Genomic DNA, 130,635 nt, shown 5'->3' on the forward strand with positions numbered 1-130,635 from the left:
GTGCTGAGAGAGCTGGCGGATGTTATTGCTAGACCACTCTCCATCGTCTTTGAACGGTCATGGAGAACAGGAGAGGTGCCTGAGGACTGGAGGAAGGCCGACATCACTCCAATCTTCAAAAAAGGCAAGAAGGAGGACCCAGGGAACTACGGACCGGTTAGTCTCACCTCTGTCCCTGGGAAGGTATTGGAGCGACTCATTCTGGATGTCATCTCCAATCACGTTGAGGAACAGGAAGTTATTGGAAGTGGTCAACATGGATTTACCAAGGGTAAATCGTGCTTGACCAATCTGATAGCTTTCTATGATGTTATAACTGGTTGGCTGGATGAGGGGAAAGTCGTGGATGTCATCTACCTTGACTTTAGCAAGGCTTTTGACACTGTCTCCCATGACATCCTCATTAGGAAGCTGAGGAAGTATGGGCTAGATGAGGTGACAGTGAGGTGGATTGAGAGTTGGCTGCGGGACAGAACTCAGAGGGTTGTGATTAATGGAGCAGTGTCAAATTGGAGGCCTGTAGCCAGTGGTGTCCCCCAGGGGTCAATACTTGGTCCTATTTTGTTTAATATATTCATTAATGACCTGGATGAGGGGACAGAGTGTATCCTCAGCAAGTTTGCTGATGATACCAAACTGGGTGGGGTGGCTGACACCCCAGAGGGCTGTGCTGCCATCCAGAGTGACCTGGACAGGCTGGAGAGCTGGGCAGAGAAGAACCTAATGAGGTTCAACAAAACCAAGTGCAAGGTCCTGCACCTGGGGAGGAAGAATGCTAGGCACCAGTACAGGTTAGGGGCTGACCTGCTGGGAGATAGCTTGGAGGAGAAGGATCTGGGGGTTGTGGTAGACAGTAAATTATCCATGGCCCAGCAGTGTGCCCTTGTCGCCAGGAGGGCCAATGGAATCCTGGGCTGCATAGGGAAGAGTGTGGCCAGTAGGTCGAGGGAGGTCATTCTCCCCCTCTACTCGGCACTGGGGAGGCCACAACTGGAATACTGTGTCCAGTTTTGGGCTCCCCAGTTCAAGAGGGACAGGGAACTGCTGGAGCGAGTCCAGCGAAGGGCAACTAAGATGATTAAGGGCTTGGAGCACCTCCCTTATGAGGAAAGGCTGAGAGAGCTGGGACTCTGTAGCCTGGAGAAGAGAAGGCTGAGGGGAGACCTTATTATGGCGTACAAGTATCTAAAGGGTGGGTTGAAGAAGGATGGAGCCAGGCTCTTTTCATTGGTTCCAAGTGACAGGACGAGGGGCAATGGGCACAAGTTAGAACACAGGAAGTTCCGTTCAAATACACGGAAACAGTTCTTTACGGTGAGGGTGACAGAGCACTGGAACAGGCTGCCCAGGGAGGTTGTGGAGTCCCCTTCCCTGGAGATTTTCAAGACCCGCCTGGATGCAGTCCTGAGTAATGTGCTCTAGGCAATCCTGCTTTAGCAGGAGAGTTGGACTAGATGATCTCTAGAGGTCCCTTCCAACTCTGATGATTCTGTGATTCTGTGATTTCTATATATAAACATAGGTATAAGTGTATTTGTATCAAACACAAGGAAGGCTATTGAACTATTGAAAGCTGTTTTAAAACTCCACAGACTCCAAGAAAAACAACTGGTTTACACTGAAAACAAGTATTGGAGGCTAAACAACATACAGCATTTTTCTCTGGTGAAGGCTCTGGTATGTAGCAGCAACACACTACATGTTCTATACTATTAATACTTTCTTTTTTTAGGCAGTTCATAATTGGCTCTTTTAGCCCAACTTGCATAAAAAGAAAACAATACAAAAGAAAAGTATGTTCCAAATTCAACATCAAATAGTAGCACAGAAACTAAGAAGGCAGAGTCACAAGTTTTGAACAAATAATTAAGTATGGATTTAAAGTGTTCCCCTGATACATCAAGTACTTTATCTAAACTAAATATAATAGCACTAAGGGACACTAGTTCTGTTATGGCTATCTCTCAGGGCCTTATTTTGGATAAATACAAAAAAGGAAAGCAGGCAACGGATGCTGATCCAATATTAAATACCAGACTTATATAAAAAAAAAATCAACAATACAAGTAGCAGAGCAGCTTAGGAAGAAGAAAACAAAATTCATTTATAGATCTTTGCAAAGATTAAGTACCATCCCACGCAGAATTAAGTGTAACATCCCATAACCCACTGTCACACATTTAATGGTAATGTACTTGGGTATAACCCAACAAAAGTTGCTGAAGTGATACATATTTTATGAGTAGCTTTTCCTGTTCCTTCCCAGGAATACAAGAAAATGGCTTGGCAAAACTTGATCTCCCCTACTGCAATAATCTTAATTTTCTTTCACATTCCTACCAAAGACGTGCTTCTTCCTTAACACAAGTAGCAAGAAGTAAAATGAACTTCTGCCTAAATTCCTCCAAATTATTCCTCCTTTTGGTTTACACTCTGTTTTGAATTTGGGAGCACAGAGTTAGCTGCTTATGCTTCAGGGGAGTCCTTAGTTGCCATTTCATTGGAAAATGCAGGGCAGATACTGGGAGACAGCTTCACAATTTTTGAGAAATTGGAAAGGAGCCTGGTTCACTAGGTAACTGGGAAACGGAGATAAAATGTAGCAGCAGTTCAACTACCAGTTCACTGGTTCAACTGCAGAACTTGTATACACCTTTTTCCAATATGTACTGCAGTTGGGTAGCAGTCTGATGACTGCTTTTGTTTCAGAGCTTGATGGCTGTGAAATGAGCAGCGTGACGGCTGCAGTTAGAATCACAGAATCTCTCAAGTTGGAAGGGACCCATAAGGATCATCGAGTCCAACTCCCTGCTCCTCGCAGGACTACCTAAAACTAAACCATATGACTAAAAGCATCGTCCAGACTCTTCTTGAACTCTGACAGGCTTGGTGCCGTGACCACTTACTTCCCTGGGGAGCCTGTTCCTGTGACTGACCACCACAGTGAAGAACCAATGGCACAAACCAGAAAGATTCAGAAACCTGGCTGGCTGGGGTGCACCAAAGGCAATGAAAAGCAGCAATGACTGGGCACGAGACACACAATGTCCCCTAGGAGAAGACATAGGTGTGTGAGGGAAGGGGAGAACCATCCCAGGCTGCTGAGAAGATGGACTGAAATTAGTAGGAAAGACTGGGTGATCAGGGTTTCACAAAAAGCTGCTAAGAAAAGAGGTCATATTGAAAGATTTAATGAGAGGCACTGTAGGAGACATCATTACTGATGGTTATATATCGCTATCTGCAGTACGCACCTGTGAAGACTGTTGCTATTAGGCAGCTTTGAGAGCTCTTGTTTCCTTATATATCAGCCTCTTTTGCCTCATTTTTAGTGTTGCATTTAAATGGATGCTGCTTTACCTATCTTGCTGCCTATGGAGGTTAGAAACCTCTTTTGCCTAACTATTCCAAATCCCTTACTAATGACATTTGACCTCAGCAGCAGGTATCCCCTTCTTTCCACTAATCTCAATTCTGTGCGTTTTTTTACATATATTTCAACACTCCAACCTCTTCCTCCAAATCAAAGAAAGCAATGTATCCTCAGTTCTCCTCTCTCAAATAATAAAGATGATAATATATTCACCACTAACTTAGCTTCCCTCATCTAGGCTTTCATCTTGAATAGAAGACTCCTATCACTGGTCATCTGCTATCGAGTAACTGCTTTCCCATCTCATTTACCTGTGGATTCCCTACCCCTTACTCATCTCTCCAGCACCTTTCAAATTAATAACTCGTTTCTAGCATCCTGCTTTTCACCCAACACACCTCCACACACCACTGTTTTTCCATCTCCTAAAACATATAGAATATAGCAGAAGATAAATAGAGGGTAAATAAAATCATGATTTTTCTCTCCCTTCCTCTTCCAGCTCTTATCTTTTGAAACGTTTATGGAAGGACAACAGTAACTGCCTTTTGGGGAAAACACAAAGGCAGCTTCTACTTCCTTTCAGTATGTCGTAGGTCAAAGGCTCCAGAGAAATGGTGGTGGTGTCCATCAGATTCATGTAACATGTTACTGCATCTATAGATACAGCTATAAAAAAAAAACCTTGCTGCTTAAAATGAACACCTTATTGTTTTATTAAATATGGATTAAAAACTCCTCTGTTCTTCAAAATATCTTTAGTTTACAAGAATTTAATTTTGCTGAATAGAAACATACTACAAGGAACATAGAAACCTGTAAGCTTAAAATACATCTACCAAAAAAGCCAGCTGTTCCAAACCAGATTATTTCAAGGTGCCATGACTTTAGGAGAAAAAAAAAAAAAAAAGCTGTTTTACATTATGAGCATATCTTCTCAACATATTAAAGAAAAAGCTTTTTAGGGCAAGAATGTTTCATTCTAACACATTCTTTTATATTGTAATACCAACAGAAATTATTACTACTTAGATTCTTACTAAGTTCCCGTATTCTCTTACACTGCATGTCATAATTTAAGCAATTCTATCTATAGAAAATTATTAAAATGCAACAATACTGACATAGTCTTGCAGAACCTAATATCTAAAACCTTCAGCTCTCTGGATCTGTTCAGAACCACGTAACAAATCTGTGAACTACAATTTATTTTTTTAAATAATAAAATTACTTCCAAGTAAGCCGGCAGTGTATTCAATAATACTGCTTTGATTTTCAAAATACTGTGTTCCTTCGTATCTACGTACATGAGGTAGGATACAAGCATCAGAAACACAGCCAGCCACATAAAACACCTTGTTATCCGTCCTCCAAAGAAACTACATGCTAAAGCTAATTCCAATTTATCACATGATTACTGAAATATTAATCTGCAGGGGTAGAAATCTGTATTTGAGAGACGTCCTTCTTACACAGATATGATACAATGCTGCTATCTCAAAAGAATATAGAATATACATCTTCATTATCAAAGTGAAAGTGCTACTAAAAACTGACTCAAGTGAGGCATTGAAAAAAAATGCAAGCATGAAACCCTTTCATTACTGCATATACCCACTATGATACTATGCTTAGCCTGCCTATACAAATATAATGGCACTTGGTGAACTCTGTGCAGAGGTCAGATATTTTAGAGAGCAGAATCTGAAGAACTTCAAAGCAAATTGGGTGGGTTTATTTTCCTGTATTTCCATCCCAGTTTCTTACTTTTTCCACTAGCAACAAAATACCAGAAGCTGTACTGTACGTAACGAAGCATGTGTCCTAACTATGTCAGACAAACCTACTGACCTACTGTCTGTAGAATATAAGTCACTTCTATCAGTGTTAGGAAATTGCATCTAAATTAGTAAGTGTCTTTTGTAAAGGCAACATCCAACAAAGATGCAGAGACTGGACGGCAATCTGTAAGCATAACTGAAACAAGAATGAGTTCAGGTTCTTCTGCTTTTCCTGATGGATGACTGGACAGAAGGTCTTGGTCAGGTGAATTTTATCATTTTGGTCATCATAGACTAGCGGGATGGCCATCTAGAACTCATCTTCACCATGTGTTTGTAGACACACTTGCCTTGGGCAAACACAGTGGTATACCTGAACATGTTTCTTTACAACATTCTTCATAAAATATGTACTGCACCTACCTTGATGAGGTAGAGATGTATCAATCTCTACAATACATATATATATAAATATATATATATATTTAAACACAGACAATTAAAAAAAATATTTCCATCTACAAACGCAGAATTTTCTATGTCTGGGGTATACAGTTTAAAGATACGTGTATGCTCTTTTCATTACATGCCCTGTGTGCACAAGTGTTAGAATATTCAAACATATCAATGTACTTGGGTTTGTACTTGTGTTTGCATAGGATGAATGCATTTAAGACTCAACTCCACAGAACCATAGGAACGTAAACTTGCTGGATGCAAAACCTATTATGTGTGTTCACAACAGCAGACTTTAATAATCTGTCAAAACCTACACACATGCAAAAAAATAGCAAGAAAACAGCACACACACCTCTATGTGAAGTTTGGTGGTGTTTTTTTTTTTTAGAATATCAGATGACAAGTTCTATGCCAGAATGAAGTATTTAACCTTCAAGTCCAAGTTTTCTGCGAGTTACTCACAAATTGAGCATATTCATTTTCGGTGGAAATGCCTTTAATATGAATGCTTTTTAGTAAATTCTAATGTTTTTGTTCACATCGAAACGTCAAAACAGCAAATGTCAAAATACTTGAAAGAGGGTTCGATTTTGCTAGAAAATAAAGTCAATTGGCAGAGTCAAGTATAGTTAATACAGGATTCGAGACCATCCTAGGTGGAAGAGGTATACTAAAACTAGAACTTTCAAGCAATTTCGTGTTTTCTTCCTATTAGTGGATCAGCTAGCCCTAAATATTAATTATCTCAGTTGGTGACAAGTAAAAAAAAATCCCATGCTTCTGGAATCAAGAGTGAATTATTCTCAAACACTAGCATCAAGATTACAATCACTGTTTGCATTTTGCATATGAACTACAGATCACTGAAAGCTTCCTGTTGCACTGCAGCAAGAAAAGGAAATCTAACACAAATGAGCTTAATTTGCTGCAAAGTACAGCAAGATACTTCAGTAATCTCATAAAAATTTCATACTGGAACTTGTTACAGTGAGTTCAATTTGATCTTTTAATGTAATACAGTACATTTTTATAAACTTAACATTATCATTGCAGAAGAGCATGCTAACTGAATGTTAGCAATTTATCTTTTATACATAATTATACTCTACTGTAGCTACTGTATGCAGATCTCAAAATGTTAGTACATAAAATATTCATTTTCTTTATATGAGATGAGAATGAACTTAGAAGAGGTTTGAATATAAGAATGAAATATTTGCTGTGCCTATTTCTCAAGAAATAATGAATTACACATTATAACCCAAGAAATCAACATTTAAATTGCAAAACTATACTTTAAATTTACATTAAAATTATGATCAGTAATGTGCATCAATATTCGATGAAGTTTAACCTAACCATGTTTATGCACATAAAGCCTCAAGAGTCTGCAGCAGATTCAGCATCATTTTTTTCATATTTTGTATAAAATGGACTTAAAGGTAGATCTTCCATAAATGTTTTCAGTGCAATTCTGTCAAAGAGGAAAATATAAAGCTAGCTTTCAATCATTTTATACCGTAAAAAAACCCCCAACAACTTGCATTTGCACTGCTGAAGCGTAAGTAAGCCAGTTCCACTGTGCCAACTACTTCAAAGTCAATTCAAGTCAACCTTAATTGCCTTTTTAGGCAGCATTTCTCCCATATTTATAGGTATAAATGTTGAAAAGCTGAATACTGGAGGGGGTGGGGAGTTAAGCTTAGGCAGAATAATCTAATTGTTTATAATACCTTTTTCCACTGGTAACCAAAAAAAAAAAAAAGCATAATGAAAAAATTCTAAAGGTTTCTTTACTAGTGATTTTATGGTTTGGAAATCAGTAAATCTGTGTTTTAGTATTATCCTTTCCTCTAATCTTTACAGGCCACCTTGCAATCTAACTTATTTATTGATGGATTATGTGAAAATGCTCCATTATTCAATGAGATAAAATTGTCCTAAGTTAGAAACTGATTTTTTCACATATTGTCAACCGTAGGGAACCAGAGGGAGAACAGCACCTGAAATTATAACATGTGCTTGGCCAAGCATAATGTAGTAACCTATACATTTTGGTTCAAAGACAGTTTGTAAACTGTAAAACTGCATACAGGATACTGCTTTAAGTATTTTGTTTCTATTTTTTTTTGCAGATTATACCTAAAAAAAAAACAAAACAAACCCCAACCTTCTCTATGGTAGCACAAAATAAAAAAACATGAAGCTTCATTCAAATCTTGAATACCTTGACTGCAATAATCAACAGCTGGTTATTCAACAAAAACTTAGCTCTTCATACCAAAAAAATTTGGCTCAAAAAACAAACCAAAAAAAGGTACAATAAACTCTCAATAAAAAGTTCTCTCATGAGGCAACCTACCATATACTACTGCTAGATACGAGTTTCCAAAAAAACATTACATCCCATTTTCAGCACATTTTTCATAAACATGCAACTTCACTGTAAAATACAAAACACTTGGCTCTCAAGAACAGCTTTATAAAGACACACTGCATCAATAAAATTTTTCTTTGTGATTAACTTTACATTGTAATAAGAACTGTATTTTCACTAATGTTTATATATCAGATTTCATATTATAATGTAGTAATAATTTGCTCTTTGTGAACATCATGTTCAGAAGGAAATATCTATACACATTAACATACTAGACTATTAAAAACTCAGTTACAGAATTTTATTGATACAGTAGATTAATAAAAACCGATAGGGGAAGATAAAATGGGTAGGGTATTCAGTACATTATTTAATAACACACTTTTAAAATTAAAGTATTTTAAATCCTTTTTGAATTTTCAATGCCACTAGAAGTCCAGAAGATTCTGGCATCAATACTGAGGTGTAAAACAAGTCAAACAACTTCTTTCACAATTTGCATCTCTTGTATTATTCTATCCAACATTGTTCCACTGTAAAAGAAAGTAATTTAGCACCTCTGATGATAGGTAGGTGCCTAAAGGTAAACACTAGGTTAGATTAATGAAGGAAACAAAGGCCTTTTTTGTTTTTCTTCTTCTCCTCGACAAATAGTGGCAAAAGGAAGTGGCACTATTTGTTCAACTGATTTTTTTTTTTTTTTCACAGTTAAATGTCAACAAGAGTACAAATACAAACACTGACAGATATTGCTTGAGATCAATTTTCAACAAACTCTGTTCTTTTTTAAATCAATAGATCCAATAAACAGTGGGGTACTGTCAGTTTAAAGCCGCAGATAAAAGCTATACAAGCACTTTAGAAGTCAGAAACATTAAAAAAGAACTATTTACAGTTTTCTTCTTTAGTTCATATGTCTACAAAGCCAGCGCACATTACACTTCACAAAAATCCACAGTTAATGATATCAACATGTGTGTGGCTAAAGCTTGTGACCTAGGGACTGCAAATGCAGGGGCAGTAAAAGTAAAATAGGTTTTGTCTCTTTTTCAGCAACCCCATTTGTGCACTAACAGCTTCATTCAGTCTCAAGCTTTATATTAAAAGCATTCTTCAAAGCTTTCACCTGGAAGGCTGATAACTACATGCTCACTCATCGCCTTTCCCTTTTGGAAGTTCTGCGACGGACCTGTTTGGAGAAAAAGTATTTTAAATGTTTTTACAGAAAAACTTTGAAAAATTCAAGAATAAATATATTTTATAATGGAAAAAATGCTTAAGTCTCACAATAATGTTTGAGTAACTGTATACACTGTCATTTATTATTCATTTTATTACAGGTACAAGGCTCAGTCAATGACCAGGACATAACTTCGATGTTACTGAGCCTGCGTCCTTCAAGTATTCAAAAATAATTTACCGTTTCAGAGTTTTCATACACTCAGATGCTCCAAGTGTGAAGGCATTCACAGTTACGTTTTTAGTATCACTACTGACATCAGTAATGTATTTGTATGAAATAAATATAAAAAGAAACTTATTTTAACATATTTGCATATGGTGGTACAAGGAAGAAATTAGTTTAGGAACCTGCACCAAGATTCCATACTTGTTTTCCAGTACTATTCATTTTGTGTTCCTGTTTTGCGTAAAGACACATTTTTCACTATTACTATCTCGCTGAGAAGGATGGGCATGAGTTACCTGGAAAATAATTCCCATGAGGTACTGAACAACTTAGGCAGGCAGATAACAAAAGCTATTCAGAACAGAAAATTTAAGATGCTTGACAAAAACTGACATTTTCTAAGAAATGCAGCTTCTGTGGGAAACTACAGTGCAGTGCCGCTACACAACAGCGGCAGTTGACAACCACCTCATTCATTTTAAAGGAGGAAGGTTGAGTTCTAAGAGCAGAAGTCATTCTCTGAACATCAATACACAGAGGACACCACAAAGATTCACAAAGAAAATCTCAGGCATTTCTCTTACATTGATTGTGGAAACTTCCTCTTCTTCTGTTACTTCTTCCTGGGGAATGTCATCACTGACAGGTGAACTACTCTGAAATACGTCCATCTCTTCACTAGATTCATTCTCTTTACTGGCTGCTTGTTTGGAACGTCCCGCACGGCTACAATCAGAAGAATAATAAAAATCAGTTTCACAGTATATGGGTCTGCACATGTATAAGCCATATGAGAGTAAGCATTCTACAAGAACAGCAGCCTTAATTTCATGTTATATAATACTTCTGTTTATATACTGATCTAGTTCATCCATACATGGAATAGAGAAAGTGGAACTCAGAGGTGGGACAACAACATTTGAAAACCAAATTCTTCCAGAACAGAGGGGTAGGAGTACAAGGTTGAACAATTTTTGCCTCTATAGACAAAACAGATCTCTCTTTGGTACCAAAATACAGGCCAAAGAAGGTTGACACAATAACCAGTGAATGGGAAAAGCCAAACAGAGACTGAATATTTGGGTTTTATTTCCCCTTCTATTCAATTCCATGAATAGATGTACTCTACTTCTATAGGAGTTTACACACAACGAAATTTGAATAACTGCATCTGTGTTTTTATAGACCTAGAAGAATCCATGTTGCTATTTATGAAATTAACGCTATAATGAACCCAAACACAAATCTTCCATGCTAGCTTACACTAAGAGCTAGGGATAATCAGGATAACAATACCGTAATCAGGATAATCAAGAACAATCAGTCAACAATCTCTTAAATTGTCTGTGTTAGTCAAAAGAGCTGAACCACAAGCAAAAAGTACCCATTTGCTTAAAAAAAGAACTAGCCCATGATGCCTTGGGAAAAAAAAAAAAAAAAGCAAACTAGATATGTATCCAAAACTACACAGCTGCACCCACATCACCATTTTGGTTTGGGTCATTAGCACAGTTCAGAACCAAATCACTGAATCATCCCACTTGCTGCCGATACAGTCTTGGTGCACACAAACTAGGTGACTTTTTGGATGAAATTAAACCAGAAACTCTGTTACAGGCAGACAACACACACACTTCAATACCCAGTGGTAGCATACAGATCCAAAACAACTGTCTGCTGACAGCATCAAACCACATGCGTGGTGGGAATTTTCAGTCCTGAGACCCACACTAAAATCTGTACAAAATAAAATCTCTGAATTGCATATAGTAATTATAGTATAGTGGGGGTTTCAGCGCCAACCAACCAACATGACATCCTTTGAGAAACAATATAAATTAGCCCAACTCAAGCCTTCCAAGACTGATAGAAGCAACAGAATTGAAGAGGAAACAGAAGAATTATTCACAAGCTAGGTTCATCTCTTCACATATTACAAAAGTAACCCAATTAGCTATCAGAAATAGGTTATACATTATCACCTCATTGGTAAAATCCCAAATTCTTATGCCAAATCCATCCCCAAGGAGCCCAGAAAGCTTTAACCATTTGGATTAAATATCTTGTAGTACAGAGTGCTGCTCTGTCTATCAGCTCCCTCCAGTTAAAACTGCTGTAGATATGTGTGTATGTGTGTAGAAGAGGGAGAAAGGTCTGACTACAATGCACTTTGGAGACTGAGGAATTGCTGCAGTCTCACCTTTTTCCTGCAGATTTGGAAAAAGGACAGTCAAAATTTGGATCAGAAAAAATAAGACACGCTTTTGTTTTTATGAAATCTAGGATAAAGCAAACAACTCCAAACCCTGAAACAACTTACTAGGGCTCCTCATGCCAAGAACAATGTACGTACACAGAATGTGCTATGCCTGTTACTGACCATGTGTGCTGATACAGTTTACTTTCTGTGTAAAATGGGGTAAAGAAACACACCGAGTTCACTGATTTCACGAAGAAGTGAATCAGAAGCTACTTAAGTATTTACTGAGGGGCATCTTTGACAAATGCCACATATCACATCACCCAACATTAACTTGTTGGCACGTCTTCTCTGCATGGCAGTAGTAGTTTCCAATTCTTGTTCCACTGCACATGCAGCAGTGATTTCTGTAGTAACCCAACACCTGTGTTTCTAGTTACAGAGTAAAGAAGCAGGAGAGGTCTGACCTGAGGTAGGAAAACAGAACACTGGAAAGGTCAGGATACCCTGTGTGCAAAATGCCAGAACATGCGATCCAGCATGAAACTAGAATTTGAACTGAGGGTACAAGCTTGTTTAGGCAAAGATGTCCAGTACGGAAGATCTCCAGGGACAGGCAAATCTGTACATTAAACTGCCACAGGAAGAAACAACATGATGCTAACTAAGTCCAGAAGCTAGAAAAACAACAGAGTAATCCAAAATACCAGACTGAAGATGTGTGTAAGCAGTGCCCTAAGGAATTTATCACCAGGTTCTGGAAAAGTATGTTGCAAATCTGTTCTATAAGCTGCCGTTTGATACCAGTGGGCAAATAAGTCCTGTTCACTTATACCCCTCTGCTTTACACATATCGTATATATGTGTACAGAAAAGGTAGAGGTACCTGTAGTTTCCTACAGTAAGCACAAGAAAATGAAGCTAGCCACAGAGTTTACCTTCATTTTGGAGTTTTACACGACTCAGAATTTTCAAGAGCTACTATCCTTCAAAGACTGTAGCACATTTTATTCATTTGGAAATTATTCAAGTGGATAATAAGAAGGCCACAAATTAGAAAGTAAATGAACATTAATTTAAGGAGAATCAGAATAAACTTAATTCTCCATAATACTGTTTCACTACAATTTGATTCTTCCTCCCTATCCAAATCAAATGGTAGCACTTTTCACTTCCCGAAGACTTAATAAAGCCCTATCTTCAAGGCCCTCATGTGCTTTATTGACTTTTCTTCTATAAGGGCGAAACTACATATATGCTACCTGAGCACATTAAACTTACTCATACCCTCTTGCTCTGGTTTGAGATGCTCTAGGAGAAGCAGCTAGGGAAAATACTTTAGAAGTAACAATGGCAATTTATTTTCTAAACTGTCAATTAAAGTATTCTGAAATATTTTCAGTAAATCATTGTTTGGGGGCACAGAGTCATATTTTTCATTTTCACTAAACACAAATTCAGAAAATATTCACCACTTACACTTTTTTTTGCTGTGATGGTGGTGTGTTTGATGACCTTCCTCGTCTTTTCTGTGGCGTAGACTGTGCTGATTCAACTGTACTAGTTTCAGATGGTTCTGCTCTGTTTTGAGGAAGACCCAAATTGCAAAGTATCAAATTATAACTAATGTCCAAAGATAAAGAAGATGCAACTTACAAGAAGGCAGACTTACCTCTGCTGTGTTCTTTTCGGTGTCCTATTTTGCCTGCCTTTTGTTTTTTGTTCAATGTTTTCAGTTTGCCTTTCTTCCTCCTCTTCCTCCTCTTCTGCTGCAGCTGCTGGCGGTTGTTTTTTTTTGCTCCTTTTTGATGACTTTGCTACTGGTTCTTCCTTTGGTGTTCCTCCATTATTTGCTTTGGGAGGGCGTCCTCTTCTCCCTTTCTTTGGTGGGCTGTTCTGTTCATCCTCACTTTCTATTACATCTTCTTTTAGCCTTTTTTCCTCTTGCCATTGTGTTTCATCAGATTCTGAAACAACTGCAGGTCTCTTCCTTCCTCGTTGACTACCTCTAAGTTTCTGCTCTTGACCCAGTTTATTCAGGTCATCTATGCTTAGTTTCTCTTCTGCATCTGTGATAGCTGCCTTCTTCCTTCCTCTAGGCTTCTCCATCTCTGACTGAAAAGGTAAGATTACATCTTTAAATTAAAAAATTAAACTGCCATATTAAACCGTCACATATGAAAAAGCTACAGAAACTTCCCCCAACAAGACAGAGTCTTCAAGTTACACAAGTTGTCTACTAAGATTGTCTACCATATACATCATATACATTTCAAAAACCTTTGCAAAAGTATAAATACATACATATATATATAAAATGCCAGACAAGAGAGAAAGATAATTTCAAAGGTGAGCAGTTAAAACACTGAACTGTGTAAGGTCTTTTTCGTTTATATCCTCAGCTGTGTCAAACACAACTGGCTAGAATATCCATCACTGCTTTTTTATCAACAAGAAAATAAAAAGATCTAGAGGATGGGAATTGTCATCTTGTGGTTTTAGCTCTGTTGTGTGCTGCAGGGTGCTTATGGCAGGGGGGTTGGAACTAGACGATCTTTAAGGTCCCTTCAAACTCTAACCATTCTGTGATTCTAAATCCAACATCAAATCATGATGCCCTCTTGGTATTCTAGATAACCAGAGAACAAACAGTTGCTATTCCTTACAGCTGTTGAAAGGAAAATACCCCTGCACAAAAAAAGGTGAGAATTATAACGCATCAGCATTATAATAAAGTATTATGACTTTGCTAGCTACAAGCAAGAAACCATGTATGACAGATTTGTACAATCTCAGAAGGCAATCTGAAATTTCAGACAGGTTATACGGCTCCCCCAAAACTCCAGTATAGTTGATCATTCTCCAATTCATCCAATTAATTCTTCCAAAGCTGTATTTCAAGTAAGGATCAAGAACACATACAAAAAAAGATCTCTACTGTATATTAGGGAACGGAAGTCAAAATTGGTCAGAGACAAATAGTGGACTAATTATCATCAATCTAGCTCTAGCAAAATCTACACCTGTCAATATTATCAATATTCTGCAAATCATAACTGGTAATCTTGAAAATTTACAGGAGTTGTCAGTATGAGGCAAAAGTAATGTAATGTACGCATGAAAAACAGACTAACTGAACCTTTTTTTCATTACATTTTCATATCCAACTCTAAACATATTTTCCGGTAGTTTACATCAATTCAGTTTCATGTTTCAGCATATTTTCTTGAATGATATAATGTACCACCAGATTAATTTTTACTTTAAAGTCCTTGTGACTTAAAATGAAACATCTGCAATGCAACCAAACAGCTCACCCTTACAAGATCAGAGTCGTCCCTTTTGTCAGTTTTCTTCCCTGGTAAGGGCGAAGCCAGTGTGAATTCTTCATTTTCACTGTGGTCCATTTCAGTACTGTCAAGTCTAGAATGAATAAACATTGATTCTCCTCATTATTATAATACAGTGGGCAATTGTTAAAAAAATACATTAAGAACAACAATCTTCATAAGAAACCTACTCCTAAACCATGAACAATCTGGCAGAAAGAACCCTTCACTCTGGCTACTACAGCCACCACATACAGCCAGAACATCTAAGTCTCAGGACGAAGGTGTCAGTTATAAGCCATGTTGAATTTTCTTTTTCACTAGGAAAGATAAGTAGCTTTTTGAAACAGAAAAGCCTACTGAGTTTCAAGAGATCTGTACGTTTGTATATGTTTGCATACACTTTTATACACCAAAGATCCCCACAGACAGACCAGCCAAAGAACACACTTTCCTATGGTGAGGTTTAGGCAATATGACAGAAGATTTAAGTGTCAGAGACCAGTTCATCCCTCAGCTTTGTTGTTATTTAGGGCAGCAATTTCATTTTTATTTCAGTTTCTACGTATGTAAAACTGGACAAAAATATCTCCTGCATGTATAAAACACTGAGACCCACAGATAAAAGGTAATATACAAAAGCCAACATACAAGTCCCTTTGTTTCATCTGCCCTAGGGTAGGTAGAAGCAACATTTTTAAATAACAGTGCACATTTTTTTAATGAAAAGAATTATGCTATGCGCTGAAATGAAAAGCGGTATTCAAATACACAAACTCTTAACTCCCTGGCCTGGACACTCCATAGATTGAGAAAGATGTTCTCACTCCTACAAGTATAAAAATCTGTAATAACTGTGATGTTATCGGAAGCTCAGTTGTTATACATCTTCTCAACAGATGCAACCTTGCCTGTGTATCTTTAGTCAGACTAAATTGGAACCATTCACTGAATACTGAATCATTACCATCACTTCCAGAGGACTCCTTTTCTTCTCTGGTATCTCCGCTCAAAACACTAATCAGTTTAACTTAGGTGAATGGGGGAGATCATGAAGATTACAGAAAATGCTAGGCTGCGAGTGCAGCATTTTTTTAAACGAACCAGATGTAGAACAGTATTGTTCTCAAGATTCATTTCACTGGATATAGAGAATAATCTGGATTCCAACCCGTCTTTAGCCAATAATGTATTTCAGCACGTGAACCTGCATGAATTTTAAGAAATAAGCCTTTCTGTGGACTTTCCATGGAGTTGAGAAGTATTTCTTGTAAAACACTGCACTACATTTGAAATTAATATTACATATTAAATAGTCACAGAAGCACCAAATGAAAAGTCTTTTTTCCAAGCATAAGATTTCCTCACAGTCTTGAGGTAATGTGAGAAAACATGAATAGTGGGGGCTATGCAATCGCTAAATGTCTGTGAAAAAAGTTAATGATAACGTGACTTGCAGTTAAAAACATGAACATAAGACAACACAGTAACTGAGAAATAAGCTAAAAAATTGACACAAAATAAGGCACCATTTTTAAAGACATATAACTAGAAGATGACTTATGTAGCATGACAGTACATTCTCCTCTCCATCACAGATGGAATCTAAAATTCAAAAATGTTTATCTGCAAAGTCCAGCAAAGTGCAGGACAAATTTACAGAGGAAGAAGTCATGCAAGATCACCACAATGGCCTACCAGTCCTCACTGTCTATGATGTGTTAACATTACAGGAGGCCACAAGATTCCTGGGAACAAATACAGGCTAGGTGGAGAACAGATTGAGAACAGACCTGAGGAGGAGGACTTGGGGGTGTTGGTGGATGAGAAGCTCAACATGAGCCGACAATGTGCGCACACAGCCCAGAAGGCCAACCATATCCTGGGCTGCATAAAAAGAAGCGTGGCCAGCAGGTCGAGGGAGGTGATTCTGCCCCTCTACTCTGCTCTGGTGAGACCCTCACCTGGAATACTGTGTCCAGCTCTGGAGCCCCCAGCATAAGAAGCACATGGACCTGTTGGAGCGGGTCCAGAGCAGGGCCATGAAGATGATCAGAGGGCTGGAGCACCTCTCCTACGAGGACAGGCTGAGAGAGTTGAGGTTGTTCAGCCTAGAGAAAAAAAGGCTCCAGGGAGACCTTATAGCATCCTTCCAGTACCTAAAGGGGGCCTACAGGAAAGATGGGGAGGGACTTTTTGCAAGGGCATGTAGTGATAAGATGAGGGGTAATTGTTTTAAACTGAAAGAGGGTAGATTTAGATTAGATATCAGGAAGAAATTTTTCACTTTGAGGGTGGTAAGGCACTGGAACAGGTTGCCCAGAGAGGTTGTGGAGGCCCTATCCCTGGAAGTGTTCAAGGCCAGGCTGGATGGGGCTTTGAGCAACCTGGTCTAGTGGGAGGTCTCCCTGGCCATGGCAGGGGGGTTGGAACTAAATGATCTTTAAGGTCCCTTCCAACCTAAACCATTCTATGATTCTATAACCTGCAGATATATGTATGCCAAACATGAGGCTCTTCTGTCCTACAGCCAACTCTGGATATGATTTGATTCTGGGTTTTATCTTTTTTAAAAGCAAATTTATTTCTGGGGTTAGAAAGCCAAGTTCATGGTTTCAGTTATACCAATGTGGTACTATAACTTTACTTCAAAATAAGATAATAGATTTCTGTTTCTCACTTAGAAAGCATTATAGAAATATTCAAAGTTTCCATTACAAATACTTGAAATATCAAAGCTCCTTTGTTGCACACCAACCTCCCTTTGATCCTTCCTGGAGAGCTTGGATTTGAACTGCTGCTGGCATTGCTTACAGTTTCCATTCGTGAAGATTTGGATTGAGACTGCTTGCCTGCTGACGAAAGAGGCTTATTAACTGCTCCAAGAACATTGGCTGCTTTGGGCTGAAACCAAAAATATATTTCCTTTATTTTAAGCTACACGTTTAGATATTGTTAACATGTACTATGCTTAAAATATTCACAGATTTCACTTTCTGCAATCAACATCTTAATTTTAACACAAAGCAATAAACATTTTCATACAAAAGTTACAACAGACACCAGAAGGAAGCTGACAAAGCTGTAATCAAATAGCTAGCTGCCAACAAAACTGGTGTTCTTTTCTCTACCCTTATACTCTGTACTCTTGTAGTACTGGTGGTGCTTAACCTGGCGCAGTACACCACTTCAGCAGTTTTTGCGTTTTTGCTTTCTGCTGGTCTAGCTGCCTGAGCCAGCTCACCATTTGGATCAGATAAACATCTGTACTGGCAAAACAGAAATAGCAGTAGGACAGCCCTTTCAGCAAAGAAGCCATTAAACTGGCTTAGCTGTAATGACAAATCACACTAGTTTCAACTAGGAATGAATGAGAATCTCGAAAATCAAATACTGTGGAGAAGATTCCAATACTTCATGCACAGATTTAAAAATGTGAAGCTTTTAATAGGTGCCAGAATTTCCAGACACTGGTGAGCTTCAGGTTATTCATTTAAGTGGGTTATCTTTCAGACATGCCGAATACCTCAGCTCATACTAACTTTTGAAAGAGTTGAAAGAGTTCAGTTACTCCTAAAAAGAACAGATCTTTATGCCAGACACACAAAAATATTGAATTAAAGACCATACCCCACATTTCTCAATCTTTAAGATGATCCATCTTCTATTTCAATATTAGGTTCTAGCTATGTCAAAAGTTAGTGACAGCCCTCCCCCCCCCCAAAAAAAAAAAGCTCAACACGTACAACATAGCAGCTTTGAGCATTCCTTTTTCAGGGATATGCACCATGGTTGTGCTGGTTATACTTTTATAGCCAGAGGGAATCTTACACTTATACCAAAATTTACTCTGCACTGAGTACAAGAAAAACAGCATATCCTTTCCAAAAATAAACCTTGGAGAACAAAATCCAGTTTAAGAATTTACATCTATTAGTTTAGAACTTAATGTTAATCAATAAGCGAATACAGAAAGAGCTCAAATTCACACCAGACTGGACTTCATACTAAGGAGGGACTAACACTAACAGGGCCTGCGTTAACAGCTCCTCCCTTACCAGAGAACCTTGCTGCCCTCAGATGCTGTTCCCTGCTTATATCTACCCCGCTAATATCCACTCAAGCTAGTCTTCCATTTCCCAAAATAAGACTCCCTAGACCAACTCTCATTTCAGGTTGCTCTCACGATGGTGCAGCAACTGAAAGTTCTTGGTGGTCAAATACACCTCTGCTGTTTGTTACAAAATTTCAGAACAACAAAAAAGGAGCTGGAGTACCCAGTGCTAGAAATTTAAAACAATATAAAAGATACCTTAGGATTAAAAAAAAATTCAATTAGGATATATGAGAGATATGGAACTACGAGAAAGAGCCCAGCAAAGGGCCCCTAAGATGAAGAAGGGACTGGAATATTTCTCATATGAGGAAAGCCTGAAAGAGCAGGGGCTTTGGACTAGATGAGCTCCAGATGTCCTTTCCAATCTGAAACATTCTGCGATTCTGTGATAGCATAAACCATGTTTCTTGTTTAATATTATCACACTAGACTTAAATATTTAAGCTTGGGACAAACAAGCAAGAATGGTTTATGTCAAAAACTGGATGAGAGAACTTAATATTGACTACTGATCAGAAACTGGAAGACACACAATCTCTTTTTAACAACTTTTGCATCTTCAGTAAGAAGCGAATCTCTAAATCGGTGGAATTCAAATTTCAAATGCGCAATATACTGATGATATATTCCGATCAATAAGTGTTGGTTTTCAACTTCTAATCAAATAGATGCTCTTGTACATCTGCATTTTTTCTTAACTTGCATTCCTCCTCTATTAGTAAGCTACTAGCTCACAGCTAATGCTTCATTAGTAAATTTAAGGGTAATGAAGGATGCTGTGCTTTTTATTTATTTTGCAAGGTAGCAAATGAATGTTCTGTAACCCGGAACAGGACATATTAGTCTAGATGAAAACCACAATCCGTCTTTTCCTTTACTAGATTTTAATTTTATTGTAAAGCATACCCTGGTTTAGTTTAGAGAAAAAAGAACATTACCATTCAATACAATGTATATTTCGGAAGAACAAATTAATATAACTATAGAACAGTTATATTGTAAGATACTGTAAAATGGTACTCGGCTTTGCCAAAGATTAATATGTTATTTTAAAAAATCACATAAAATTAGAGTTTTCCATAGCTGTCACTTCATAAGCAATATTGTAGTCTTCTGTAGAAACATTTAAACATTTTGCAAACTTGCCAAATATTATGGGGTGGGGTTTTTTTACTCTCTCTTTTTAAAGACAACAGGCTTTGCCTACTATTACCACAACCCAGCACAGACAGTAGCAGTTTTCTCTTCTACCTCTCTCTTTCTCTCTACATGTTTACTAGCTTTTGGTATATAAAACCTTTGGGCAAAACCAATCTATTTTCTTAAACGTGAAGTGTTTGATTAACTACATGTTAGTTTTCTTTAAAACAAAATCCAAAAAAACAACACCAAAACCGCAAACACAACACCAAAACCCCCAAATCCCTCACACCATACATACCTTTCCAGGAGTGAAAAAAGACTTCATTTCCGGAGGAAGATAATTTTTAGTGTTACTAAAATTCTGTGAACAAAGGGGGGGAGGGGTGAAAAATCACAGCAATAATCAATGACCAAGATATGTACATTTTGGAAGTAGTACTGAAAGATTTTCTTTACATCATGTATGCTTTTGAAATTTTAAACCTCATCAACAATATATTGGGGGTCTGGGGGGAGGAAACAGCATATATAAATATTTACGAAAACATATTCACACGTACATACATTTTGAACTACATTATAATAGGGAGAAGTCTGAAGTTACAAGAACTATTGAAAAAAAAAAACCACCCTGAATTACAACTAACAAAGACTTAAACAGATTTATCTCAAGAAAAATTAAGTGCCATGGTATACCTTGTCAGGTTGAGTAAAATATCTGGCTGGAAGTACAGGGTCTTTAGGGGATTCCAAACTGTATGTTGTACTCTTTGACATAATAATATTCATTGCTACATCACAGACTGTGTATAGTTTCTGTAAATAATAACATTTAAAAAACCAAACAAATAACACTTTAGAAGTTTATCGAAAATCTTGACAAGAGACAGTATCTTTTGAGCACAGAACTACTCACAGTTTAAAAACAATCACCTTAAACATTTAACATTAGCTTGCATCTTAAACAGTGTATTGCAGGGTACTAAAACATAAGAGCAAAAGACAAAAGCACTTTAGGCCCAGCAGCTAAAGAGAGCTAGCTTTCATGATCTTTCTACACTTAAGAATAGTGTATGCCATGGTTTCAAAGACAAAGATAAAAAAAAATAAATCTGTACAGTACGTGATGCAAAAACCTCAAAACCAAGATCAGAGTTTGCTACATTCGGTACACAATACATACTGGAGACATCTAATGCATGTGGTTTTCTTCCTCTACTAAGCTTACTCTTGCACTTGAAATATTACAAAGTACTTTAGTGGGTAATTTAAACAGTAAAAATTATAGTTTACGTATATTTAAAGTTAGCATTTAATAATCTTACTGAGACAGAAACAGAAGGACTCCAAACTATTACAGCTCCCTTGCAAATGTGCAAGATCTACTCATTCCTATGATCTCACAGATCATAGGAAAATAACTGTCATCTATACTACAATAAATACCATCATTACAGTATATAAAGTATCATCTCCTACATACAATTCTATTGAAAGATATTTTAAAGTTGGTGTGTAAACAAAAAGCAATTAATTTCCAGAAGCAGACCAGAATTAAATGCCATTTCCAATCAAAATGTGTCACCTACTTCATTCATTTTGGGATCATCTGGCCCTTGCGCATCCTTAGTCTGTTTGATATTTTCTACCATTTTTCTGATAAAGGCGTGACTGTTGTTTTCATTTTTAGCCATTAGTATTTCCAGTATGAACCACAGGCACCTAAAGGAGAAACACAGTACCCCTCATAAATAAAAATGCAAAAGAAATTCTTTTATAAAGCACATTTGAGAAAGTGGTTTACTTTAGGTTTGACTAGTATTATGAATTTGAACCAGTCTAACTCTGGGAAACCAATTCTTTGGAAAAAAAAAGAAATGAAGGTAGGATGAGCTGAAGGTAAAAGTTCCTCTCTAAGATATCACAGAGAACTAAAAAAGCATATATACTATTTCTCACAATGTTTTACAGAAATAACTGCTATTGTTACGTGCGCTGGACAGTGTATCAGGGTACCACAATGAATTAAAATTTCACTTAGAATAAAGTTAGATTGTTTTAACCCTAGAAATAACACTATTGAAATTAGTCTTACTCTTTAATGTCCTTGAGTTGTTCAATGTCCTGGACTTTGACATAATCTGGGTCATGAGCTAGAAGATGGATAGTATAAGGAACAACATACTCCGGTAGAAGTGACAACAGTTTCTCTGAAAAGCAGAAGAAAGACACATCAAAAGACTACATACCAAGAAATATGCTTTTCAGCTACAGAGGAAAGAGCAAAATTTAAGTTCAGCATACATTAAGATAAAGTATAGGCACATGTGGGCCTATAATTTCTTTATGATGTTGTATCTCAGGATTGATGTGCAGATGTGTCAAGCATGCAATAATTAAGATTTTAAGTATCTCCCACTCGGGACTGCATATTTTCTAGCTACCTTGAAGATACATCTACAGTCATCCCCTACTCCCAATCCTTTACTTGGTTCAAAGCCTGTATTCTGAAAGACTTTGAAAAACAGAAGTGAGGATAGATCACAAAATCCATGTTAACTGCAAGATGAGACCAGCACAATTGCAGGATAAGCTACTATTCTTTCTTTGGACATTGCAGTGTACAGTCTTGGTGTCAACAGAACAGAAATAAATGCCCTTTTCAGGAGCTTTTTTGTCAAGTCAAATTGCCACAGTCTATCTTACCTGTTCAAAGAAGGGATAGGAGGCAACATGAAAGCTATAACAAAGTACTAGTGGACTGAGTTTGAAAGGCTCAATCCCACTTTAACAGAGCAGCACAACTGAACTATGACAATTCAGAGCATTCAAAACTTTTTTTAGCATCCTCTGACACTTGTAAGTAGTCCTAAGCAAGGATTGCAGGAGAAAGTCTTTCCTACACTGCAACAGTCAGATGGCCTATTTTCCTCAGGGATTCAAAAAGTGAGGATTGTTGCCAAAGCCCCTCTCAGAGTTATGATGACAAAATACACATTCCATAAAGGTAACAAATTCCTGAGCTAACCAACACTATGCAGTGAACTCCAGCACCTCAAAGTTTGATGATGAAAATCAGAATAAAAAAGGTCATATCCCACAGGGCAAGGACAACAAAAAGACAAGTTGTACACCAAAAGTCAAAAAGCATTTTGCAGAAAATGAACACACTGCTTCCTTTAGGCTAACGACTGAGAGGAACTGGAGGATGCACAGCTCACCTAAGTTATTAAACCTGTACCCTGCTCAACAGGCAGGACGACAGGCAAGGAAGGCATGCTAGTATTCTATCTGTATTACTATGGTACAAGCATCTGATCTTGAGTGCTCGTGGCAAATGCAAAGTCACAGTATTAACATGCCCATGGATAAACACTTGAATGTACATGTGAAGGAAAGAGGGGAATTCCTGGCTCTGCCTCTGAAAAAAAATCACACTTTTGAGCTAGTGAGTGGTCATAAAAGACATGACCAAGTCTGGAAAATCTTCTTTTAGTTAGCTTTTAACTATCCCATAATAGGTTTTGAATAAGAAGTCCAAACATCTATAAATCAGTATATACATTAATATTTGAAAACTATTTTTAAATACATTAGAACACTGACATTTTTATCTCTAACATATGTATTCATGAGATGTTCTTGACAAATAATGTGCACATCAAATAAAATACATCATTATTGTAGATTTCACAAGACTAACTAAATAATTGCCATGCATAAGTCAAGTCTCAATCTATCTCATTCTTAAAGGTCAGCATAAATAGGGATAATGCACAGCCTACATAAAATATTTGGATTCATTCATAATAGCAAGGAAAGTGTTCAAAATTAATAAAGGCCCACAGAAGATATTGCTGTCAAGTTCCAAGGATACACTTTTAGAAAGCCTTTGCTGTTGATGCAGTTAACTATTAAGAGTAATATCTCTACTAAACAGACTGTAAGCCATCATCAGATTTGAAACACTAAAATCAACCAATTTCTTTCTATTTCAAGCTATACTTATGCAATTGAAAGCCAGTGTACTTTGCAAAGCCATTTTTAATATGTTTCAATTGACATTCCACTATTAACTTTAAGAACATCCTTCATTTCTTCAAGCACTGTCCTGCATTTTAGCCAGTAGCTGTTTGCATAACTAAATAAAAAAAATAAAGATGTGGCAAGGAAGAAAGAACATAATTATGATTTCAGAACACTAGCAAAATTGGCTTGCCTTAGACATGTCTCAAGCAAACCAACCAACCAACCTGCTATTATTTGTATTAACTAGCAGCTTGAATAGAATATTCGTCAAGAGCTCATGAACTCAGTGTTTCATTAACTTCCTGCCTTGTACAATTTCTAATATAACTATAGTAATAATTCCATCTGGATCTTGAAAACAAAGTGGACCAGATCCAGACAAACAGGAAAGGAGAAATATTGACACATATTATATTTAACCCCTATTGTGACAAAAAGAAAAAATAAAAATAGTATTTCCATATTCTTTCCTCATCTCTAATGAAGAAAGATACAACCCGAAAGGTTGGCTTTACAGGCATGAACTACCAGCATTTGAAACTAGAATGTGCCAAAACCCCCTCATGACAGGCCTTTATGAGCATTTAGGAAAGAAACTTGTTAAAAAAAATTTTATCTTTACTCTTGTAATTTTTCCACTTACTGACTTGTAAGTAAAAGTCCAGCCTTAGAAAACCATGATTCTTTTGCAAGACACGTCTGTACCCAGATGAAACTAGTAACAGATACACAATCAAAATCAGTTTCTTGAGTGACTTCCACTCTGAATAGCATTTAGAGAATTTAAGAGGCCTAAGAGTAATTCCTGCCAGCCTGTAAAAGGTCAGTGTAGAAGGAAGAGGCATTTTACTGTTTGATAGCAGTCCTTAGATAGGAAATCTTCCTTAGGCAAGGTATACAGAAGTTTACCAACTTTTCAACAAATGCTGAAATTGCCCCAAATATCTGAAAGATATCCTCCTCACCTGTACCAAGTTTTTAAGAAAAAAAACGTATCACAAAATCACACATTTATAGATTCAAAAAAATAGCTGCATTAATCAAAGATGCAGATTCTCACCTTTAGTTTTTTGTGGAAGCTTTTCAAAGGATGTACTATCGTCATTACTACCCTGAGTTACTGTATGGCCAAGCAGGGAGAATGACAGAGGGAGACACATACACGTTTAAATAGTATGATCTTACCAGAACTGAGCTTCAACTGTACTACTGCAATATTGATTTTTTTTAAATGCAAACAGTTCAAGACATTTTATTTGTTAGAAGTTTAGACTGGTGAATCTGAAAGTCATAAAGTTAACACTAATTCTCAAAAGATCCTGCAACCTGTATTTAATCCAGACTCCTCACAGATTATAATACATTAAAATCAATGGCATCACTTAAGGTAAGTCTTTCAGCAAGAAGAAAAAAAAAGAAAATATTCAGGTGCACTTTGAGGTCCCACTGGATGAAATGAATCACACACACCTAGGCTCCTCTTATTTTCTTCTACAGATTTTTGATAGTAACTTTGCATCATCTATCTTAATACAGTTGGGAAATCAGAGATTACTTTTAATCATATAAGAATTCTTATACTTGCCTTCTACATGACTAAAGATTTTTCAACTTTCGGGAGGAATAGTCTTAGGATGACTCAGAGGCATTTGCTCAATGGATTTTTCTTTTTCACATGTTATTGAGGAGGGAAATAACACAGTGATCTTTTTTCAAGTCTAACAATACACAAAAGGATTTCTCTGCAGACTTATTGCCTGATCAAAGTTTAAGGGGACTAAGGCACATACAGACTGACACAGGTAATACAAATGCAGAAGGAAAACAGTTATCTGAGAGCATCTGTGAGATCAGATTCACAAAACAGGTCTGGTCTACCCTAAGACGAGATGAAAAAATCCCCTTCATTTCACAAAGGCCAAACCATCAGTAATCTTTCAAAGAAACAAAATTTTCAAAAACTCTTATTCAAAATGCCCATAGCTCTTCATAAAGGTCTACTTTTTCTACAACCATATACCGGTGTTGTCATACTGCATGTGTGTAGCTTTGAGTAAGCCAAAAGGGAAGAGGACTGATTTTATACAAGAAAAATAGCTAACATCAGTCCATAATAACTTAGAAAGCATTCCCACAATCAGACTGCTGGCATTTGGAAGAAAGAATTATATAAACTCAACCTGAAGTGCCTACAAATATAGCCCTTTGACAGCATAAGACAAGATAAGAAGCTACTCATAGCAGTGCAAAGACAGTCAATTTAGTACAGCATTTATGTCATTAAGGTTGTGTATTATTAATTACTGAGGTAAAATTAATCACTGTCACTTCACTTACAACATAATTAACCATTAAGTTCAAACAGTACACAACTGCCTTGAAAAGCTACTTCACTTCAAATATACTTAGGCATAAGCATTTGCATAGCTTTTAACAAGATTGAAAGATCTCAGAAATGCCTGTTAAAAAACTCAAAAGAAAATCTGGAGTATATTTTCAGTTTTCATTAGATACCTCTGAGTTAAATTTACAGACATTCTATGTATAAAAACAGAAAACCATCAATATTTTCACAGTCCACCCACATTTAAATTTTAACTATAGCACTTGTACCAAAAAGCAACTTTTATTCTCTTACCACTAACTGCTGCATGTTGCTTCAGATATTCCCTTCTGACATTTATGTTCTTCACAAGGCACTGCCTAGCATGAGCTCTTCTCTCTTTCACTGGATCTTTTGCACACAGTGCACAAATAGCCATATATTCTAGTGGCAGCCGTAGTCTAGAAAGGCCTTTGTGAAGTTTCTGAGCAAATATTTGTCTCACTTGGTAACATTCGTCCTATTAAAAAAAAAAAAAAAAAAAAAAGAAAAAGAAAAACCAAAACCGGTAACAGTAAACTTTTCCAAAAGTAATATAGACTATGAAATGAAACATGGAAGCCTGGTTAAACATGCCAAAATCCATTTCAGACCTTGCAGCCACAGAAACATAGGAATTGTAAGAATGTATTTTAATGCCAATTCAGAGCAATTAAATTGAATTCATCAGTGGAAGCTTCCCTTAAGATCAGGAAGAGTTAAAGTTCAGAAACTGTGCAGGAAGATATCACACACAGAGCCAAGGCCTAATTTAGCATGGAGTTAATGTAATTGTTTACAATAGGACCGCTTGCTTTGTGGAGCCAAAGTCAAAGATCTACACCAAAACAGTGTTTAGCCCCCAGTAACTACTGAGTTGATTTTACTACTGCCATTTCACAAATTTTCATCGAGCCATTAATGTTAAAAAAAGAAAATAATTCAACAGAATTACCAGATAAAGTAAGGTCAAACACTGAAGAGAGTACCAAGCATTTCCATTATACTGGGGAAACCTATGAACTATGACTGATCGTGGAAGAGAATAACCCGTGCCAAATAACAAAGTAAAATAATATGAAAGTGGCACATGTACTTCTATAATTTATTAAGCAGCGCATTTCTAGAAAAGATACGAACTTTAAAATTCTCTGTATGAAAATAACCTACATGCTTCAAGACACCATTCAATATACCACGAACCATTTAGTACCACAGGCCAAGGAAGGTTAATAGAAGCTGTTGTGGAAAACAGAAGAAAACGTACAGAAAAGCATAAGACAAACAAGGCCATCAAAACAGCTTAACATATTTAATCTGCCAAAAAAAAAGGTCAAGAGGGGAGATTTTTTATCTCTAAATATGAAGAAAAAACATTAACAGGAATAAACAGCTATTTTAGTCAAATGTTTTTCAGTTTTGAAACCAGAAAGAATTGAGAAGAGTTTTCAGGTATCAGTCACCAGGAAGCAGAGACAGCCACTGGTAACACTGACTCTGCCAAATTCGTACATGGCATCAAAAGAGATCACGTATTAGATAAACTAAGCCTCCCTCTCCCCCCACCCAAAAATTAAATCGAGAAGAAATTCATCAAGCCCCATTTTCCCTTCCGTGCTTCAAGCCATAGTCTTCCTCTATGGACTGAAACCTGAAAAACCAGCTGTAGCCAGAGTTGAAGCAACCCAAGATCACAAACCCAAACTATAAGACTACTCAAGATCTATCGCCTCTTTATAGCCCCCCCCCCCCCCCCCCCCCCCCCAGCAGAAGGCTAAGATACAGCTCTCTTTTCCTGCACAGGAACATCACTTAACTCTAAAGCCTTTGGAAAGCTTAGAAGAGACCTCTGCCTAGTTGGTATACTGACAAGGAAGCACATCCTCCTTGACTCAGAGGACAAAGAAAAGTATAGTTCATTGGTACTGACAGTGTTGTGTGGCACAAGTTGGAATAAATATTATTTCTTTATCTTTTAATATTGAGAATAACCTTCAATTCAGCTTAGTTACACTAGTTCACTAAGATGAAGGGGGGGGGGGGGGGGGGGGCAAACTTAACCAAATTCTACATTTTTTTATAGCAATTTTACGTACCTACCTCTCTGAATTTAATGCCAATTAATCAGAATTTCACCATTTAAAGTATTTTAAAAAAACATACATATTTACGAAGCAGCATGCACCCCTCAGACAAAATTCTGATTCTTGAAAGTGGACAAAGACTTGCTTAAACAATTAAAACACTCGCAGAGTTGACAACAGAAACTGAAAAAGCTTTGAGATTTTTTTTAACAAATGGAAGTTATGCAATCTAAAAGTTTTATTCTAAATACAATTAAAATTGCATTTTCAACAGCAAAGCTTATTAGATCTTAAATCTGGTCTTAAAGCCTGTTAAACACTGAAGTACTTAACACTGTGCTCAATTATTTTCTACTCTATTTCAGTATGAAGCTCTGCTGACATCACAATTTGTTCTGCAGATCAAAGAACTTAACTGCTAGGGAGCTTACAGGTTTGGCAAAACACATACATAACTTATTTTAAAATTACTAAAACTACATGCATTTAATCATCACAAAGTCTCTGTTTACCAATGCAAACTTAATACAGCAATTAATGACAACACTTCATTATGTATTCTGTGCTATAATCATTCCACATTACAAAACGGCAGTCTCAGAGAAAAAAAAAAAAAGCCAGCACAGACCCATAGCAGAACCCGAGCAACCATCAGAGACCTTAAAAATTAAGCTTTTCCTTTTCTTTAATCTGCTTTCTGATCTACCCACTTAAAGAAAATTTACTGTAAATTAAAATATGTAATACCAGAGTTGGACTTGACATTACTTGAATGTCCTTGTTTGTGGCTAGACTTGATGGTGTTAAGAATGAATAAACTTTTAGAATGAATAAACTTTTAGAATAATCAGCATCTACCATCAATAAGTGGATTCCGATACTAAAAATACTAAGCATAAACATACATGTATGCAGAGGTACACATGTGAATAGCAGTTTCCATAGCAGATTAATGCAGTACCACTTTTAAGTGCAATAGCCACTGAAACCGTTACAGTTACTCTGCATCTGAGGATCTGAACTCAATAGCCTGGCAGAGGGAAAGGAAACCGCAGAAGACCTCAATATCTAGAAAAGTTATTCTTAAGTATTCAAAATCCATTAGGAAGTGCAGAGTAAAGTAAAGGCAGAATTCCTGTCTTGACAGAGTTTACACCTGGACAGGCTAGATCGATGGGCCGAGGCCAGTGGTATGAGGTTCAACAAGGCCACGTGCCAGGTCCTACACTTGGATCACAACAACCCCGTGCAGCACTAGAAGCTTGGGGAAGAATGGCTGGAAAGCCGCCCAGTGGAAGAGGACCTGGAGTTGTTAGCAGTGTGCCCAGGTGGTCAAGAAGGCCAAGAGCACCCTGGCCTGTATCAGAAACAGTGTGGCTAGCAGGACTAGGGAAGTAATTGTACCTCTACTCAGCACTGGTGAGGCTGCACCTTGAGTACTGTGTTCAGTTTTGGGGCCCTCACTACAGGAGGGACACTGAGGTGCTGGAGCATGCTCAGAGAAGGGCATCGAAGCTGGGGCGGGGTCTGGAGAACAAATCTTATGAGGAGTCATTGAGGGAACTGGGGTTGTTTTAGGGCATTAGGGTTGTTTAGTCTGGAGAAAAGGGAGGCTGAGGGGAGACCTTATCGCTCTCTACAACCACCTGCAAGGAGGTTGTAGCGAGGTGGGGGTCAGTCTCTTCTCCCAAGTAATAGGAGAATAGGACAAGATGAAATGTCTTCAAGTTGCACCAGGGGAGGTTTAGATTGGGTATTAGAAAAACTTTCTTGACAGAAGGGGTTGCGAAGCACTGGAACAGGCTGCCCAGGGAAGTGAATGAGTTGCTGTCCCTGGAGGTATTTAAAAGACGAGTAGATGTAGTGCTGAGGGACATGGTTTAGTGGTAACTTGGCAGTGCTAGGTTAACGGTTGGACTTAGTGATCTTCAAGGTCCCTTCCAACCTAAATGATTCTATGATTCTATACAATCTAAATTCCAGTAAACAAGTAAGAAAGTCACAAAAGGCAAAGAAATATCAATAAGTGAGGAGAAAACGTGACAAAAGTGATACTACAGTGGAACAGATTCTCCTGGAGGGCATGTCAAGACATATGGACATCCACAGGGAGGCGATTACAGACAGCCAACACAGCTTCACAAAGAACAAATCATGCCTGACTAATTGAGTAGCCTTTTATAGTGTAGCTACTGCGTAGGTGGATAAGGGAAGAGCAAACAATGTCATCTACCTGGAGTTCTATAAGGCCTTTGACACAGTCTTACACAACATTCTTGTCTCTAAATTGGAGAGATATGGGTTTCACAAATAGGCTATTCAATGGATAAGAAATTGGCTAGATGGCCGTATCCAAAGAATTGCAGTCAAAAACTCAACATCCATATGGAGATCAGTAGCAAGTGGTGTCCCTCAGGGGTCCATATTGGGACCAGTACTGTTCAATATCTTTATTAATGACACAGGTAGCAAAATTGAGTATACCCTTCAGCAAGTCTGTGGATGACACCAAGCCAAGTAGTGCAGTATATATACTAGAGGGAAGGGATGCCATCCAGAGGGACCTGGACAGGCTTGAGGAGTGGATCCATGTGAACCTCATGAAGTTCAACAAGGCTAAATGCAAGGCCCTGCACCTGGGTTGGGGCAATACTCTGTATCACTACAGGCTGGGAGATGAATGGATTAAGAGCAGCCCTGCAGAGGAGGACTTGGGGACACTGGTGGATGAAAAGTTGGATGTGAGCTGGCAACATGCACTTGCAGACCAGAAAGCCAACTATATCCTGGGCTGCATAAAAAGAAGCGTGGCCGGCAAGTCGAGGGAGGTGATTCTCCCCTTCTACTCTGCTCTGATAAGAACCCACCTGGAGTACTACATCCATCTCTGGGGTCCCCATTACAAGACAGACATTGAGCTGTTAGAGCAGGTCCAGAGGAGGGACATGAAAATGTCAGAGGGATGGAGCACCTCTCCTATGAGGACAGGCTGAGAGAGTTGGGGGTGTTCAGCCTGGAGAAGGGTCCAGGGAGACCTTATATAGGCCTTTCAATATTAGAAGGAGAAAGACTTTTTACCAGCGCTTGTAGTGACAGGACAAGGGGCAATGTTTTTAAACAGACAGAAGGTAGGTTTAGATTGGACATAAGGAAGAAATGTTTTACACTGAGTGGCAGGACACTGGAAGAGGTTGCTCAGAGAAGTTGCAGATGCCACATTATTGGCGGTGTTTACGGTCAGGTTGTATGGGGCTTTGAGCAACTTGATCTAGTGGAAGATGTCCCTGCCCACAGCAGGGCAGGGATCTTTAGAGGTCCCTTTTGACCCAAATTATTCTATGATTCTATAGTAAGATGTGATACTAACTTGTTTATAAATGTTAATAAACCTATTATATTGTTCTAATTTAAATTTCATCTCTCAAAATCCCCTTTTGAAAACTGAGGACAGATAAGCATTAGACCCAAAGATAGTAAAAAAGGTGACAACACATCTGTTACCAATATCCACAAACAGGTAAGACTGATAGAGCTGGAAAATAAGAAGCAAAAAAGAAAGTGAGAGACAGTGATGAAATGGACCCCAAGGAGCTCGCACCTAACATATTGAAAAGAGAGTCAAATCAATGAAGGCTAATTCTGATAGAGAAGAACCGCAAGGTTAACATTTGTAATTAAAAAATTTTGCCACAGGAGGGAAATGACTGAATGAATGAACAGATTTTGATCACTGGTATCAGAAGGAAACAGAACATGCAAAAACTGTATTGGCAAGGCTAGTCTGGCATGATATTATCCGGCTAGAGTATCCTTTCCGGAACAGAGACAGATCTTACTTGTCATTACAATAAGTGGCTATTTTTATCTCTACTAATTTTGTTCTGAATTGTAAAAATCTCTAGATTGAATTCATTTTGAGACAAGACTAACATTTCTATTAGGTTTTGGAATAGGAAGACTGAAAATTATCAGTACTCGCTTTGGGTTTAAACACCTTCACTTATTACCACTGAATTTCTGAATTCTAAGTTTAGTTCTGTTTCTCCTGTTTTTCATAGTATTTGCGAACTGAGTAAGGGCTCCTTTCTGTAGCAACACAAAAGCTTAAAATCCACATAAATGTTGTTAAAACAATATACAAACATAATACAGATTGTCTTCCCCTGGTACACAAATGATTTTTCTAGCCTAACTGTACCCAACTCCCAAGAAACTTAAGAACTTAAAAGATACTCTATGTGAAAACAAACAATATCCATACAGTAGCTATACTTTGTATTTACTAATATTAAATGCAAATTTAAAATCTTCCGACATTTAAAATGGGTTGCAGCTTTTAAAGCTTTATCTAGCCACAGGAATTAAGGTCTAGAATGGAATATCACTATTACTGAAAATATCTTCTGGAAGGGATTCCTTCCAGAGGATTTCTTGACTTTGTAAAGTCAGGAGAATACCAGCAGTTACACAAGTAACACCAGCACGAGTCCCTCCATGATTGCCCTACTCTTGGGGTATGAATCAATTTCTGTAGAATTTTCTAAGTCTAGAAGACAGGAACGCAGAGGATCTCTATATCTCTACTTACAATTTGAAAGTTATTTCCTTTCTGCTACTGAATTCCTTGTTTTTTCAATATTCTAACATTTCGCTACTTTAAGTTAGCATTCCCCCACTGGGCAGCCCAGTACTATAGATCTAGTGCTCATCCAAAATCAGTTTTCAGGATTATATAGTGGGAAAATAAATTCATGCCAAGGCTGAACATTTTGTATAAAATCAGATTAGCAGAAATATACACAGCATTCAGAGCAAACAACATATATACTCATACATTTGCTGATAACCCACAAGTCCCACCTAATTTCCTTACATTTATGGCTAGAGCACACAGCTGGTACTGTTCTAAGGTGATGATTTCATGGTAACACGGTTCTTGTGCCAACTTCACAATAGCATTCCCTGCAGCCAGCCTCAACCGAGACATATCAGGTTTACTGAAAAACAAGCACATGGATTATGAAGGTTAATTAGTAAAAAACTACATAGTTATTTGACTTAATTAAATCCCAATAAGTTTGCACTGCCGAAAAACAGGTACTTTAAAAAGAATGAAGAGTTGCCATGGACTTAGCTGCCCCAACCCCCCCAAATCAACAGTAGAAGTAACTTCAAACCAAAAGTAGATTCCATAGCACCACATTTTACAGCCTATTACCATATACCTATTACTTTGCCCCAACTTAGCAATGAAAACATTCCTTGAAGCTTCCTAGCAGTTCCACGTGGGTGTGAAACAGCTTTAGCTGTGCACTGGACCAGCACAGCCCAAATTGGCCCTCAGAGACCTCATTTAGCCTGTAAGATACTTCTGTTCAGCATGCTGGTTTTTCTTCAGCAGGGGGCTCCTGCCAAAGAAGTAGCCCATTTCTAGTCCTCAAAGTTGCCAAACTTTTTCTACCAACGATAGCTCAAGTCAACATAAATTAATATCTAATTAATCTTATGATAGCTGGCTAGGTGAATTGTATTTTTAAGACAATAGCAAGAAGGATCTACTAAGTGAAAAAATTTTCAACATGCTGAAAGTGTTGTTACTTGACTTGCACACTCAAATTGCACTCTTACCTAGCAAAACACTCCAAGCACTTGCTAATTTTCATATCAAAAGATTAATGTTTTTTTTTCTGTAACCTACAACCATATTTACAAAGGTTATCAGAGTATCAAAAGCGTCTTCACACGAGCTTTGCAAACTAATATCCACTCAATGTGTGCATTAATAAACTCAGTTGAACTTTCACTGTTCTTAGAAAATGTATTTCAGTAAAATATATTACTTCTGCCTTTCTTCAGATCAAACAAAAGAATTAAGAAGTTTTATGCATCACTCAAAACACTAATGAATTATATTCAGAAGCAGCAAGTATGGCTTTTTCCTTTGATAACTTGGAGCAGGAATCAAGCAATATTCTTACTTAGAAATCATTATTCATTTAAGCAGGACAAATATTGTTTAACTTCTTAATCATTTGCCCTTTATCTTTAGGAAGAGCAAACACTGTAGTCTTAAACCCATTATCATGAAAACTGCATAAAGCATTTAAAGAATAAGATGAAAACCCATTATTAAGCACAGAGTACATGATAAAAATACCTACTAAAGAGCTTAAACCTTAAAATTTATCCAATCAGGCTTTATACACACCTCTGTTTTAAGAAAACCACAACATTAAAAAAAAAAAGCAATAGATGATGAGCAACCAAGTGACAGGACAAAAGCTGCATTAACTTTCAAACAAGGCATGATTAACATGGTAACATCTAGTTCTTAAATGCTAAGTTTCACTTTAAATTGCATCTACTGTGATAAGTGAACCCCATAAAGATTCAATTTTTGCACTTCAGTGACAATTTAGCAATAACGCCTTACAAATGCAGAGTGATTGAACCAAAGGAAAGGATAAAATTAAGAACTTCCAATCTTCCTCAGCTTTGGTAGAGATTAAATTTAATTCTGAAAATTGAATCAAAGATATTTCACATAAAAAGTTGGCCAAATCTTTAGAGAGTTATACATATCACAAATACCCACAAGCATGTATGCACGCTGTGAGAAGGAAGAGGAGGACAGTGCTGGCTGTGAATATTATTCTTACAGCTGAAGACAAAAATCAGGTCTGTCTTATTCCCCAAAAGGATTATCTTAGAAGAAACTCTCAATTGAGGATTTATTTTTCATCAAGTTGAGTTGTTACAGCCAAAAGCTTTCTGATCTGCATTATCCCAACACACACAATTATTAGGGCTGAACTAAAAGCTTCTGTTTGATTTAATTGCATTTTATGATTAATCCTAATAATTTTGAAAATTAGTACCAAGGATGCCCTTGTCCTATCAGAAGCTCTCTAACAGATACAAGAGGGACCTGGACATTTGTCTTCTGGAGTGCTGTTACTATTGCTGAAGACCAGATGTTTAAAATGGTAACAAAAGTGCAACTACATGGAAAGATGTTATCAAGTGCAAAACAGTCTTAATTAAGGTGGTGGGTTTCACAAAGATAATCCAAATAAATGCATCTTGAAAACGTATCTGGTGTATAATCATCTTCTCTCACTCTACAAACTAGCTGTTAACACTTTTTCTTCTACTCCAGAGGATATATGCTAGTGTCCAATTTTCCATGGTCCATGGAATAAAAAGTGTCTCTTGAATACAACCTCTGAAAACATTGCATACCAGATGGTGTAGCAAATTACCTACAGCACAGAACTATGAATTTTTAAACTCCGAAGTTTTAAAGTCATTTTTATCTTGGTAAGCTTCAGTTTAAGGAAAATGCAGATAGCATTTCAGAAAAGTTTCAGTTCAGGTTCAAAACCAATATCAATACTTTCAGCAACAGCTACTGTCCTTGATTCTCAAATACTCTTATTTTATGCTTAGTATAGATTAAAATTAATATCCTACTACAAAAACATGCAAGATTCAACTTAGCTGTTTTACCTAACCACAAAGAGAAAATTAGTATAATCTTGAATTTTAAATTTGTAGGACTGTTTATGACTTATAAAATACAGAATAAAGACCTGGACAGGACAGTCAATATACTGTTTATTGACAAAATTCAATACTAAACCAAAAAAATCCAGCACTGGTGAATTTAACCTATATAGGCAAACATCTCAAAGCATTCAGTTGTTGTCTTAAAGCAATTCAACAAAGTCACCAATCCAACTACTTCAAAGTGAGAAGGATGAACAAGAGCAGGGATTTGTTTATTTGTTTTCCAAGTGGGACCTTGCCTTCACCTGACACTCTAGACTGAACTATAATTGAAATTTAAAAAATCCCATTCCCTTACACTGTCACTGAAAAGTACAGTTGTGTAGATCTAAAGAGGCATGGGGACAGAGTGATTTTTATGGCTGATGAGGACAGTAACACCAAGATGATTACAATATGACCAATGGCCTACATGAGGTCAAAAGTCTCCTGAACGCTGCCACTTTCAGTTAATTATCTTTAGCAAATTATACATTGTTTAAAAGACAAATGCAAGCCACAAACAAAAAGCCGATTCCATGTAGAATGACACCAGATCAAGTACAGTTTAAAAGATTACGTTCTGTACTGAACAGACAATTTTACTCTTTCCAAAGCCTGGAAGGAGCAGTGTCAGATTTGCACAGTAGGGACACAGAAAGCACTGCCAGAAAGAAGATATCCTCATTGCATTCTCAAAGGGTGAAGAATGAAGGTCAGGAAGTGTCAGCAACGTACCAGCAAGCACCATGCAGAACTAATGCGCCTTAAACATCATCTCCTCTGCTTCAGGTTTTGAGAGTACTTGCTAGCACAGGCAACATAGCTCACACAGAGACAATGGAGATCTGCCCTCCTTCAGCTTAGGGCTTTCCCAAAATGCAATATTGGGAATCACAGAAGAGTTACAGTTGGAAGGGACCTCTGGAGGTCATCTAGCCCAACCCCTCTGGTCAAGCAGGGTCACCTAGAGCAGGCTGCCCAGGACAATGTACAGATGGATTTAAACTCCACCACCTCTCTGTACAACCTGTGCCAGTGCTCAGTCACCCTCACAGTGGAAAAGTGTTTCCTTGTGTACAGAACCTACTGTACTTCAGTTTGTGCCCACTGGCTCTGGTCCTGTCACTGCACACCACTAAGAGGAGCCTGACTCCATCTTCTTTACATCCTCCATTCAGTTATTCATACACATTGACCAGATCCCCACTGAGCCTTTTCTTCCCTAGGTTGAACAGTCCCAGGTCTCTCAGCCTTTCCTCATCCGTAAAATGCTCCAATCCCTTAAGCATCTTTCTGGCCCTGCAGTGGGCTCATTCCAGTAGCTCCACATCTCCCTGGTACTGGGGACTCAAATACCTCACCTTGTCAGAACTGAGGTGAGGCCAACTGGCCTGTAGTTAGTTCTGTGGGTCCTCATTTCTGTTCTTTTGGAAGACAGGAGAGACATTTACTTTCCTCCAGTCTTCAGGCACCTCTACCATTCACCATGATTACTCAAAAAGGATCAAGAGCAGCCTCACAATAACATCTGCCAGCTCCCACACCACTCATCCTATCAAGGTGCATCCTATCAAGGACCATGGACTTATGCATGTCCAGTTTCTTAAGTATTCTCTAACCTGCTCTTCCCCCAAGGGCATGTCTTCCTTGCTACAGACTTTTCCATGGTCTGCAGGGCCTGGGATTCCTGCTAGTAAAGACTGAGGTGAAGAAGACATTCAGTACCTCAACCTTTTCTGTGTCCCATCACCAAGGCTCTGGCCTTGTTCACCAGTGGGTCCACATTTTCCCTAGTCTTCCTTTTGTCACTTACTTACTTAAAGAAACTCTTCTGGTTGCCTTTGCCATCTCTCACTAGATTCAATTCCAGTTGGGCTTTGGCTTTCCTAACTGTGTCTCACACAGTGTTCTCTGTATTCCTGCCAGGTTACCTGCCCCTACTTCCACTTTCTGTATACCTCATAGAATTACAGAATAGTTTGGATTGGAAGGGACCTTTAAAGATCATCTAGCCCAACCTTCCTTATGTCTAGTTTGAATCTACTCTCTTTTAGTTTAAACCATTACCCCTTATCCTATCGCAACAGACTCTGCTAAAAACCCTATCCCCATCTTCCTTATAGGCCCCCTGTAAGTATTCAAAGGATGCGGTAAGGGCTCTCTGGAGCCTTCTCTTCTCTAGCCTGAACAACCCCAACGCTCTCAGCCTGTCCTCATAGGAGAGGTGCTCCAACCCTCTGATCATTTTTGTGGTCCTCCTGTGCATCCTCTCCAACAGGTCCATGTATTTCCTGTGCTGAAGGCTTCAGAGCTGGAGGCAGTACTCCAGGTGGGGTCTCACCAGAGGACAGTAGAGGGGCAGAATCACCTCCCTCGACCTGCTGGCCACACTTCTTTTTATGCAGCCTAGGATACGGTTGGCTTTCTGGGCTGCAAGTGAACATTGTCAGCTCATTTCCAGCTTTTCATCCAACAGCGTCCCCAAGTCCTTCTCCTCAGGGCTGCTCTCAATCTCTCCTTTTGTGTTTGAGTTTTGCCAGGATCTCCTTGCTCATCCATGCAGACCTGCTGAAATATTTGCCTGACCACCTGCTTTCACTACTCTTGAGCCGAGAGGAGAGGATGTTTGAATACAACTAACTAGCTTTCTTGGCCCCCCTTCCCTCCAGGCCCTTATCCAATGGGACTCTACACTAAGGAGATCCATGAAGAGGCCCAAGTCCATTCTCCTGAAGTCCAGTACTATGATCTTGCTTTTTGCCCTCCTTACTGCCCTCAGGATTCTGAGCTCCACCATCTTATGGTCATTACAGCCAAGGCTGCCTTCAACCTTCACACCCCCAACAAGTCCCTCCTTGTTGGTGAGTATGATGTTCAGCAGAGGACTTCTCCTCATTGGCTCCTCTATCACTTGTGTCAGGAAGTTGTCATTGATGATGTCCAGGAAGCACCTGGATTGTTTATGCACTGTTGTGTTGCTCCTCCAGCAGATATTGGAGTGGTGGTTGTTCCCCATGAAGGCCAAGACCCGCAAGCATAGATTTGTCTCTAACTGTTTATAGAAGGCATCATCCACTTCCTCTCCTTGGTTAGGGGGCCTACAGCAGACACCCACTACAATATCACCCATACCAGTCTGCTCTTTAACCCTAACCCATAAGCTCTCAGTTAGCTCATCATCCATCCCCAGGCAGAACTCCAACCTCTGGTGTTGAAGGGTTGCTTTCAGAGCAACCTCAGATGTCATTGCAGGTTTCTCCTTCCCCTAGGGCAACTAAGATGATTAAGGGAGTGGAGCATCTCCCTTATGAGGAAAGACTGAGGGAGCTGGGTCTCTTTAGTTTGGAGAAGAGGAGACTGAGGGGTGATCTTATTAGTGTTTATAAATATATAAAGGGGGAATGTCATGAGGATGGAGCCAGGCTCTTCTCGGTGGCAACCAATGATAGGACAAGGGGTAATGGATTCAAGCTGGAACACAAGAGGTTCCACTTAAATTTGAGAAGAAACTTCTTCTCAGTGAGGGTGACAGAGCACTGGAACGGGCTGCCCAGGGAGGTTGTGGAGTCTCCTTCTCTGGAGACATTCAAAACTCGCCTGGACGCCTTCCTGTGCAACCTCATCTAGGTGTTCCTGCTCCGACAGGGGGATTGGACTAGATGATCTTTTGAGGTCCCTTCCAATCCCTAGCATACTGTGATACTGTGAAAAGTATCCCCAGCCCTCTGTTACCTTTCATAATGGAGAAGTGACCACGGCATTATATACAGTTTCCATTATTATTTATAGTTTTGAGTACAAAAATAGTGGGAAAATTAAGCTTCTAAAACATGCACTGTAAGAAATCATCACTCCAAGCATGAAAACACACAGGACCTACAGAATTGGTAGGATATGCTCAAGCAGTTATGCTGAAAAGCTGAATTACTGCCACTTAACTCTCTAGTACCGGCCATGTTACAGAATTTAAAACTATGAAACAATTATTTACAATGAACTTTTTAAAGAAAGACTACACAGTTGCTACAAAGATAACATACTAGACAATTATTAGGTTTGCAATTTTGCACACGCAGCATACAGTGATTATGCAGACAGAACCTACTACCCAAACTAAAACCTTTTTACTTATACAGGCACAATCCATCCATGCCCTTAACGGCTTTTGTAGACATAAATTTTCAATGTTTGGCAAGCAATAGTGGCTGACACCTTGTAACTTCTCCCACCGCAGAGGATTAAGAAAATACCCAGAAAAACAAATAAGTTGTCTAACAATCACCTAAAAGGTAAATTATTTATTGAGACTTAATCCTCTTCACACATTTCCCTCTTCCTTTTGCTTTTAGAGGCCTCAAGGGATTAAAGTCTGCCTTCAAGCAGACATGCCTTATGTACTGCAATGTGCTATTATTTTTTATTAGAAAGTCTGCCCATCAGCCTGTGGCACACACAACTGGTAAATCAGGAAGACCAAGCCGCATAAAAAATTAAAACCGACTTTCAATGGGGAAGAGGAAGTTACACAGTTTATTCTTACAATATGAGTAACGGTCCTTTGAAGAAAGAGCTAAAACAAACAAGATAAAAAACATTAAAATACAGCTATTTCTACAGTGTTAGAGAACTTGAGACTCAAACTTATGTAGGAATCCAGCCAAGCTTACCAGTAGTTTGTATGAAATAAGATGTATAAATTGTTAAGCAGCGTAACAGAATAGTTTAAGTACTACTGTGACTAAAACTTTCCCCACCACATCATGACAGGCTAAACGTCATGACCTATTACATACCTAATTTTCCCCTGCTCTGTTAAATCTCCATCACTGTGTAATATTGTTGTTAGCAACCTCAGAGTAGAAGTTCCTGACTTGCTGTGGTTGTTCTTCATTCCTAGCAACCATCGAACCATCATCTTGATGGCCTGAATCTGAAAAAAATTTGATATGCAGAAGTCAAATCACACCATGAACCTCATTTTAAAAACAATCTTCATATTAATTTAATCACACAGTGTTTTCCCAAGTGCTTTTTGCTGCTATGAACCTAAGCCTGTCACAGCTGCAAAACATCATTTAAATACTGAAAGATAACTAGACATACTCTCACTAGACAGCAGCTTTTCACTGAAAAGCATGTATTACAGCAAATAAAAGTCATACAATATTTAGTTGAAGTTTGAACTGTTTCTTCTCCTAAGCAATCACATATTTTGTCCTGTGAAAACATTATTCTAATTGAGCTTACATCCATTAAACACCATTGAATAAGCAAAACAATTTGTACTTATTAAGAAAATGTTACTGGATCAAAAAGTAGAACACATTTTAATCTTCCTATATTCCTATAATTCCTGTGCTTAAACAATCTCTATATATTCTTTATTTATATATGTAACATTTGAGTTTAAAGACTTGTAAATTAAAAAAAAAAAACCACACTTCATAGACATTTTGACTGTTAGAGTATAAACCTGTATTAAGATAAGACATCCTGGAAAAGAATATTTCTTTCATGGCTATTTAAAGAAAGCATCAAAGCCTGTTACTTAGGATAAGTTGTCTTTTGCCAACGGAAACATCAAGTGTTTTGAGGCAAGCTTCTAGAAGTATGCAGAATCCAGCAGCTATCATGAAGCACTGAATAATTTCACATTTCTTTCATGAAAATAAAGCGTGAATTAAGTTCGTTTTAGTGATTAAGTTTGTTTTAGTATTTTAATCCCTTTATCCTTTCATTTTCCTCCTATACGAAAGCAGAGATAAGGAAAACAGAAAGAGGAGTGTCCTCTTACAGCAAACTGAAAATGCTCATCTGAATCACGTAGACATCTTTGGGAAAATAGAACAACAACAAAAACAAACCAAAACGAAACCCTGAAGTTCAAACCACAAAACCCAAAAGCTTTAGAAAAGCTAAGACACTTTTTGTATATGGTACTTCAAATTTTCTCCTTAATGGGAAAGGCAGTTTAATAACTTAAGTAAAACATTCATAATATCACCAAATGAAAGTCATCATACAGCTGATCTATTCCATGTAACAAACTGATCGTAATGGTCCCTTCAGATCTAAGTCCTAGCATTGTCGTCTATACATGAGTTTATTTTTTAGCACTGTAGCCAATTTATTCCACCTACAGAATTCTAATTCTATTGGGTAACACCAGCAAGAGGTAGGAAGTCTGTCACTCAAGAACTCAAAATGCAAATGGAGTTTGTGGAACAGAAATGAAATTGTCTTGCCATGGCTTTCAACGGGTCTTCCACTGAAACAGCTGTAAGTATCCACCAGAAGATTTTAATAGCAATAAAAACAAACAACAGCAGCAATTCTTTTGATAGCTTACCAATTCAGTTTCTTCATGTCATCACCAGTACCTGTAACCATTAGCGCCTCCCATTTGTGGGCAGGATGGAAACATTCTAATTCTATTTGGTACTCAAGTAAATGATGTATTCCAACAAGGAACAGCCACACGTTATCTTGTGCCTCAACATCTCTGGTCAGCTCCCAAGCAATTTCTATTTTAACATTTGCTTCTCTCTTCCTCCTTCACAATTCCCTTCCCCCAGTTTTACTGACCAAATGTATGCTAGTCTTCCTTCCATGTAGCAAGTCCTAATCCCGACTCCTTCAGAATTTTCCTCTGACCCCACTATGTCCCCTGTTTCTTTGCTGGTGTTAATGATGTTGTGATGACATTCCAGCAACCCTTCAGAATTAAGTACTCCCGTGATTTTAGTATGGGGCATGAGAATTCCCCCAGTCACTGCTGCTGGCTACCTGACGACTTAAACAAACATAACTTGAGTTTCCACTGCCCTCATGTTTTAAATTTTTACTTTGCAGCCAAATAGGATAACTATCAACGCATAATTCCAGTTAGAAGGAGTGTCAGGAGGTCTCCAGTCCACTATCCTGCTCAAAGGAAGGTCAGTTATGAAGTCAGACCATGTTGATCTCAGTTTTATCCACTGTGGTGTTGAAAGCATCCAAGAATGGAGATTACCCAGGCTCTCTTGGCAACCTGCAGCCGCTTGCAACCTGTTCCATTGCGTGACTATTCTCAGCTTTTTTCCTTATATCCAGTCTGAACCTCTTGTTTCAGTTGTGTCCCATAAACCTAGAATTCTTCTCCGAGATTAACAATTATCACGGAATCACAGAGTTTTCAGAGTTGGAAGGGACCTCTAGAGATCATCTAGTCCAACTCCCCTGCTAAAGCAGGATTGCCCAGAGCACATTACTCAGGACTGCATCCAGCTGGGTCTTGAAAATCTCCAGAGAAGGGCACTCCACAACCTCCCTGGGCAGCCTGGGCCAGTGCTCTGTCACCCTCACCGTAAAGAAGTTTTTCCGTGGATTTGAACAGAACTTCCTGTGTTCTAACTTGTGCCCATTGCCCCTCGTCCTGTCACTGGGAACCATTGAAAAGAGCCTGGCTCCATCCTCCTTCAACCCACCCTTTAGATACTTGTACGCCATAATAAGGTCTCCCCTCAGCCTTCTCTTCTCCAGGCTAAAGAGTCCCAGCTCTCTCCACCTTTCCTCATAAGGGAGATGCTCCAAGCCCTTAATCATCTTAGTTGCTCTTCGCTGGACTCGCTCCAGCAGTTCCCTGTCCCTCTTGAACTGGGGAGCGCAAAACTGGACACAGTATTCCAGTTGTGGCCTCACCAGTGCAGAGTAGAGGGGGAAAATGACCTCCCTCGACCTACTGGCCACACTCTTCCCTATGCAGCCCAAGATTCCATTGGCCTTTTTGGCAACAAGGGCACATTGCTGGGCCATGGATAATTTACTGTCTACCACGACATACACAACATGAAAACATATCATACACAACATTATCATACACAACATGAAAACATCAAGAAAGTCAAAATACAACATGGGTCAGAACCATATCAAAGGCCACAAATGACCGCTTTGTGCTTGACAGCAGCACAACATGAACTACGTGTATTTGAAGTGCAAGCAAAAGTGATAGGACGTTATAATTTCTGACAGTGAATATAATGTGACTGATCTCTAATTTGTCCTATGAGAAAACTGCAACTAACTACCATAAACATAACAAATGATTATTTTTGTTAATTTTAACCTTAAAATGAATACTTAGCAGATAGTAACAGTAGAGGTTATCATCATGCCTCTATTGTAAAAGTATAATGGGCTCCCACCTCACGTAGCAATCCTAGAAACGCTGTCTTCCTACTACGTCAACATTATGACAACCGCTAGCTCAGGTTTCTACTACTTGAGTTTTCAGAGCCATAAATGCTGCATGTTTGTGCAGCAGTGAAAAAGGAAACAATGCTCACCTAAAGCACAGTTAAAGAAATAGGAAGAGAAACCTTGTATGGCAGTGTACACAGATGGAAACAAGAAATATCACTGCTACTACATAAGTCTCAATCCACTGCACGGTGCACAGAAGTATTCAGTGCTGGTCACTCTCAAGAGGGATTACTGCTTTACAGCAGACACTCAAGTGCCAGGTGTAGGAATTCAAGTCTAACTCATACAATAATTAATCCAATTCTAATCTAATATTTAATACTGTACTGAAACATTTCTCTACAGACATCATTTTATTCAAGTTTTAGCATTCAAAACTAAGGCTAGCCTATATCAGTCTACGTTTGTTAGGCTGGACGATATTAAAATTGTGTCTTCATCAGTGCTTCCCCCTTTCATACTTCAACTTGCTAGTTTTAAGATCCCCATTAGATATATTATACAGTTATGTTACAAAGGGAGAAAGAGGTTTTTCAAACCAGAGTGAAGAAAAATATACTGTCAGAGAGAAATCCAACGGTGTGGCGTAAAGCGTTCATTAAACATAGGCTTCTTAGTGGTAATAAATGCTAATTAAATTTGCAAATCACTTTTCACAATAACCTGTTTTCACTTGCTAATAAATGCTTTGAGGCTTGGCTTCAACTTCAAATTGCCTCAAGATTTTCTATAAGCCAAACAGCCAATTGTATGAAAAGTTTATCAACATTTTAGAGATGTTACAGCTTCAGAAATAATTTTAAAAAATTAAGAAAAATAATAACTTCCAGTTACATGTATAATTACTGAACTGAAATCATGTTTATTTTAAACTAGCAGTTCATTAAATCAAACCAAACATGCATTCTTTTAACAGTTTTTGGACCATACTGTGTAACTATGAAATTACACAAATATGAAAAATATCCTTGCTGTAGTCAAACGAATAAAAAGCTAACAAAAGCTAACTCCAAACGCAACTGAGCATTTCCAGTAATGAGTTCCGTACCAAGCTGAAAACGAAAGTACTTATAAAACCAGCAGAGAAGGAGGTATTCTACAAAGACTACAAAGACTTTAATAACTTCAAGAGAAGAGGCAAAGAACTTTTTTAAACCATCAGAGCAGCTTTATTCAAAAGGCATTAGAAATTACATGACTGCTATCATTAACTTAGTGTGCTACAAAATACATCTCAAAGAAAAATGTGAAAGCATAATCTATCCCTGTTCTGAAGAAACAGCACTTAAAAACCAATAGACATAGGGATGCATTTGCCACAGTATTTGCCCATTTCCGATTGAGTGAAAACTGAGTGAAAATATCTATTACCAAGTCCAGAAAATGTAATAATAAACTTAATCCAAAAGAAGAAGCAGTTTGAGATGTCTTCTTAAGTAAAAAAACAAACAAACAAGCAAACCCCCACCATTTTAAAGTGATTATTTTTCTTAAATCTAGGTTTTTCTCTAATACACATTGCACACAGAGTAACATGTTTATTCATTTCAGGACAATGACACATCCAAAACCAATTTTTTTCTTTATTCCAAAACAGCACTGGAAGTTTGTGTCCTAAAAATTCAAAAGAAAAGGGGAAGACTTTAAACAAAGTCTCTGTGGTATTGAACTCCTATGTTAAACAGGAGGGAAAAAAAATAATTTTACTTTAACTGTGAATCTGGAATACTTAAGTGTTGCACACCAAACCTGTGCCTATAAAAAGCTATAATAAAAAAAATCAATAAAGCATATATTGAAATTTATTTACAAAAGTAAAAGAGCAGATGCTCCCAAAAGCAAATTCTTTTCTTCTGTCAATCAAAAAATGTGTATTCTGATAAGATCCTCAATTTAAAAATAGTTACTTCTTTTTTACGTTCAGAAAGGTGACAAGGAAACAGAGAAAAGCAGTTGACAGGTTAAGGAATCCGGATATTTAACTGTCTTTAGTACTGTACACACAATCATAGGAAAATATAACAAGTGCAACTTACTTTAACAAGCGTTTCAGGGGACACTTCTTCATCTGGGACCCAAAGTTTTGTCGTCTTTTTTCCTGGAAGCTAAACCAAATGTTACATTTTATTACACTACTATTACTCTTCAGTGAAACCTGTTGTAATCTCTTCTTTCCTGTTTGCTTCTGCAAACAATACAGCAGCACTCACTAGTTAGCTTTATGCCTTCGATATTTTATAGGAGTAACTATTACAGAAGTGAGATATTGTTCTTACCTCACTACTCAAGTATCAGCAAACTTAACAGTAGTTAAGGTGTTTTTATTGCTGCTGTTGTTGTTACCTGAAAATTATTGCTTTAGAGTGTAATAGACATGCTTTGAAAATAATTTCCAGTTTCCATATCCAGTAGACTGGAACCTCAAGCACATAGTTTTACACAGTAAACCTTTCAACAATGCCTCACAATGCATAATGATTACTTTATAATCACTATCAATACAGAAGTATTAAAGAAGTTAAAATTCAGTCTTCCACTTAAACAGTGTATTTTAGTTTCAAATGCGTTATACTTCCTAGAAAAAAAATAAATCACAACTTGCTTGCTCAAGACAAGAGACTCAGTGAGTGAAGTCAATACCAATTTTCTCATTTTTAACAAAAGCCAAGTCATGAGTGATCAAATGCTATGCTATACAGCTTATCACTTTTGTAAGGACTACCAAATTAGTCTATCTCCTTTCCTATATTGTGGGTTTTCAATTGAGTCAAACAGTACACACGGAAATTGAAAGACAACCATATCCAAAAAGTAGAACCAACAAGCCAAGAATTTTCCCAAGTACTTGCTGAGTATCATACTACAGGAGAAGCAGAATCTTAATACAAATATTTAAAAATACTTACCCTATCATTCATTAGCAAGTCTTTAACAATAAAAGTGGCAACCAGTGATTTCAAAGGGGCAGCAAACTGATCAGGTGCTAGCATGGCTATATGGCCAATAGTAACCAACGGCGTAATGAGATGCTCAAAATTGCTTGGATCCAGACTTTTATGCAGTGGCTAGAATAAAAGCAATATATTCAGGTATTACTGATATAATCTGTGTCACACTGGCAGGAGGAGATTGAGACTTCTGTATAAGTTGTTCAACTCTATTTGTATTTCAGAAATACAATTTTAAAAGAACTATTAACTATTTAGATTTAAAGACACATTCAAGAACCCTACAAATCTCCTACAAATAAAAAGAAAAAACACGAAGACAGACAAAATGTTTATCACATCTGGGTAGTTCAAAAAGTGGAAGCTCAAGCAAGACCATTTAGGAAACCATGGATTAAAAAGCATATTTTCTTATTGAGGAAGTGGGCATACTACATCTCAAGATAGCAATTTCAGTAAAGGAGTATGATTCCGCCTTCAAGATAAAAGGCTGATGGGCACTAATTAAAAAGTACATTTGCAGTTGTAACTATAAAAATCTTTTTAAACAGTCTCTACCATAATTCAGTTTTCCATAATTTCTGTAACCATTTAAATACTTTGGGCCAGTCCAAACAGGGGTGAGGAGTGATGTATCGCTCCTCTTTCCATAAGTAGTTCACGGTTCTAGCAGAGAGTCCAACACTTTGTTTTATTCTATCACCTGTTAAAATACAAAACCCTGAACATGATGGATCATAGGATACAAAAAACACCCTCTGATACTATTTTTCAAGTCAAACTGTATGAGAACAAAGGGAAAGGTGGAAAATATACTTTCTAAATTTGATACAACTTCCTTATAAATTGCCACTACATCCCTTAATTTAAATATGCAATATAAAAGATTAATAAAAATTAACTTAAAAATTTAATTTTACCTCAAATATCTGTGCAAACTGCGTTTCTTTGCTGGAAAATATTGCATGGATGCAGTGAATAGCATACTTGGCTTGACGGGGGGGTCCCTTTTTAGCTTTATGATGCAACACTGGAAGCAAAGCACTTAAAAACAAACAAACAAAAAAAGAGATAAGTACCTTTTCACAAATTGAAAATCTTCCAAAATATCAAACTAGCAAAAAAGTACAGATATACATATATAGAACACAACACTTCTGCAAAAGTGCCAATTGTCCTGGTTTTGACAATTTCTTCAAAGAAAGCAAAAAAGGGTTACTTACATGGCTTGAAATTAAAAAACACCCAACTGTTTTTTGTTGGTAAAATATGTAGTAAAACAAACATTTTATCTGCCTAAGTTACTAAATGCTCTTTTGAAATATTCTTTTCTACACATCCCTATTAAATGGCGAAAAATGTTTTTACCTTGCTGTATTTTTAATTTAGGAAAAAAAAAAAAATCAGTAATTCTGAAGGGCAATGACAAAAATTATAGTAGCATCGGTGACATATCAGCTGTCACTATTTTGGATATATTAATTTCACTTCCATTCCTCAAAAAACACTGCATTTTAAATTGATTCAAATCTCTTTCCTGTTTTACCTGAAGTAATACTTTCTTCCGAAAGATTGTGGGATAATGCTAATAGCATGCAAAAGAAAGAATAAGGACCTCCAAAACCCCATACAGTAAAGAACATTACTCAGAGAAAGATATACAACTTACGATCGTATATGAGGAAAGTCTTCCTCAATTTTACTTCCTGTATTTTTGAAAATTTGTAATGCAGCTTCTGCCACTTTTTCATCATCCATTTTCAAGCAAGCCAGGAGAGATTCAAAAGTTTCAGCTGAATGAAATGAGATAGGGTGCGTAAATGAAAGTACCTGCCAAAATAAGATGAAAGACACATTAATATTTTTTAAAGGTCCACTTATATAGAACATTCCATCAAGAATCACTTTCCACTGCCATACTGGAATATTTACAATAATCTGCCTTGGTTTGTCAAGTGATCCACATTTATCCTTTTCTTACTTTTTTTTTTTTCAGTACCTCCTAAACTTCTCTGTCTTTATACATGATCTCATCAGTTTTAACTTATTTCTCCAGTCTCAATTTCTTCTCCTATTGTTGTGAACATGTACTTCTCAGTAGCTACATCTACATTGGCAAGTACTGGGTTACAGCAGAAGCAGATCTTAAACGAAACACAATTGATGCTAAGGAAGCAATATTCACATTCCAGGGGTTTTACTTCAGACTATTTCTAGACTAACTGAGCCCACTTTAGCCACTGCAACACAACATGTGCTTCTGAAGACCATCTCATAATTTTGTTCCTCTGAAAGGAATCCAGCCTGTGTCCTCCAAGACTTCATGCTCATTTGCTAAGTGGAACAACTGGTTGTGCTCTGAAGTGATGTTCCTACCTCTGAAGTAGTAATATAGACATACCCAATAAGGTCTGTCATCCTTTAAGCTTTCCATAGCAGCTTACCAAATCCTGTACCTCTCCTTCAGATTCTTGGACTGTAGTACTTAAAACAGAGTCCTCCATGTTAGAAAAAATACAGTAATAAAAATAATACTATATATATAAAAAAACCTGATCCTTCCTGAAAGTTTGTCTTCTCTTAATTTTTAAGTGGCTGTTGATTGTTAGCCTCTTTCCATATAATATTCTGACCCGTGGGAAAGAAACAATTTGCAAAATCTAGGAACTTCTTCACACACAGTTTTCTATTTTTACCAAGTTACCTTCCTCCCCATTTCATTGTATGGTATTCCCTTTTCTGGACTCCTACAATTGTCTCTTCTGGATTCTTTTCATGATATACAGAACACTTTCTTCAGGTCAATCTTACTCTTCCTTAAAGCTGTCACGCCAGTTCATATGAATATGCAAGTATTGAATTGGGAGACTTTTTTCAAATATATAGTCCTTCATGACATAACTTACTCTTACTCAGATTCATTTTTGTGCTACTGGCTTTTTGCACTTTTATCCAAACGTGCACACCTGGCTAAAGAGTCACATGGTCTCAGATGAATCTACTAGGCCCTTAGTTGATCTAAGATATTTTAAGATTCTAAGATATTGGGCCCCTCACTACAAGCAAGACACTGAGATTCTGGACTGTGTCCTGAGAACGACAATGAAGCTGATGAGGGGTCTGGAGAACAAGTCTTATGAGGAGCGGCTGAAGGAACTGCGGTTGTTTAGTCTGAAGAAAAGGAGGCTCAGGGGAGGCCTTATCGCTCTCTACAGCTACCTGAAAGGGGGTTGTAGCGAGGTGTAGGTCAGTCTCTTCTCCCAAGTAACAAGTGATATAGGACAAGAGGAAATGGCCTCCAGTTGCAACAGGGGAGGTTTAGGACGCATATTAGGAAAAAATTCTTCACCAGAAGGGTTATCAAACATTGGAACAGGCTGCCCAAGGAAGTGGTGGAATTGCCATTCCTGGAGGTATTTAAAAGACGGGTAGACGTGGTGCTTAGGGACATGTTTTAGTGGTGGTTTTGGCAGTGTTAAGTTGATGGTTGGACTCAATGATCTTAAAAGCTCCCTTCTAACCTAGACGATTCTATGATTCTGAAAAGTTTAGTATGGGAGGCCTTTAGATTTTGAGGCCTCTGAAAGCAACACATAGCTGGACTGCTCCCAACACTATCACATAACTGAGGTGGTAATATGGCATAAGTACCTTTCTGTGCAAGTACAGGCAAAGCTGACTACATAGTGCTTTTAGCCTAGTCTTTGAGAGAGACTCAGTGAAACAAAAAGCCCTATGTAGTTGCATTTTAAAAGTCTCATGCTTTTAGGAGTATTTGTGAATAACACGTTGAGAAAAAAGGAAGAACAGAGTAAGAAATTTTGTACAATGTCCCCAGAAATGCATCTTGATGGGGTTTGCTATGTGAACTGAGTCTCAAAGATTACACATAGCTGAAGAACATAAGACCTCAGCTTATGAGGAACTCAGGAGAACCACAGTATTATTGTACTGATATACAAGTGCAGTTCCAAAAGTAGTATAACTATATTCATAAACCGTTTAATTCACACTCTAACAATCAAAGCTCAGCTGCTGATGTCACACACGCAACTACTTTTGACTTCCAGAAAAGCTTCTAAACGATTTATAAGATACCTTACTTATGTGCCACATAAGATAAACATAGAAGAACGAAAACCAAACCAGTATTCTTCCAGATAGCCACCACATGCTTATAACTACAGATACTGAGTGCTAATTAAAAATTTTTTTTAACAAAGTTGCTTCAGAAAGTTTCACATGCTCACTGACCACCAGGAGTATACTTGCCTTAAGCAATTCAAGACCTGCTCTGATTGCCTGGTCAGTAGGTACACCCTCATCTTCATCATCAGCTGTTCCATCTATAGACTTGTTTACTTGCTTGATAAGGGCACTGAAGAGGAAAACAAAACACGGCCTTGTATTTACTGCAATTCTACCATGTATGACCGTTTTCATAAGTTTAAGAGACATTCTTATTAAAAGAAATCATAAACAAAACATAAGCTCGTTATAAAACAACATACATAATCTGGTTGCCCTCATCTCCTATCCAAATCAAATCTTATGAGGCATTAAGTTCAAAAAAATGTTTATCCCTCATGAATAAGAACTATATACAAATTACTGTGAAGGATGACAAAAATAAGAAAACAGTTTGAGTATTACAAGCAATGAATTCAGGGAAGAATTATGGAGAGGTTACAAGCTGCTATGGATTCTTAATAATTGATGGAAAAATAACTGTTTACAATGTCTGGTCTATAACCAAGAGAAAAAAAAACAAACTAAACAGCTTGCTAATAAATGATGAAAAATTTAAGAGACCCATCTCCTGCATATTTCACCTTGACAGTAACGCTTGGTTTTTTCTTACACTGTACCCTAGGAAGAGAAATGGCGATTATCCAAATGATCCTATTAGTGAGTGGTGTAGGCAGCTTGCCAATCAAGAACTGAATAATATTAAAGTATTTCTTCTGTACATCCTGTAAATGGTATTTATAGCCAAAAAAAATCCCAAACCAAAACCTCAAAAAACCCCACCAAAAATAGAAAAAAAACAACCCCAACTGTAGCAAACCAAGGGAGGGACCTCCTAGTCACACTTCCCAGACTTCCTTTTTTTTTCTGCCCCTATATGGACAAAAATGACTGTCTATTAAGAAAACCACACAGTCTGAGTCTCAAAAATGAATCAGAAGTTCAGTGAAATTTACAAAGATGGGAAAAGACCAATTCTGTGGCAAAACTGAAAATACATGGTTTTTTTCCCCACTTGTATACTATATGGCAGTCACTCAGTAGGTAGATTGTAAAATAAATACTACAACTTAGTGCCACATATGAATATTAATTTAAATATACGTTTTATATTGCTTCTGTGAATGTGAAAAAATGTATTTTCAAATTTAAAGTAAAAATACAGCTACACATTGTACTATCCAAGATCAGAAACGAATTTTTAAGTGAAACCTCAATGGCTCCATTACATTGCATACACAACAGGCAGAAACTGAAAAGCTCAAGTACTTAAGACAATTATTATAGTTGGAATTACCAGATAAGAATTTACCAGTATATAGAACTAGTTGTCTCTAATAAGGTACCACATATCTCAAATACAGCTATTAAATAATCATTTCAGCAATTACTTTTTTCCCCACCCATAATTTCACTGGCTTGCTCTTCCTTTAAGTCTTGATGCCTCATCACCCCAATCTTTACTTGCTCAGTTAAATTCCTGTTTATGTCACTATGAGCTAATATTCTGGGTGGAAAGCTTAAATGAAAACCCACGGACAGAAATTTCTTTTAAAATAAATCAGTCAGTCAAACCAGACTTTCCCCATCAGCAATGGATTCATTTTTCCTGACAGGCTGTCCAAGCTGTGCTGAATGACAAATCAATTGTTAGCGTGGCCACATTCTGAACACCACCACCACAAAAACCCTTAAGCAAGGGGAAACAATAAAATACTGCAGGTCATCAGGCCTTAAACTGCACCTGCCCAATCTATTACTGCTTGTGCTTAAAGGTGAAATAAGAAACCCCGATTTCAAACCCTGTGATCTACAGTCAACAACACACACAAAAATACCTGATGGATTCAGTATCAATGTGCACAGGAGCAATTCTCTCAAGAAGAAACTTTATCATTTCCAGGAAAGGATTTGTTGGTTGTTTTGGATTGCCCAACTTCTTTGTTATTTCCCTCTGCAATACAAGTTTAAATTAAATTGATAATCAATTCCATTCCAAAAATATTCACATATTTTAAAAGCAATTCTTACCACACATCCTTCAGCCTGTTTGCAAGAACATGTTGGGCTAACAAGCATTTCTAACTGACTTCTTATTTTTTCATCATCTTCTAGAACTTGTGTGAACTTTTTCATGAAATCTTGAGCTTTCCCTGGATCAGGAAGGTTTCCTTTAAATAAGCAAAAGAAATCACTATTTATTTTAATAAGCATCAGTATTGTAAATTACACAAGTTTTGAAATGTCACACCAAGAACATTTTTATGCATGTTCGAGTTAATCAAGAAGGAGGGGGAGGGGGGGACACGACACCACAAACAAACCACAAAACACCTTAACGTGTGCAGACATACCTATGAGAATACCAATTTCTAAAAATTTGTGTACCCACACACCTCCCTTGGCTATTTGTTTTTCTCGCCCTTCACACTACTTTTTCAGCAAGTCTACTTGTTCCTGTTAGTAACATTAATGCACAGCCTATACTCCACAGAAAAATATACTCTGTATATAGACCACCTGATATGACGAAAAACATCAAAAGAGTAGTTTTGCTAAATTACTCCTTCACCAAACGTAAGCTTTACAACAGCTTACAACATTTTTTTTAAAAAGCTTTAAAAATGCAATTCTTAAATTACATATTAATTTTATATTTACATTTTATATTATATCAAGACAATTTATTGGCAAAGTATTAATATACTGTTTAAGATGTTTCATGGTTTTGGTAGAGCAGGTGTTAAGAAAAATTGGCACAGAAAATGGCATAGGAACTACAAGATAGTTCAAAACAAGTTGTACCTAGTATTTCTTTTGCTGTATTGATTATAAATAAAAGGAAAAAAGAATTTGGAACATGGCCAACCAGGCAGCAAGATTCAGGGTTTCCTCCACATTTTTTCAAAAACGTACATAGCCTTAAGCAGTATTATTTTTTTTCCCAAAACAGTTTGCCTTTTTTTTTTTTTTAAAGGTTGATTTAAAAACAAAATTTCAGATTCGTAAAACAAGTTTTTCTTCTTCTTACTGGTTTTAATGCTATTGGCATGGTAGGCTGGGGGGAACAAGAAGTGTTGCTTTGGGGTTGGTGGTTTTTTCCTTTGCGAAGAGTTCAGGTTACATATAGAAGTTCTTTGGTTTCTAAAGTGCCCTCCCTGCTACTGAATCCCCAACTCTTTTGCATTCTCCCAGCAGCACTTACATTATCAACACCTCAAAAACAGGCAAGTCAGTAGATAGTTTAGTAGGTTAGTTAACATCAGTTAGTATATATTCTATAGTATATGCTAATGAAGACATGAACACCCTAACTGTCTAGATTTTGAATTAGTCCACAACAGATGCAGACAAAACATGATGTGATAAGCTTCATGACCGAAGACTTTACAGTAAGGAAGTAATTCTGCTTATAGTTGTCTTAATTCTTTAAAGCATATTGTTACATCATGTTTACCATGGTTTGTTATAAGTTTTATCTGTTACAAAACCTTTTATAAGCTTATCTCAAATGACTTTTAAAGCAAGAAAGCAATGTATTTCAACTGCAATTTTCAGACAGTGTAAATACTTCAACTGACTTACTTGTTATAACCATCACTTTTGAGAATATAGCTTTACTGCTGGCATCTGTCTGCAAGTCACAAAAGAAAAATGGATTAAGTAAAAATTTTACATTATGTATTTCCACTTGAATACCGAGTGAGTCAAATTCCATAATGCATTATCAACAGGTCAGCACCCACCATTTTGCTAACATATCAGCATGTTAGAAATCAAAACCACCACTGCAAAGCTAACGCTAGACAGTTACTTGGAAATAAGAGGTAGATCGTTCCTACAGTATCACTGTTTCACATATACTTACGCAAAATATTTTTATTACTTTTCAAGCTACTGTATAGCTTATGAATAACACAAATGTGTTATTTCTATAACTGTTTTCCATCTAAAGTCTCTGTTTTAAAATATAAAACAAACAGCAAGCATTAAATTCACTATTTTCTTGTTTCGATATTGATTCTAAACCATCTTGGCAGCAGTTCCCACCCTATTGTAAAGCACAGAGCAAGTTAATAAGACAATTGCTACCCTAGTTCAGCTGAAGAGGGAAGGCAGACGATAGTGTAATTGTGAAAGTAACAATCAGGGACCATGACAACAACCAAGAAAAAAACGAAAAGATAACTGCATTTCAGGATATATGTGAAGCTTGTATTTCAGTGAAACTGTTGCTGATACAACGTCATCCAATGGCACCTTACAAGCAAAGTAAGTTACACAACACAGACTTTTTATCTCATTTATTTTCCTTTTGTCAGTAATTCTTCCAGTAAAGGATTTCAAATTCCACATAAAAAGTTCACCTTAGGAGTTAGTCCTGACATTGTTTAAACGGCAGAGGAAAAAAGAATACAACAAATTTCATAGCAAGGTAAGACCATATAGCAAGTACATTTTCTTCAAACTATATTTCTAACAAATAAGTGATGTTTGTACATCACCTACTACTGAAGGTAGACAAACTAGTTCCCAAGACACTTTTTCCCCACTTTTAGCTGTAATCCACAATATTCTATAGACTAGGAAGTTTCATGGAATTACACTTAAGTTGGAAATATTAAGGAATTATCATTAAAATGACAAAAGGAATCCTTAACTGTACAGTGAAGATAACACCCTAATCATCTTCAGAAGTGTTCTAAGGTGGACAAAAGGGGAAAAAAAAAAAAAAAAAAAAATCGAAATCTTTTATTGCTGTGTAATACGTGCTGTTAAACAACTCTGAAATCTTCATAAGTAAAATGAAAATTAGAACCTGAAAGAAAATTCAAGCTTATAGCAATGTTGTCAAAAGCATATAGGTCCATCAGCTTCCACACCATAAAGCAAGCTGCTCTTTTGCCAACTGACTTCTGTCAGATCAACTTTGGTGACATAACTTACAAAGTCTGCAAAACTTCATAAATTCATGTAAATAATATAAATTATGTCCTACAAGTGCTAAATTATATTCTTCTGAAAAAAATTTAAATAGGAACACAACCACATTTCATGAGCTTTCACCAAAAAGCATTTAAAGTGTTTAGCCACCACCATTGCTGAAACTGTCCTTTACAGAACTCCCTTTATAACAGACAAAAAGGATAGTAGACAAGCCTAAAAATTACAAACAGGAGAACAATGTAAAATCAACTCAGAACAGAGGGTGATCTTAGAAGAAAAAGAACTCCTCTTTTACCAAAGTACTTAAAACAAGCTAAATGAAGACCTACAGCGGGCCTTTTCATCAGGTTCATATCAGGAAAGAGCCGCTAAAAGGTAGGGTTGCAAGAAAATAACACTTCCTTATAAAAGTTTTAGCATTATTATGGAGCAGATAAGAAACACTTCAAGACAGAGGTCAACATCTTGTTCAGGCACATCTAATTTCTTTGCATTTTTTTGATGAAATCTGCATATAGACCTCAAATAAGGTTCAAACCACCATATCAGCTTTGGAGATAACAAGATTACAATTTATTACAATAAACTTGACTAACACGCGGAAGTATATATTTCCAGGCGTATCATCCTTCAACTTCTCAGAGTAAATGTCTGTTCTGCAGTTGACTACGTACTATGAAAGAAAATAGGATTTTGAGTTCTAACATATTTGCAGTTATTTTGTCATTAAAAAATGAAATTAATTAGCAAATTTGTGGAAAATGTGGCAATGTTTGAGAATAGTGGCAGCCTTGGAAAGATCAGAAAATAGCAGAAAAATAGCACGAGATTAAGACAAGCAATGTTTTTAGTGAACGTCCTCTCTATCTTATGACATGGACACTTGGCACGTAATTCTAGCTTATAAGTATTTCTGCACAACTTTCTGCCACTTCTTAGTGTCACAAAAATGCTGTCATTTTCAGGACTTTCGGCTGCCAGAGCTGAACAGGCATCTTCAGACAAGAAGTGCAAAAAACAGAAATAAAATCTGGTTTACAGGATTAAAATAACGATGTCAACAGATACAGCGTTTTCATATTTGCACCTCTTGCAACTCAGAAAGAAAAAATACCAAAAACTGTACTATGGAGTTTCTCTGGTTATGACCGGTTTGGTCTTCTAATAATGGCTAAGTCTTTAAGCGCTGGCTAAAGCTCCCATTAAAACTGACCTTAAGTTGAGCAAACTACTAATCATTCAGCCAAACATGAAATAACCTGAGTCAGAAGTATTCTTTTAACTTCTAGTAGTATAACTCCTCAGAATAATGACAGGTTGAAGAAGATCAAGAAACATTTCTTTTTAGAAGATCTACTGTGGCACTTTATCTACATTATCTTGCATTCATGACATTGGAAGCATCAGAAGAGCTGCATATCTGCAGCAAATTAAGCTTATACTCTAATAAAGACAAAATGGCATTCAGCCACTTTTTCACAAGTGAACAGGCAAGTTTATATATTTTATTTAACTGTATACCATTGCTGTAGGAGAAAACAAGAGAAGCTGTGATTTGTGCTTTTTCTCTTCAGAAAACTAACTCATCTTAAAGGCGAGTTTGATGTCTGTTCTGTCTCACACTAAGACAAATTATGATCAAAAAAAATGGAAAGTTTCTTAACACATTTTCAGTCTCCTCAATACTGCTTACACTGGGGAGAGCCTGAAGAGAAAAAAAAAATAATAAGAGAACACCTGAAGAGTTTTACTAAATGGCAAAAAGTTTTTCTAAGATAAGAAAAAGAGTGGACTGAAAAGTTCAAAGATTTATAACCACAGAACAATGTAGGTTGGAAGCGACAACTGCAGGTCACCTGGTTGAACTGCCTACTCAAAGCAGGGCCACCTTAGATCAGGTTTTGTTCCAGGCCTCATCTAGTTGCATTTAAAATATTTACAAGGATGAAGACTTCAAAAGCTCTCAGGGCCACCTGTTCCCATATTTCATCACCCTTACTGCAATTTTTTTGCCTTACTACCTAAACAAAGATTCCTCGTGGCAACTTCTGTACACTGCTTCTTGTCCTATCCTTCTTCATCTCTGAGGGTTCTTACAATCCCTACACTTGCCACAGGGACAACATCTACAGGAAATTAAATCAACAATTAAGCTATAATGATTAGGTGGAGAAGTGAAAAAGCACCTATGGTAACAGCAAGTCATTCTAAAAGATTACTAGTTCATTTCAGTTTTGTTTTCTGAAAGAAAACAAAGCTTCTACAGCTCTGAATGGCTAACGGACATTTGTATCGAGATTATTACTGCCTTGAACTGTATGCCCCTTCAGGTTATGATTATGAAAATGCACTCTTAAAGACAATGATTTAATTACATGGATTAATTATCAATTTTGGGGAAGACAAACAAACAAACCATGCAAGGAGCATCACAGAAATAAACATTCTGGTAAAAATAGCAAAGCGTCTGCATTGGGCAAAACGGGCAGGGTTTGGGGTAGGCTGCTGGCGTGACCTGTGCAGGAGGAGGTTAAGGACTGCCCTGTGCTGCTCAAAGCCACTTCCAGCCAGCTCTGAAACCAACAAAATGACCCACCAGCCACCAAGACTTCAACCAGTCAGAGGAGCCTATGGTGCCTCAGAATACATATTTAAGAAAGGAGACGCTAGTGAAAGTATGACTCAAAGGACTGTGGCCGGTGGAAGAACCCACGCCGGAGCAGTGGGTAAGAAATGAGGAGCAGCAAAAGGAAAGGAACCACCATGCCCTGACCCTGACCTTATTGAAGGGAATGAGCATAGTGTGCGGTGAGGTGCCTGGAAACAGCAAAGCAGGGAAGAGAAGAGTCCAAAGGGGAGCTAAAGGCTGTTTCTCTAAGTGTTTATTTTTTCGCTTTTATTTCTCAATAACAGAATCAATAATTCAAAGTTTATGTCAATTGACAATAAACTAAATTAAGTAAAATTCCCTGACTCAAAACCGTTTTGTTGTCCACAGCAGCGTCTCACACTATCACGAGCCCCCTAAATTCTCCCATGCAGTCCTGTTATGCAAAAGAAGATTCAAGTGTAAAAAATTAGGACTTAATAGTGAAAGACAGGATGAAAGCCACCGGGACAAATGCAAACATGTCAACAGCATACACTGTTTCGACTGCAATGCTTGTGCTGGCATTTATCAAAACCTACATGTTTAATTCCATGTCATATTTGACATTTTACAATTGAGAAAGAACTTTCATTATATGTCCCTAAAAATAAAAGGAAAAGTTGAAATCTCACTTTCAACTGAAATGCAGAAATTATCAAGAAACTAACTCAGGTTTTTAATGTGTAAGTGTATTTAAACTACACCAAAGAATATAAAACAGTACACGAAAAATATTTCGGTAGTCACCAAAATGCAATGAAGTATTGTTTTACTAGCAATTACTGCACTTAGAATTTAATACATTACAGCATGTTTTAAATGCACCAAGTCAAAATTATGATTTTCATTGCAACCAGGACTGAACAGTAAGGGATGTGTTTTGATCTGATTATTTTTTCTCAGTCTGCAAGACAGCATTTCTAAGCAGATACTTTAGATAGTCCAACCACGCAATCTTCCTGGTTCAGGTCATTCCCGCAAATGGATAAGTCATAAAGCTTCATTAAATTTACTGTAGTATATGAGTATATATCCATATAGAAAATAAAAATCACACACACATATATATGAATGTGAGTGTGAGCATAGCAACATTTTCTACCATGTACTATTTCTGTAAAAAAAGCACCAGATTAAACTTTTGGCATTAGAGTCAAGTTCTAATCACATTCCAAATCATATCCAGAACTTCATCTTACAAACTTTTTTCTGCCTCAAAATAAGAGTATGCACATAAATATAACAACAACGACAATCTAAATTTTACTTTGAGTATATCCTAAATGCTCAATAAATGTTTACTTTTTCCCCTTCTGAGCAAATCTGTAAATGAAGAATTCAGCTGTATCTCCAATACAACATTTAAGAAGTTTCCATGAGGGAAGAGAAACAAGTAATTTGTTGGGATAAAAATAATTCCTATTTCTCAAATGGTACTAATCACACATAAGGTAAGAAGTTAGGGTGTATAGATACTTTTTCTAAATTACTCGATTTGGCAGTCAAAAATAGCATGATGTTTTTCCCCCCTCTTTCAAGAGCCAGAACAATCCTGACAAGATGCAACTCAAACACTGAGACCAAATATTTTAGTATCAAATGACTGGCAAAATCTTTTAAAAATTTCTGTAACACCTCTTCCTCCTCAATTTTACTAACGAAGCGTATACACATTTCCCGTTGCAAGTGCAGTCTAATAGAATATCAGTTAACTTTCACAATATTTTTTATGTCATTAAAAATAAGCTTGAAATAGTAAAAAAAAAAATGGAATTAAAAATAGCATGTTAAGTAAAATTGCATGTTCACTGTGAAATAAAGATAAAATTGAACTCACTTTGGGTTGTTTTATTAGGTCAACTAAATCCTTTACTTGATGTCGTAGCAGATTTTGACATTTCCACATTTCATTCAATGCCCTAAAAAAAATAATTAAAGAGTTGTCAAAATTGTTTATTCAATAAGTAACACAACTATCCAATAAGAGCCTTTAAATTCTTTTCAGCTTCAGACTTAGAAATGTGCTTATCACCTGAAATTTCATTGCTGTTGGAGCAAAGGCTAGATGTTTCCTAATGGCATGATATGGAAAATATAATTGGTCATATTAGACTAGAACAAAATGAGATTTTTGAAACAAGTTTCATTTCAGATGCTTAACTACACTGTCTTTAGAAGAAGTAGGAAGTAACTGATGTACAAATGAGTTCTTTATGGGTCAGACAAGTCTGAAGTCACTCTTCTAAAAACATTCCAAGAAACAGGCTAAAGCAGATGTTTAAGATTTTTATCATCAAACCAATGTTATTCTTGCACACAGAAAGCGACTACTACATGAATACATTGTAAAAAGTAGACAGGATTAGACTTGTATGAGACGCATTAGCGATATTCAACAAAACTGAAAATTAGCACACTTTCCAGGAAAAAGAAGCCATATAAATAAAAAAAAGTTAGCTTCATTTAAAAAAAAAAAAAAAAATCCAGAATCCACAAGTAAAAAGTCAGTCCTATATAACTGAATATACTATGTCTTTAAAATGAGTATTACTGCATATGAAAAATGTAGAACTCAGAAGTTGTTACCTGAAATAACAATTACTGAAAAGAATCCATTCTGCATTTTTCATTAGCCTATAGTAAAAATTACTACAACAGTAACTTTTTATTTTTAATATACTGGTCTTAATTTTAGTTTGTTACAGTTGTAATATCTTTAAGCAGGTAACAAAAAGAAATGCAGAGGATTCAAACATCAGTTTCTGTAGTATTTGAAGGTTTTGTGGTTTAAGCCTTTTTTTCCATACACAAAACTATTTTTAGTCTCCCTCGTGAGAAAAAACAATATTTAATGTCCACGTGACTGAAAAACAAAGAAGAACGAAAGAACAAAGAAAAACAAAGTAAAACGAACTAAATTCAATCAAATTGTGAACATTACAGCAGCAAAACTGTTATTAGTCAAATTCATGCACATATACCCATTTTAAGCAGAAGGCACGTAATATAATTTTAAGTAAAACGCATATTGGAGGAGGAAAGACAAACAAGTAATTCCTTCCCACTCCCAAGTCATCCTGGCTGCTAAAACAAGGGGTATATTAATTGAGAAGTTGTCAGATAAGACTAGAGCTAGTCACCACTACTACCTATGCTGTCTCTTTCCAAACATAGAAGGACTGACGTGCACTCAAGCGTCTTTCTAGATCTTTGACACTACTTTTTTTTAGCTGTTTATGGTTACAAGGTACCATGCCTTGTTAGGAAACACCCTATTAGTCGGTTGGTCTTTTTTGTCAAAATCCCACTTGAAAAATAGATACTATTGCTATGTTCTGTTTTCTGATAGTTCATAAACTTTTGTCCACTGCCTTAGGCTACTCATAACAATTTAGAACAAATTTACAATAATATTTGTATTAAAAATTATTTTGCAAGAAGTCAGAAATAGCACATACTTCACAGCATTTGAATCCAGTGTTGCATAAAGGTAATACAAACACTTCATTCGTTCGTTCGTTTCCAAGTTGTGAGGGACCATGTACTGAGCAAAGATACGTTCAACAAGTAATCTGAAAGACAGGATTAAGAAACTTAAACCGTGGTCTTGAATTGCTAAAACATTCATTCAAAAATTCTCAGACCTACCTAGAGATCAGCTGTTGCATATAAAAATGTGGTTATTCAAAAACCTAAAGGTCAAGTTACTTAACTTCCAATATAACTCAGCATAAATTAAAGAAAAATATATCGTTACAGAAGATGTAATGTTAATGTTAGCAGTAGGACGTTAAAAAACTGACATTATTGAAATCAGATGTGTTAATCTACACAGGAATCAAAGGATTTTAGAGAAGGATGTCTTAATTATCAGCCCAAAGAGATGTTATCAGTGAATTTCATTACAGGTCAGTATTCATAAACTGACCCAAACTAAGAGGCCTAAAAATAAATAAATAAAAAGAAATATTGTATTGATTATATCTCACATTATCATGAAACCCAGAAAGAGAATTCAGATACGAGTCAGAAGGAGCTGACTTCCTTCCACCCCTCCCCTGGCCCCTTTCCCAAGGGCTGAGTTTATCCCATTTCTTTTGCTTCTGCAGCAAAAATGCAGAGGTACGGTCACAAATGAATTATTAAAAGCTTCTGCTGTAACATGGAAGCTCCTTATCTGGAAACAGGAGGAGAGAAAGGTTTGGGTCTGCCAGTTACTTAGGAAAAACTAAGAAAAAAAAAAAACAAAAACAAAAAACAAAAAGAAAAGGAAAAGGAAAACTAAACCCATGTTGCAATCTTAAACACCAAGAAGGTCCAAGACTTTTGCAAATTGAGGTCACTGTTAACAGAATGAAGTAAATAGGTAAAAAACACCCCATCGTGCATATTTAGGCCAGAAAAGAGAAGAAAATCCTTATGCACATTTGGAGCAAGTGGTCAAAACCCAAACCCAGCTAGTTTAAAATGCTCCTGAAGTTTAAGAAAAATCTCAGTGGGAAAGACTGGATCTGAAGATCCAGACAGTTCTGTCCACTTCCATGGTACCGTGAAATAATTGCTTATTTTAGAGATTGCTTTTGAGGCCATGTGTTTTTGAGAAGACTTGTATGGGTTTGCAATGCCATTTGTATCTGAATACACTGTGAAGGCCAAAGTCTCATTTCTAAAGCCACCAAGACACCTCGATTAGTCAAGGTGGACTAATTCCCAAACTAGTTTCCCATGTGCAACCATCTATTTTTCAATATGAACGACCATATCCAAAGCTATACCTGGTATGACGGAGGCGCTGCTTTCACCACAAATCCAGGGCAAGCAGTGGTGAAGTACAGCGAAAAATTTTGAAATATTCCAACCTACCTCACCCTTTAGAATCACTTTTGGCCTTAAAAAAAAAAGTAGAAGAAAACAACACAAGACAACATCTGACTGCAGCTACATAAGATTACTCACTGAATCAAAACATACAGGATTATCAAGTCTCCCTCCTTCTTGTCAGCACTTCAGCACAAAGCAAAACCAAATCTGCCTAATAAGTTACCACATTCATCCACAGAATTGCCTAGCTTTCATGACCGACCTACCTGTCATCAATACTGTTTTGATAATATATATGCAGAAGTTTATCTTTGATCCATGATATCTGTTTTGCAGCTTCTTTTCCTGCTTCTGATTGTAATGAGTATTTCTTGTATACCTGTGCAAGTCCCATCATAGCTTCCTTCCTCACTCTCCACTGGAGAAAAAGAAGTAGTATTCAGTTTAGCAGTTCGACACTCAAAACTGAAAAGACTGCAGAATTTTGAGGTTGGTATTTCCTATTCCGCACCAAATTCAAATAGTTTAATTTACAAAAAAGTTAAATTGAATTCTAAGTGCAACACTTTCTCATTAGGAACACATATTGCATCATATCTATTATGCTAAACCCTTCACCATCAGTAACTACTATGCAACACGCCTCTTGAATTTAGAATTGTTACAAATTTAAGCTAACACCCTTTTCTCACAGATCTATACTAACTCCTTGTGATTGTATTATGGGTGCAATGGGAAGCATGTCACCAAATGAAAAAAAAACAGGTGATAATGTTAATTTGAAAAGTTTGCCATCAACAGCCTTGTATACCATAAACAGCAAACCTCATAAGTTTTACTAAATAATGAAACATAGCTAAATTAAATCTCAAGACTATTCAAAATTTGAAAGCTACTACACAGATTTGCAGTCTTCCAATGATCTAATTAAAAGCAGGTAAACTAGCTACCTCTGATGGCGGAACATCAGTAATCTATAATACGTTTTGAAACCTGACTGCAAAATTTCTTACGAAAACTGTTTGAGTGTTTTACAATTGTCTTATTTTACTTAAAAAATTTACTAAAACTAGACAACCGGAACAGCATTGTTGTGCTTCAGCCTTTTCTTTTTTATCATACTATCTTAAATAAAAATACAGCACAATGAAAAATGTGGCATTCCAACCAGGGGCAAAAGACACCTCTTTAAAATAGACTGCTTCAAAATTTTTTGCATTATATTGGTTTTCATTAGTAATTTTAAAATTAGTTCAGCACTTTTTAGAAGCTCTGCTTTTTAAAAAGCTGAATTACAGTCTAGAAATATAACACACTGCAATTATTAGTACTAATTATGTCTTACCCGCTTGTCCAGTGTTCGTTCTCTGACAAAATTAAGCAGGTGATCATTGACAAGCAAAAGATCTTTTTTAGCAGCAGTAACTATGGATACTATAACGTCATGCCTTATGGCCTCTTCAGGATCATGTGACCTTACTTTAAGATATTCTGGGGAAAAAAACAGAGTAAGTATTTCATTGTTAGTATGCAACTTTAGCTACTTTCTTTTTTCTAGACAGCACTCAACTGACAAGCAGAAAACATGATTTTCTACTGTTTTGAGCATCAACAGTAAGAAACCAATAGTTTTCTCTAAGATTAACTGGAGTGTCAGTAAAACTTTATATTTACTTAGAGTATCAAATATTTGTATTTCTCACGTTATGAAAATAAAGGTTATGGGTTACATTTTTATTACTTCTTTTAATAGTTAGGCTATGTCTACATGAGCAACTATTACAGCCAAACAGAACTGGCTCTGTAGAATAGAACAGACAGTGCTGAGAACTTGATAACCACACTATACACATTTTAAAGTCTTACTTCAGGCTAGAGGCTACTCTCTTCCTGCAGACTCCATCCCCTTTGGCTGCTGGAGCACATTAGTTACAGAAGTTGTGGTCGGGAGTGCATTATCCACAAGGAATCTAGTTCACATGCTCCAGGAACACTCCACAGTGTGAGCCATGTAAGCATTGTAAGCAGGGACAAATCAAGAGACATACTTCAACAGCATGCTCTTTGACCAAGCTATAATGCTTATTTAGACACATCCTAGTTTATTCATCTTAAAACATTTTTTCTAGATTATTTTGGCCCATTGCTACTTATTTGGTAACATCAATAATCTTATACTATCAAAATGTCAAGATTTCTGCTTAGAAGGGTCAAACATGTTAGCTACCTACTGCCATTTTAGAGAGCTGACAAAATGACAAAGTTCATTTATCTTTAGAGAAGTATGTATTGTAGGTTAATTTAGAAGCACAAATGGGTAGGAAAAAGCACACAAAAGTTAAGATCACTGTACACAGCATACATCAGTGAAACAATGAGAACATTAAGAAACACTGAAAATTCAAAGTTTACTCTGAATGAAATAAGCAGAGGTTACTGTTCTCTTATTACTGTTCAATGACCAGTGGAAATTTTCAAGTCTCATCTGAAACATTGGCCATTAACACTTCCGCTAATCAGCAGAAGTGTCAAAAGAAATAAAGCTTTGCACTTATGGAGGTTATGAAATTTTAAATCCAAATAAGACTTTTAAAAAATACAGTTTTGTTCCACAGGAATACATAATAAACTAAAACAAACGAACAATGCCATTGCACAAAACAATTCTAGTCTCAAACACCAGTGAGTCAGAGAAATTTTTCAACAATTTGACTTCGATAAGCGCTGTGGGGAGAGAGGGGAGGGGCAAGCAAAATTACATTTCCCAGAGGATACCATTAGAGGGGGCACAAAGTCTTTCTGCAATGTAAAAAAGAAAAAAATCCTTGAAAATAAAATTGTGATAATCAAAGAGGAAACATCTTTATATTCCATTATGGAAAGGTCCAGAAACATTTATTTTTTTAAGCTGGCTTAACTATACCAATAACTACGGGATGATTCTAGCCTGCTGGTATTTGTGTCTAACTTGACAAATGCTCATCAAGTAGGAGAGCAATCTCACACACTTAAGAGCCCTTTAAATTCCCTCCTTAGAGGAAATGGACAAAGATATTACCTCCAAAAAATTACAAGAACTAAGAGCTTATTGATCAGGGGGAGATACAGTATCCATATACAATCTGAGGGGAAAAAAAACCCAAACCAACCCATTCTCCTTAATTACACTTTTTTCATTAAAACATCAGGAGCAACAAACACTAAACGCTTCTGTCTATGCCAGTTGCCTCCTTCCTACAGAGGTCTTGAGTTACAGGCTGTGTTTGATCTGAAGGAGCAGTACCCTACGGCTGTGGTCACAGTTACCAGGACTGTTTTCACATTTTAGGCAGTGGCTGCATAATATTTACACATTTCAGCTTTGTGAAACTTTAGTCTCCACTCTGCACCCTAATTAGTAAATGCCATAGCCACTAAGTTAGCCAGACTGTCTTTGCCTGATCCCACAGTGCTTAATTTCAACAACAGTTGGGAATGCAACTACGGTAAGAGAGGGAGAGTGATCTCTCTGGTTAAGGCAGGGACTCCCTGACTTAGAAGTCCAACCTCAGTTATGCCCTCCACAACATCTGACAACGTTACTTAGGATTACAACTAACCTTCCTGATTTTTCCAGGAGACTTAACATTGTATTTTAATGTTATAATAAATCTGGTACCTGTTAAGTCTTTTGCTAGGTCGGGATGGTTCATAAGGCAGTGACTTGCAAATTTCACACATTCAAGACGAATAGGTACATGGATATCATTAAACCTATTCAGAAACAAGACAATGCATTACAACAACAACAAAAACATCACTTTTACCAAAGCAATTAGTTTATTTCTACATGTTCTCAAATACCTCTGAAAATATTTTTACACTTCCCATGTACATTTACACGCATAAAACTTCTGTGATTTCACAGTTTTATGTAGACTGTCTTTAGCTTAACTAAAAAAACTCCTGTACTTATTCATGTTCTGAACATGAAGAGAAATATCCTCTCCTGGTACACATGAAAAACTCCAAGGCAGACAACAATTATTTATTAGAAAGATGTCTGACATATTTTAACTATCTTTTCTGTAATGCTCCACACAGTTAACCATGAACCATGAATCAGCAACTAAAAGTTTTAAAGAGGGGATGAATATCACAATCTTATAAACTGTATGATACACAGCAAACAAATAGGCATCTAGCTTAGTACAAATTTCTTGTGAGATGGATCACTTCAACTTCTGTAAGATTTCCTTTCAAAAGACTGAATTAGGTTTGATGCTTGAAAACTAATATTTTCTCGTGTTTAATTGTGATAAGTAATTTTATAATAAAACTATTGGTGTAATGAGTTACAAACAACTCTTGAAAAATAAAATGAATTTCCAAGCTATCCTCAAAATGCTTGGTTTTAAACAAATTAAATATCAGATTTTAGAACATTAATGCTGTTGAAATGCTTTTTTATGAAATAAAGAGGTTTTTAAGGAGTAACTGTTTTAGTAAAAATGGGGTATGCTTTCAAAATCAAGAGATTTTAAGAATGGTTCCTTTAGTAACACAGCTTTTAACTTAGTTAAAATCCTTGAAAAAAGTAAATATGTGCATGTGGTTTGTAACTAGTTAAAAACAGTAATTACGAGCAACAGATTGCATGTATTCACATTGCTTCACATTATAACACAATGAAGCTTTTTCCTTTGGGCCCAATTAGATCTGGTATTTTTTCATGACATGCAATGTTTTAAATAGTTATGCACTTTCAAGAAAAAGGCCTTCCCTCACATAAGTTTCCTGTACTTTTAAAAGTAGCATTTCTTTGAAGACTGGTTTTGATACAATTGAATGCTAAATTATAAGTTACTGCATTTGTAATAAGGTATATAATTTATTCTCACTTACTCAAATCAAAATCATTTTCATCATAGTGGCCATACTTAAATTTCTCCTGACTACAAGCTCCAGCTGTATTTTCTATCTCAATCCGGCAGAATATTTCAAAAACAAAAGACTAAGTGTTTTTGCAGCATTGTAAATACTACACACCTCTTAAGGCACTCCTATCATTAAAAAAAAATTAAAACCAGTATACAAACTTTGTATATAAAAGTCTTAAAAGCAGTTCTAATATCACCTGATACTGCAAAACTACTGTTTTAGAACTAATCCATCATTGAACAGTTTCACTTGTGAAGAAATTAAAATAAACTATTTCTTTTTCTTGACAAAAAATGCAAAAAAATGAACGATGAAGGAAGAATCACCGATACAGAAGATGTATGTAAAATAACCTCTTTAGTATTATCTGTCAGATTTCAGATAAAGCAGCAAGTGGGAACATACACTTAGCTGTGTCACTTTCAAAAAAAAAATTTGAATTATACTTCATTGAAAGTTTTTCCCCTTCAAGGAAGTGAACTAAACCATAATATACCTCCCCAGGTAGCACTGCCAAAGTGGTTTGTTTTGAGATGCCAACTCCGAATCCTTCGCCCCAAACATTTTTGCTAGAAGTTTTACAACCTGCAGGCGTTCTTCATTGTCATTGCTCTGGAAAACAAGCACTTTTTTTTTTTTAATTTAAAAAAAAAGCCACAACAACAAAACAAAACCCACAAAACAAACAAAACCAAGACTTGTGTTTTATACAGCTTTTACATCAATACACTTATACACCTCTAGAAATATCATAATACAGATTAATACTTTTCCTGCATGCAAATGTACGTCTCAAGACAAAAAACCTTCACTATTATTGGGAGAAGACAAAATAATAAAGGCAGTGAAAACAAAAAACAATGTAGAGATAAAAAACAACATGAACAAAGCCAGGTGAAAAATACACAGATACCTACACAACCCTCATTTACAGATTTCTGATCCTGTTTGGAAATTTGGTATGTGCCTGTACAAGCTTACACAAATTCAGGCACTACACAAAATCCCACAAACCTCATGCCGTGTTTATCTGCACATAAAGGTCTACAGTTCTCTAGACTAGTGTTTAATTACAAAAATTTAGTTAAAATGAAAAAGAGTTTTCAGAAAGTAATTTTTTAGAGAACATCACCTTAAGTACCCAAGATCCGAGAAGCACAGGATCTGGTCCTGTATTTAAGCCTATATTTAAAAATGCTGAGTTACAACTGATATTTTTCTTTCAAATTTAAAATTAGCACTAAGAGATAAAACAAGGCCTTCTCCAGTGTATTTTCATTAACAATGGTTTTCATTACACTTGTTTAATACAATACACAGCATTTGAAACTTAATACATGCTTTGTAAACATGTGCTAACATTTGTGCAATTAGCATGTACTTCCTGTTCACCAATTTTTTTCTTTTGCTTATTAAAGGAAAAGAAAAAAGAACAACTGGCTGCAACACTTCTTTGAAAAGGGTGTAGCTAAAATTACTTTATATTAACTAGATATTATTCAACCCTTATTATTTCAGTCTTTTTTCTAATAATAAAGGCAAGGAATGTTTAACACAGTTCTTTTCTACCATCTTTGACATTCTTATTAGTTCAACATCACCTTTTGAATGTGAACAAGAAATAAGAGCACAATGTAGCTGTTAAAGTTGTCTAATACGACACCACAATCTTAAAGACCAACTATTTCTCCCATCTGACTCAATACCATAAATGGGCTGAGAAGTTTGCGAGCATGTCCTTTTAATTCAGCTCCCTAAGAACAGTAAAAGCATTTGTAAAATCCTTAAAGTAACAGAGCAAGAGAAGTTAAGGATGAAGAAATCTAACACTGATGTATTACTACATTACAAAATACTATAAATTCTTTGCATACATTTTAGTATTAAGTATTAGCAGCGTTAAGAGTAAATCCATTAATACATTTGTCTGTGTTTGACTAATTTTTTCCAATTAAAGTTCAGATTGACATTACTGAAAGCCATCTACAACCTCCCCCTCTTAATCTGCAATAAGTGAAACTCATCAAGAAAAAGATAACTTGTAAGTGTCAATTACACTACAAATTCTTATTCTGTGCCATCATGATTAAGAATTTTAAATTTTTTTGCAGCCTTATATTAGTCCAACCTCCATTAGTCACATCCCATCCACTCTTGCTTAAACCAATAAAATATCAAAAATACTAAGCAACTCTGCGTTTCTCTAGGTAAGCAACACAGATCCAGAGCAAGACAACCCAGAGGATGGGGAGTACACTAAACATTAAACTACTTAATTACACAGCCATCAATATAGAAAAAAAGAAAAGAGACATTAAAAAAACCCAATGAAAATATCCTTAATGAATTAGCCACAGAAGAAGCTTTCACTGTATTAGCCACTAATCCAATTATAAGACAACCAACTCATGTTTAGTCCTTTTTGTAGAAACAATGAATATTTGTGATTATGGACCAAGAGTATTTGGTACTTCTAAATTTGTGCCCAGATGTTGGTCTCCTTGAAACATTCTTATATAAGCTCCTAAAGGTCAAAAATCAACTTGTACTTCTTATTAAACGAATGCATCACTGCTACAGTCTCTTTTCTTTATTCTACTTTAATCTCTACTTCTTTTTCTGAGGGAAAAAAAAAATTAGTATCGTAAACTCTGAGAAAAAAAAAAAAAAAAAAATCTTTATTTTCTCCACATTCTACAAGACATTGTGTACTTGAAGAGTCATGTCCTTCATCTCTTTTCTTAGCTATGGTCCAGCACTCTTTATGCTTAATAGTGTTCCATAATGATTTGTCAATAAAAGTTGACATTGAACACCAACATTTCGGTTCCCCATACATGCTCCTAACACACAGGCAGCTGCTCTTCTGCCTAGATGTCACTAACAACAGTTGAAGTTGGTCAGACTGTTATCACTACCAAGAGCAAAAGAATAAGCAGCACTAAGGATCTGAGCGGATTTGGGAATACAAGTAGACATATGACCTGAAACTTTTTAATTTTAACTACCATATCCGGGGAGAAAGGCAGCTCTACAATAATAAAGGTCAACATCTTATTGATTTTTATTCATTACACCATTTTGATTTAGTAAGGTGATAAAGACCTAAAACCCATTATGGTTATTTCCTAAATACTCTATTCATGATCATTTTATTAGCCTAAACATTAAAATGGTATCCACTTTCAGTAATACAAATTTCTAAAATTTAAATATCAAATTTGAATGAAAGAATATCAGTTTTCTTTACAAGCTGACCTACACAACAATACACTCCTACCTCTGGCCTCTCCTGCACCAATAATGCTCCTGTGTCAATCATACATCTGAAAACACACCACCTTATAATACCAATTTCGGGCACAAATGACTGACCCTCACAGAAGAGGTTAAGTTAAATGAATTTCAGTATGCATCCTCCTGCTAATTCCCCAAACTCCTTTCCAAAATTAGGTAAAAAAACAATTACCAGTAAGAAGCAACCATGCTTTGACACAGGTCTCAGAGTGTTAAGAGTTTAACAACACTCCTTTTCTGCCACATGAGAACATAGGAGCTTTCTCTTTACAAAAATCTACAAAGCTGTGGTGGGTTGACCCTGGCCAAAAGCCAAACACCCACCCAGCCTCTCACTCGCTCTCCTCTCTTGTACAAAGAGGAGAAGGGGAAAAAATAGAAAGAAGCTGAAAAGACTCACGGGTCAAGATAATGACAGTTTAATAGGTAAAGAAAAAGCTGCGTGCACAAGTAAAGCAAAAAGAGGAATTCATTCACTACTTCCCATTTGCAGGCAGATGTCCCGCCAGTTCCTGGAAAGCCGGGTCTCAGCACGCATAGTGCTTCCTTGGGAAGACAAACACCATGAGCGCAAACATCCCCCCTTTCCTCCTCCTTTCCCTGAGCTTTTATTGCTGAGCATGTGTCCTCTCTCAACCGGCTACCCTGCCCCAGCGTTGTGGGGGGAGAAAGCCTTTACCTGTGCAAGCACTGTGCAGCAACAGCCAAAAACATTAGTGTGCCATCAGCCCTGTTGTAGCTGCAAGAAGAAAGTACAGTACTATACAGGCTGCTATGAAGGAAATTAACTCCATCCCAGCCAGACGCAAAAGAATAACTAGTTTGTCCACTTTTGTTTGGTATGTGACACGGCACACACCTGACTGCATTTCAATTCTCTTCAAACATACCAATTCTCGGGATAGACAAGAAACAAAAAGCAAGTGAGGGAGTAAAGCACACAAAAGCTGCACATTTCAGAGAGTACCAGTTACTGTCAGCAACCTTTCATTCTTCATCCAAGTCAACGTCACACACAATTCTCAAAGCAGTTAAAATTACCTGGCATCATGACCAAACTGTATGGTCATTGGTTGTACCAAAATGGCAAGGTGCTTGAACACTAGGTGGCCACATTGTTGAGATTCAAAAGAGTAAATATGCATAACAGTGTTCCTGAGGCACCTAAGTTCTCCCACAAGTTCCATACTGACAGTTTCATAAGCTCTCCATACATGGTCAAAAATTTATTTGGTCACTGACAAGAAAGCCATTGGATTTTTTCCCACACTCAATGAGACAGTCTAGAACTTCCATAAGATCCTGATCCCATGAAGATAAATCAAGAGGATTCCTGCAAGGAAGAGTGCAAAAGAAGTTCAGGGAGATGGACAGCAAGAGATTTGGATCCTGTCAGGTAATGAGTCACAGACACACAGCCGTTTGTTCATGTCCTTAAACTCTTATCAGCAACAGCGGCTGAGAAGAGAACAAGGCAGCCCAATCAATCAGAAAGCAGGGGAGATTGCTCAGTGAAGCTCACCTGGCTGTTGGGAGAAAACCACCACCACTTCCTTTTCAAAACATACCACAAAAAGTTTAGAAGCAAAGTAGTAAGGTACTACATGGAAATTCTGGTTCGTGTACAGAATATGCAACTAGTGGAAAAGTTGCTGATACCAGAAGAATCAGTTTAGAGAAACAGGATCACTATCAGAGAAATGCCTAGCACCCATACTGTAAACTGGGTACCCTAAGGTGAGAATGAAACATGTGACCCATTCCTGAAAGAACAAACAAGTCATGAATACAGAGAGCTTTTGGCATCCTTTAAGAACAGAAGGTCCTCAAAATTGGAACAATCAAGATCAAGAGCAACTCCCTTCCCCACTTCACTCTAACTAGAATTTATGGAAAGGAACGTGGCAACCCTTGCAATCATGAAATGGAATTACATCCAACAGACTTCACAGATTTCAGTCTGTGCTCAGACAGAACTCTGTAGTTCTCGGAAACCCAGGCAGAATACAGATTCACCATAAGCCAAGCACATTCATGGCAGAAGCCTAGACATGACATCCCACTAAACAAAGCTACAGTTCTTCATAGATGATTAGTTGGAGTGGTTGGCAGTTGGAGACATTGGGCACATGACCTGTCAACAACAGGGTACTGTTGAAACTTCAACAGCTTCCAACAAAGCAGGACTGAGATCACTTTCTGCAATATGTCTGAATTTGAAATGATTGGCGAGTTGTCTATCACCACAGCCACACACTCCTCAAAAAAAGACAGCAAAGAGCCCTTCTTAAGCAAGAAGGGGTATGTCCATCAGCATTACTGAAGCACATATTCCAAGACAGAATGATAGTTTTTCCAATACGGCCACTATAACACCATGCACTGTATTCTACCTATTAATCTTTGTGTTAGAAATACTTTGTTCAGCAACTTGACACAGTTAATTACCAGACCTTGTTTTCCAAGTACCAAGTGGAATCAAAATGTGCCATTTACTCCATACCAGAGGTGTACTTTTAAGCTCGCTCTCTTATGCAGAAGTGATCAAGAGGACAGCACCAAAATGGCATACAGGTAATCCCCATTAGCATCTGACAGTGGCAGTTATGTCTGTCACACAAGCTAACCAGAGAGTATCAACGTAGATGAGCCAGACTCAGAGAGTCCAGAAGACCTGACAGCACAACATATCCACAAACAGCACCACACTTCTGCATTCTCCCAGAGAAATGTGCACCAGTTCTGCAGCATGATCTTAAAATTCCTGAAAAGCCATCTACATGTCTAGACAATTCAGCCCACTTTCCTTCCATGTCCAAAAGGCAACAGGTTACCTAAAGATGATCTGTCACCAGAAGGCTTACAGAACAAATCTATCCACTCCATCCAGAGATGTTACTGGCTGATAATGCTTTGTGGTGGTAGCATCAGCCCACTAAGCTCCAGAAATGAATGACATTAAGGTAAAAGAAAGGTGGCTGGTGCGACACTTAAGTCTCTGCCACCTACTATCTTTGGGGTAAAGAATAGTGAAAAAACTGCCAACAGTGCCAAACACAAGAAAATGAAGGAATCACAGGAGGAATGTGTGGACAGAACTAGAGAGGCAGGCAGCAGAGAAATACTTCTCCATCGGTATCTTTTTATATTCAGCTCAGTATTTCAAGTTGCCCCAGAGGACATCATGGTGGCGATATCTATCTCAGTCTCAGCAATGTTATTACAAATTAATTGACGTGAATGAGGATTTTGCTTTGGGTAGAGGAAGCATAGCTGGAAAGGCAACCCTCAGTGTAAAAGGACTCATCCCATTCACCAAACAAGATTTGTCAGTAATCACATAGCTTCAGGACCAAGACATGTCTCTTTGATGCATCTCAATTAAAAACAAAGGAAGAATGAACTAAACTGTATTTCTCTAGCACTCAGTAACAGGAAGCAAAATACGTATACCATTAGAACATACAGATGGAAATTCTCAAGGACAATCTTTCAAAGTCTTTAACCATATTACCATTCTTCCAGGAATTCCTGTTGCCTTTTGGATAATAATGTTTGGATAATAATTTCCCACTTTGTTGCCAAATGACAACCCCAAAAAAGTGACAAAATTTTTTTTCATGTTGTTGGTAATCAAGTTCTATACAATTTGCCTTTGAAAATCCCATGTCACATCAGTCTTTTCTTATATGGAGGCCTAATTCTTATTTCCCAATTTAAAGTCCCCTACTGAGCTGACCTTCATTGTTCTTCAGGCTTTATATGATAAGGCCAGTAAAAAAAAAATTAAAAATTGTTCAACATCTGTATGAAAGTAACCATTTATCATTCTCTACTGGCAAAAAGCCTTTTTAGACAAGAATTTAAGACAATTTTTAGGCAAGACAATTTGGACAAATATTTAAAAAGAACAGGTCTTGGATAAAAATGGCTCAAACTATAGCAAAACATAAGAAAATGCTTTAAGTAATTGATTTATTTCTTGTAAATTGAAATTATCAAAAATACCGCGTTCTGTTCAAATTCATGCCGAACTTGCCAAGTTTGCACCTGAAAATATTTTTTAAAGCATCAGCTTTAAAGTGAGCCAGAACACTTGATGTCTTGCTCAGAAGTCTCCCATCTGGCCAAAATTTTTTTAATCACTGCTTTTGAAGCCAATTATAAAGAAAACCTGCGTTTTCTTTATAATTGCAACTACCCAAATTATCTTTGAGAAGCACAGATCATATGTCCACTTCCATGTGTTCAATGCATGCAAGATGAGATCATTCTGACACATCTTCACTCTTCAAAACCGATAACTCAACAGTTGAGGCAGCCACAGCTTTCCTTCAAAACAGCAAAGCAGCTACATGCGGTCCTAGAATACAGTAACTGTCACGGTACCCCACACAAGCCTTATTATCACACCTGTATATTCAAGAGCTGTATCAGAAAAATCATAGAACAAAAACTGGACATGCCTGTGAAACTATGCATTTGACCTAAATATACTCTACAAACTTCTATTTAAATACCTAGTAAAGAGTCCACAGCGAGTGAGCTGAAAAGGCAATGCTCCAACTATGGGTGTGGATAAAGATGCAATACTATGTACCAAATCCAGAAAAGGCAACACCACCTAGGCAAGCTCTGAATGACATGCAGAACTCACTGTTTGTGGTTATTATGTCATTAACCTTTATTCAAAAAGACATCATCTCTATCCTGTATTTGATATGGGCTGCCAAGCATATTTTTCACTTTTACCCCCCACCCTGATCCAGAGCTTCGTCAAGCTAACAGAGACACTGCTGTCCAGTTTCTTTTCATTCAAAGCAGCAAAACTTTAGCTGCCTTCTACTGTAAGTACTTTGAGTTTCATTGAAATCACACTCTCTTCTCAACACACTGCTATTTACCTGGACGTGAATTAAAATTGCTTGACACTAGCTGCTTCTCTTTAGAATAAAGCCACAGCTATTGTTGGAGCGGAAAGTATTTAATCATCACTGGTAGGTCTGCATAAAGAATGAACTTGTCTTGATCTCAGAAAAACCATGGGCTGACCCTATTTCAGAACATTCATCTTCAAAATACCCTTTAACGACAGAAATATCTTGCAGACCTCTCAAGTCATTTAGAGCCATGAAATGGTTTGGGTTGGAAGGATCCTTTAAAGATCACCTAGTCTAACCCCCCTGCCATAGGCAGGGACATTTCCCACTAGATCAGGTTGCTCAAAGCCCCGTCCAACCTGACCTTGAACACCTCCAATGATGGGGCATCCACAGCTTCCCTGGGCAACCTGTTCCAGCATCTCAGGATTTAAACCAGGATTATCCTATTTCAAATACAGGTTTTTTTTTTTTTTCTCTGAGAGGTGGGTGGGTCAAACTACATTTGACAGCCAATAGGACAAAATAGGCATATATTATTTGTCCTTATAACTTAAGGCATCAAAACCACACAACTGAAGCGACAAGACGATTCAAACAGAAGCCTTATCATGCTCTCTGAATAGCCACAAACTTTACTGAGTTCAACAAGATATCAAGGAATAAGAGCAGTAAGAATGTAACCATCAAAATGTACGTCTACTGGAAACATTGTTAAACTGGATCTTACAAACGTCAGAGGTGAAACACCTTACCCTCAAGGGTTTAGATCATAAGGAGAAAGCTACAGTAAGGATCAAGGAGACAAAAAGCAACAAAATACATGTTCATCATCTGAAAAGAGTATACCAAACAAAGAACAGAAATGCAAACATGAAAGAATGTGTTGTAAATTAAGAGGTACAAAGAAAACATGGAAATTATTAGGGCTGAAATTGCCCAGTTGAAGGAAGAAACCAGAAGTTGTTCTGTGGTGGGCAGGGGGAAGAAAAGGTTGACAGTGCTGGGCTACTTAAACTTGCTGAATCCAATGGTAAAATAGGATACAAAAAAGTAGTTTATATTGAAATAGTGGAATATAAGAGTCCATGAACAGGCAGCAAGACAATTCAAGAACCTGCAGTTTTAAACAGACCTAAAGATGGAAAGGTTACTGCAATTATGGCTATGAAAAATTTAAAAAAGGATGTGGCAGCAGTTAAGATTACATCTCTTTAATAACAGCTTCAGCTGCAGAAGTACTGTTTTTATTGGAATGAGAATGATAATTGTTTGCCATCTGTAAGAACAGAAATTAAAGGCTGAAAAAAGTGTACTTTTAAGACACAGACAGCAAGCAGTAAATTCAAGCCTACTTCTTTCGGAAACATGAATGGAGAGATATAACCATCAAAAAACAACTTGTCCAACAAGTGGAGTGTGTCTGCCTAGCAATATTAGTGAAAAAAATAATAGGCATGAACAAGCCACTACGATAATAAATATTGCAGTGAGAACAAACCAAATGTTCTACAAACCTAAAATCTGTCCTTGATAATAAAAATACATGTAAATTTAAAAGTTGCTGACCGCACATTAGCCCTCAAGTTTAGTTACAAATCACTTTCAAACTCAGTAATATAAAGCTAATCAAATTTCCCACTTCCACAGAAACCCCGTGAAATGACAAACAGAATAAAAGTAGAGCAGAACAAAGGGAGTAGGAGCTGTTATACTGAATTTCTCCAAGTGATAGAAACACTCTGAAATGGTAGAATGTTAAAAAGAAAAATACCTATTAAAATAGATAGCTAGCACCAGCTACCCTCCAGACATAACAAGCCTGAAAATTCATAAAAGTCATTGTAGCAATGACTACAAGGCATATTAATGGAATCTAATGCTCTATTTCCACCTGTCACACACCTTTTATTTGGACAAAATTGTCAGCACCTCAGTTTCCATTCACATGGAGCCCAACTTTTCCCTGCCAAAATTCACTATTCTGAACAAACATAATCTCTCTGCACAGCTAGCAGCACAGGTTCTTTCAACATATTAAAGCCCTTCACAATAAATACTACAGTAAACCAAGGAACAAGGCAGGTTAGATTCTCAAGTCAAAAAAAAAAAAAAAAAAAAAAAAAAAAAATCACCTTATTGCTTGAAAGATACATCCAAAAAAGAAAAACATACCCCAAACAAAACCCAAACATATGTACACATGCACTGTAAGTTAATATATTTGAAGTCAAATTACTTTTTGAGGATCTTCCTTTAAACAATGCAGAAATGATATGTTTTGCATATTAGTTTTATATGCCAAATAATTTGATGAACTTGTCAGTAAAAAAGTTGTATTAATAGCCAAATCACACACATTTCAAATACACAGAATGTATAAGAAGTGTTTACCTTAAGTTTGAATTCAAGCTGTGGTAGAACAGAAAGCAAGAGGTGACTGTCAATATTGTATAACTCCAGAATCAAGTCAAACACGTGCTCTGACAGGTCACTAATTGACGTTTTACCAAGCATGAGGACCTGATTGAAGAACTGGAAAAGAAAACAGAGTATACATCAATAACAAGAGTATATATACACTCTTCTAAATCCTATGCTTGTCTAGCACTAAATCTCTGTACCTGACAATGTTAATCATACCAGTAAAGAAACTAAAAACACTATAACCTTAAAAAGTGGCAGTTTTCAAGTGAACCCCAACAAGTGATGCAATAGTCAACAGTTTCTAATAATAATGATGACTAGAGAATAACAGATAAGCACGTTTCATTAGAAGTTAAAGAATCCATACTGTCATGCAGAAAAGTTTTCCTTTTCTGGATACAGAGTTGTCTGAAACGTATGTATTCCTGGTTAGGCAACTAACTCCTACTGTGTCTTTAATATATTTTAAGAAAGTAAGTAACTTTCAAAACAAAGAAACCGGACAGCATAATATTACCCACTTGTGGGAAACCAAGAACAGAAGACTGCGTGTACATATTTTCCATAAGAGGAAGATTCTTATTGTACAGACTTCCTTAAAACCCACAAAACATCACCCAGTTTGTAATCTAACCCGTTACAGATGAATATTAAAAACAGGCTTCCATGTAGCAATACCTTCCCGAAGAGCAGGTTTGGAGTAAGAGTTTTCACTGAAGATTTTTTTTTAAATCTTAGAAGGTACCCACTTTTCAAGTACCACAAGTGTTGTAAGTCTGAAAGCAACAAACAACATTGAAAGTTTTCTATTGTTTTCAAGCTCTTGAGGTTTGGGATAGCTGCCACGAGACCTGCTAAATCCCCAATTATGTTAAAAAAAAAAGTGTAAATTTTTTTTTTTTCTGTTGTGCAACTTTAATTTAGAGGATAGTCCTGTCTGATCTTTACTTCCTCTCATCCCTCTTCTCTTGCAATGCCTATGATGAATATGCTCAAGTTGGCTACAACCCTCAATCCACTTGCTGCGTTTCTTCCTTACTATCTATTCTTAGATTCTATTTCCTCTTCTTTTCATGTGACAACTGCATTAAAATTCTGCTCTATCTTCACTTCTCCTAGCTTCTAAATAGCCTCATCTCCTCACTAGAAAAAGAATTTTGTCATGAACAATGTGTTTACATATTTTTATCAGAACAATACATAAGTACACATGGTCTTCCAGTCACATCAAGGATCGAAGTGCAAGGTCTCCCAAGACAGCAGAAAGTAAACTATCCATTGCATTTCAGAAATCAAAATTGTTACAGGCTTAGTAGTTTCTATATGGTAAAGAATTAGACTCAAAGAACAATTGCTAGTTTGTAAAAAGGTATTTTACAGCCCTATTTTGACTACATGCAATTCATTCTTTTTGTAATACAGCTCAGTTGAAAAAAATGTATTGATTTCCATAGTTGTTTGCAGTCTTCATTTACAGTCTTCACTCACATTAGTAATGTACGGTTCAATTGCTTGCGCTGTCCTCTTTAGTAAAGCCTTTGCCAAATCATAGGCTTGCTTGTTTAAATTCTGGAGGGGGAAACAGAAAAAATTTAAGCACATGTATTAATAAATACAATAATTTAAAGCTACCACGTACTGGTAAATGCATTAAAGAAATAGCCTGTTCTTTTTATACTTTCAGTAGTAAAGATAATATAGTAAAAACAAACCTAGCCCAAACAGAGCTTTGTAGTCTCCACCAATATTACTGGGAAAATGCTTTCATGGCAAATTGGGGCTTACTTTTCAGTTGCCCATCTAAGTCAGTTCCTGCATTTTACTGTTGTTCCTTATCAGCTTCCCAAATAAAACAGGAAAGCGATATAAAGCAACACGGAGGCATTTACAGTCACCACAAAAGCAAGACTATAGACAGTAGAATTCTGTAGGTAGACAGTAGAATTCTGTCCTTGCATCAAGCAGCCAATTGTGAACTACCATCACAGTCTCTCCATAGTGTCTCCCAAAGATACTCTCAGTTTGTTTGGCTGACATAGCAAAAAGCCCAAACAAACAAACAAAAAAAAAACCAAAACCAAAACACACCACACCTAGAATGTCAGTCCATGAGCAAAAAAGGGTGAAGAATACAAACTAACGAAACTCTAATATAAAAAATAAAACACACTGACAGCACTCCTATAGCTCCATTTGTCTAATTGGGTTATTGCTCTGTCATTTCCTTCCTTTCCCAGTATGCATTCTCCACCCTCTAGTTACTATGCCGTTTCTCCAATTTCTAAATCAAAATTACTTTTCAAAAGTTTTCACAAGAAAATGCAACTCAGGCCTTGCAACAACAACTGCAGACTTGATTAACACATAGAAGAATGAGGGAAAACTCTTCGATATGAAGAAAAAAATATAGTCTTTTAATAGGTAAAATATCTGTAAAAATATATTTCCCCAATTTTGCTTAGTCTTTGCAATTTAAAAATACGCTGCATATTCCATTTACAATACAACAGTATGAAGGGGCAGTTTGTGGTTGGTTTTTTTTTTTTTCCAAATACATCTTATCCATAAAAGGAAAAAAACCCTTCGTTTTAGTATAATGAAAAGCAAACACAAGATGCATCGCCACACCCAGGGTATTTCTTTGCCTGCATATGCTTGGTTCTCTGTAGCTATCTGAAGGAAAAAAAGAGTTGCAGAAAGATGGAGAGTATTGTCTTTAATTTCAGAAACTGTGTAAAACTATAGGCTTCTAGACAGCAGTGGGAACAGATTAAAATTGTCTGTTAATATAAAACAAAACAAGCCTTTGGCTTGCCTACTGATAGAATTAAGTTAGGTGACTGAAGTCAAAGAGGCTATGACGATTCATACTTGAAGTATCTATTTTACTTGGAGCCACTACAGAAGGTGAATAAAAAAATCCTAATTCTGGGAAGATACTCGAATGCTTACATAAGATATTAACATTCTTGTAATTTCCTCTTCCCTTATCTAATCAAGATACAAGGGTCAACATTGGCAGTCTTTTTACAAAACTGTACAGCCATTCCATGTGCCTGATTGCTCTTTATGGTTAGTACATAAAAAAAAAAGTTTCCACTTGTAGCATTTGTTTTCTGTTATTTAGCTAGAGTTGTGACTGTTCTGGAAGTAAAAGGCACAAATAACCATAACAAGAAATGTATGCCACTTGCAGTTCTTGCTCTGATCCTTCTTGACTTCCACAGTTCACCTCCACCAAAGCAAAGAAAACAGCTTTCACTTGGGTAAGAGTGAACTCTAGATCATGAGCAAGATCTGATTTACATATAAAACAAGTCTGAACAGCATAACAGAGTTCCAACAGGCAGATCTGTTTGATTCATATTAATTACAGTTTCAGCTTGTACCTTTCATACAGCAGTTCATTTTAAAAAAGCTGTTGTAATTCATCTACACAACTAGTAATAACTAGAGTTTAAAAAATTAAAAACAAATTCTCACACATAGCCTTAGGAAAGGAAGTCTGAAAGAACAGAGACCTTTCATAATTAAGCCACTTAAGGCCAGGCGAAAGATCTCCCAATACCTTAATGTTTGCCGAAATAAATGCTAGAACTAGCTATTTGCAACTCCGAGTAACATACTCACATTACAATTCATTCTATCTAAAAAAGCTGCAAAGAGAAAAAAATAGTCTAGACCACAACCGGCGAAGGAAAGTTAGCTATTATTGTCATGCCTCACACATTTGATTTAGTTGTGCCGATAGCCAAGGCCCTCGAATGTCCAGAGCCCAAATATTCTGAAAATAACAATGCCCAAGTCTTAAAAGCACATGAAAAAGTTTTTATTCTCCCTTTTCCAGCTTAAGGATAAAAGTAGAAACAAAAAAAAAGCAGCACTGCCTTAGTTGAAATGAAATCAGGAACAACCCAGGCCATTACCAAATAGGCTCAAAGATCTTTTACAAAATGTCAAACCTATCTTTCTGACTAATTTAATAGTCAAAGATACTTTAAACTTTGCCTGAAGGAGAAATTTTATAAGGGTAAGACCTAATTTAGCAAATTTCTTCTCTGTGTTTATCTAAACTCTTCTATAATTATCCTCTCTTCAGTCTTTCTATATGTTTAGGGAAAAAAAAGTGACATGTATTTCAAGATCTTTTAATAATTTAAGAAAGCCTACACTGATGGGGACAATCATCTTAATCAGGATGCCTCTAAAAGCATGTAAGTATCCACTGGGGATAAGCTTTAGTTACTACCCAATTCAGGACTCTACGTCATCAGCTGGTAACACTATCTAAAGTAATCATTAGTAATTACTACATTTTGAAGGGAAAAGCAGAAATAAGTATTGATTGATAAGGACAAACCAAAGAACCACCCATGACAAGGCAGATCTTCTGCAAGATAATTGAGAAGTTACATTTAACATCTAAGACAGACGTACAGAATCCTGCAGACAGACCTTCTACCCCCCAAAAAATCCAGTTTTCTTTCAGAAGAGAATGTTAATAAACAGGGAACATTGTTTTTTTTTTATGCTTAGAAGGCCTTCAGCAATAATATCTGAAGACAGACCATCTTTGTCAACCGTAAGTTCTCTCCTTTGTCTCAATTCCTCCCATGGCTTTTGTGTATATATTACAGCATTTCAAGCTTTTTACACTTCCGGAAGACATGAAGAGTTTTGCTAACTCATTTTTCACACCTGTTGTTCTCTAGAACGTTTGACAAACTTCTACTGCAGACACAAGAAGTGGTGGCAACCTCTCTGACAGCATGGCACAGACATTTTTGCGTATATATAGACAATGCTCTCCAGAACAATTTCCCAGAGCTACAATGGGGTTGGCAGTGACAGAAATGCATACCCACTGATTTTTTCAGTTCCTTTTCCCAGTTGCCTCTCAATGTCCAATTTAACACAGTTCAAAGAAATTGTGAGTGTAATAATTTTTACTCATCCCTTAAAATTAAGAAAAAAAAAAAAACACGCACACCACAAAACAAATCCACGTCCCTTATTTTTTCTTCAAAAAGGATGACTAGCTAGAATCAATGCAGTCCTTAATTTTATAACTTTAGGAATAAAAAAAAATTTTAAGTCTGTATCTTGAGCAAATATTCTTAAAAAAAACATAGATTTTAACATATTATTTTCTTGGCATTTGAAAAGGGTCTTCAATTTCATTCTGTCAATGGCACAGCAGCAGAATTTGTACCCAAGAACACTTGACAAAAGTTTTAACAGATTCTCGAGTTCTGCTGGGGGAGGGACACAGGTTTTTAAGGATGGCTGACAAAGAAAAATCTCAGCTGAAGTGTTGCCAAGATAGATAGCGCTAATTATTAAGCAAGTTCCTAGTAAAGAAAGTTAGGAATTAAACTGTCAATATCACTTTTTTAAGAAGATAAGCATGTAAAGCATGCAGGGTGAGCAATATGGGATTCCCTGTAGTGCTCCTGGGGCTGCAAATGGAACACTGGCAAACACTCAAGGAAATAAAGTACAATTTCCCTTCTAACACACTGTACAAACACAAAATTGTTTACACTTGCTGCCATAAAGGCTTTATAATCTAAATAGACAATTAAAAGGCAAAGGAAAATTATTAATTTTTCTCACCTTTTCATATTGACTACCCATCCCTTGCTTCTGGTCTTTTCTGGTTTATTTCACTACTTATTTAATACCCTCTTAATGATTATATTAAGATACGATTATTTAGCAGAAGAATTTCAGTAGAGTTCATAGAAAAGAAGAAAAGAAAAGCCACAAAAGGAAAGAAAATAATTAAACATCAAAGAAATTAAGAGTTGAGCACACGGTAAGACAAGTTCACTGTTTTATTGAATTATCTGATACCTGCTGTACTACTCAAACAAGCCTGTGCATACCTGTTTTGTGATATTAGTGTCAGCCACTTTCATTCAGGTTTGTATCAATATGGATTTTATTCTGGCCAAGTGAGCTGGATGACAAATTCAAGTGAGACAGAGCAGCTTAGACTACTTCAGTGACTGCTAATTATGGTAGACAGATGTTTGATAGTATGCCATGTCCCCAGTATATGCTCCTTATGCCTGAGTTTTTGTAGCTGCTCTGCTAGCACCATTGCTTGTTAGACTTACTACTCAGGACTGTGAACCATATCTGGTATTTCTCTTAAGAAAAATACTGACCTTTTTTTCAAGAGGTAACAGCATCGAATTAACCTTTGGTGAATTGTTCAACTAGTTACTACAACTCTTAAAAAAATATTCATATAATTTTTCACATCAATGTTGAATTTCAGCCACTAGACTTTGGCATCCAGGATCCAAAACTCAAGGAGCTGTTTGAACCTTCTTTTTCCAAAAACACACTTAGAGATTGCTCCTTTGATAAATTATACAGATTAAGCTCCTCAGGTCTTCAACTTAGTGTTATTCAATACAACTGTTTATACACCAAAAGTCATGCTAGCCCTACCACCATTTTCTAGAATACAGTCATTCGATTCACAAGGGCACTCCACATTCTCATATGCACAACCTTCCTTCTTTCCATAAAAATACACCACTTGCCCGTGTCACTTGCTCCAAACATAGTTGTCGTATCTACAACAATCTCTCAATTGGATTATTTTCAAACCTGAGCTAGTAACAAATCTATCCTCCTTCTACTGCATCAAAAATATCCTTTTGGTCCCCAGGGAATCTGGCTAGATAAGGATTTCCCTACTCACTATCGCATCAACACGTCATGCCATCTTTGGCAGCCAGTCTGATGTTTCAATTTCCCTTTCCCCACAACCTGTACAGTTTAATGGATAGGTCAGCTAAGATGTAGTTCTCCTTAACCCCCTTGTAGTTTTGTGCTCAATGGACAGGAGTGGAAAAATTCCCATTCTGAACTCATTGCACTTTTCCAACACGACAGAAACCACAGAAAGTGGTTAGACAACTATGTTTTTAAATAAACAACATATGAAGAAATTGAGACAAAACAGAAAAATATTAGAAGCTTCTTTCCATTAGTATGAAAAAGATTAAAAAAAAACAAACAGTAAAAGTACTCAGAATATGGTCTAAAGTTAAGTATCTATTTCAGTTAGAAAGGAAGCTATAAACTAGCATGCTGTCCAAAGAGCCAGTTTGATTAAAACAGAAAACCCCAAACAACAAATACCTTATCCTATTAAAGTGTTCAGTTAATAACTGTAAATACACTACAAAACAGAACTGTTTCAATACTATAGCCAATCTAACAAGAAGCAAATTCTTCAACTCAAAATCAGTTTATTAAACATGAATCATAAAATCAGTACAGTCAAATCAAGCTGAACACAGATGACACAATGAAACAACAGATGCTTATCAACTAAGAAAATACAAACTAAAGTATTCTGCATAGTTTTGCTTTTGTTTCTTTTTTTTTTTTTCCAAGGCTTTACTTTGTAAGTCTGAATTTTAGCCACATAATTTTCAGTCTGGTCTGGGCACAAAAGTATTAGACTCCTTGAAGGACACAGTTAAAACATTTCCTGTAACAAACAAACAAAAAAAAGGCTGATCTATACTAAGCATTTAGTCCTTCACTGTCAATAGAAAAATAATTTATGTGCTGTTAATTTACTGAAATTGATGGCTTGTGATAAGACATATTATGTTGTGCTACTTGCTATATTCTTTAGAGTGCACCTTATGAAAAGTCTCCTCAGTTTCTTCAGGTACACCACTGTATAGAAAAAAAAAACAAAACAAACCAACCATACAACCAAACAACCATACGCGCCCACTTAACCTTACTGTAGTTTCTAAAAAATATATGTAAAGTTAGCCCTTTCCTGAACACACTTTAAAAAAAGAAAAAAAAAAAAAAGCTGTCAGATGACAACCAGAATTGTCCAAAATCCAGCTAAGTACACACTTCCTAGATAATTTCCCAGAATCCTTTTTTTGGTCACACACAACTTACAAGTGATCTTCTACACTGTAGCCCAAGAAATTCCAGTAGGACCCAGTTAGTTTTCTGAATAAAGAAGTCAGACTTCCATGCTTTTTAGATGTTTAAGTGTCATAACACATGCACACTTTGAAGTTTTTCCTCAATTCATCTGTAGGACTTTTTTTATTTTTTCTTCTAATGACAAAACACTATTTGCTAAGGAAAGACAGCCATCACTTGGGCTCTTCAGGGAGCGCCGTTTCTGAACATAGTTCTATGGCTGCATCAAGATATCAATGTGCTTTCAATAACACCAAGTCAACACTTCTGAAATAAAACAGAGCCAACTACAAATCAGCAGTAATAACAACTTCTTCCCTCCCACTTAGGGCAGCACATTAGTTTGAACTGTTGATACAGCATTACACTAATTAAAAACTTTCCAAAGGCTATATGTATCTTTTATATTAAGTTCCACTGGTATTGACTGTATATAAAAAACCTGTGTGTAAACTCATATGACATTAAAGGCTGCTGATACTGATCACAGATTGCAAGTGAACCAAAGCAATGAAACTCTACTGAATTTTCCGGCTATTAAAAATTGTTTATTTGCTTAAAAAGAGCCAAGTAATAGCAATACATTCGCTACAGCTAATCTCTCAATGAAATCTAAATATCTGAACACCTACATTCAATAAATCATGATTTAAAAAAAAAAAATTAAGCCACTATTAAGTCTTACCTTATGTGCTGGCACTAGATTAACTAACACGGTATCCAAAAGTTCCTGTGAGACAGTATCTCCCTCACAAATGATAGAGCTCATTAGATCAACCATGTGCATGTGTACTTTTTGGTTATGACCGTTGCTGAAATTAAAAACAAGAATTCTTAGTGTAATATTCATATAAAGTACAACTTCCATTCAGAGTACTCCCTGTTGTGATGCCAAACAAGGAATTTAATAACCAAATCACAAGTTTTCTTAGAAGTCAAAATACTTAAGTTTCTCAGCTGCATATATACCACTTTCTAAAGTGTTATTGAGTCTCATGCCCTCTCCATTTACGATTGTAGCAAAAGAGTAAAAGGACTGTATCTGTCCCTACCATCAAAAGGTACTGTATTAGAACATCCATCCCCTCTACTCAACACTGGTGAGACTTCAACTGGAGTGCTGTGTCCAGTTCTGGGCTTCCCAGCACAAGCGAGACACAGGCATCCCACCAGCAAAAGGCCACAAAGATGATTAAGGGACTGGAGCAGCTCACATAAAAGAAGAGGCTCTGAGATCTGACATCTTTTTTTTTTAGACTCAAAAAGATATGTCTTAGGGAGGAACTTATCATTAAGTTTAAATACCTAATTTTGGGAGTAAAGACAACAGGCCGAGGTTCTTCTCAGTGGTGTCCAGTGACAGGACAAGAGGGAATGGGCACAAGATGAAATACAGGATATACCGTTTAAAAATAAGAAAGAGAAACTTTTTAAATGTAAAGGGGATGGAGCACTAGAAAGTTGCCCAGAGAGGCCATGGAGTCTCCATCCTTGAAGACGCTCAAAATCCAACTGGCTACAGTCCTGGGCAATCTGCTCTAGCTGACCTGGTTTGAGCAAGAGGGGCGGACTACATGATCTCGAGCAGTACATTCCAATGTCCACTATTTTGACACTCACATTTTTAGAGCAATAATCCTCCAAATTACTTAGAATTGCATATTGCACCATTAAATTTCAAGAACAGAATAAAACAAACCCAGTAAAAGACAGTCAAAGTAAGTTTCTTCGGAAAAAAAGAAAGATGATTTGCAGTATGTCTTAATTAAAACAGGCAAACCTGACAACTTGCTATATTTATACTGCTACCTTTAGTTAAACTGAATGGCAAAACTAAGCTCGTTAACACTAAAAAGTCACATGATAGACTGAACACCTAGGTTAGAAACATCTGACCTCAACCATGCAATAATATATTATAACTGAGGGTGACAGTACTTACTTTATTACTGAAAACAGCGTTCTGTACAACTGTGTAAAAATCTCATTGCTGTCTTCTAATTCAAAGCATATGTTATAAGACTTGACCCAAGCAATGTTCTGTGTGCACAGGCAAAAATAAAAGGAGTAGTTAATACAAGATTAAGTTGAAAAAATACATTTAATAGTTACTATGAAATAAGTCACGAAGCTTACCTCAAGCAAATAAAAATATCGATTAAACTGGGGGCTTTTTGTATCTTCTAAACCTTTAAGTTGCCTTGTTATGAACATAAATATATCCTGCAAAAAAAGAAGAAGTGACAGTTATTTAATCAATTGCAATGAAGCTTTCAAAATTAAAATAATTAACTTTTTTAATCACTACAAAATATGCAGCAATGACAGACACAATATTTCACTGTCCAGAAGATGATGATATACAAAAGCGTCATGGAGAATGTCAAGGAGTAATTTTAAAATGCTTCACATTTCTTTAAAGGGTTGAGAAATTAACCTTTTTATATGGAAGCAAAAGTTATTCTTTTCCAAAGAAAAAAAAATTTACTTGACAAACAGAGCTGCAACTGGCTGACATCCTGCAGAAGTCAAAAGATTATTCAGAAGGACAATGAATTTTGCATTTTTAATTTATACTGTAATAGGTTTTAACAGAAGGGGGGGAAAAAAGCAGTAGGCAACTGCAGCTTTCCTAAGAGTACTACTATATGTTCACACTGTATTGTTTGTGCATCTCTCAGTCATCATGCTACTCACACAGATCACATCTCTTGCAAAAAAACAATAAACCAAGTTTCTCCTGCTTCCTTTATCAACTTTCAGCACCAGAAGACTTTTTCGGAAAAGTCTCTCACAAAATAAATTCAAGCATGTTAGAAGGAACAAACAGTTGATCACGAACAGAATGGAATCACATAGGAAGGTGTCTTTTTTCAAATGCTTTTTACATTCAGATAATTAACAGCTGGAAATTCATAACCACTATATTAAATCAAAAGATTCAGAAGTACATGTCACCAGAAATAGTGTTCACAACCTCAACAGTATAATGTTTCATCTAACAACCTAGGTATAAATCAAATACATTCCAAGAGGTATAAAGTTGCCATAGTGAAGACAAGAAAGCCTGACAGTTAACCCTGAAAAAACTATCCTAGAAATAGTCTAGAAAGCTTTTCTATAATGTTTTCAAAGGACCATTTCCCCTCACTCCCCCCAAAATAATGAGATGGACAAAAGATGAGAATGAGGCTCCTTCTTTCTAAGGCTACAACTACAAAATCCAGCCCTAATCATTAAGCTGAGCACTTACTGTGGTTCTAGGTAAAAACAAAAATTAGATCACATGTGACAGCATCATCTCCCGGCAAAAAAGCACAGGAAGCACACTGTTCAGAGATACAGCTACAATAAAGTTTGAATTTGGATCAAGATTCTGCCTTTGAACTGTTAACTACTGATGATCAGAAGAATCACTGTTTGGTTCACACTTCAGATCAGTTACAGAGCATATAAACTAGACTCTTTAGTTGAAATTAAACCAAAAGACACAGTTCAAAGGACACGTCTAATGGACTCCAACCACTAAAGAGCATTCAGTCCACAAGCAAATGCCAGTCTGAAGAATCTCCCTTTAAGAACTAGTGTCTGAACCACTAGTAGGTCATCAGAGCACTCAAAATGAGTTCCATCCTCTGAAAAATTGGTACAGGAGGTGCTGTGAAATTTACAAGACATACAAACTGGGTCTCAGTGAAGGATAGGATTCAATTAAAGAAGAAAGGGAGCATCCAAGAGAATGACCGATGCCAAAGACAAAAAATATTTCATCTTAGGACTCATGCCCAAGGTATAATTATTCTGTTAAACTTTACTTTTACAGATGAATCTCAATCAGTTCATCTAACAAAGTATCTTACTTTTTATCCTGCAGCTCAGTATGCAACACTTATTTAGTGAATGTGATTCAAAGACCCTATTGAGACCAAAACTAATTTTCCTAATTTTTATAAAGTACACACTGTATTGTATATGAATACATACATTAATGAATAGCATACACATACAACATGTCTAGCATCTGAATGCTTCACAAATAATAATGGCATAATTCGAAAAAATAATAACTTACTCCTAATTTTATTTATTTTTTCCTATTCCTGTTTTAAAGGAAGCAAGACAAACTAAACCCAAAAGTACTCGCTAATTTTTAATAGCTAGTGTAATAAAACCCAAAGTTTTTCCCTTTTCTGAGCATACAGAATAAGCTCTTTGAACATGCATTTATAAATGCAAAACACTGTACAAAATAAACTTTGGCTGCAGCTAAGAAATAGCAACACTTTCACAAATTGGATAATATGGTTTCACATCAGACTCCATAAAGCAAGTCTACATTAGAATCCAGACTCCAAAACCAAAAGTGCTAATACTTAAACTTTAGGAAGAACACTGAAATGTTTTTTGTAGATTGGTGCCTTGATACCAATTAACCACGTAATGGCTTCAGTAAGCATCATAGCCATAACTTTCACCACAGAACACATTCAGATAGTTTAAGTTCTGCTACCATATACACCTTTAAACATATCCATTTCAGCCAAGTCAGGCAGACAGTCCATTTGTCCAAGTGGTTTTCTTTGACACATAGCAGCAATTAGAATATCTTCCCCTCAGAAAAATAGATTTGAGCTCTAGGCTATTCCTGGACTGCAAGGGAGTGTAGAGGGGCAGAATAACATCCCTCGATCCTGCTCCAGTTCTGCTTTTAGCCTACTCATGGCATTTTCCATTCGTGTTGTCAGATCTCTTTCAACACTCAGTGAGGAATGTTAAGAGTTATACTGATGATACACACAGAAGAGGGAAACCTGAAATTCTGATCCTTTCTCTCAGCATCTCACTTGCATGATGTGTAAGTTACAAAGAGATCCTACGAGTGTGAAGCAAGGGCAGTGGGGGAAGATTTAAGTTTTCTCCCTCAAGAAATTACCATTTTCAGCACTTCCCTTTGCCATCTTTAACTTTCATTCTAAACAAACTAGAAGAGACTTATAGTTGCAGTATGGATAGGATATTAAATACTAGGTAAAAACAGTGCCAAGATATAACCCAAGAAGAAGCATTCTTCCTCTTACCTCTTTGTTATAAAGTAGAGGGAACTCTATGACATTTGTATCAGAGCTTTTCCCGCAACCACAAAAGTTGTGTTCAGCAGAAACAGGTCTGCAAAACCCTACCTCTATAGCCCTAAGCAAAGGTGTCTATTGTTTGTCCTTTCTTTATTTCTCAAAATGTGTTTAGAAATCTGCATCAAAAACCTGAATTCTGAAATCTGCACGGATTTCAGAATCGAATGCTAACAGTGGAAGTTCCTAGTCCGTTCAGAGCTCTATCCAAGTAGTAGTAGTATGTGCACACTGCCAAGTATGAGATCAGTAATGTAAACCTTCCAGTATTATATACTATAAAATCTGAAACTTGGAGCCATTTGATAAGTCAAATTCTGTAAGAAGGAATATTTTAATTTGTTAGCCCAACTCAGAAATAGAGGAAAAAACCTCTAAGCCTAACAAGCAAAGGAAAACATGTATCAAAACTGAAGTAGGAACTGTGATGCCTCAAAACCAGACTTAAATATAGCACAGTAAAGAAAGCTAATGTTTGTCTCCAGCTGAAGATGGTGTAATCAATAGGTAAGGTAACTATATAGTGTGTAATCAGAGGTGCAACAATTCAGAATTAAGAAAATACAGCTAAGAGAAATCCCTAGGTACCTCTCCAGCATGTCTGGTAACGAAGGATGTACTACAGCTGAAACTGTACTGTTTGCCCTACTTATGAAGCACTTCTGGTGCAACCACTAGATCAAAAAACGAGTGATTTCTTCTTGAGTAGTAATAGATAGACCTTCCACCACAACCATTTTTTTTATCCTACTGTGGAAAAAACAAAAACCAAAACAAAAGCGCCCACACATACACAGTTTTAAATCAAGCAGACAAAAAAGTACACAATCTTGAGCATTATTTTCCCCTGCAAGATCTTCTGTAAGACAGGGTTCATCACTCTAGAGTCAGACTGTATAAGGGAAGTAGATTGATTTTGAGAGTTAGAAAGTCAGATTTCTATTAAAAAAAAAAAAAAAGAAAAAGACAGACAAAAAACAATCTAGAATTTATTTCTTCTGAAACAAATGAGGCAGATAGTACTGCCTTTTCAAACCTGGCATTTCTCTATCAACCATCTCCATCTAGTGGGATCAGTGATGTTTGTAATCACAGAATTTTCCAATTCACATCAGAAATCATTATTGTCTGGACAAAAATACGTGTTCATTTCAACAGAGCCCTTATCTATAAAAATACACTAATCATCTCTTGGTAGTTTAATTGGAAACAGCAGGGATATTTCCCACTGAAGGAATTACCTATCTTGCAAGAGATTATGATAAAAGCTATAGGCATATCAATATTTCTAAAGTAACAGAACACTATCTGCAAATCCCAATGACAGATGAATAAAATATTTATTTTCAATATAAATCCAAACTCTACAAGTTATTGAAAGATGTTCATCAGATAAAGTCATATATAGTACATTTGACCTGATCAAACACTCCTATTCTAGAATCAAGTGAAAACCTCAGATTGCTTAGGCTGAACCAGAAATAAAGGAAAAAAAAAAAAAAGAAAGGTTAGTTGATTATATCAATCATTCCTTTAAAAAACCTGTTGTGAAAAAAGAGATTAATTCAATTTACCTTTAGTTTATCCGGTGAAGTGTATGGAGCTTCAGGGGCATAAATTCTGAAAATATCAGCAAGACAACATGCTACCAACAAACGTACATCCTTATCGGGATGTTTGAGGAAAAAATCTGAAGCAAGATGTAAAGCAAGATTTAGGTAGAGCTCCTTTTCTTCTTCAGAATCCTGGTCCATATCCATGAAAGTTTTCACAACCATCTGAAGAGAGAGGCAAACATCAGTACATAAAATCAAGTGCTGTGTGTAACAAGGTCCTTACTGAAAGCTCTTCTTCTGGTTTTATGCTACTCCTATGAGAAGCATTATTAGCAATACCGTAGTACTTCAGTAACCAGTGTCTTATTTTTCAGGGTACAGGAAGGACCTAGTCAAGTCCTCTATCAATTGTCCCAACACACATTCTCAGCAGAGTTACGGAAAGCCTGGCTGTAGTACTTCACATATCTTTTTGAGAAACCATATAATCAAGTTGGCCAATTCAAAAAAATACAACAGCATTCACTGTTACAGCCATTCACTGAAAAATTTAGAAAGCAGCAAAACTTCACTTAAAATATTTATTTCTCCCCAAAGTATTTTGGGTTACATTTTATTTTCCCTCTATTCTCTTTCAATTTTAGGTTTTTCTCTACTAGTTTATATCCCATGCCGCACAGAAGCAGAGCATGCACTTCCAGCGGAAGCATATATAAATCCAGTGCAGCCCAGCAGCATGCACGTTGTCCAACAGGACTAAAATGCCCATTAGTGTTATCAGGATCCAGTATACTAAAGCTATGGAAGAAAAGGGAAAAAAGAAAAAAAGTCTGGGACACCCAGCATTTAACACCCTTAATAGAACAAGAGCAAGAAAAGCCATAATTATTAACTGCTAGTTGGTGAGAATTCTTATATTTAAAAAACTGGAGGAGAAAAACCTATTGACAAAACAAAGTAATTACGCCTTGCTACAACTTCTTATTTGAATCACAGAGGCAGAGTATTTTAACTCTTGTTAAAATTAACAAAATGGTAATAAAGACTTAATTACACAATTCTGAGAATTGAAGTCAAAACTACCATCTATTTTTCCACTGCAGGAAGAGATATTTTTCAATAACAATGTCAGTTAAGTTCCTCAAAAAAAAAAAAAAAACAAACCAAAAAAACCCAAACCACCACCAAAAAAAAAAACACAAAACAAACCAAAAAATCGCCCAAAACAAACAAACAAAAAAAACCCCAACATACAACCCTACACCACTACAAATTATTTTACGTTGCTATGGTTTGTTTTATTTAACTCCCCCACCACCAATGTTTACTATAATCAGTGAGGTGCCAACAAATCCCAAATCCTACTTTAAAAAAAAAAAAAAAAAAGGACTTCCGCATAATTAAGATCATGGCAGCCGTAAAGTTTTCAAACATACTACAATCTTTTACTAAAAGGCACAGAAGCATAGTAGCTTATGCACACACATCACTTCCATTGAGAGAAAAATAAAGTCTTCCCAAGTCTGACACAAGATGAGCCATTTGAGGTGCACTGGTGCCCTTACAAACTATTACACTACTTTAAAATACAAAATTGTTTTCACTTCTATGGAAGCGAATTACAGTTTTTCTCTACTCTAGAATTGAACCTTCAGCGTCTCTTCCCTGACAACACGACTTCCATACTGGTCAAGACAACAAAATCAGTCATCTTGTCTCCAGAGCAATCTGTCACAGTGTTTTAGGAAAAAACAAGAAAAACAAACCAGTTCTCCTAGCATACCTTTCTAGCTTTCTGCAAAGCAACAGGTTAGAGGATTCCTGAGCTTGAAATCACACCCAGACCACCATGATTAATACTCCTGGAGCTTCATCTTCCTAATGTGGCCCATACTTCTTACCCTATTCAATTTTTCTGGCTCCTACATCTTTCTACAGTAATAAGCTTTGGAATTTAGTTATATAACTTACAGAAAAGTACGTTATTAGACTGCTGGTCTAAAATTAATATTTCTCATTAGATGATGCCTTGGCTCTTGTGTACGAAGAGAAACTACAGAAAAAATGCCCTTCTCACACTATTCATCTTTTCCAAATGTTTATCTCCTCCTTGCTGTCTCCAGTGCTAGTTTGTAACTCAAACCATTGAGTTTTTATGTCCTTTCCAAATCTACTATAACTTGGAGATGGCGTGGTTCAGAAATTCATAAAATTTGAGGTAAGTTATGCTAATACATAAATTCACTGCACGTATTTTCCATTTTATTCTAAGATTTCCCAGTAATTTGTATTTACATAAATATATTGTCATTAACAAAGAGCAGACTATCTGCTTGTGTAAATTAAAATAAAATCCACAGAAAGTGCTTCTTCCCTAATACTTATATGAATTTGGCAGTCAGGGAAATGAAGAGGCAAATAGTTCACTTATTTATCAACTACTGTTGTTTAGCAGCTGAAAGTGTGTTTATACTGTCTATACACTTGTAGTGTAGCCTAGCTCATCCAATCCTTCATAAATGAAACACTGTGTGGTTTTCTCCCTCCCTGTGTATCAATGAATGCACAGCCAGAATAAAGAGCTGATAAGAAATACAGGACATCCTGCAAAGTACCCTTCTCCTGCAGGACAGATCAAGATGACATAACAGAAGGGACTCAACATTCAAGGCCAAAAATGAAGTGAAATTATAGGAGAAAAAGTATCAATAGAGAACTGCGTGCATTTTAACAAGCTGAAAAAAATAGGCAAGTGCTAACAAATCATTTCTTCTGTTAGAAGTCACTCATACATAGTTATAAATACCGTCTTCTGTTCAACATCATAGAATGCACTTTACTGACTGAAGTCTCTCAGTCCAATACCCAAAGTACAGACAGGTTACTGGGGGGAAAGGAAAAGGAATCCTTGAGTTTTGGGGTTTTGTTGTTGGGTTTTTTTTTTATTGGTTCATTTACCAGTAGTTCCAGCTGACTTAAAACTACTTCTTAAGAAAACAAACTCCAAATTAAGCTCTTCCAGCTGTTAGAATACTTAAGGTTCCTCTCCCACATCTGTTCCCTCCTGTTTTACAGGGCAAACCCAAGTTGCAGGCATTCCTTCTGCACAATACTAACAGGCCTGCCTTTTTGTGAGAGAACACAGATAGATAAAAAAATGTAGTAACATAATTATCCCCCAAGTCTCTCCAACCTTCCTCTAGAGTTAGGCCAAATAAAGTGGTGAAGAAAACCAGGAGACAGAAATATGTAGTAAAATCAAAGACTTTCATTATGATACAGGCTAAAATAATGAGTAAAAGCAGGTTTTATAATCAACTCAAAGAGCACAAATGCCTAAAAGAAGTGTATTCTGATGTATCCATATTATTTTAAAAATTATGACTCTGTTTTCCAGTATTTTCTTCTCTAAGTACTGACTTACTCTAGGAGCTGAAATAAAGTTTAAGAAGTATTTAAAATTAATATAGCTTTTTCCATTTGTGATTTTTTTTAACTTCTTTAAACGTTTCTGGACAAGTTACTTCAAGAAAGTGGTAGAATCGAAGGCACAAAAGCCAACAAGTTCCTCCTCTGAGCATAGAAAAGATAAAGCCCAAAAGAAAAAGAAAATAATCCTTTCAGACAGGAAATACAGTAATAGGATCACTGAATAGTATATACAAGACACTTCAATCTGCAAACAGTTACTTGCTTACTAACCTTTAGTCTTCTCACCATCTCTTCTTTAGATATTTTATCAGAGATTTCTTTGACTCCTGGAGGATATGTGATTTTTCCATCGTTGGCTCTCGTCTTTGAATGAGCCATGATGTCACGATTTTAAAACTGTGGAAAGAAATTAAGAAGTAGATGTGTTTAGCCTGTCCCACTTTTACAAAAAAAAATTCAACTAGAAATATACAGGCGAAATCCATACAAAGAAAAAACTGGACAAGAGATTCTAATTGTTTTCAGTAGTCTATATTGTGGCAGACAGCAATGGTTGATAATCAGGTAGTTTGTCCTATACCACAATAAAATTTCCAAGAAGTATACAACAGAAAAGCTAAAACTCCTCATTCCTGAATGTATTTGATCTTCACACTTGGAGATGCAACCAAGAATCTTCTTATCTTATTGTAGGAACTGTTACCACTATGCGGTAATAATAAATCCTAGCCAGTTTTCAGACTCTCTGAGAACAGACATCTGAAGTGAACTTTGTGTTTTCCAAGCAATTAAATAGAGCACAATTTCCCCAAAAGTCTAAACAGCAGTGCTGTTGAAGTGTTACATATCACTAATTTTAATTTACCAATACTGCCAGACAAGCAGCAGATAGAGAATGAAGTAGGGAAAGGAACAGAGCAGACCAAATGGAAGTCTTTCCTCTATGCCATAAAGCCAAGTTTTTAAGCAAAAGACTGCAGGTAAGCAATGCTATCTTCCTCCTAAATTCCAACTATGAAAACAACTCGGTTACTTGGTTTCTCAGTCCCTTTAAACTGATGCAAATACAGACTGCCACCTAATCCATCCTAAGCTATGCAAAGTTCCACTGCTAGAACAGCAATCTGAACTGAAAGCTTTACATAAAAGCACTTAACACAGAAGGCAGTAAAGAAAAACTAGACAGCATGTGTTGAGATAATTACAATGTTAGAAAAAGTGTACCAAGTCAGTTACAAGTCAAGAACGTAATAAAAAACCCAAAGAAAATCTAAATAAATAAATAAGGCAAAAGAAATTATAAGTTTGAAACGCTTCCTTACAGTCACTACTTTCCTGAACCATGAATTCCAAGTCAGGCATTTTCTTCCTACTAACCTACTATACAAGGAGGATCTATGTACACTTCAAACTTCCCAGAACTATAACATCATAAATAAAAATCAACCAGCACCCACAAGAAGAGATGGGCTAGAAGTATGTTCTATAACAAGAAGGTGTAACTTGCCATAATTGAGACTTATTGGCCCAAGCGAAGATCATCCTACACTGAAGGAGAACTGGAACATGAAATATAGTCATCCACCCACCCCCTAAAAAATATCCCCAACATGTTTTGTATTCTTCAGTCCACGTTTCACGGTAACAACCTAACTCACAGATTTCGCTTCATCTTCCTTAATCTTTTACAAAAGAAAAAGTTAAACTTGACATTTAAATATTTTTAAAAGTCCATACAGCATAAAACATCTTTATTTTAGGGGAAATGGGGAAAATATGAGTTGAATGAACATCAGATGTAATTCAACAGGCATGATATGCAATGCTGTTCAATAGCTACACAAAACCCAGCTCAGTTTGTGTCATCTTCTCTGTACCTACATATACACTGCAGCTGAACCAAGTGCTAAGTACTTGTGGTTGTAGTAAAAAAAGGTAATGAGAAAGCTGGGATGAAACAAAACTCATAGAAGTAACTTTTCCTAACACTCCCAGGAAAATATGATGCCACCTTTACCCCCATTATATTTCTTAATGAACCACCACGACAGTAAGTCTAGGACTCCTCAAAAACACAGAGAAGACGTAACCAAGTTCACTCGTCTTGCTGTTTTGGCATAGATCCTCCATTCTAGCTTTTAGATGGAACAATGTTATATATCATAGCTAAATTCATTTTAACAGCTCATCATAGCAGAAGGGAGACTTGCTCTCCTCAAACTGAGTAAGTATAAAAAAATCAGATGCTTTGCTGGACCAACCAAATTCACCAACTCAGAAAAACAAGCCTAATTAGTTTTGAAACACATGACAAGCATCAAAGCTACCTGAAGGGAAAGAAAAGGAACTAAGGGAACTGGGGAACAAATTCCCCCTTCCAGTGGTGGATAGCTGTCAGATCAGATCAACTGCAGTAGAAACTTCATTAGAAGATAGCTATATAGAGATATAGTCCCATTTGGAGCACACTGTTAAATAATTCAAAGACAAAATCATATATTACGAACAGTCCAGCTGATATGTCCAACTGACATGTCACCAAGCTTTTAAGACTAGAGGGAGGAGGTACTCCAGGCATTGGAGCCGATTCCCCTGCAGCCCATAAAGATAACAAATTCCTCCTGCAGCCCAGAGAGGACCGTGTCAGAGCACATATCCATGCTGCAGCCTGTGGAGAGGAGCCCACGCTGCAGCAAGCTCCAGGCAGGACATGTGACCCCGTAAGGGACCCACACTGGAGCAGTCTGTTCCTGAAGGACTGTACCTCATGAGAAGGACCCACGGAGAAGAGAAGGTTCTGAGGAGATCTTATTGTGGCCTTCCAGTACCTAAAGGGGGCCTACAGGAGAGCTGGGGAAGGACTTTTTACTAAGGCATGTAGCGATAGGACAAGGGGGAATGGCTTTAAACTAGTAGAGGGGAGGTTCAGACTGAACATTAGGAAGAAATTTTTCACTTTGAGGGTGGTGAGGCACTGGAAGAGGTTGCCCAGAGAGGTTGTTGAGGCCCCATCCCTGGAGGTGTTCAAGGTCAGGCTGGACGTGGCCTTGGGCAACCTGGTCTAGTGGAAGCTATCCCTGTCTATGACAGGGGGGTTGGAACTCAATGACCTTCAAGGTCCTTTACAACCTAAACCATTCTATGCTGGACCAGTTCTTGAAGAACTGCAGCCCATAGGCAGGGCCGGCATTGGAGACATTTGTGAAGGACTGCATCCCTCGGTTAGGATCCATGTTGCAGCAGGGGGAAAAGTGTGAGGAAGGAATGGGAGAGATGAAGGGTTATGAACTATCCACAACCCCTTTTCATTATCTCCCCTGCCCTGCTCAACAGGGAAGTGGGAAAGTAGAAGAGTCAAAAATGAAGGAGTTAAGTTGAGCCTGGAAAGAAAGGAGGTTGGGTAGGTGTCTTTAGTTTTGTCTTTATTTGTCACTATCCTGCTCTATTTTTAATTGGCAATAAATTAAATTAATCTTCCCCAAGTCAAGTCTGTTTTGCCCATGATGCTTACTGGTAAGCAATCTCCCTGTATTTATCTTGACCCATGAACAACTTCACTTTATTTCTCCCTGCCCTGTTCTATTGAGTGGGGGGAGTGAGAGAGCAGCTAGGTGAGCGCCTATCAGAGAACCAAGGTTACAAGACAGGGTACATGATATTTATTCCTTTCAGAAGTACAGAAATTACTAAATAGGAATTAATTTTCTATAGAATTAATACATCTAATCTTATAGGACCAAAAATTAATTTTAAAAAGGTTCAATGAAATAGCCTATTACTTAGGCCATAAGGGACAAAGAATAACAAAACTTTTAAACTTCCTATGTAAGAATTTGCAGATCAATCCTGAAAGTTTTTTAGGATTTATAGTAAGCTTTGGAGGGGGGTGGGAGGGGGAGGTAGGGGTGTGTGTCATTTGAAGAAATAGTAAAAAACAAGAGAAAATTCAATGCTAAACTACATCCTTGTACAACAGTTATCACTTCAATCATTACCTAAATAAAACCGAGTTAGCTTGTCACATCCCACTGCTAGAAGCTTCTGCTCTTCTGGACACCTAGCTCTACCAAAATAATCTGTGTTGAACGCTTAGGATCTAGGGTTTTATTTTTTTTGAGGGAGGGGTTAACCTGATTCTAGCCAAATGAAAGCCTCTGTGATTTCACGTAACAGTTACACCAGCTGTTTTAGTTAACTTCTCTCAGGGAAAAGGAAAACAGTGACAGCTAAGAACAGCCTCCTCAAGGCCAGCTGTATCTAGAACATGTTCGAGCATGAAAATCCATAAGCCAGTGAGGTGATATCCAATGACTGAATTTCAAAAAGCTTTTTAAAATTGTTTTTAAAGATGCACTGTGTTCTTTTGAAATACACTGGAAGATTACAAGCATTTTGAAAAAGGGCAATTCTTTGAAAGTTTCTTTGAGATTCAACAAGAGACTCAGCTGACAGATTTTTTAATTTTTAACAACTGAAACTTTAGAAGTTCTCCACAATGTTTTCACAAATTCAGTACTATTCCATATACACAACCAGAAGGCAAAGAAAAAGGAAAATGCTCACATGGATACCTTTAAGGCAAGAAAACACTCCAGACACTGAGATGCTTTGCACCAGCCAGAACGTAAACTTTTAACTAACCAGTAAGATGTGCACTGTTCTGCTGTTATATTGATCTCCTTTTTTTCCTCCCATATAACAAGAAACTTCAACTATATAACAAACCAATGCTAATCCTAATACATAGGAATAAAAAAAAAAAAAATCATGATTCAATCAGGCTTTGGTTATGTTAAGCAGTACTATAAGCTAAGTCAAGCCTTTGAAATCTACGAAGAAAATAAAAATAACTTAAGCTAATATAGCATTTAAAATATGAATTACACTCCTGGTACTGAAGGAGATGATACAGTAGGATTTAAGATGTCTAGGCACTGCTTCTTTCAACAAAGAAGGACCATAAGTACCATTGCAACTATAACCCAAAAGACTTCAAATCAGGAACCAAGAGCAAGTCTGTAGGAATACAATGAAAAGTGGCATGTATGAAAGAGCTTCACAAATTAAAAACTAAATTATACATGGTGAGTGGGTGCAAGAAACTAGTACAAGAAAAGAAACAGAGGAAAGAAAGAAGACAAAACATACTCTTTGTACAATGATAACAGGAAAATTAAAAGCAAGGAAAAAGCAACAAAAGTGGAAGTTGCATTTACTGAACATTAAAATAAGATGGATTAAAGTCACCCACCTCCTGTGACAAAAGTTAAATTAAAAGATCCTACTTAATGTAAAACTATGATTATCAGCCAGACCATAGTTGGTGAATAATTCATTACTCTAAACAGAGTTAATTAGTAACAAGTACCATTGCCAAAATTTAGTCAAACTCAAATAAATAAAATACAAATGAGTAGTTCTGTACATAATTAGCAGGACCCAATAGCTACTCGGTGCCAGCTAAGTCTACTGGACAAGATATTAAATACTAAGATTCAATATTCAGATAGTATATAATTCTTTATAAATAGTTTAACTACTCATACTCTATGTGGTCAAAAGCATAAAAAACAGATCACACACATGCAAATAAAACATGGATTGATATCTTGCATATTAAGTACCTATGCAATATACATAATAGGTCAATAAATATCATTACAGGATGTTAGTCAAAGATCTAAAAGGAGGACTTAAACCGCAATCCATTTAATAGTATTTTGTTTGGATGACGGTTCACATTGCCTATGGTGATTTAATTAACTGTGCTAATCATCAAACAAACTATGCCTTAACATACATGAAGTCATGTGTCAACAGTACTTTTTCAGAGATCCATACATGTGTTTAAATCTTAATCCTTCAGATATTTTTGTAGAAGTCTTTTCCAAGAGATGAAGCAAGCTTTAGCAAATCAATTCCTATATTCCTTGCAAGTCTGCCTCCTGCCTTACTATTGCCTCCTCTTTAAAATCCCAAATCCAAACATGAGGACATAGAAGATCACCAGAAAAACTGATCAACTTTACAAGTTTCATCATTCTTATTTTTCAGAACTTTCACTGAACTATACATAATTATTTATGTAGTTACATCTTGAGATTGGTATTTTAAAATTACATATACAAAATTTAAGAAAGCTTACATAAATTTGATCTGTACAAATACTTAAAAATCTATGTTTGCAAGATGTTTTACAATAAGCCACTGGGAATAACACTTTGTTCACATTCCCAGAGCTATTAGAAGCCTAAGTGAATTTAATAAATTGCTGGCATAGAAGAAAGATGCAATGTGGAGAGATATAAACTTGTGTGTTTACACAGTTCATATCACTCCAACAACAAAAAAGCGTAGCCAAGAAAAAGGATTTGCAAATATTCATCAATTTGTTCTCCACAATCAAGCTGTGTGACCAGTGGCCTCTCATTGTCACAGGCCATTCCATCAAGAATACAAAAAGATTTTAGAAGACCCGAGACCATTTTCCCCAAATTGTCTCAGTGAATAATGTGAAGAAATCAAATCTTTTTCATCTCAAACTACAATACAGAGTTCACGCCAAAGCTCTGTTCCTCTGTCAACATGCCATTTTATAATTTCTTTTTATTATTTATATCCTTTTTTATTATTTTTGTACCCTTGGTAGGTAACATCCTTCTATGAATAAATATAAACCCTTACAAATACTTTGAGAGCACTAACTTCACTTCAACAACACAGCACGTATGAAGAAATTGGTCAAGCTGTAATTTCCACATAAGATACAACAGGGTATTCTGAAAAGATTACTCAGCAACTTACAGAAGTGGAACAAGTGGGCATCTTCCTGCTTCAGCAGAATTATTAATAAAACACAAATAATTTAATGATCTAAGCCACCTACAGAAAATTTTACATCCTGGTAAATTCCTGCTGTGTATAGCTGATTGACAATTGATTAAGGTGAGAAGTGAGTTAGGTATTAAAGACTTTCATTATTTAAGTGCCACTTAGCAGTAGATGTAACTGGGCTATAAAAAGCCACTCCAAGCTGAAACTTGGCAATTAATTTTCTGCTTTTGAGTAAAATAGCAAACTTTAGTGTTGGACCAAGTGCATTCACGTATATCCAAGTCATTTTTCATACTGATTCAGATATAATGTCTAGAGGAATACTTTCCATTCTCTTTTAGAAATGTCATATTATGTTATACTGTTTACTTAACCATCATTAAATCAAGATACTAGTATTATTCATAGTATCAAGAAAATGTTAGCTTCCTATTTCTGTAAGGCAGCACTACATATAGTAAGGACTGATACAGGAAGAATTTACAGAAACCACTAATTAAAGGTCTTCTGGAATTAAGAACCACATTGTAAGGCAAAAGTAATACTCTCAGCCTGGCAAATGACATGAAAAATATTGGATTTCACTACAGAAGTCTCATTAATAGCAATCCTTTGAGTCAATATGTAAGTAAGAATGCCTGTTTAAATTAGGAAACTATTTTTCAACCTTCCATTAGAAAATATGGCAAAGTGCATTAAGTTTCTTTACTAACATATTAAGTAAACACTTTGTGGGAAATGAAAAGAAGTGCAGGGAATAACTGCAAGAGGAGATATTTTCATAATGTACACAGAATTTGGAACTAACGTAAGAATAAACAACAAAACATTAAGACAAGCCATGATACCAAAATCACATATGCATGCTAAAAAAACCTACAAGCAACTTACATATAGTACTCCCCCTTACAATCAGTTAGGAAATGATCCCAGGCAAGTCCCTATTTCTCCTGATAAGATTTTTTCAAACTTCATCAGAGAAAGCCTTCCAAAGATTAAGCAAGTAGATAGTATTCAGTACCAACTTATCTCAGCATACAGCTCTCTCCAGTGGTGTTGGAGACACTTGCAGCTTCCACAAGACATTAAGTGACCCAACCTGTAATTTTCAGTATTTTTTCAGATGTGATTGAAAGCAAAAATGACAAGAATAAAATTGCTTCTTTTTTGCTATTTATGAAACAGCATTTCCATTGAAATAAACTCAGTTAAAAAAAAAAAAAAAAAGGATGAGAAACTACATAACAGAATTCACCACTAAACCAATCAACAACCTAAGGATAAAACAAAATTGCTCTGTTATTGTGGGACCTCAGCTCTCATACTTCTACCCAAGACTAAGTAAATGGACTGTAGGCATGACATTTATAATTTCTTATTTCTGTCCTTGGCTGCAGGAAAAGAAATGACAAGGAGATAAAAATTGGACGACTATGGCAAAAGATTCTGACAGAGAAAGAAAAAGGAAAAAACAAAACTGACCAAAGAAATACAGGTGAGATTTAGAAAAGTGTAATTATTTCCTTCATAAAGTGCAAAAGAATGCAGGCTGACAAAATATAATGTTAGTAAAATAGACATCTGCAATATATTTGTCAGTTAGCCAAATACCAGGGAAAACATTCCACTTCACTGCTTGTTAGGTGGTCATATTACACAAGCATACTATGTAAAAAGCTTAAAAAAGGCAAGTGCATAACAAGAAGACTATGACCAGTCCTCAGAGCATTTAATGTTGAATGCAAAGTATGTAAAATAAAAACGGTAATACTGAAAAAAAAAAAAAAAAAAAGTAAAATAAGGCATTCAAATTGGCTTGAACTTAAATTTGGTTGGACAGGAGCATGACAGTTTCCACCTGATACGCTTACTAAACATTTCCAGTCCTGTAGTAATTTATTTTGCTCTATAAAAATACAATTCCTTAAAGAAATGGAAAAAAGAATGCATAGAAGGAGCTGCAAATAGGCAGGATGTCATTATACTCACAAAATCAGAAATGTAGTGTTGGATTACAGCTCAGGTATAGAGGATTTTGCAAAAAGATAACACTTTTCCAGTCAGGAGGAGAAGCAGGGAGAAAGGCAGGCACAGAGAATAAAGGTAAGTTTCATTAAGTCTGAAAAAAAGCTATTAGGTTTTTGACAATCACCTTTTCACCTTAACCTTCAAAGGATGAAATCTTCTCACATACTAAAGGTCACTATCAAACACTATGAAGTTTAGCTACATTAGAGAGGCTGCTAACACTTCTTGTTAAGTTTTCTTGGTAGTCTCCACTAAATATATCAGTCACTTCAACTTTGCAAAACTTGGAATACTTCTATATCCTATGTAAAGGATCTTCAGTTGAGTGTTAATGGCTCAATCATGTCCAAGAAAAAATCCAAGATGAAGTAAACTAAACTAAATATATCAGAAAATTGACAGAGCTGTATAAAAAGATACTAGTTTCCTTGTCCTCTAGAATACAAATACCAATTTAGGAAGAGAGTACTGAGTATATTCTTCGCCCCCCAAGAGAACTTGCCCAAAGCTTCTGAAAAGCCACAATATACATATTCACTACAGACTCCTGATTTTAATAATAGAGCTTAGAAAAATTGTTTTGATTGATTACTTCATGATGATTTGAATAGTTTAGGAAAGAATGCAGTCAAAAAAATACCTGGAGGCTACAATAAGGGCATGATCTAAGCAAGACTAAAATTAAAGTGCATATATTGACCTAACTCAAGAAATCAGACTTCTCCCATCCTTCTTGCTTATGTTATGACTGCAATAAAACAACAAAAAAAGTAAACTCAGTTGCTCATATAGAGGACTCAAACTAATCAGTACTAAATCAAAATGCAAGCATTTTGTGTAAAGGCTCACTTCTTTGAAATAATACTGACGAGCTCTGAGAATAAAACATGGTAATTTAATTATTACAGACAACACTCAGGGAGAATTCGGCAAGATTGTAAAGCTCACAAAAGCCCATTAAGTCCACCATTGGTGAATGAAAACTCATTTTATACATAACCCCACTTTGACATATTCACCTGGCTTCTTTAGGGGACACCTTTGAGATACCTTGCTTTTCTGATGCTGGCGAGAAATCTGACATACTGGTGCTCAAAATACATTTGTCAAGGGATACACTTGCAATCTTGTTTATACCTCCAAAAAAATGGAGAGTGTAACTCAGTGAATTATCAGTATCAGTTAAGACCATAAGCATAAATGTTCTGGACATATTTTGACATTTCACAGATAGTGACCAACAGCACACGGATCAGCCGCAGGATAATTCTGCTTCCATTCCACCATGTGAAACCATCACACACACCAACACTGGCCATACAGGTGGTTTTCAGAATGATAAGAAGCATTCACAACATTCTATCTGTATGTTTGAGCTAGACAATCCTGAGAAGCAGCAGTGAAATTTGTCCATATGAGCCTCCTCATTAACTATTACTGCATCTGGGAATGCCCCTCTCAGTGGGAAACTTAGAATAAAAAAAACCTTCCATCAAGAAAGCCACATGCATGCACTTGGTTGACCAAAACTACCCTCTATGTCACACGTAGTCAGGATATAGGTTATTCTCCAGCCTATATACACAACAAAACTTAAGTTTCACAAACAACATCATGTAAGTATATAATCCCACAGGATATGATTTTGCCAACATTCAGAGACAATTAATGTTTATATTAAATTGACACAAGCACTGCATAAATAAAGTCTCTGTTTTGAAAGACACAAATTGAAAGCAAAAGTGATTTGGAGATGTATACAATTCTAAGAATTGTCACAGTCAACATGCATCCCAAAGGAACAAAATTGAGTTTTAAGCTGTTTGTCCCCTTGACTGGTGTGCAAGGAAAGTTTTCATACTAAGCGAATTCAAGCAACCACTTAGTAAAAGTTATAAGTAGTAATCAGAGCCCTCAAGACAGGAGAGTTGCACCACAAAGACTGGGAAATACAGAAATAAAGAGAGAATTAGAGCCAAACTGAGATGGCCGTTGTAAACAAACTCAAAAAAAAAAAAAAAAAAAGGCACTTCAATAGCTAAAACCAAGAAAAAAAGAGGTACTGCTTCATAGTAATGATTTGGTATCAAGAAGATACTGAAACACCCTTAAAAGTCAGCTGAACACCCATTTTCAAAGAAATCGCAGGTAAAACTCCATTCCTGTGGCAATTGGCAACAGGTATATTCAAACAGAAGTTACTATGTCTACACTTAAGACCTTCACATTCTCAAATGAAAGCAACCACACAATCTGAGAATTCATGAACCAGTGTGGTATGGAAAGCTTTTTAAAGGTATTTAAAAATTAAGGTGTAGCACCCTTCAATTTTAAAAATTTAAATTATTTCTTGTATGACACCTTAAAGGCAGCAGTGTCACTGACAAAACAGAGGAAAAAAGTTATATTGCCACTGCAGCTGCACTAGTTTGATATCAATATTTGAAGAGTTTAGAAAAAAATCTGCATGCTAAATTAAGACTTTTAAATACAGTGATAAATGAAACTTCTAAGGTTATCATATTATCCTGGGACAATCCATGTTTGATCAGTCTGTGATAAAACAATTTGCACTTTCCTTGCACCAAGTCATTTATTATGTAAGCATTAAATTGGAAATCCTAGATGGATGGATGCAGAGAGGGATCAGATCATCATTCAGTAAAACACTGAAAGAAAAGATTAGAGAAATGGAAGTGTTCGTAAGTATAAAGACTGCATTTGAACTGGCAAACAAGAATATATGCTACAAGTCTGAAAGACAACCAACTGTAAGGGGGTCCTACACCTAGGTCCAGGCAAAGAAAATCACTGCAAGACTATACACCATAAGACAAAAGCTCAAAGATAAATAGCTCAGACTCTGAAGAAAACCTGATAATTAGGGGAAGACTTTAATTTAAAACTAGAAGTTTTGGAATAACTTTCTGGTCAATAACTGAAGCAAAATATCCAAACAGAATATGGCTGAACTCTATCAGTATACAAAGGAGACTAGTATCTTGCTATTGGAGGCTACATGAATAGTTATTTGAAAAAACAGACCTACTAAGTACTTCTTTTACCAGAATCTCCAGACACACTGACAGGAAGTTCTTTGACTGGTACTCTAAAACATGAGAACTAAGAACCAGCCTAGGTATCAAAATTTCACAGTATCACTAGTCTACAGCAATAATTTTGACATAGGCTTCTTTTAGCAGGAAAGCTACTTTAAGATTTAGTAAGGCAAGAATGATTTGTTTCCTTCCTCTAGCAGCTGGAAAGGAATGGGGGGAAGGAGGCAGGAATTATTATTTTCCTTTACGTTAACTCTATCTTCAAAACAGCATAACAAATAAAAAAGCCATAAAACGCTCAGTTATCTTGCATTACACAATTTTAGAAGGCTAACATCTGTAGCGATTATACAGAAGGGGAGAAAACATGCAAGACAGGCATGGAAGCCATGGAGAAAATAAGGGGAACATGACAGAAAGCAGAAGACAACTACAGCAGACAGGTATTATGTACAAATCAAGTTTAATCACTGTATTGACCCTTGGTAAGAAACAACACTTGGCATTATTCAACAAGGCCAAGTGCAAGGTCCTACATCTGGATCGGGGCAATCCCAAGCACAAATACAGGCTTGGCGGGGAATGGCTGAAGAGCAGCCCTGAGGAGAAGGACCTGGGTGTCCTGATTGACAAGAAGCTCAACATGAGCCAGCAATGTGTGATCACAGCCCAGAAGGCCAACCGTATCCTGGGCTGCATCAAAAGAAGTGTGGCCAGCAGGTCAAAAGAGGTCATTCTGCCCCTCTACTCCACTCTCATGAGACCCCACGTGGAGTACTGCATCCAGCTCTGGAGTCCCCAACATAAGAATGACATGGACCTGCTGGAGCAGGTCTAGAGGAGAGCCACGAAGATGATGAGAGGGCTGGAGCACCTCTCCTATGAGGAGAGGCTGAAAGAGTTGGGGCTGTTCAGCCTGGAGAAGGGAAAGGCTCCAGGGAGACCTTATTATGGCCTTCCCGTACCTAAAGGGGGCCTACAGGAGAGCTGGGGAAGGACTTTGTCCAAGGGCACGTAGTGACAGGACAAGGGCGAATGGCTTTAAACTGGAAGAGGGTAGATTTAGATTAGATATTAGGAAGAAATTTTTCACTCTGAGGGTGGTGAGGCACCGGAACAGGTTGCCCAGAGAGGTTGTGGATGTCCCATCCCTGGAGGTGTTTAAAGCCAGGCTGGATGGGGCTTTGAGCAACCTGATCTAGTGGGAGGTGTCCCTGCCCACGGCAGGGGGGTTGGAAGTCAATGATCTTCAACCCTTCCAACCTAAACCATTCTATGATTCTATGATTATTTTAGTGCAATATTTATTTGGCAAAAAAAATCGTTATTGAGCCTTAACATGAAAGTTTGTTCAGTTTTTTTTTGAAAAAAAATTGAAACCAAACAAAAAATCCCCAAACATTAAGAATACTAATATGCTACCACAGAAGCAAAACAACATTTTGTAAAATTTCGCAGATGGACAATTGTTGTGGTTTCCGTTGGGGTAGAGTTAACTTTTTTTACTAGCAGCTGGTATAGTGCTATGTTTTGGATTTGGGATGAGAAATACTTTTGATAGTGCACTGGTGTTTTAGTTGTTGCTAGGCAGTCAAGGCCTCTTCTGCTCTTTATATTGCCCCATCAGCATGTAGACTGGGAAGGCACAAGAAGTTGGGAGGGGATACAGTCAGGACAGCTGACCCCAACTGACCAAAGAAATATTCCATACCATGTGATATCATGCTCAGTATATAAAGCTGGGGGAAGAAGTAAGAATGGGGACACGTTTGGAGTGACAGCACTGGTCTTCCCAAGTAACCGTTACACATGATGGAGCCCTGCTGTCCTGGAGATGGCTGAACACCTGCCTGCTGATGGGAAGTACTGAATTAATTCCTTATTTTGCTTTGTTTAGAATCATAGAATAGTCTAGGCTGGAAGGGACCTTTAAGATAATCAAGTACAACCATCAACCTAACACTGTTAAAAACCATCACTAAACCATGTCCCTAAGCACCACTTGTGCATGCGGCTTTTGCTTTACTGTCTTCACAACCCACCCGTTTTACCAGTTTTACTCTTCTGATTCTCTTCTGCACCCCAGCTGAGGAAAGTGAGTAAGCGGCTGTGTGGTCCTAGTTGGTGGCTAGGGTTAAACCACGACAACAACTAATATAAAGTTGCTTTAGTAACAAGTCAGAACTTGTATACATAAATGAGACTCTCTTCCATTCCTAATTTTGTATATAATGTTAAAACAAAAATAAGTGCCTCCCACCATATTGTAAATGATTCAATACAGAATTACTAAAGAACAAACAAAAGATGCTACTGGGATGGATTGAATTGTAAGACCTAAAAGAAACCATGGGTGTTGCACTGCAAAGTCAGATGTTGTGCTAAACAACAATCAATACAAATTATAAACAAACATTTGTTAGAACTGCATACAGAAATCTCAGTACTAAAATCATATTCAGCTGATTGTCTTACAAATAGAAGTTGTCTACCCAGATGGCTCGTATCAGTTTAGCTTTTTTTCCAGCTAACTAGAACATTTTTATTTGCTTTTCACAACATTCTAAGTGACAGAAAACCATAAGACTGAAAAAACACTTGCGTCCCCAAAGACAGAGGAAGAACCCGTAATTGTGACTACAAAGCACAAATTAGACAGACTTAATACAACCAGGTGAACAGAGTGCATTAGTGGTCAGTTTTTAAGACCATAGGACCAGAAGAACTTCAAGTGACAGTCTACTCATCTGCTGTCATATATGAACACAACAGTAAAGATGACTTTAAAAAAAAAAAAAAGTTGAAGCTGAAGACTCTTCTGATGTTTCAATCTGCAAAGTCTTAACTTACCTTTGACATCTATCTCTATGCTTGACCAACATGTAAGCCCTCTTTGCCAATAATCTATTCACTTCTGTAGCTTCCTCTATTACAGTTATTCATTCCTTATAATTATTTAGCCCTGTGGAGTTGTGTTTTCACAGAATAGTTGAGGTTGAAAGGGACCTCTAGAGGTCACCTGGTCCAACCCCCTTGCTCAAGAAGGGTCGTCTAAAATCAGCTGCTGAGGACTGCATCCAGATGGCTTTTGAGCACCTCCAAGGATGGAGACTCTGCAACCTCTCAGGGCAACCTGTGCCAGTGCGTGGTCACCATCACAGTGAAAATGTGTTTCCTGATGTTCAGAGGGAACCTCCTGTGTTTCAGTTTGTGCCCATTGCCTCTGGTCCTGTCACAGGGCACCACTGAAGACTGTGTTTCAGTTTGTGCCCATTGCCTCTGGTCCTGTCACAGGGCACCACTGAAGACTGTGTTTCAGTTTGTGCCCATTGCCTCTGGTCCTGTCACAGGACACCACTGAAGAGAGCCTGGCTCTATCTTCTTTGCACCCTCCTTTCAGAAATTTACATATATCAATACATTTTAATGCTGGCTTAGGTACAAACAGGAGTGTATATACTATTACAGCTATGCTAGCCTTCTTGATAGTAAATTTTCAAACTCTGTGGTTTGTTTTCCCTTTTGAAATTAATGCTTAATATTTAGCTATTCTTCAGTTGCAGCTGATCACTCACATTAGGACACAAGGAGACGGAATAAAGCTGCATCAGGGGAAGTTCAGATTGAACATTAGGAAAAGGTTCTTCACTGAGAGGGCGGTCAGTCACTGGAACAGGCTCCCCACCAGAAGTAGTCACAGCACCAAGCCTGCCAGAGTTCAAGGAGTGTCTGGACAACGTTCTTAGTCATATGGTTTAGTTTTAGGTAGCCCTGCTACCTAGGAGCAGGGAGTTGGACTCAGTGATCCTTATGGGTCCCTTCCAACTTGAGATATTCTATGAGTCTCTGACATAGATGCTGCACAGTGAGAGCCAAACTCTTTGTGTACATTAGTGTGTAGGTTATGCTTTCACTTAGGCTCAGATCTGTGCTGATAAGTAGTAATGACACACACCTCATTTTACTAGACTGGATCACTTCCTTACAGTATCCCAGTACTACCCCACCCCCCAAGAAGGACAAAAATTTACCCAGGAGAGAAATCTAAACCACATCAGCATTAACAAAAAAAAAAACAAAAAAACAAAAAACAAACCCACACAACAAAAAAAAAAATCAAAACAACAACTAAAAACCCTACACAACCCCCCACTGGATTATGTTCCACAAATTGAAACAGTCAGGACACAAATAACACCCAGAGGAGATAACAGTAGAAAACTCAATTGAAACTAATCTTAACTCATTGTTAAAAGAATGGGTTTTACAACTGAAAGGAGCAAGCTTTAAAGTATTAACAAATAGATATAGCTGCTTGCACTATGACTGTAAGCATACAATCAAGATACAACAGTTCAGAGCGTTTCCACACATCACTTATAGTACAAGAACTGTTCATGTGCACACTATAGGTTGCTGTCTCCGGATTCCCCTGAAGTTAGGTTAACATAGCCAAACCAGATTAACAAACACCTCTAGCAAATCCTGTTGACAACTGAATCCATCACTAATCCACCTGTCTGCTCACAGCCAGATGTTGCTGCTTCTTTAGCAGAAAAAGCTGGAATTGCCCACACCTCTGCCAGATTCTCAGCTCAACAGCAGTCTGTCTTAATTAAGTCTTTAAGTCAAAAAGCTCAGCTTAGCATGGAAATAGCTGAGATATGGACACACTTAGTTCCACCAGCTCCGCTGCAGAGACCAACAAGCTGTTATCAGATAAATGGAGTAGAAAGTTGAGGGGTTACAGGAAAGCCATTCAACCAAAAAACAAAGTTAATGGGAGAGGGGAGAGGAAGAAGTCCAAACAAACAAACAAAAAAAAAAAAACAAACAAACCACACAAAACCCCACAAACTCCATACACCACAGTTTAAGAACCTCAAGGCTGGAAGTCTAAGAAGTGTTCAACGTGACAGAGGAAATAGGATTTACTTGGACAATGAAGGATTGAAATCAGAAGCCTGAAGAGGTATGAGGACAAACTAGACAAAAAAGTCACTGGAGACACCAGAGCAGAAAAATCAGCTGCAGGGGGTGGGAGGGGAATACACATCCAGCAGAACTCAGTCCTGTCGAGGGCCTGCAGTATAACATGCAATCATCATATGTTACACTGCTCTTCTACCAATAATGAGTATTTGCAAGAATGCACTGAGAAGCTCTTGTGCCTCATAACACTTAATGCTGGTTAAAAGAGAAAAACCTATTGCTACTAATAGCATTCCATTAATTTAATTAGTAATAGCTACACGTAGCTAAAGGTTACAACCTAATGACTCATAGGAGCACATCCACACAGTGAATTTGTTTACTAAGTTTGCTTAAAAAGGAACAGCAAAAGTATGATAGTTGAAAAATCAGTTATCAAGAGCTAAGGAGCAGATTTACCTGATCCTTCATTACCTCTTTCCATGCCACAGGACTTCTTTCTCATTCAAAGCAAAGAAGCTACTCAACTTTTCTCCTTGTAATTTAATGTGTATCCCTTATTACACCCTATTTAAACCATGCTCTGAAGAGACTTAATCTCCTACTGGGCTTCTGTACAGGACTCACCACTGTAATACGTTAGCATGTCATAAAAATTAATTTCTTTTCACAACACTTTCACAAAATTTTTCATAAAAGTGGGTATTATTCCCATTTTAGAGATCAGTAACCTGAGTTTACAGACTAAAATTTAAAAACTATCCACCAATTTTTCCTGAATAGTTAGAGAAACTTAGGGCACAACTTTTAAAGTACGCTATGTTATCCAGCTCTGTGTCTGAAACTAAACCTTCTGTTGAGCCATAGAAGTAGTTAGGGTCTAGAGCCTGTCTCCCAGGAAATCAATGCACTACTAATAAGATCTGGTGGAAAGTTTGGTTTAAACAGACTTATCTGGGATCACAAGAAACTGACAGAAGGAAAGAATTCCAGTATTCCTAAGTGACATTCAATCACCCAAATTACTAGATATGTTTTCCCTTCCCACAGTCCCCTGTCAATTCATTTCACATTTTCCAGCTTTTGGAAAATACGTCAGCCAACTTTGATACGCAGCTCTAGGTCCTAAATACACCAAGTTGAAAATTATACGTAAATCATAACCAAAAACTTATGAGGACAAAAATTAATTAAAACTGTTTCCTACTTTTAAAAAGAAATTGCAATTTGAATATTGTTTTAAGGCATTTCTGTATGTAATATGGAAGATTAAAGGGGCAATGGCCAACTAAGAAATAAAAAGTTACTCTAAATGTGCTCATATATAACACCATACAACCAACCTGATGGACAGCTTACTATAGGCAACATTTGTAACTTGGGGAAGACTTTCAAAATGTTTCGAGTTCTCAAAGTACAGATATACCAGTCATTAAAAATGAGAGCAGAGCATTTCTTTCCAAAAATTGTACATGCGTGAAAATCTCTGTTTTTAATTCCCTCAGTTACAGAAATGCTTCCAAGAACTGCAGACTACATAATCTAAGACGGGCAAATGGAAGGGAAATACATCTACTTGCTTTCTCTGAAAAACTCCCTCACAAATCTTCTGAAGAGTTTATCATTGGGCTTACCCATTCTTTCTTCCATTTCCAAAACAAAGAAAGCAAAATGTTTAGCCTTATTGTGACTAGTTCATGCTCTCAGAGGAAGAAAACCCAATTTAAAGTTTATTATATACCATTAATTAAGTTTCCGCAATTTGTCTCCCTTAGACCTTTGAAAAGCTCTGCATGGCACACAGACTGTCCATAGACATTGTCCCACACAAAAGCTTTCACAAACTGATGATACAAAAAGCTATGGTCTCCTCCATACACTTTGTTTCTACGTACAGGAAGTCATAATGAACTAATGAACACAACACTTCATACTGAACTGTCAAATAAAATAACTATCAGAGACAGTATCACACATAACAGTAAGCTGCCTAGCACCTCTGCACATTCTCCCCAAGAAAACTCTTTCAAATTTTAAGTGGGTAGATGCAGGGAAAAAACAAAATCCCTAAATATAATTAAAAGTTTTCATGAAGTATCTTCTGCTCACTTCTCATAACTGAGATGAGTAGTGTCAGTTCTTTTTTGTTAAGAACAGAAACCTAACATATGTAGTGCCAAACAAAGATTTCCCGGAAATCTGATTGTCTTCATTGAAATTCTACATCCAAGTAACGAAGTAGTACTACTAGAAGTAAACAGTCAAACTCAAGGTGGCCCACAGATTACATAAAAAAATTTACGTCAAAACTTTCTGTAAGACTTCCTCATAAGCAGTATGCTCGCACTCAGTGTGGATAACAGTTAATTTTTTTTTAATAGTCTTTTTTTCCCTGCCCTCCTTTCTAAGGCTTTCAGAATTCAAATTCTTGATGTTGAATTGAGCTACAATGTGGATACACTGAGGATGGTTCAGAGAGAACCAGAGGTTGCTTTGATAGAAGTTGTGAACAACTAATGGGTATATTTACACAAAAGGTGGAAAGCCTCACTCAACAGTTACTTTCTAAATGATTAACAATGAAGTTTTAGCTGAATCTAGTCCTTTTAAAAAGAGATACAAAATGTGGTTTAGGTGACTATACAATGGAAGCAATTAAGACAGTAACATTTTTGACTGCTAACTTTGTGTATTTTTTGTCCATTAAAAAGCATGCAAGTGAAGCATCTCATTTCAGCAGCAGAAGCATCCACCAAAATTTCTAATTAAGTCAGAGAAAAAGTACACACAGTTAGCATTGTCTGGAATCGATCTTTAAAGAACAGGGTCTAAATTAGAAAACCCCAGATGGGGTCCTGATCCCTGGTTACGGTACTACCATATAAATGGTGACAGACACAAGATGATTAGTACAAACATGCCCATCTGTTCCCAATGAGGTATGGCACTCTTTTTTTATTATTCCTTGAAGCATATTAATACCAAAGTTGTCATGAGCTGAAATAACAGAGCTGAAGATCAGGCGCTACAAAACAAGCAGAATGATGCAGAATGTTTTTCCAGTGCTTGGGATGCGATGTGAAACAGTAAATTCCACAGATGGAGACAAAGTAATGGAAGTCTTAGTTCTCAAAACCTACTTCAAGGACTTGCCCACACTTTAGAAAAGGCTGAAATGCAGTATATACAGAGACAGACAGTAATAACCTTTAAAAAGAGTGGAGGCATTAACCTTTTAATTCTTAAAAACTAAGTTAAAACTTTAGTTGTATTTTATAGAATTGTTTCAAGTTAGATACGTTACAGTAATTATCCACATTAATAGCATTTTGACTGTGGAACCCAAAGAGGTTTTGAAATAAACCACTAACTTGCTAAAATAACAAAGTTTATTTTCATTCGTATACTGCACTTTTGATCTATTTTATTTAAGTATCAGAACTAAGCAGAAAAAAAAACCACCAAAGTTTTATATGAGACTTCATTCTACTGAAGATTTCACCAATAGAAGAGCAATAGGTACATATGAGTATGATACACTATCTTACCACTCGTCAGTACCACACACCAGAACTACTTTTTGGTTCTAATAAAGGAACTTCTCTGAAAGCAGGTAGGGGGGACTATGTCAAGGAAGAGGAAGGTATGTATTTGGGCTAAGTAATTTTAAGGGAAAGGGATAGTAGAATAAAACTGGTAGGGAAAAATAATGAGTTGTAGTGTCATATTTTCCTCAATTTCCCACTTTACGTGCTTTTGCTGTTCAGCTTCACATTTTTTTATTCATTGATCCCATGAAAATTCTTGTGCAACAAGTAGCCTTTATCACCTCTTCCAAACTCAGGCTTAAAGAAAAAACATTTACTCCAAAAACCTTTAAATGAAAATCCCTTACTAAAGGACTCCTACACATACCCATACAACCTCTTACTCTTCTGTATGAATATAAACTGTGTGACTGAAGAAAGAAAGAAACAGAGGGGAAAAAAGCATAACCTGAAAGCCTAGTAGAGAGCAACATATCCCATAAGGAAAGGCACCTCTTTTGATCTACAGGAGGTAACAGAGCCTCCTGTTCTAGAGCCAAAAATGGATAATGCCTGAGGTCATGCCCATATTTCATTACTATGCTTTTCCAAATGCCAGCAATGACTGTTGGTTTCTATATTTTTAATTACAGCTTAATGACAATTTAGCTGACTTGCTCAATTTAAGTCCATAAGTAACCTTGCTAGGTACAGTCTAAACCCAATATTTATATGGGGCACAAGGAAAAAAAAAATAGCATACAGGTATTATATACATATGCTTTTCCATTTTAATTTGATTTAGCTGTTTCATCAAAAACTGAACTACAGCTTATCCAGTCTGTGTAGACACTAGTAAAGGGAATGCAAGAAACACATAAGCAAATATTACCGCATAGGAACTATATTTAAAAAATCCAATCAAATAAAGTACCACGCACACAACCACACCACACCACCTCACAGTAATAAAGTACAACCCTCCTTCAAACGGAGACACAAGATGTCATGCAAGTACTGAAGTACCAAACTACTTTCTCCAGCAGTGCAGGCTTTCAAATGCCGGTGATGAACACGATACATACACCTCCGTTAAACTATCTTACCTGATTGTCTGTCACTATCAGTTTTCTTTTAGGGTGGTCTGAGCATAGCACACATTCAGCTCTTTCACATCTTTTTGAGGTATTACTTGACACGAGTAAATACAATATTTAGAGCATACCTATGTCGCATACAAGACATACTAAGCAAAATTTCTATAATCTGAAAACTGGAGAATTCCACTAGTTTGGAAGGGGAAAACCTGAAGGAATGCACATCACCTTATTTCCTTCCCATAATGTGATTTGACATCCGCTTTCAACTACAAAGCCACTCAAATTTTCTACACTCCTTCTATTCCATCCCCAGCAAAGAGAAATCAGTTACAGCCAAAGCACCTACCCAGCAAGCACAAAACAAAGACCAACACGAGAATACTTCAGCAGTTGTGTTAAATGGGAAAGCAGAACGCCTAACAAAATAATCACAGCTCTCAGTAAGCAACCGCGCAGGAAACAAACATAAAAGTCAGAATAAGGCTTGCACGACAAAATGCAGCTCTGTAAGAGCTGGTCTGCTGCAGTTTAATTTTCCAGGATTGTTCACCGTCATTAATTGTTGATTTGTTTTGAAGAACAGATAGTGATTTATTTGCAGCAGGATGAAGTTACAGACCTAGATTCCTGACCAGGGGCTCTCAACGTAAACAATACATAACCTATAAATTAACCATTCTCCATCTGGCAATTCAGATGTAAAATTCATAGTTTTTCATCTACCAGGCGGCGGCACCCCCCCCCCCCCCCGTTCCTTCCCGAGCGCTTCCTAACAGAGCTTGATGCAAAAGGGGAGGGAAAAAGAAAGGAGGAGAAAAAAAGAAAGAAAGAAAGAAAGAAAGAAAGAAAGAAAGAAAGAAAGAAAGAAAAAAAAAAAAAAATAAGAAGGCAGCATGGAAGAAACAGGCTCGCACAAGTAGGGACCCACCAAACCGAGGTCCCCGGCGGCCGCCACCTCCTCCCGGCTGATGATCGCTGCTGAGTGCGGCGCGGAGAGACCGAACCGGGCGGGGAGGGTTGGGGGTGGGGGGGCGGGGGTGTTGGTCCCCTCGCTGAGCCCGGGCAGCCGCGCGGGAGCCCCGGTGCAGCCCGAGCGGGGACTAGGCCGGCTGCGAGGGGCCGGGAGGGGACAACCCGGGGGAGCCGCGGCCGCTCACCACAACGGGCGATCCGCCCCGCCGCCACCCTCCCCCTCCGCCAGGAGCCACCGCCGCCGAGCGCGCGACACCGCCCGCCGGGCCACACGGCGTGGGTGGGAAGGGGTGACCCCCCCACCCCCCCTCAGGCCCCCCGCATCAGGCGAGGGGCAGCGCGCACCCCGGCCAAGGTCACCCACCGCACCCCCCCGCGGGGCCCCGCCGCGCCCGGCGAAGGGGGGGAGTGGGGGGGGAAAGTCGGGGGGGAGGGGGCAAATTTAATTTGTGACGCCGGCCACGGGAAAGGGGGGAGGGGAGCAGCCCCGGGAAGGGGAGGGGGGGGGGCTCCGCCACGGGCCAAGGGGGGGGGGGGGGTGTCCTCCCCCCGCCCTCCTCCTCGAGCGCTGGCAGCGGAGCTCGGTCCGAGCGGGCGCCCCCCGCCCCAGAAAAGGGAAAATGGAGCGGAGACGAGGTGGGGGTAACCGCGGCCGAGGTGCCGGGCTCCTTACCCCGCCGCAGCCGCCTCTCCTCGCTGGTCCCAGGCGGGTCCGCTCCGCGCTGCCGCTGCTCCGGGCTCGGAGAGGAGCTGCCGCCGTAGCCGCAGCCAATCGCCTCTAACCCCCTCCCCTTCCGCAGCTCGCCCCGGTCCCCCTGTCGGCTTCAAAATGGCGCCAACTTGTCTCCGGCTGCTCCAATGGAACCGCCGAGGGAAGCGAGCGGGGCCAGAGCGGGGCAGCAGCGCCCCCTGCCGGCCCCGCGCGGCCGCCACGGCGCGACCACCGGCCGGAGCCGCTGGTCACCGGGCCCGTGGCCAGCGCTCCCCCGTAACGGCAGCCCGCCGCGCCCCGGCTCCCCGAGTCGCCGCAGAGCACCGCTGCCAGGCGATGGGGCGGGGGGTGGTGTGTGCTTAAGAACCGGGGCCCGGTCCAGCCCTCGGTTTCCAGCCGGGGGCTGAGCCCGCCTCCCCCGGCAGACCGCCGGTAGCTGCACGGCACCGTACGAACCCCCGCCAAAAAGCGAAGAACTAGGTCTGGGAAGGCGGCGGCTCGATTTCCAGGCTGGCAGAGCAACGCCGCTTCGGCAGCCCCGGCCGCGGGAACCGCAGCACTGACGGAACCGGAGGCGGCGAACGGGGCGGGGGGGGGGGGGGGGGTAAAGCAAAGGGCCCGAGTCGAGCGAGGAGCGGGCAGGCGAACCGCGGCCGATTGTCTGCTGATGTGCTCGGTGTAAAACAGTGAAATACGCGTTTCACCCAAACAACACGAACTATTAAGGGGTTATTGCAAAACAATAAGGAATAAAGTTACTTAGCGGCAGAGAAAGAGCAGAAAAAGTGGCAGAAATCGCTCAGCAGAACCTTTGGTTTTGCTTCAGTGAGCGCAAGAGTTTCAGGGGGGCCCCGACAGGAAAACGCAAACAGAAAAGTGATGTAATTTCGTCTCACTGCTACAGATAAAATCCTGCATTTATGAATGACACATCAGGAGAACATGGAAGTGTTTAGGGTACTATGATTTGAAAAAACATAAATCATAATCGGCAGATCTGCTGAAATACACTCCGGGCTCTGTCTAGTGTGAGAAACTCACTGAAATCCCACATTAGCCAAGACATTGTAAGTTGTATTTTAAATCTTTAAATAAGTTCCCTCACACCTTTTGAATTTGCTAACACATTGTAACCAGCTTGGCTTATTTTCATTCAAGTTTTAAACTAATATCCTCATCTTCTAATGAAGACTACATCGGTCTTACCAGGGTAAATCGCCAGGGCTATTACATAAAATTCACTTTTCAGGCCCCAAAACTCCCCTTGTTTACATTTCTGAGTCAATTACGTTTGTCCTGAAAACAAAAGTACCGCTGCACGGGCAGAAAAGAGAGGAATGCTTTATCTGATTACTTTATATTGCTGATTATTGGGAAGGACCCTGCACCTGTCAAGGAAGTAATTTTTGGATGCAGGTTGAACAATGTCCCCTCAGTGCCCCCATCGCCCTCTGTCTGGGATATAAAACCTGAGGCTGGGGAACCTGTCTTTTTCCTGCGGAGCCCTTGCACACGTGTGCGGGGATACTTACAAAACCAGCAGGAGGGCTAAACGTTCCCACAGCTATTGAAATTGCCAAACCAGGTACGTAACTATGACAATAACTGCTGTGCTGACATACTTTGTACGCAAAAGTTTTGCTCCGTTTGACCGACGGCGCAGGTCACAGCAGCAGGTCACACCACCTCCAGCCCCCGGCAGGGCGCCTGGAGCGGCCGGGGGCGGCACGGAGAAGCAGAACCCGGCGCTGTGTGAGGGAGGCCTCCCCGCGGTTACGCCCTGTCTGCACCGAGACTCTTTTAACATTTCCGAAATAGACATTTTGGCGGTAATTCTTCACCCCTCCCTTCTTCCCCTTCCCCCGCCCCCCCTCGGTTTCGCCGCCGTCGAGGCGCGGAAACCGGCGGCGCGGCGCTGGCGACGCGTTCCGTGGCGGGCACTCGGCTGCTGGCTCCCCGCCGCAGTGGCGTGCGCGGCCCTCAGGAGGGAGCCCGTCCGACACGACACCGCCGGTCGGGGGCGGCCCGCTAACCTTCACCCCGCCGGGCCCCGGCCGTTACCCCGCGGCCGGTTCCCGCCAAGGCAGGTTGGGAAGCGGCCTGCGGCGGTTGGTGGCGGCCGTTGGGCGGCCGCGCCGCGAGGAGGCGCCGGAGGCCGAGGCCGGCTGGGCGCCGCGGGCGGCAGGAGGCAGCATGGAGCTGCCGCGCCTCAGCGCCGGGGAAACCCACCGACTCACCGGCAAAGCCACCCCCCCACCCCACCCCCCGTCAGAGCTCCTCACACGCTCGTTCGGTGGCTTGGCTCGACGTGCTGCGCAGGAGTTTCCTCAGAAAAATGATTTGGAAAGTGTTAAGGAGCGATATTCTACCTGCAGGGAGCGAGGAACGAGTGCCCGGTCCCTTTTTGGATGCTGTCCTAAAAGGAAAGAGCTGCGCCGTCCAAATCTGTGCAAGCGCTGGCCGTGATGTGGGCGGATGCGATCTCTCCCACAAGAAATGTCTCATCTCACAGGGCACCGATGACTGTGAGCAGGCTCATTTTTACTAGATTTGCCACCTCCTGAAAGCGCAGGCAAAAGTAAGGATAAATGTATGTTACTTACAGAAAGGGTGTACTTAAGAAAGATTTGAAATATTCGCACAAAATAAATATTTTGCTTACAGTATGACACACAGAGAAAGCCAGTGCCACAGAATTTCAAAGACCAGATCTTTTATACAGAATGTGCGCATTGAAGACACGGCTCACATCTCAACGTTCAAGCAACAACGATGAGCATCCCAGTCAAAGAACATCCTACACAGCAGTATTCTTCTCACAGCTTTCTGTATGTAAAAACATTGCGTGGAAATAGCAGACTACAGTGACAAGGGCAGCTTTGTACCTTAGAAATATGCAGAATCTTCTCAACAGTGAAAATGTCCTTCAGAGCCAAACCAATAGTCCATCTAGCCCCACACTTGGTAACTAGTAGTGCCACCACCACCAGTGACAGTTTTCCCATAGTGAGACACATACCTTGCATTTCCAGCTTGCTGGTCCCTGCAATTTCCCAAAATGCAGGGAACTTAAATGCAAAATTTGAGGTAGTAGTATGCTTCTGCATACAATAATAGCGAAGGAGATAATATTTAGTGAGACAACTTTCTGTTGTCCATCGTATGCTCCCAGCATTTACAGTTGGTGTAACAGGGATGCTACGTCTGGTTTGTACATGCATGGTACACACCTGGCTATTCCCTTTAGAATCCATTTGTGGACCTGTTGTCCACTAATTTGTCGAATCCCTTTTTGAACTTGCTGACACTGTATTTTCTAGCCTACTTAGGCAGCAGATTACAGAAGCCCATGGTGCCAAGAACCCTATTTCTGCATTCATCTTAAAACACGGCTTTCTTGATTTGTAAAATCTGATCACATGCTGCCCAGCCTTGTCTTCTCACAATCAGAATCCAAACCCTTTTAGTCCCTACCTTGTAAGACTGCCAATCTCTCTCCCCAGATAATTTCAGTCCTTTCTCAAGACCTTCTTTAAATTTGTTGTGTCCTTGCAGACCAGAACCGCACGCTGTACTCAAGATAGGAGTGCACCAAGGTTTCCCACAGAGCAGCAAACTGCCTTCTGCCTTGCTTTCAGTACTCTTGCTGATGATGCCTTATATCTCTGTTGTTTAGAGGGGTTTTCTTTGGCTGCAGTTTGACCCAAAGATTCCAGAGAGCTGACAACAGTGACTTCAAGACTTTGTGAAATTAAACTTCCAGGACTGACAGGTAATTCCATGCTTTACCTTACACTGATCTACTTCAAAGCCTATCTGCCATCTTTTTACCCATACAGTTTTGTAAGGTCTTCTGGAGTTCTTTCCACCAACAGAGCATTTGATTACCTGAGAGTGTTTAACACCATCCAAGAGTGCACCACCTTTTCCAGGTCATTGACAAAGATACTGAGTAAAACAACAGTAAACCCAAACATTTCTGGAGAACAGCATTGCTGACTTTTCTCCACCCTGAAAAGTAACCATGAAAATGCATTCTGCTTCCATCCTTCAACCAGATTTCCAACTCAGAATAGGACATTACTCCAATTCCATGATAACGTCAGTAGCTTTTGGTGAGGAACCTTCACAAATGTGTTTTGAGAATCCAGATATGTTCCCTGGTTTGCCTTTTTTTACATGCCTTCTGACTCACAAGCCTGCTGGAAGTCCGTGACTGTGTCAATATGTCCCTTCACAGAAACTATGCTGGTGCTTTCCCAAGACATTAGGTTTATCCATGTGCCCAGTGATCTTACTCTTTTATGGTATTGGCCTTTCAGTGTGAATAGGAGTAGGAACAACTGTCAGGGTAACACCATCACCAGAAGATTCACTAAACATTTTTACTCGGTGTCCTTCCTCATTACAGTAACCCTGAGGCATTTGCATGTATGAATCTATATGTTTTGCCTTTAAGTCTCTCCATTTTTTCCATTCATGAACTTGTACCAAATAGAATCATAGAATCATAGAATGGTTTAGGTTGGAAGGGATCTTGAAGATCACCGAGTTCCAACCCCCTGCCATAGGCAGGGACACCTCCCACTAGATCAGGTTGCCCAAGGCCACGTCCAGCCTAGCCTTGAACACCTCCAGGGATGGGGCCTCAGCAACCTCTCTGGGCAACCTGTTCCAGTGCCTCACCACCCTCAAAGTGAAAAATTCCTTCCTAATGTTTAATCTGAACCTGCCCTCTTCCAGTTTAAAGCCATTCCCCCTCGTCCTATCACTACATGCCCTAGTAAAAAGTCCTTCCTCATCTCTTCTGTAGGCCCCCTTTAGGTACGGGAAGGCTGCAATAAGGTCTCCCTGGAGCCTTCTCTTCTCCAGGCTGAACAGCCCCAGCTCTTTCAGCCTCTCCTCATAGGAGAGGTGCTCCAGCCCTTGGATCATCCTCGTGGCTCTCCTCTGGACACGCTCCAGCAGGTCCATGTCCTTCTTATGCTGGGGAGTCCAGAGCTGGATGCAGTACTCCACGTGGGGTCTCACAAGAGTGGAGTAGAGGGGCAGAATGATCTCCTTTGACCTGCTGGCCACACTTCAGATGCAGCCCAGGATACGGTTGGCCTTCTGGGCTGTGATCACACATTGCTGGCTCATGTTGAGCTTCTCGTCAATCAGCACCACCAGGTCCTTCTCCTCAGAGCTGCTCTCCAGCCATTCCCCGCCGAGCCTGTGTTTGTGCTTGGGATTGCCCTGACCCAGATGTAGGACCTCACACTTGGCCTTGTTGAACTGCATGAGGTTGGCTTGGGCCCACCTCTCCAGCCTGTCCACGTCCCTCTGGATGGCATCCCTCCCCTCCAGCTTGTCTACCTCGCCAAACAGCTTGGTATCATTGGCAAACTTGCTGAGGGTGCACTCGACCCCACTGTCCATGTCGCCGACAAAGATGTTGAACAGTACAGGTCCCAGTACCGACCCCTGAGGAATGCCACTCGTCACTGCTCTCCACTTGGACATTGAGCCGTTGACCGCAACTCTTTGAGTGAGACCATCCAGCCAGTTCTTTATCCATCGAGTGGTCCACTTGTCAAATCCATGTCTCTTCAATTTAGAGACCAGGATATTGTCTGGGACAGTGTCAAACGCTTCACACAAATCCAAGTAGATGACATCAGTTGGTCTTCCCTTGTCCACTGCCGCTGTAACCCCTTCATAGAAGGCCACCAAACTTGTCAGGCATGACTTGCCCTTGGTGAAGCCATGCTGGCTGTCACCAATCACCTCCTTGTTTTCTATGTACCTCAGCAGAGTTTCCAGGAGGATCTGCTCCATGATCTTGCCAGGCACAGAGGTGAGACTGACTGGCCTGTAGTTCCCTGGGTCTTCCTTGTTTCCCTTTTTGAAAATAGGGGTTATGTTTCCCCTTTTCCAGTTGGCAGGAACCTCGCCAGACCTAGACGACTTCTCAGATATGATGGCTAGTGGCTTAGCGACTTGATCTGCCAGTTCCCTCAGGACCCGCGGATGTATCTCATCAGGTCCTATGGACTTGTGCACCTTCAGATACCTCAGGTGGCCTCACACTTGATCTTCACCTACAGTGGGCAGTTCTCCATTTTCCCAATCCTCATCTTTGCATTCTGCATCATGGCCAGTATGGCTGCAGTCCTTGCCAGTGAAGACTGAGGCAAAAAAGTCATTGAGTACCTCAGCTCTGTCTCTGTCCCGGGTAACCAGTTCTTGTGTTTCCTTCTGGAGAGGGCCCACATTTTCCCTAGTCTTTCTTTTCTCACTGACATACTTAAAGAAGGATTTTTTGTTTGTCTTAATGTCCCTGGCCAGATTTGGTTCTATCTTGGCTTTAGCTTGTCTAACCTGATCCCTGGCTGCTCCTGAGCTCGCACGAGGTGGTCCTTGAATATTAACCAACTTTCTTGGACCCCTCTTCCCTCCAGTGCTTCATCCCATGGCACCATACCAAGCAGATTCTTCAAGAGGCCAAAGTCAGCTCTCCCAAAGCCCAGGGTGGTCAGCCTGCTGCGCACCTTCCTTGCTGCTTCGAGGATCTCAAACTCAACCATTTCATGCTCACTACAGCCCAGGCTACCCTTGAGTTTGTCACTGTCTACCAGCCCCTCCTTGTTGGTAAGAACAAGATCCAGCATAGCTCCTCTCCTCGTTGGCTCCTCAACCACTTGGAAAAGGAAGTTGTCCTCAACGCAATCCAAGAACCTCCTGGATTGCCTGTGCCTGGCTGTGTTACCTTTCCAACAGATGTCGGGGTGGTTGAAGTCACCCATGACAACCAGGGTCTGTGAATGTGATGCCATCCCTATCTGTCTATAGAAGGCTTCATCCACTCGGTCTTCTTGGTTGGGTGGCCTGTAGCAGAGTCCCACTGTAATGTCCCCTGCTCCCGATTTTGCTTTAATCCTGACCCATAGGCTCTCAGTTGGCTCTTTATCCATCCCTAGGCTGAGCTCCATGCATTCCAGCTGCTCCTTGACGTATAAGGGGACACCACCTCCTCGTTTCCCTTGCCTCATTTCCCTTGCCTGTTTCCCTTCTGTTTCTCTTATGAGTCTTGAATAATTGCATCAAAAATATTTTACTAGAAAAGCAATTCAGGTGAAATACATGTCATTTATATACTGAGCCCTTCACACTGAAAGGGTTTTTGCCATATAGGAGGGAGAGTTGGTGCCTATACACACCTTCACCTTGCAGGTGTAGTGATTTGTCTCAGAGAAAGAAAAAAACAGTGCATTTATTAGTGTTGGCTCTTCAACTAAATGGCTGACATTATTATGAACATGAGTTAACTTTGCAACTAATTTTACTATCGTGTATGTCTCTTAAGTAGATTGCAAGGAAGCCACATGGAAAAAGTGACTTAAGATGACTGGAATTTTTAGACTCTTACTGTCTCTGTGAGTGCTGTTTCCAACACTGCCTCCTTGTAAACAAAAGTCAAACAGCTGAATAAGTGATGCTCAGAAGCTACTAGCTTTAATACACATGCAATATTCATTCTAAAATTTAATAAGTACCGTTTTAATCTTAGTGCTAACAAGACTGACTACCAAAAATACCTATCTGCATCTGTCTTGTAGTTGTTTTCTAATAAAAAGACAAGAGTCATTAAGTACTATATGATATTTCACCAAAAAAAAATTACTAGAGATGATATTATGTTTCTTTTCAGGGTGAGAACTGCAGGAAGCCTTTCACTCCACTTACTCATCTGCTGTCTTCATGTAATACTTAATGGCTACAGCGGAACACTAGGAAGATTAAATGACCTACTAAAGTAAGTCTTTCTATTAAAACCAAAACTGTTACCCCCTTCCAAAACATGCCACCGCAAGTCAGCTGCAGATGTATCTTTCTCGCTGACCTCTCTTCTTCAGATAGGATCTTAAAGAGGTCAGTGCCTTTGGAGACATGTATGGGAAGAGAACCATGAAACGTTTCATGTTACAGTAGCCACAGGAGCAAAAAACCTCGTTTAGATTGTTAATGTCCTGAAACAGAATCTGTCTCTTTACTGCAGTCAGGAGGTGATGGTGCTTTATTTCACTACCAACCAGTGCATCTTTTACACTTTAGCTACACAAATCTAACCATTTTGCTGTCTGATAAGAGTAAGTTAGAGAGCATTAATACACAAACCTTTAAGGCTTCTAATACCAGTTTGTTGTTGTTTCATTCTAGTGTGGCTTAACAGCTGTTTTGTTGCTAAATGTCATGGGATCTTCTTGCTGACCACTGACCACTCCAGCTGTTTGCGCAGTGTATGTGTACAACTTAACACTAATACAACCTATGGCAGCCAGCATCTAAAAAGCAACAGTAGACAGGAAAAAAAATTCTTCCCTTAGTGCCTTCCTGGCAGGTATGACAGTAGAGAATTAGTATTTTGGGAGTCTGTACCATCAGTCTTTCTTTCCCTGGCGATTAGCTCAGTTTGTCGGTGAATTAAATTAGTTTCTCCTCTGAGTTACCTTTAATTGATTTAAATGCTTTCCATCCTTAATTGAGATGTAGGATAGGAGGTGGGAAAGTACATAACCTAAATATTCTTAAGCAATGTTGTTAGTATGACAAAATGGGAAAAATATTTCAGAAATTCTTACTGTAAGTTGTATCTGAAATGTGAGCATCTCAGTTGTTAAACTTCAAGTAGTCAAATAAAAGTAATTTCAGGTAACAACTGCATAGTTAAAATTAACAAGTAATCTACAACAGTGGGGATGTTAACATTGCCATAACTAAGCACGTTGCACTAAACTGTAGTATTTCGTCATTTCTTCTCCTCCCTTTTAAACAGATTAGTGTATTAAGTATTAAATACTTAAACATATTCTGCCGTGTAAAATGCTGGGTATTTTTCTGTTGCTCTATCTGATGCTTTTTTTCTTCTACTCACACTTTTTCCTTTTACTATTCCACTGTCTACCCTCTATTTAAAGTTACTAAATTTAATGTCCTGACGAATTTAACCCTACTGAAGGCATTATACTCAGTCTCCTCCATTTTTATGTAAATTTGAGCTGCTATTTAGATATTCTTGCAGACTAAGCAGTGCCTGGACCTTCACCTTGAGTGTCTGTTCCCAGAAATTTCCCATGCTCTACTTTTAAACACATAAATTGTTCAGAATTGTGTTTTCTTGGTCTGTTTTTCCCTAATATTTCACAACCTATAAGCTTAGCTTTGCAGCAGACCAGCAGTTGCTGTATTTTCTAAAGCACTCTGCCTTAAAACAAAGGTTAAATCTTACAGTTCTTTTAGTTCTGCTTTGCTATAGTGCTTGAGGCCTAACTTACAAAGCAGGCGCTTTACTGTCAAAATATCTCTCTCTATATATATATATATATCATGCAGATTTCAACCAAAAAATATTAAACCAAAGATTTCAAGAACATCCAAAATAAACTAACTAGGTGTTCCTCTCGAAGGGAATCAAATAACAATATTTAAATGAAAAAGTACTTATCTCATAATCAAAATAAATACTTGTCTCTCCATGTCTTAAATATCACTTACTAGAATCTATTACATATATAAAAAATTACTCCTGTCTCCTATAACCAGCAGGCCAATAGGAATATTTTTGGTCAAAATATAGGACTTTATCAAAACTATATAGAATTCTTATGTTAATTCTTAACTTTAAATTTGAAAATGAAAAAACCATTTATTTGTGAAAATTAATAAGCCAGAAACTGTTACCATATTTTTATGATTGAAACTTTGATGCGACACATATCAGTATACCTCTTTGC

At 37.8% G+C, this 130,635-nt stretch overlaps 1 protein-coding gene across 1 annotated transcript; it reads right to left on the reverse strand.

Moving 5' to 3' along the window:
* Positions 1-8,312: 8,312 nt before the first annotated feature.
* PDS5B (PDS5 cohesin associated factor B) lies at positions 8,313-120,166 on the reverse strand. Its single transcript, XM_082489759.1, has 35 exons — positions 120,104-120,166; positions 97,966-98,091; positions 94,282-94,485; positions 89,715-89,801; positions 89,521-89,618; positions 88,264-88,390; positions 81,087-81,167; positions 79,566-79,706; positions 69,491-69,606; positions 67,733-67,827; positions 65,420-65,565; positions 64,341-64,492; positions 62,712-62,825; positions 61,091-61,172; positions 55,242-55,290; positions 53,688-53,827; positions 53,495-53,610; positions 51,681-51,786; positions 49,078-49,238; positions 48,329-48,452; positions 47,367-47,525; positions 46,497-46,565; positions 41,010-41,146; positions 33,539-33,662; positions 26,858-27,062; positions 22,286-22,400; positions 21,780-21,912; positions 20,887-21,006; positions 20,489-20,551; positions 17,689-17,834; positions 14,919-15,024; positions 13,274-13,716; positions 13,081-13,182; positions 9,986-10,127; positions 8,313-9,182 (listed from the first exon to the last, which is right to left on the reverse strand). The coding sequence occupies exons 2-35, from the start codon at positions 98,071-98,073 to the stop codon at positions 9,147-9,149; spliced, it is 4,347 nt and encodes a 1,448-aa protein (XP_082345885.1). The 5' UTR covers positions 98,074-98,091; positions 120,104-120,166; the 3' UTR covers positions 8,313-9,146.
* Positions 120,167-130,635: the final 10,469 nt, after the last annotated feature.

The sequence above is a fragment of the Vanellus vanellus genome (assembly GCF_965231255.1).
Source record: "Vanellus vanellus genome assembly, chromosome: 1".
NCBI classification, from domain to species: domain Eukaryota; kingdom Metazoa; phylum Chordata; class Aves; order Charadriiformes; family Charadriidae; genus Vanellus; species Vanellus vanellus.

Coding starts and splice junctions, on each gene's coding strand:
- PDS5B (XM_082489759.1), bottom strand. CDS start 98,073: ATGGCTCATTCAAAGACGAGAGCCAACGATGGAAAAATCACATATCCT. Junction 69,607..79,565: donor AGCTTGAATTCAAACTTAAG/GTAAACACTTCT, acceptor CTTGTTTTCCAG/AGCAATGACAATGAAGAACG. Junction 46,566..47,366: donor ACTTGCTAATGAATGATAGG/GTAAGTATTTTT, acceptor CATTTGGTTTAG/CTTCCAGGAAAAAAGACGAC.